General features: G+C 39.1%; 3 protein-coding genes and 1 long non-coding RNA gene across 17 annotated transcripts in view; 2 read left to right on the top strand and 2 right to left on the bottom strand.

Annotated features, from left to right (window-relative positions):
* ncam1a (neural cell adhesion molecule 1a) overlaps positions 1 to 6,689 on the top strand; it is a 258,543-nt gene extending 251,854 nt beyond the window's left edge. For 9 of the 12 annotated variants that reach the window (XM_046867287.1, XM_046867279.1, XM_046867282.1 and 6 more), the window contains 2 exons: positions 117 to 551; positions 5,497 to 6,689. In XM_046867287.1, coding sequence (XP_046723243.1) covers positions 117 to 551; positions 5,497 to 5,620 — 559 coding nt within the window. In that variant the 3' untranslated portion in view covers positions 5,621 to 6,689. The remainder of the gene's footprint in view (positions 1 to 116; positions 552 to 5,496) is intronic. The other 3 variants (XM_046867288.1, XM_046867289.1, XM_046867290.1) reach the window with 1 other exon arrangement.
* A 24,258-nt stretch (positions 6,690 to 30,947) lies between these two features.
* Positions 30,948 to 32,667, bottom strand: LOC124397652. Its single transcript, XR_006927944.1, has 3 exons — positions 32,558 to 32,667; positions 31,462 to 31,630; positions 30,948 to 31,008 (listed from the first exon to the last, which is right to left on the bottom strand). It is a non-coding gene; the product is annotated as an uncharacterized LOC124397652 (long non-coding RNA).
* A 1,738-nt stretch (positions 32,668 to 34,405) lies between these two features.
* zbtb16a (zinc finger and BTB domain containing 16a) lies at positions 34,406 to 136,028 on the top strand. The gene is made up of 7 exons (XM_046867795.1): positions 34,406 to 34,660; positions 37,033 to 38,387; positions 80,355 to 80,452; positions 98,434 to 98,520; positions 125,153 to 125,323; positions 129,107 to 129,274; positions 131,335 to 136,028. Exons 2-7 carry the CDS (start codon positions 37,126 to 37,128, stop codon positions 131,562 to 131,564), a joined length of 2,016 nt encoding a protein of 671 aa, XP_046723751.1. The 5' UTR covers positions 34,406 to 34,660; positions 37,033 to 37,125; the 3' UTR covers positions 131,565 to 136,028.
* Positions 136,029 to 140,849: 4,821 nt separating this feature from the next.
* htr3a (5-hydroxytryptamine (serotonin) receptor 3A) overlaps positions 140,850 to 144,179 on the bottom strand; it is an 11,234-nt gene continuing 7,904 nt past the window's right edge. For all 3 annotated transcript variants that reach the window (XM_046867626.1, XM_046867627.1, XM_046867625.1), the window contains exons 9-10: positions 143,257 to 143,487; positions 140,850 to 142,768 (exon numbers count right to left, since the gene is read on the bottom strand). In XM_046867626.1, the coding sequence (XP_046723582.1) occupies positions 142,488 to 142,768; positions 143,257 to 143,487 (512 nt within the window). In that variant the 3' untranslated portion in view covers positions 140,850 to 142,487. The remainder of the gene's footprint in view (positions 142,769 to 143,256; positions 143,488 to 144,179) is intronic.

Raw genomic sequence — 144,179 nt, 5'->3', positions numbered from 1 at the left:
GGACAATATGCCCGCCTGCCTCATTTTTTCTTTCTCTCTCTCTCTCTCTCTCTCTCTCTCTCTCTCTCTCTCTCGTTGTCTCTCACCGTTTCTTTCGTTTTCCCCTTTCCTCTCAGGCATGCCGCTGATTCCACTGCCACAGTAGTGGACTTGCTCCCCTCTTTAGCCACTAACTCAGAGCCAGTCACTGACAGTCCCGCTAGTGAGAGCACAACCATCAACTCCAGCACTGCCCCTGAACCCGACCCCAAAACAACACCCTCTTCTCAGTCTAATGCCCCCAAAGCCAACATAACCTCTCCTACCTACCCACCTGCTGACACCCCACTGGTTGACCTCAGCGATGGTCCCTCCCCCCAGGCTTCTCAGCCCTCAGTTGCCCCCAAATCCACTCCTTCTTCACCCCAGCCTAAAAATGCTACAGATGGCATCCAAAATACAGATTCAGCAACAGTTTCGCAGGTAGATGGAGGAATCCACCACGCATCAGATGCTGATCTGGCCAATGACTCCAACTCCACCAGTGCACCAGCTGTTCCCAGCCAGGACGAGTATGGCTCTAGTTGTGTTTGTGTGTTTTTGTTTGTGTCCTCACCACTTTCACCTTCTTTGTTAATCTTAGTCTTTCTCTCCCTCAATAATCCACACACCCAAATTCATTCCACTCACTCATTCACCTTGCCGTTCTTCATTTTCAGAGCTGTTAGTGAGTTTCAAAAGAAAACTAGACACTTAGGGCCTGAAACATTTACTGCTTATGAGAGTATCTTGGATCTATGTCCAGATTTTGCCAAGTGATGTGTACCTATACTATAGAAATATCAAAAAATCTAACACAAATCTTGTCTTAAGGCATATCGCAATCTCTATATCTAGCAAAATATATCTGATAAATAGCTTTCGATTGGCCATATAGTGAGCTACTGTATATAGTGTCTAGATCTTTTATGCATATTGCAGAAATTACACCACATTTTAAAGCAAATCTGGTTATCTTTCCAAAGAAAAAAAAACTATTTGTGTTCAAGTTTGTTTTAGACAATTTTACTTCCTTGTAGACCCAGGGACATCTGTCACTCGGCAAAATTAGAGCAAACATCTTGGATCCTCATATAGCCACCATTATTGTCTGTTCTTACTTATGCACTGTCTTCCTTAATAGAGCTGCCTGCATCAATTATTGGTGCCACTGGTAAAATTGGGATCATTTGTGGCAGGCATTCAACGCAAACACCATTATGAAAGTGTGAAATTGGTTGCCTTTTTGGTGGTGGGTTTAAATTCAGCGACAAACTAATTGATTCCTCTGTTATCTCTGAGGGAGAGGTGACTGCAAACAGTAAGCTCCTGCCATAAATAACTTGGAGCATTTTTCCCCGGTTATCCTCCCTGATGCCCACGGCACTCACAAGCGGACGGGCACAGTAAAAAGTCAATATGTGGCCTTAATGCGCCCCGAGTGGAAGTGTGATTGAGGTGATGCTAAAGCTAGATGAAGAAAGAAATTTGTCTTAATGAGCGTGACAGGGAGGTGGGGTGCTATCTCTGCTCCCTCAGGTGATTCGTTGTCAGTGTGCTCACTATTGCTACTGTCAGGAGGTGCCTTTTGTGTCGCCTTACATAAACCTAGGGTTTTGGGATTTTTGCCTGTATTTGTTTGTTTTGTATGCTGCTTTTTTTTTATTAATGAACGATCCATATCTGGTTGTATCATTAAAACAATCAGTTTGCTATATTCTAAAAATGAAGTTTGCTCCCAGAAAGCTGAGAACCGTATATTGAAATGGACGTACATATGTTAAGTGTGTTCATGTTAACAAAAGAAACACAAGAAATATTAATGACACACGCACAGAACTAGAGTACTGTTTTAGTACCCAAATTATACTTTTGATGGAGCAGGGGAAGCAGGCAGCTAACTATTGAGTAGTTTTTAAATATTTAACACAGACTTGCAGAAAACTCTCTCATCCTCTTTATATGGAGCAATTTGCTTTTTCTGACACTCAAAGTGTGTCCCCAGACAGTGTACATCACAAGTCTGTTTCCCCACTCTCTTAGCCCAGCTCAGCCATCTGATCCTAGAAGGGATACTGTAGAAAATTACCCTGTAGTACAGCTTCACCACCTGCCTCTTATGATTTGAGCCTGGAGTCAGGAATTGAGCCTGCCTCAGCTTTGGGCTTTAGTAAAATCACGGGTGGCAAAACCTGGAGAGACTTAATAGAACAAATGAATCCCTGACTAGATTTCAACTGTATTTTTAAAGTCTTTTTGATCCTGCCTTATTGAGGAGGTTAACTTAAATATGGAGTCTAACTGTGAATGCATGAAGAAGGATTTTATGCAATTTGGCTATAATGCGACTGTCTCATTCTTGTCAATTTAATTCAATGGACATTCCATCTCTGGATTGTGTCCAGATTTTGCAGCATACGGGTCACCTCCCAGTTCCCAGTTTCCAGAGTCCCAGGTTCAATCCTATGTTTGGGTTACTGTCTAAGCATATTCTTTACATGTTCGAGTAGATTTCCGCTGGGTTCCTCCTATTAACAGACAATTGGCTACTTGAAATTGCCCCTGGCATATGTGGATGGACTGGTATTCCATCAACAGTGTATCCCTACTACTTTCCAAGAGGATTTACCATTTTGTATCTTTGTTGTGTATTGTAGTGTATTGTGGATTTGCAGTGAAATGCAACAATATTGTGTTAATGTGCAAATCAGGTCATTACATGCAAATACCAACTTGTTGTTTTTCTCAGTTAATGACAAAAATCATAATCTTGCTAGATATTTTAAAACAAGAAGCAACCTTTGGATTTACCAAACACGTGGACCAACTACTTGGAGAGGTTGTTGTCTAATAACAGATGCATTTATTAACATATGGTTAACTGCATCTTAGACCTAAAATGTTTTGAGCAATGGGGTTTAGATCTTTCGCAGATGGATGAATTTGCACATGTAGTTTTATGCAATGATCTCCATATGGATTATTCTAACTAATGAAGTTGTAAATAATGACTCCGATTAAACCATTTGTTTAAAAAATGTTATTTAAATTATTATGTCATATATCAGCATCTGTAATAAATTTTTTACTTACAAACCTCTTACCCAAAAATAATTTCAACTAGTATGTATAAAATGACATGTAAATGATCATGTGTTTGTTCAAAATTGATAACTACAACATTTAATTTTTAAGTGTACAAATGTTAATTAAAACCTTAACATTTCAGCTTCAGGCATTATAATGTGGGGTTGATTATAATTAGGAGACATTAATATATATGTAAATGTATTTTAATGAAAATGAATATTCTATTTGGGCTCCAAAAATATAATTTATAACACTATAATTTATTTATTGATCACCTTTAGGGCTTGTTTAATCAATACAGGAATACACCTTGGATGGAAGTTCAGTCTATTGGATTATACATGCACTCACACATTCGCACTCTCATTGACAGCTAGTGGGCAATATAGACTCATCTTTTTACTTGCTAGCATGCATTGAAAAGATTGGAAAGTAAGTAAAAAACCCAGAAGGAAAACCCATGAGATCATGGGGAAATGATGCAATACACAGTATGGACAGTAAGCTGAGCTTAGGATCAAGCTGGGACCCTGGAGCTGTGGGGATACCGCTAGCTAACTCTTAGCAAACATCATGTGCCAAGCCAGTTACCAGATACTTTTCCTAAATGTATTTATTCAGAAGGTTTGAATACTAAATCTTACAATGTCACAGTTTGAATCCAGTCACATTTGTCCACTTATTTCCACAGAAAATGTATTTAGGTCATGTTTTTACAGAATATATTTAGCATTTTCATTATAATATGACCATCAGATGCTAAACATATCTTGGCTAACTGATGCCACAATTAGCAGTTTAACCATAGCATGTATACATTTTGATCCATTTCTACAGCAATATTATTTTCTTTTTTTCAACAACAGTCAAAACAAAACTAGAAAAAGAACAAATGTCAATGAAGGCCAAAATACACTGGTGGGAAAGAATATTGATTTGCCATTGAGCAAACTTTATTTAGATGAACCTTGACCTGTATGTTTCATAGGCTTCTGTTAAAAGGTAAAATGTGCCGTTTATCATTCATGCTATTAGCATGGATATGTTAGGGGCATTTTGTTCTGCCACCCCAATGGGATTTTATACTTAGCAATGTTACCATCTTTGCTTAAGCTAAAAAGGTAGATGTGTTACTCTTTCATCACCTAATTGATGCCGTTCCTGCTTTAAAGTCTTTTAAAAAAAAGTGTATTTTTGTGTTACTGCCACCTAGTACTGGTAACCCCAACTCTTCTCTCTTGCTAGTTGCTAGCAGACTCATTCTTCATTGTAATGGAGGTCACAATACTCAATTGCCGATTATGGTGAAGTCTGTGATACTCAGCCTCTGTCCCAAGCCCTGCAGATCACTTTCAGACAGGAAACAAAAGTTCAGGCTTTTGAACCTGACAAAGCCCCTGACTGAGATTGTGTTGTACCACTGATATAGTGTAGATGGAAACAGGAGACAGCTTCACTAAACCAATCACATTCTCTTCACCACAATAGCTCTCTGTTGCTAAAACAGGTGGTGTGGAAGTGCATAGATTCTACATCAGACCTCGCAGAGATACTAGGTAATGGTTTGCAGGAGGCTGAAGTTGAACAGTCACCTTTCTCGCACATTTTTTTTTCGTTATGTGTGTAGTAAGCGCTCATGCATAACTGACTAATAGCTGCGGGTCAGATGGCCTAAAAATAGATTGGCATGTGTGATGGGGGGGAAACATGTCAGACATGCAATTAGTGGCGTCTCCCCAATTTTCTTCTCGCAAGGCTCATCATTCATTTTCATGATTCATTATCCATTTATGAATGATTTGGCACACTGGTACAAGGCTAGTCAATTCCATTACTGCCAATTTAGCCTGGCAATGAATTGGTCCATTGAGAAATCATGGTGGGGAAAAAACTTCTCTTAGCAGGCACAGAGGGAAAAAACCCTCTTTAATGTCTTATATTCATACAGATTTTATACGTAGTGTTTCTGTATGCCGTTTCAATCATCCCTCCCAGAGAAAAACCATTTCACGTGTCAGTGAATTATCACACACTGAACAAACAGCAAAGGAAAGGTTAACGTTTGTGTAGATGCTTCTAGGCTTCTGTGGGAGAGCCACCATTATCATCTGCCTATTGTTCACTCACAGTTAATAGTCTCTGTCATCCACATCAATATCACATCACTCTGTCTGAGTCCGTCCTCTCATAAAACGACCTATAATGGTCTCGTCTCTGACGTTAGGATAAATGTGAGAAATATGTTTGTTTCTCTTGGGATGCATTTCCCAAAACACTAAAGTGTACTCACAAGAATGATTGCTAGAGCTCACAAAGTGCCTCTCTCTCTCTCTCTCTCTCTCTCTCTCTCTCTCTCTCTCCTCCCTCCTCCCTCCCTCCCTCCCTCAGCGGGAAGATTGTCGAAGACATGAAGAGCAAAGCACCCGAGACGGAGGTGAAGAAGCCCTCAGCTGAGGTGAAGACGATCCCTAACGAAGCCCCGCAGACAAACGGCAACGAGAGCAAAGCGTGATCCAGCGATCCAAGGGCCTCCATGTGTCACCACTACATCGAAACAAATGGTTTAATTAAAAAAAAAGGGTTCCTTTCTTCAGTCAGTGTCTTCTATAAGTTTGCAGAACAAGAGTTTGTAGATGTATTGAGAGCCTAAAGAACTTGTGCACATGCCTTTAATTTTTTTTTCCCCTGAATGTTATTTCTCATTCTATTTTATTTTTTTTTTCGTCTTCAGATACAGCAGGAAGGGTTGTATTTTTTTTCCTTTCGCACACTCTACTTCACTGCCTCGGCACAATCTCAGCTCTCATTTACTTGGAAGAGAAGTGTAATATCAGTGTGAATAGTTAATAACGGGGAACATTAGCTTTACTCCTGAATAACGGCTTTTATTTTGTGCACACACATGTAGTCGATCTTTTTACCGTCTTTGAGTTATGTACTGTTTTATTACATGCAGTATTGCCCTATTTTATTATTTTACACATGGATTTTAGGGTAATTTTTTGTTACCATTTTATTGTGTTTAAATAATGTATAAATTTTTTTTCACAGTTTATTTTTGAAAATTAGAATTAGATTGTTCGCATACTTGCTTTGCAGATTTGTCCCATAACTCCCCTCGGTTGTTTGTTTTCATTACGACCCCCTGCGTTTATATTTTTTTATGTTGATAAAACACGAAGTAAAATGCTTTCCCATTAAAACACAATGAAACAAGTGAAGGCACAGTTAAAGACTAAAAGGAGTAGGGTCAGATTCAGATAGTGTGATCGTTTTATAGCAGCACCAATAATCATGTTTTATTTCTTTTTTTTAAGTGTTTTGTTGTGTACATCAACAGAAAGGGAGCAGCTTGCTGATATTCTCCAAATTTCCGTCTTTGATAGCAGTTATCTCGAGCTTTCGAACATGAATCTTCTAAAAGGGTACAAGGTCACTGCTGCAATGATCACAGCTTGGAGAATTGATAAACAGTACTTCCAAAGCTTACGTTCCATTTAAACACTTGCAAAGCAAAACATTTATACAAAATGTTCTTTTTTTGGATGCATAATAAACAAATGGCCATATTGTTTTCTTTATTTAAGCCATAGTTCTTCGGTTAAAATATTAAACAGTCAAAAATGTACAAAAAAAAACATTTTAGATTCCTTTAATCTGCAAGTATGTGCACTGTGAATGCGTGATATATTCTAGTGTGAATACAGTGTGTTCTTTGTCATAGACTTGAAATATCCATAGGTTGTGAAAGGTGTAGCTATTAGTACAGATACCATCTCCGTAAAATTACATTAGAAAAAAAAAAAAAAAACACAAACCAATATACGTGGTCAAGATTCAAAGGAGAAGGTGCCTTCAATGTAAAAAGGTGTGTAGTCTGAGAAATCCGGTCAGTTCATACCATGGGGTGTGGAGTAGCCAAGGTAGTTTTCTGCCAGAGTAACATTCTTGTCTTGGGAAACAGTTTTTGCTCTGTAAACTGTGAATGTAGTCGTTTCTTTTTTTCCTCAGCGTATTTGTGTTGCGTCTTTTACGGCGGTCTGAGAGCATACACGGGTGCGATGGGTTAGTAGCAAGCTCGAGACCTTCACGCTCAAGACTTTGCCTCTCTTTCAACTGATGCAAAACTAGATCATATGTTTTACAAAACGAAATGTTTTAACACCTAGTCATCTCATGCCCCAGGAACAGAAAAGCTTGCCACTAATACAGTCATCGTCGCGTCAGTTAACTGAGCTGCCCGAATCTGTTTTCCATGGTCCGGTTAAAAAAGATGTAACCATGTAACCATAACAACTAGTTTTTAAAAGTTGAACCGAGCATGCAGTGTATTTTAAACTAGATGTCATTGATGTCAGGGTTTGCTAGTAAATTGGTAAAATGAACATTGACAAAAGAGTTTCATTGTGGTTTGAGTCTATTTGAAAGCACTGTCGAAATATGATCTGTTAGCATCATCAATTTTTTTTGTTGCTTTTTTACATTACATTAATAAGTGCAAAAACACATTGACAAACCGAAAACAAGACCAAAAACGTGAGCAAATTCTAAAACACAGCAATTTTTATTTCAAATGGAAATGGTCCTGATTAAAATTAGCCATGCTGGTAACAATTACAACTTATGACAGTCATTTTTAATTCTGAATGTCTTTTGGTGGGTTTTCAAAATGATTATTATGTCTAAGCATGATGTAAATGATTTTATTGTATATATTTTTTAATGAGCATGGCTCATTTTATTATTATTATTATTATTATTATTATTATAAAACCAATCAGCATACAATGATTAATAAGGACCTCCCCTTTCCACTGTTGAGTTCTCTGAAGTTGCTGCTGCATTTATTTAATGTGTTTTTGCACAGGCCAAAGTAGGATTTTGGCTAAATATCCTTTTTTTCCCCCACACATAAAGCCACTTCAAGCCAAGAATTTGTCTGAAATAAAAGGATGTTAAAAAGCTGAAAAGTCATAGCAGCCACCTTGAAGAATCGCTCTCTCAGGACATAAAGCTGCAGCTTTATGTGGAATTGTGCATTCAAAGTGATTCAAATGCTAATATTGATCCATTATAAAACTTTTAATGTGTTTTTTTTTAAGCAGTTGCATTCTTTTTTGTTTTACTACAAATTGTTATACTGATCCAACTTGCCTGTATTTCTTTTTGAGGTAAAAGCCTGCTACATTAGGTCCGAATACTAAAGAATCATCTTCAGAAACCAGACATGTCTGGGATTATTTGAGCAAGTGAAAAATTGTGTTGTTTTTTTGTTGTTGTTTGTTTAAACTATTCCTTTACATTTTTTATAGCAAAGTTCTGGTACTTGATAAACCAGAAACTTTAACTCATGAAGTCACCATGTGTTTCTTTGATTGAAGAGATTGAAATGGCTTTTTGACACCATTCAATGTGGGACCAATTTCCATGTGAGTTTGCATGCTGGCATTCTAACATTGTGTCATTCCAGCAATGTCCAAAAAAAAGTCTGAAAAGTTTGTTTCGAGCAGCTCGCACCGAGCAAACAAGTCCATAAATGAAGTTGTCTTTTGGCTGAGAGCTGTCTTACATGCTCTGTTGCTTCATCAGTCACAGCTCTCCTCCCAAAACCCTCTTCACACACTCATCTACCCATCTATTCTCAGCTGCAGGGGCCTTCTCACTCTTGTATACAGATTTTTACCACATCATGCACCGGTGTCACCTTCTTTCTTCACTCTTTCTCTCACTGGTGTAAATACTGAGTACTAACTCAAACCATTTTGACTTTTCATTCCATCTGAAATTCTTGTGTTCAATAAAATGGGAAACAATAATCTTGTCTTTCTGCCTTTTCTTTTTTAAACCATAAAATACATTTGCCTGATGAAATATAAAATGTTCTAATGAAATTAGGTTCCTACAGGCTAATATTTAGCCAATGAGCAGTTACCAGAACCTAATGAAGCCCAGCTAAGTAATTAAATGATACACTTCATTTAGTTTTCACTTCGCCTGGTGGCATCTGATAACTCATAAAAATGCCCCGAAAATGCAGTTCACCTCATTAGGAATGGATGTTTTGTTGCGGAAAGAACTCGGTGTGAGAGCAGATATTAATAGCAGTCACTTCTGAAAGTGCATTAGTAGAGCAGACCACAAATATACTGCAGATTCTTTATGCAATACAAAGACCACAGACTCTCTTGACTGTGAAAGACAGGCACAAAGGCCACACTCCCTTGGCAGTGACAAACTGGCATCAAGGACACACAGCTACTTGGTGTTGACAGGCAGACATAAAGACCACACCTTTTTTGCTGCGACAGTCACATACCCTTCACACTTTTTTCACTGTCACAAACACAAAGACCACACCTCCATGTTGGTGACAAGAAAGCACAAAGCCCATGCCTTCTTCACTGAGAGCTGGATAGGTACAAATGTAGTCAATTTTCAACAGGAACAAAGGCGACACCTCCTCCTTGCGACAGACATGCTTGAAAGCCAGACCACAAAGGCCACACTTGCTTAAACTCTAGCCCACCTGACACACATCAATCTATGACCTTTCAACCTCTTTTAATTAATCAGCCATGTTACTGCTAAAAATGCTAAGGTACACATTATACAGAAATAATTTATTAACCCCCAAAAGTTATCCATGCCTCCAGAACTCTTTATTGTCTATTTCCAGAAAAAGATTTCCAGGTTCATTTCTGTCCACCATAATCGGGCTGGAAACCACATGTTCTACATTAAATCTTACAAACGTCTTCTACAACATGACCACCAGGTGGCAGCAAAGCTTTAGCTAGATAGATAGATAGATAGATAGATAGATAGATAGATAGATAGATAGATAGATAGATAGATAGATAGATAGATAGATAGATAGATAGATAGATAGATAGATGTGTGTGTGTACAGTAAGGATGTACAGTAAGCTATATATAGATACACATAAATAAAATAGTAGTGCAGATGTATGTAAGGCACAATATGTGTAGAAAATGAGCGGTATAAAAATATGTACTTTGTATGTACAGTTGTACAGAATCACATATAGTGATAATCACTGTATTAATCACTGTATAAACACTGTATATAACATACAGTGTATATACAGTGATCTAATAGTGTATCGTAGAGTTCATGGGAAAAAGCTGTCCCTGAACCTGCCGGATTTGTTCCTGTATCTCCTTCTTGATGGAAGGAGGTTATTAAACAGTTTGTGACTGAGATGTGAAGAGTCCTTGATGATGTTGTGAGCTCTGCACAGACATCTGCTGTGGTGAAGGTGCTCAATGGCAGGTTTTAGCGATGTTTCAGCGATGCATTGGGCGATTTTGACCACCCATTGCAGGGCTTTGCGTTTACACACAGTGGAGCCTCTGTACCGTACAGTGATGAAGTTGGTCAGGATGCTCTCGATGATGCAGCGGAAGAAACTCTTTAGAATCCCTCGGAATAGATAAGACTACTTTCTTAAGACAGGCGTTGTTGTGCCTTCCTAACCAGAGCTGAAGTGTTCTGTTGCAATGACAGATCCTCAGAGATGTAAACTCTCAAAAACTTGAAGCTGGAGAACCTTTTTACCTCAGTTCCATTGATGTAGACTGGAAAGTATCTCCTGCTGTTAAACTACCAAAAGTCCACGATGAGCTCTTTAGTCTTCATGGCGTTGAGGGTCAGGCTTCATATCTCTTCCTGTAGGCCGATTCATCGTTGTTGCTGATCTGGCTGACCACGGTGGTGTCATCTGCATACTTGATGAAGATGTTGGAGTTATGAAAAGGAGCACAATCGTGGGTGAACAGGGAGTAGAGTAGTGGGTTTAGAACACAGCCCTGTGGCATGCCGGTGTTCAGAATGAGGGTTGAGTCTTCTGAATGAAGAGCCGTAGAAACATCCTTTGTCTACCTTTTTGGGTGATAGGCAAACTGGTGTGCATTAAATGTGGCGCTAGCAATAATCATTTGGAAATAAAAATGCAATAATGTTAGGTTTCAATTTAATTACATTATTTACAGCACTAATACATCTTAACAAGCAGTAAACTTTTGAATTAAACATCTGAACCACATGTGCATTGATTCGTTTATTGAATACATGACTACGGCATATGTGTAAATAATTGAACTTATATGGTTTGATATAGAAAAGGTACAGATCAGCTCTTATTTTATTTATTTGTCTTAAGTAAGGGCTTTATTCTGTATGAAGTCTAGAGATAAGCAATCCCCAAAATTCCAGGAGATCAGCAGTTTCTGAGATATTCAAACCCAGCCCGTGTGCGACCAACAGCCTTTCCACAGTTAATGTCACAGATATCACACTCATTGTGCTGATGTTTGATGTGAGCATTAACTGACGCTCTTGTCTTGCATCTGCATGATTTTATGAATTGTGTCACTGACACCTGATTGGCTGATAGGAAAACTGCACGAATGAGCAAGTTTACTGGCATTGTCCATCACTAAATGGTGTTTCTTCACAACAATGGTGCATAGTGAGACAAAAATAGCACAGAGCAAAATGTTCCTAACAAGAAATACACAAAACAGTGAACTCACAGCCCAATAGATACACAGTACAGTAACAACAGAACAGCATTGTGTAGGAAACCTATTGCATCAATGGGCAGTAAACTCTTGCGTTGTGTAGTAGAAGTACATGTAGAAGCATTTCAAAATAGGAAGTGTCTAATGTAGGAATGTAAATTGTTGTGTAAATTGGTGTTATCTGACTACTTGAGGGAAGAAAAGTCTGGTGGATACTCCACTACATACTGTGAGATGGCAGAGTCTACTGGATGTGAGACGTGGGCAGGATAATCTGGTAGTGGTTATGGTAGGCATGGTATGATCAGGTTTATGAGTTCAAATCCCAGTACCACCAAGCTGCCATTCCTGGAACTTAAGCAAGGCATTTATCCTTCAATTGCTGAGTTGTATAAAACGAGCTAAATGTAAATTGCTGGCAAATGCCGTAAAACGTAAACGTAATCCACAATGCTGGTGGATTTGCAGATTCAGCAGTTATTGTATAAGGTGTTAGTGGTGGATAGAGACTACTATAATCTTTTCAGCTGTTCTTACAATCTACTGTAAAGGCATGCAGTCTGTGCAGTTCCTGTATCAAACAAACATTTGCACCTAGGGGTAATTTAAAGTATCTAATCCACTAGAGAACACAGTGGAAACCCAAAAAGAGAACATGAAGATGAATTGCAAAAGTTATCAAAGTGCAGGATTGAACCAGGGGGCATTAGCAATGATATTTACTGCACCACAACCCCCACTCCTGCCACCCTATTTTGCTAATGTTTACAAATTTGACAATGCATTAATGCTGTTAATGGTTTATAAACTGTTGTGTTAAATAATGTCAAAAGAACTTAACATAATATGGGTTGAAAGTGGTATGGTATAATTTGGGAGGGGAAAACAATGCAAAAAACAGACCTGCAGTTGACCGCAACACAAAAATAACAACTGCAGTTCATAAATATTTCCACTAGGTGGCAGAAAAGCGCCTTCTTTAAACAGTTTCTCGTGGCTTCAATCTCGAATTTATCATTTTGGCCCACCAAATCAGTGGGCAACTTTTTATTTCGAAATAACTTTACATCTGATATCAAGAAATAATTAAGGTTATAGACGTTTTCTACAGAATATATCCCTGCTAGTTTTGAGGAGCTTTGGGAAGCATTGACTTGCTCCTACACTCGCTCACACGCTGGCTGAGCCTCTAGATGACTGTATGGTGACAGGAATATGATAGGAACTGGCAGTGATCGTGCTGCTTTCTTTTGCCTGCAGTTAGGCCACATCTGGCTGTCTTTTTGCGGCTGTGGTTTGTTGCTTGGTTATGAAATACACAAGAAGGACAGGCAGAGACAAGTGCTGTCCCAAAATGACCTCAAATGCCACAAATTTGTCTCTCAAGTCCTCTGGGTTCTCGTCGAGGAGCTGTGGTGTCTGGTTAGATTATGCAGCATTGGGCCACAGTGTAAGGCTGTCCTCTTTGGCTCTAAGTAGATTATGTAATGTTGGCCGTGCAAATTATGTACGTGACTCACTCCCTCGTCCAAACATTGGGCATGTGTTCACTCGTTGAGCTGCTTTCGATATTTCCTGTTTAGATGCTCCGTCCTTAAACTTTGCAAGATGTTGATTTTAAGGAAATTACAGAGGAGGGAATTATATTGAGATGGAAACGCCATCTGGTTAAAGTCGTGAGCAAGTGCTATGCATGTAGGAGGGTAAGTCTGTGATAGAGGTGCCTATTGAGTCGCACTGACATTGCATTTACAAGTATGTAAAGTGCCGTTCATAACAATCTTGTATAATCAAACCTGAAACTTTCATTTTATTCACATAACTATTTGAATCCATTTAACATCTCATCCTAGGTTAAGAAAAAAATGTATATTTAGCTTCCCTCAACAACAACCCTCTTACATGGTAACATTGTTACCTGAAAGCTTCAACTGATGCACCTATATAAAATATTTAAAATATTCCATGTCACATGTTCAGCAGGAAAATGTATAATCCAATTTCTTGTACATAATGGAAATGTATATTTTCTTTTTTCTAAAGTCAACTGTCACTATCACTTTGAACACATTACCCTGTTACACCAAATTATATTTTAAAAAGTAAATTATTAAGTAGAATATACACTAAGTCAATTATTAGAATGTCCAGGGTCCTCATGCCATTAGCATGGGTGCATATTAACCAGAATTTGTTCGTTTGTTAAATATATGCTAAAAATGTCAACTCTGTTACTTTTAAACATATTATTTAGAAAAGCACAATTCATTTATCATTGCCTGATGGCTTAACACAGCTTTTAATGTTTAATAAACATTCTTAACATTTCAAATGAATGTTACTTTCAAGCACTAGATGACGTCACCATCATGAAATTGCATTCATGAACACAATTTCTTTACCAGAACTGATAATCATGCTATCTCTCTTGCTGTAACAAACAACACATACCAGCAGAACCCCTGAAGCCAGTTGTCCCAACCCCCAACAAATAACAATGGCCTGACCTGTGACCACATGATGAAGTTGCAGCCTTGTTTGGATCTTTCACTCCCAGGAGACAGTGCTCATAACCCAACCCAACTGTCTTCCCAACTTACACTTTAAAACTCATTAAAGTCCAACAGACAACATGGTTGCATTTTTAATTTTGATTGCTCAGTGTTGATTGTCTTTAACAGCAGCTCAGTACAGTCATTCAGCTGCAAGGCAAATGACACTTTTAAACAAATAATTTCATTTCTATATTAATGACTTGCACAGGGACATATATGACGGATGTATGGATAGATATAACAGGATTTTTTAAAACATTGTACATTTCTTGATGTGATTAATTTTGTGGTACCTATTTATCATTAATAAACAGAGTCTATAATGTCAGTGCTTTATGAGAGTCAAAGGTAAAGCTGTTCGTTTATTTAATTTTTTTCTGTAATGGGAAAGTCTTTCAGGCAGAGGACAAGCTGTCTTTTTGAAACTTTAAGAGAGAAAGATAAGGGAAAAGGCTAGTGAGGGGAACGTTGTTTCTTATGGACAGTCCACAACATTCAGTCTAACTATAAACAAATGTTAAAAAATATATATTAATTACATGGTATTTAATTAGCATAAATTGCAATTTTTCGGTTGGGTCACATCATACTGCCCACAATGTTAATGTTAATATGACACAACTCCCACTTGTTTTTCATTCCTTACTTCGTCATAAATAGAGATAGGAATTGTGAGCTTTAACCTCCTGGCTTCTTATATAGAAGTAATTCCAATGGCTTCTGAGTTTCTGGTCCTGAAACACCATAGTTGTAGCCAGCTAGCATTCCATCCAAGAACACTGTGCTTCATATCCCCATCCCAACCCTAAATCATGCTGCTGTTACATCACGCACTGTGTTATTTGGAATCTAGTTTTGGTTCCAGTGTGCCTAAAGTCTCCTTAGCAAACTGTCCTGGTCTCAGAAAGAGCTCATATTCCCTATTCATTCTGTTAGCAAAAGAATATGAATTAGCAAAATAAAAAAAAAAAAGATGAATGAAAAGCCTTTAAAAAATCAGTATAAAACATTTGAGAAATTAAATGTAATGGAAAAAATATTATTAAGTGTCCACTTTATCCCAAATGTATTTGTACAGCCAAGCCTGGCTAATGTTTGCAACAAGTAATTGAAGATTATCTCATTCTGAATCTTATTCTGTAAGCTAAGTAGTTAGTTCGGGTGGAGGGGTTAAATCCTATCTCTCTGCCTTGTGTATGCAAAGTTTGCATGTTCTCTTTGTGCTTTGGGATTTTCCTCAGGGTACTCTGGTTTCCTCCCCCGGTCTGTTTAACCCTATTTAGTTTGTGACTAACTGTTTGTGCCCTGTGATTAATTGGCACAATATCCATGGTGTTCCCTGCCTTGTGCCCTGAGTTCCTCTCCAGGCACTCCCATAACCCTGTGTGGGATAAGCATTATAGAAAATGAATGGATGATGATGAACCTGCTTTAAAACCCATTTAGCTTCTCGCTATAGTGTCACAAACCTGCTGATGTGGTTCGGGATCCAGTGTAACTCTATACACTACATTCTATAAACATAACCTATAACTTTATTGAGAAAACACCTTGTACAAAATTTCTAAATTATCCCATGTAGATAGGTGAATGATAACACTGTTAAAATTTGAACTTGTAAGTGCAGACTTTCACAGATCTGTATCTTTACAAATGCAAAGACACAAGTAGCTAAGTTATGGCTACCAGTGCCATGAAAACAATAAGTATATAAAGATTTTAGGAAAGACAGACTTTCGTTATTTGCTATTTTCAGTGCTCCATTGCAAAGTTTCAGACATCAATCATGACTCATCCTGTCAACTTAGAGGAAGTGGAAAATGGTATAAACTTGATTTTTCTTTTTGCGAAATCCTTTCTTTTCTTTTTTTTAAAACTATTTTGTAAGCTCAAAGACAGATTGTACAAACGAAGCCAGTAGTTGTGCAATGTTATTGTGCATCTGCCTACTTGCATGTAAACTATCATAGATTATGCTCTTAGTTTCTAGCCTACAGTATTTTTTTTTCAAAAGCCTATTATTTATCTTGTGCTTAAGTAAGGAATAAAACACGTCAGTACTGCAAGAGTTACAGTTACCACCCAAGAGTTGAGGATTTCCGAAAACAACACATTCAGAAATGACCCAATTTTCAAAAGCTACCATTTTTATTTATATAATATAAATTATATATATCGTAATTTTTTTTATCCACTTATACTGTAGTTGCATTTAATGTTGAAAATGTTGTAGAAAATCCATCACTAGCCCCATTAGTTCTTTTGCCTGACGATCATTAGATTTTTTTTAATTAAGCTTTTTTGTCAGTGAATAAGCATAATACCTCTAGCGCAAAAATAGCTTTACTTCTAACTTTTGCAATGAGCTGACTCTGGAGACTCCAGCAAAATGACTGAATAAACAGCTCCTTTCAAAACCTTCATTGGGTAAATAGTTATATATCAATGTATTTTTTATGTGTGCATTATTAATGTAAAGTCTTATATCTAAATGGCCTTCACTATACAAGTCCCTTTGAATTAGACAATATATTAGAACATGGCCATTAACAAAAAAAACTTGTGATTTGCTTTGCAATTAGAATTGCACCAGAGCAGCTATTACAGCAAGTGAATTAACTGCTTCTGGCCAATCGGTTTCAGAATTCAGCAGTACAGTGTCTTTAAATTACTCTCAACAATATTAACTTCATTATGTCAATGTTTGAGATTCACACAGATGTTTGTAGGCCCATAAGTGAAACCTAATTTCTCTCCTTAGATCTACACTATAGGGACAAATGTTTGCGAGCACCTAATGCTTTTTGTACTTCCCATTCTACAAGTATTCCTGATTTGCTGTTAAGTTCCTATCTTCTGGGAAGATGTTCAAGAATTTGGTGTGTGGTTGTGAGTTTTTCTGCTCATTCAGCCACAAGGGTGATAATAAAGTCAGGTACTGATGCAAGGTGAGGAGATCTTGGGTGAAGTCCATTTTAGCGGTCTGCTTTGTGCTATTGGCATAAACAGGTTTGGGGCTTTTAGTTCATGTATAGGGAAAATGTAATGCTACTCTTATGATGTTTTTTAAATCTGTATACTCACTGTTCACTAATGATTCAATTGATAGTTTCTAGAATCAGTCTATTTAAGACATAAATGATGATTCCAAAGTTATTTGACTGTAATGCACACACTAGATATATGCACACACTAGATATATGCACACACACACACACACACACACACACACACACACACACACACACAGTGAGCACAGTATGATGCTCAATGTGTATATATACAAGACACACACATTGAGAAAACTGCCAAGTGAGAAGGTCAGAGAGATACTGTAAGGAAGTAAACAAGGCCATGGCTGTCTACCAAGTGAAGCTAGATAACATTTTGGATCATTCTCAATAAGACAGTGTGCCAAATGCATACAAAAAAAAATTATGCCTGGATGCTTTCTGCCACCATTCTATTGTTAAACGTAGCATCAGGGTTTGAACATTATTGTTTAATGGAGCACCAGGGTTCTGCAGGAACATCGTCTCATTTCACTGTGTACTGCATCAGCTATATATGGTAGAAATGACATTAAAAGCTTCTTGACTTGACTTGTTTGCAGAGGTAAAAGGACAGAACTTTTAAAAATAATGGTGGCAGACAAAAAAAATGTGTTAAGAAATTAAAAGTGGGTGTTACATAGTTCAAAGAGAGTTTATAATGATCATGCACATAATGTGTTTTTTGCAGTATGTAACAACCTGGCTTTAATTGCTGACTAAAGTCTTATTTTTGGAATCACAAGCAATGATTCGGAATTTTGTCGTTTTCTGTTTCCTGACATTTGAACTTTTTTTTCTTTTGGTGGTAATTCGACAGAACACTGAATCTTAAGGTATTATATACAATTGTTTGTCTCCAATTTTGTGGTATCCAACAGTTTGGAGAAAAACCACATATGACTGGAAAATTCAGGCGTCCTAGTGCTTTTGCCTATGTAGTATATCTGTTGTTTTATCTGTATTTATAGAAAGACCCTGCAGAGTTACATATCATAAGCTTGGCTTTGATAGCATTCTTCACATATGCATTTAAACTGTGCTTGAACTGTAAGAAAAAATACAACACATTTAAAATTTCCCTTTTTTAAATCTGCCCTTGCTGTTGACACATCAGGCCAGCTGCTGGTTATATTAGCCGCTTTCATCTGTAGCTCTGCAGGTGCAACTCTTAAACGAGAGCGCCTTGACCTTTCTGTACTTTACCCCACCGTCTTGTTTTAATTATTCCCATTGCAGAAAAGAAACTGTTTGTAATATTACTATACTGTGTTTGTTCATTTTTATAGTCAATTAATGAATTAGTCAGTGAGCAACAGGATGTCAGTTTAAATCCAAACAGGGACTAAAGATAACCTGTATCACTAATCAGCTGAGGTCTGTGCATAGATTGAATTCTGTGTCAATTGTGTTTTGTTGTAAGTTACTATGTAAGGATAAAAAAGTTTTCCAAATCTCTGAATACTGCCAGTCATATACAATAAAAAATATTATACCTTAGATATCAAAATAGCTTTAATATGGGTGAATATATAAAATATTTCTTATTATATTATGAAATTATTTTTAATTCCGATAATTTTGCTTATTTTTGGAATGAATGCTTGAAATGTATAAATGAAATAGTTTACAATTTTTCATTTGGTTGATTGTAGCCAGAAATAGGAAATCCAAATTAAATGTGAATGCATTCAAAATACTTTCACCCTCTAAGATTCTTTAAATGACCTGGGTTGAAATACTTAAGAAACAAAAAAATAAGTGAATAGAAAAATGTTTATTGCCAAATGTTTAGAGATTCTAATTAGAAAAGGCCAAAAAATGTTAATTAATTCTAGCATGGCTGATTTTATCTATCAGCTTAATTGCTTTACCCTCCAAGTGCACCTGCCTTTAGTAGAACACTCATTTGGAGACTATTTTTAGGGTCTGAAAACGAATACGTATTTTTATTTTTTATTATTTTTTTACACAAAAATTGTAAAAAAAAAAATTGATCTTTGGAGGTGCCAAAACTTTTGACTTTTGTTCAGCCCCTACGCTGTTTTGTGCTTTTCCAAGAATTATTGTAAATGGATTGAAAAATTTGCCATGTCAATCATTCACCTCTTCTACCAGAGAGAGTAGTGAAAAAGAAGTGTAAGGCTTGTGAGATTAAACAAACCGAGCTGGACAGAGCCTCCAAAATGAAAGCCAGAGAGAGCTTTTAATTGAGGTTTACTATGCTGCACTTTAAAAATACTGGGAATATTCATAAGGGTGTAAATGTACATAGGCATTACCGTGATTATTTACACTCAAACATACTACCGAGTGATTCATTCTCTAGAGAGACCCCGCTGCTGCATTGACTCGATTGAGACTTGTGTTTATAGTGCATCATTCATGTGCACCAGGCTGCTATTAATGTGGCTGGATGAGGATCCGGGGTGGTAAATCTACACACCCGGCCGGCGAACGTGTTTAATTAGAGGTGATTTATCGTGCCGTATTAATAATTGATAAAAAGCTGCAATCGTATCTGCGGTCATAAGAAGTAAAGGGGAAAAAAATGAGGTACGGTGGAATAGGGAATGAAGGTGAGGTAATGAAAGGACTGAAATAAAACAGAACAAATGAGAAAAGCAGAGGCAGACGATGCACACTGTGTGTGTGTGTATGTGACTTCTAAATACATTGCCAATATAATGTTAGCCCCCTCACTGTCCCCAGTCGGTGGCATTTACAGGGGGCTGCAGGAGTATAGCTGCAGAGTCGATATCCAAGAGCGGTTAAAGAACTGTGCCTCCGGAGCTGCTGTGAAAAGGTGGGCTTGGCCCTGGAGAAGAAAAGCTGCGGTCTTGCAGGGATTAAGCCGCAGGAGATTCCCTGCAGATAGCTGTCCCTTTTTCCCCAGGGACACTGTAATATGATTACTTTGTTGTTTGCGCCCGGTCCAGTGGTTAAGCACTATGCTCCCGGATGGACAATGGGGGCAGGGACAGAGAGAGAGCGTAAGAGAGAGAGAGTGTGTTTTTGGAGGGAAGGTTGGAATTCTGCTCCATTGGGGACAGCTGGGGTCTTACACTCAGACACAAGAAGACAGAGAGAGAGAGAGAAGGGAGAAAAAAACAGTTCTTTTCTTCTGCTGAATGGAAGGCAGCTGTGTAGTGCTCTGTAATGCGCTGGTCAGCAGAGGTGCACCAGTGTGGGTCAGCGGGATGCTTTGGATCTCCACAGAAACCCAGAACCCCTCCTACACACCTACTGTTTCGCAGGGAAACACACTCTGGGACATTTCATTAGTCCATATGGAGGACAAGTTCCCAACTAATTCCCCCAACCAGAGCTGTAACCAAGATCAAACTTTAGTGAGGTCCACTTGCTGGAATGTTTTACAATATATCACAATACTGAACGTGTACAATATCAGTTGCTCATTTTTAATCTTCTTTATGGGTTTTTGTTGAAATAATAATAATAAAAGTTATTTTCTTTTAAGCTTTCTTTCATACAGTATATATATATATATATATATATATATATATATATATATATATATATATATATATATATATATATATATATATAAACACACACATATACACAGAGTATATAATTTATATAATGTATTAACTTTTTTTTGACAGTGAATTGACAATTATTTTGGAACACATTGTATTTATTTACCATTTATAACTGAACAACTAACAACTACCGTAGTTTAAATTTTCAAGCTGAAGGGTACCTTCCATTAAGGTTACCTTTAAACTTCATTAGCTTGGTAAACACATGGTTGGTAAACACCTAATAAAAACAAAATTTAAGATGTAAAATATTTTGTATATTGGGTAATGCACACAACCGTGTTTTCCTGTCTGCTTGTCTGCCTGTCTGCCTAAAAGCAATCGAGAATGTGAATCAGTTATTCTATGCCCTATAACTGATACGTCCCAAACAGGTTGTATAGTACTTGTGTAAATTTACTGAAATATAGGTAGTGATTGGGCCATGATGGTGCACTGATATTATTTGCACATAAGAAACCAATATATATCAATATACAGTATGTGCTGAAAAGATTTTTAAAATCAAATTTTTAGCTTAGACAAAATAAATGTTTGAGTTAAGTTTCCTGGCATTGTTAATTGTATAAGACGTTTAACTAAAAAAGCAGTTTTATATATTTTTGACCAAACTGTTTCATTCAAGTGAAAAAGCAGAGTGTGTCATTTTAAAAATCACATTTCTCACAAAACCACTACAAGCTTATTACTATGCATCAACCTTGGTTAAAAATCATTTAGCTTTTCTTATTGCAACCAAAACAGGCTTTCAAACAATCTCTTTGCTGTAAGAATGCAAACACTAAATGTCCTGTTTTTATAAAAATGAAACGAATGTTTACTCTGTTTGTAAACGTGTCTCGGGGTGGTCATGGCACCGATTCAGTAAATCCTCGTTTAGGATTTTTTTTTTTTTTTTTATTATTATTGCCTTAAGTGTATTTCACTGCTGCATTTAGCACATAAAACACATTCACAGCTGCCTGCTAAATATTTAAAGAGTGCTATCACCTCAGCTGTATTTCACCTGTCTGATTTGAAGCCAGAGTGTGTTGTTTTTTGGGTCCCAGGGTTTCTGTGAGTGAAAGCCTAACTCAGCACTGTTTGTTTGACAGCCCTGTCGTTAATCATCGTAGCCTTTGTTTAAACTGTATTGAGTGTCCGGGTGCCGTTCGACGGGGGAAGACAATAGTCTCTCCAAGCTGACTCAGGCTTAAAAGAAAGTTTATAAAAATTTCCACCCAATAGAAACTGCAGGGAAGTGCCTTTTAAAAGCACTAGTATTCATTAGGGCTGTTTGTAGTTTAGGGGCCTTTCCTGCATCTTTACAAAGCAGCACCTCCCAGCAGCTTGTTATCTGGAACTGCACCTATACAACACAGCCTGCTCAAAGTAACTATTTACTACTCATCCAGATGGGACAACATTTACATGGACATGTATAAAAAGAGGATATATTTTGTGCAATAGTGTCCTAAAAAGATGACTTTAATAATGTCTAATTTCTAAAAGTAAAACTAAAAGCAAAGATAAAGTATTATATTTAATTAGTAAAAATTTCTCTCCACTGTCACAAGACTCTTCAAGATCCTCTTTCTTTCAGTTAGCACAGCTTTTATTAGGTAGCTAATTGGTAATTTTAATAAGTACAAATAATTGAATTCAACTGAAAGAAAATGTAATTAAATGGATAAAATGAAATTTGAATAAAATTTGTATCAAATTTGATTAATTCATTGTATAAAATGGCAAGTAAATGTATTATTATAAATAATTGAAAAAAACCTTATGCACTCTGCTTTCACAACTGATGGAAAATTGTGTTTCACTGGTAAAATTGTTTATTATAAAGAGATGGTACCACTACCATTTTATTTAGTTATAAAGGCAGAGTCTTTTAGAAGGAGTAGAAAGCTGGGCAGAGGTTCACCAATCTGTATAAAAAATGTGTCTACAAATGTGTGAAACAATTCATGTTCCTCAACATAAAATTACAAAGACTTTAAATATCTCATAATATCAGAATGAGAAAGAAGATTCAAAATCATTAAAAGATTTAGAAAATCTGGAAAAATCTTTGTGCACAAGGGACAATTGCGAAAATCAATACTAGATGCTCATAATCCTTTGCCTGTCAGGCGACAGTGCATAAAAAGCAGGTATGATTCTGTAATGGAAATCACTGCATGGGTTCTGAACACCTTTAGAAATCACTGACTGTAAACACAGACCGCTACATTATCCATAAATGCAGGTCAAGTCATATGCGAACATGGTCTATAAATGCTATGTCTTTAATGGGCCAAGGTAATTTAAAATAGACTGAAGCAAAGTGGAAAACTGCTCTGTGGTCAGTCAAATCTGACCAATTTTAAAATTCTTTTTGGAAACCATCGATGCCTCCATTAGGGTCGCACAAGCCAGTACACTCTTAGTGCAGGTCCCAATCCCGGATAAATGCGGAGGGTTGCGTTAGGAAGGGCATTCAGCATAAAACATCATCATCAAATACGCGGATCACGAATAAGACTTTCATACTAGATCGGTCGAGGCCCGGGTTACCAACGACCACCACAGGTATCGTTAGCCAACAGGGTACCGGTGGAAATTGAGCTACTTTTGGGCGAAGGAGGAGAAGGAGAGGAGGAAGATGTCTACAGAGACAGCATTCAAAGGAGAAGTGTAGGAGAGTGGAGGTTAGGGTGGGCACTTTAAATGCTGGTACTATGACTGGTAAAGAGAGAGGTAGCTGATCTGATGGTACAGAGAAATGTATACATTTGTGTGTTCAGGAGAACAAGTATAAGGGGAGTAAGGCCATGAAGATTGCAGATGGGTTTAAACTGTTCTATCATGGTGTAGGGGTGATTCTGAAAGAAGAGTACAATAAGAGTGTGGTGGAGGTGAAGAGGGTTTCTGATAGAATGATAAACATGAAGCTGGAAGTTGAAGGTAATAAATATCATCAGTCCTTATGCTCCACAAGTGGGTTGTGAGATGGAGGAGTAGGAAAAATTCTGGAGTGAGTTAGATGAAGTGGTAGAAGGTGTATCTAGGAATGAATGATTGGTGATTGGAGCAGACTTCAATGACTATGTTGGTAAAGGGAAAAGAGGTGATGAGGAGGTGATGGGTAGGTATGGTCTTAGGGAGAGGAATGTGGAAGGGCAGGTGGTGGTAGATTTTGCTAAAAGGATGGAAATTGCAGTGTGAAAACATATTTCAAGAAGAATGAGGAGCATAGGGTGACGTATAAGAGTGGAGGAAGGTGCACACAGGTGGACTATATTCTATGTAGGAAATGAAACCTGAAGGAGATTGGAGACTGTAATATGTTGGCAGGGGACAGTGTAACTAGACAGCATCAGATGATGGTCTGTAGGATGGCTGAAAAAGAAGGTGAAAAAGAAGAGGAGGAGAGTGAGGACTGAATAATGAATAAGATGGTAGAAACTGAAGGAGGAAGACTGTAGTGTGAGGTTCAGGAATAAGGTTATACAGGGGCTCGGTGGTGAAGAGGTGCTGGATGATTGGGCAACTACTGCAGAAGTGATAAGGGAGACAACTCGGAAGGTACTTGGTGTGACTTCTGGGAATAAAAAGGAAGACAAAGAGGCGTAGTTGTGGAATGAGGAAGGGCAGGAAAGCATAAGGAGAAAGAGTTTGGCAAAACAGAATTGGGATCAGCAGAGAGATGAGAGGGCAGGAATACAAGGTGATGCAGCAGCAGGTAAAGAGGGATGTGGTAAAGCAAAGGAAAAGGCATATAAAGAGCTGTATGAGAAGTTAGATACTAAGGACAGAGAAAAGGATTTGTACCGATTGGCCAGGCCTGGGAAGGATGTGCTGCAAGTTAGAGCAATAAAAGTTGGAGATGGAAATGTGTTGAGAGGGAGGGAGTATTCTGAGCAGCTGATGAATGAGGAAAATGAAAGAGAGAGAGAAGGTTGGATAATGTGGAGATGGTGATGCAGGAATTGCATGGGATTAGTAAGGAGAAAGTGAGAGCAGCAATTAAGAGGATGAAGAGTGGAAAGTTGGTTGGACCAGATTACATACCAGTAGAAGCATGGATATGTTTAGGAGAGAGAGCAGTGCAGTTTTTAACAGGATTGTTCAACAAAATGTTGGAAGGTGAGAGGATGCCTGATGAATTAAGGAGTTTTTTAGGAATAAGGGAGATGTGCAGACCTGCAGTAACTACAGGGAATAAAGTTGATCAGTCACACCATGAAGTTATAGGGAAAGAGTAGAGGAAACAAGGCTGAGGGAAGAGGTGACCAGGAAGAGCACTACATAAGCATTATTTGCTTTGAGAATATTGATGGAGAAGAATAGAGACGGTCAGAAGGAGTTGCATTGTGTGTTTGTGGCACAGGGTGCGGGGAGAGGAGTTGTGGTATTAAATGAGGAAGTCAGGTGTGTCAGAGAAGTATGTGAGGGTGGTGCAGGACATGTATGAGGACCGTGTAACAGCACTGAAGTGTGCAGTAGAAACGACAGACTGGTTTAAGGTAAAGGTTGGACAGCATCAATAATCAGCTCTGAGCCCTTTCTTGTTTGCAGTGGTTTGTAGATGGACAGGTTGACGGACAAGGTCAGACAGAGGTTTTCGTTGACTATGATGTTTGCGGATGATATTGTGATTTGTGGTGAGAGTAGGGAGCAGGTTGAGAAGAGCCTGGAGAGGAAGAGGTACATGCTGGAGAGAAGGGGAATGAAAGTCAGTAGGAGTAAAACAGAGTAAATGTGTGTGAATAAGAGGGAGGGCAGTGGTGTGGTGCGGTTGCAGGGAGAAGAGGTGGAGAATGTGGAGGAGTTTAGGTACCTGGGATCAATAGTGTAATGTAATGGGGAGTGTGTTAGAGAAGTGAAAAGAGTGCAGGCAGGGTGGAGTTAGTGCAGAAGAGTGGCAGGAGTGATTTGTGATAGAAGGGTATCTGCAAGAGTGAAAGGTAAAGTTTATAGGACTGTGGTGAGACCTGCTATGTTGTATGGTTTAGAGACAGTGGGGCTGAGTAAAAGACAGGAGGTGGAGGTGGAGGCAGCAGAGCTGACGATGTTGAGCTTTCATTGGGAGCAATGAGGTTGGAAAGGATTAGAAATACGTTTATTAGAAGGACAGCGCATGTAGGACGTTTTTGGGACAAAGTAAGAGAGGCCTGATTGAGATGGTTTGGATATGCCTTCCTCCCAGATGCGCTGAACTACTTCTATGCCCGGTTTAAGGTACAGAATGACAGGGAGGCGATAAAGACTACCCCCCTCCTACCAAACAACATTCCTGTCGGAGTGCTTAGGAAATGTGCAGAACAGCTAGCGGATGTCTTTACTAACATCTTCAACATCTCCCTAAGCAGCAACGTTGTTCCTACGTGCCTCAAGGCAACGACCATCGTCCCTGTTCTGAAGTCTTTGGTCTCCTGCCTCAATGCCTATCGTCCCCTCATACTCACACCATTGTGATGAAGTTCTTTCATGAGGCACATCAAGACCCAGCTTCCACCCTCACTGGACCCCATGCAGTTTGCATATCATCCAAACCGTTCCACAGACGATGCCGTCCCCACAACCCTCCATCTGGCCCTCACCCATCAAGACAACAAGGACACGTACGTACGAATGCTGTTCATGGACTTACGCTCAGCATTCAACACAATCATCCCTCAGCATCTGATCGATAAGCTGAGCCTACTGGGCCTGAACACCTCTGCAATCTCAGTCAGTCCGGATCAAAAACAGCATCTTCAGCACCACCACACTGAGCACTGGGGCCCTTTAGGGCTGTGTGCTCAGCCCACTGCTGTTCACTCTGCTGACTCACATCTGTGTAACAATGCACCGCTCAAACAACATCGTCAAGTTCGCCGATGACATGACCATGGTGGGTCTCACCAGCAAGAATGATGAGTCAGCATACAAAGAGGAGGTGGAACACTTAACAGCCTGGTGTAGAGCCAACAACCTGTCTCTGAACATTGACAAAACCAAAGAGATAATTGTGGATTTCAGAAGAGCACAGAGCGGCCATTCACCACTTATCATCAATGGATCCTCAGTGGAGATCGTCAAGAGCACCAAGTTCCTTGTTGTTCATTTGGCGATAACCTCACTTGGTCACTCAACACCAGCTCCATAGAAGCTCCATCACCAAGAAAGCCCAGCAGCATCTCTACTTCCAGAGAAGGCTGAGGAAAGCTCATCTTCCTCCCCTAATCCAGACCATGTTCTACCGAGAGACCATCGAAGAGGATCTTGAGCAGCTCCATCACTGCCTGGTTTAGGAACTGCACCGTTTCTGATCGCAAGACACTAAAGAGGATCTTGAGGACAGCTGAGAAGATCATTAGAGTTTCTCTCCCCTTCATCATAGACATTTCCACCACACACACTGCATCTGCAAAGCCAACAGCATTGTGGACGACCCCACACACACACACTCTTCACCCTCCTGCCATCAGAAAAGCGGTTCCGAAGCATTTGGGCCATCACATCCAGACTGTGCAACAGCTTTCCCTCGCGAACCATCAGGCTTTTCAATACACAGAACTAAACTGAAACTCAAACACAACTGTGTGTTACTGAACTGTACAACCTGAACTGAACACACACTCATTACTCATCTCAATTCATTCCACCACTATTTATTTATTATTTATACTTAACCATATTATACTGTTTGCATGCTGTTTTTGCACCTCTCAACTGCTGTGTTTGTTTACATATACTCTAATTCATAGTCTTGTCCTCTTTGCACAGTACTCTATATTCAAAGTATATAGTAGGTTTACTGGTTGGCGCTATTTTGTGTTATGTATATATGTCCCACACTGTCTTGTGTTGTCTGTTTGCTCCCAGTTGCACTCGATGCACTTTATGTAGCTCTATGTTGTGTGATGTAGCTCAATCTTGCTTAGTGTAGCACCAGGGTTCTGGAGGAACATTTTCACTGTGTACTGTGTACCATTGTGAATGTTAGAAATGAAAATAAAAGCCTCTTGACTTGACTTTTAATACCTGTGCCCTCTTGAAGATCAGATCAGTCTGCCACCAAAGGTATGATGTTCTATAGTTTTTACCTATTTAGATGTAAATTTTACGAACAGAAATTCTGATATATTGTCACATATACATGTTTAATCTCAAACCCCAAATGTCTTTAGTGTATAGCACAAAGAATGGTTTGACTATTCGGATACTAGTATGGTATATACTCACAAGCTACTTTATTTAAATAATAAATTCAGTCATCTAATTAGCCTATCATGTGGTCGTAAAATTATGTGAATTCAGATCTGGATCTGGAGATCAAATAAATATATATTTACTTAATTAGCTAGTTAATCTGATCTAATGAGTAAATACACACTACAAGGCCAGCACAAGCAGTACAAAAAACTTTTTATAAAGTCTGCTTTGGCCACATAAGGTGACAATTCAGCAAAAATTACTTCCTCCTCATCATGAGTCTATCATCGAAAAAAAAAAAATTGTAGGATTTATATTGAGCTATGAAGTTAAAAAATGAGGAAGCTTAGCTGCTAGTTGAGCACTGTAAAATCTGCATGTCTGAATCTTCACAGCAATGCAAAATATGAATTCATGTCAAGAGCTTTAGTTTACATCAAACATCTGAATAAGGTAAATGTGATCTTTGGAAATTTGACTGTGGCAGGTTGTTAGTCCCAGAGAAAGTGGTTTGATCTGTAACTTTCCTGCAGGACTGCATCTTGTGTTTGCACCAATCGGTGTAAAAATAAAAACCTGCCAACATGCTTCAGATCTATAGGTACAAATGCCCTGATGAGAGAGAAGAGTGGGAAAACTGTTTTAAGCTGACAAGAAGTTTACATTACCTCAGAACCATGCTTTGCAATAAGAGCAGAAGATCATACCAGGTTCCACTTCTGTCAACCAAGACCAGAAATCTAAGCTCACCATGGACACAGACAATACAACTAGACCAAAAGTCCCTAAACCTTTTCCTATGAAAGGCCAAAAATCTATTTTACTGAGGGTTGTAGGCCAAAAGTAAATGTTGCATTAGACCAAACTGTATTATATTAAAATTTGGCATGGTTTCCCTTATTTATGATTTCATAATATTTAGAAAAAAATTACTAAAAACATTAGTCTGTAATCTATTTAAACAATCCAGTTTTATAGATCGGTAAAACTTATAATACAATGAAAACATAGAAACAAGTCATTTTAATTACATTAGAGCTCACTGCTACATACAGTTAAACAATCTAAAACAATACAGCCATATGTTTGCATTATCAGTGATCTAAAATGAGACAAAGATGGTCACTATTTTTTTATTTATTGTTCAATTCAAATGTACTTACATATTTTGCAGCTTAAAAATAAAACTAAATAATTATGGTATATGGTCTATGGTATCTTTTCTCATTTGACATGGTGCACTGAACTAGGCAGCTGGAATAACTGCAATAATACGTGCAAAAACCTACATAACATTAAGGTATGTATTCTATGTCTATGTTACATTAATTTTTCACTTTATTTGCTTTATTTTTATGATTTACATAAAGCTTGACATACTTTAAATAAAAAAATTTTTGGGCATGTGAAGTGAAACCTTTGCTAAATTATTTGAGACAACATTCTCTTAATTTGAATTAAGTAAATGTAATTAGCCAATAAAATGTATGATTTTCAATTATAGATTTGATTTATGGGAAAACATTAAGGAGCTGCTAGTTTAGCATCTAGCATAGCATGCCTAATTATAAAATTTTTATTTGAGTGTTATTTTAAGTTTAATTGATTATATTTAATACAGACTACTATAGTATACAATTCTTATGTAGAAATGGTATAAATGTGTAAGTCTCTTTAACACCTGTAGCTCCACTACAAAACTGATAAAGGAATGTACAAACGCTCAAGGTAACATATTTGATATTTTATATTACATTGAAAAATTTCTGGTTTACTTTTTTGTAAGAAAAATATAGGGAAAGAATGTATTTGCATGCACTATTTTTTTTATTTTTATTATGATTATGACAAATGCAATGTTTATGCAATTTTATTCAATTTATTTTCTATTTATTTAATGCACCAAATACAGCATATCTATACCTCTAAATCACATGTAAACTGTATTATATTATTTATAAAAATGTGCATTGTCTGACAATTTAAAATGCAAATTACTAGGTTTAGTCTGAGCATTAGTATAAAAGAAAGGTAGCGTAAGAAAATGGGGAAAAAAAAAAACCTTGCCATGAATTTTCTTTTCATACTTTACATATTTTACACTTCTTTTATATTTTGTTATGCATGAAATTATAAACATGCTGTGGCTATGATGTCAACCCTGTTTTTTTTTTTTTTTTTTAGTTACATCTTTCTTTTAATTATTATTGTATAACGAAAGATGAACATTTTACATCTATATATAAAATATAGGTGAAATTCTCATTTTAATTACAGAAAGTTTGTGTAGCATTACACACTGAATTCATGAAATAATCCAGTATTGTTTTAGGTATGTTGTTAATTAATATAGGTTCTTTGATAATCTTTAACAAACTTTAGTTGAATGCTAAATGATCTGTTCAAATGCAAATATTTCAGGCAATACATCAAGTATTTCGAAAGGCCTTTATCTGAATGATTAATGAGCAAATAATGAGAAAAAACACTGAGGTGATCTCTCCAGTAAACTCTGCATTGTGATCCTAAGAGCTATAAGGATCAGATGAAGAAGGATGCAAGATTAAAGATTAGATAATAACATTTAGTAATGGAATGGACTCTTTTTCTCTCACACTTTCTGGAAATCTTTTGGGATTCATAAAGTGAGATGGAAAAAAAAAAAGTGAGAGAGCCCTGTAAACAAAAACCACTTGTTCGCTTTCTTTACATGGTTTAAATAACTTTGTCTGTTCAACATCACTGTGTCTTTCCAGTTTATTTTCCAGTTCTAAACATGGGCAATTAGCTGTTGCACCAAGACCATTCGCATCTGCAGTCCATTAGAAGGACACAAATAACAAAGCACAAATACAGACACATCAATCACCGAAGTGGCCCTGCCCCTCCACCACCACCACCACCTTTACCACCTCCTCCTTCTGCAGAGGATTTGGAATTCCTCCGAGCGTTCCCTGACTGGAGCGCATTGATTCAGATTTACAGAGAACTTAGCAACCTTTCCTCTCATCAAGCGGCTCTGAAACACATTATGACACATTAAATCTAATAGCAGGTTGTATATTCACAAGGTGAGCTAAGAGGTGTAATTAGACCTACTGGATAATTACATCCTTCTTTTTTTTTTCTCTTACAGATTAATAAGAGACTTAATTGGTAACTGGTATTTGCGGCTCATAATGTCCAAGGTGTTGCTCCATTGTAGGGTCAGCTACCTCTGATTAGGAGACTTTTGTTACCTGGAAGCGGCAGGGTTAATGAGGCAGCTCCTCTCCCCCCTGCTTGCTGATACCAGATCTGTATTGATCAGGAGATCACCTTGGCATCTGACCAAACAGGCATAGGCAAAGTGTGTGTGTGTGTGTGTGTGTGTGTGTGTGTGTGTGTGTGTAAAGAGAGAGAAATGGGGGGAAGGGGGGTGCAGTTGGAGGTAATACACACTCAGTAAATAAAACTGCTCAGTCAACATTACCATTTCAACCCATTAACAATAAGAACTGTGGCCATTCTTCTCTTCCAGTGCTGGAGTAGAGAACGTCTGGTTTCATTCAGATGTCACATGTTGGGTGGGCCAATCTGAGCTTGATTTAAAGTTCCAAAGGGTATTGTAATTTCATTAAAAATCACCCTTTCCTGAGATTCTAAACATAAACATAAAAAAGGCAGGGTGAAGTAATTATGTGAGGAATAAAACACATTGGGGTGTGCTGCTATAAGAAAACTATCAACTAGTGGCTGGTGTGATGAAACTCAAGCATATCGGGGGGAAAAAGTGCTTTATTCCTGTAATACCTCCCAATTTGACTAACAATTTATTTTTCATATTGTATTTTTACCAATTTTAAGTTGAATGTATTGCTATTGCAGTGGAATGTCCGTAAAACAAGTTAATCATCCTGTTTGGCTGCTATAAAGAGTCATTCTGTTACTAGACATTCCTTTTTATCTCTCTTAAAGTTATTGAGATGCAGTCATGCTCCTGGAAAAAAAAGCCCTATTTCCTGAAGATTTTCTTGTGTTTGAAAGCATAAAGAAACAGCTTCACCTCTGACTGCCTAGCTTCCAAAAAATGCTAAGCATAAGATTCTTTACAGAAAACCATCTATTTATGTGAAGTGTCCATTATACAATTCCCTGAGTAAAATAAAACATAAATGCTAATATAGTAGAACAAGCACACACACATATTAACCTGTGATTTGAATCACAGTCAGCACTACTGTTAGAGTTTCTGTATATAGTAAATGATACACTGGCAACACCATCCACCACCACCAATCACACCGGAGAATTCACAAACATTGTGGTAAAAACACAATTAACAGTTGCCTTGATGGAAGGAAATATTTCTGTTTAGTAATGAAAGCATTTTTCCTTTAAACACTGTGTAACTTGTTCAATGCTGAAAGAACTGGAAGCAATGTCATGGTAAGGTTTACATTTCCATCAGATTATGGGACAGTAGCTCTCTGCTTATTATTAACGTAACAAGAAGCAAAAGCAGCAATCAATTGGAATACAAGAATAGTTTTTCAGTGGACTATGAGTATATATGTTAAAAAAAATACCTCATATGTATCCTGAAGGCTATGTCAAGGTTCTTAGGATTTGCATATTGAGTTCAACTTTCTTTATAATATATGATTTCATTTTCTAAATGCTTTCTCTCCTCTCATTTTTTTTCATCTAATATTTCAGGAACCACTGTGTGTCCACCATTAATCCTGACAACCTCTAAAGGTTCCTAATGTAATAACATTAAAGGTAGCCTTTACGTGTATGTGTTTACCGGCTTGCAAATGGCATCCTTTCTGGTTACAAAGAAGGGGGTTTTGTACAGGAGGAAATCCAGCCAAGGTCAGAGGTAGAGGTCAGAGGTCGTGGAGGCAGAACCTGAGTCTCAGGGCACCAGTGGGATTATATGAGTGTCAAAAAAAGAGTCTTTTCAGAGTAGGAGCTCAAAAGTAAACGGTTAGGCTCACATCTCACAACTTTTCTGCCTATTGTGCAAAAAAAAAGAAGCAAAAAAGTGAGGGACAGTGAAAGCAAAATGTATTCTCATCTGGACAGTATCAGTCACTGGTGGATTAAAAACAAGGACAGCAAACAGATATGCCATTTATGGGCCAAGAGCCTTCTTTTAATAATCCATATTGCTCCTAAATATGAATCAGCATCATGTCTACTTGTACAGTTAAAATACACTTTGTACTGAAATTGGCAATAAATTGAATATTCCATCTCTTAGTTAGCTCATTACATTGGTGTGGCTAAACACTAACAAAGACATGACTGTGAGCATCTGTCAGTGCCTCGATGTGCCTGAAACATAAAGAAGTGCTAAAAACCATGACTGCACTGACATCCAGTCACGTACAGTCACTTACAGTATAGAATAATCATACTGCCTATGGCATCTTGTTCATCCATGCTAAAGATATACCTTTATTCGTCCCACAGTGGGGAAATTTCTTGGGATTATGTGCAGATTATAGTCATGATTTTTTTTCTTTATCCCTGAATAAGACAGATGGACAGGAAGCTGGGTAAAACTTTTCCCAGGCCTGCTAAACAGAAAAACAACACTAGAGACTTTTCATTCCAGTTCTGTCGGAGGGCCACTGCGTACAGGTGGGTGAGGAGAAGAGAAATGTAACAGGTGTGAAAGGATTTTACAGCACACGTACTATATCTGGAAAATAATTTAAACAACTAAAGTTAGAAACTTAAATGGTTTGAAAAAAGAAGAAACGTCCTAAACTTAATTTCTACTCAGCACATATTTTATGCATGTGGCACATTTTTAAACACATTTATTTAATCAATTATTTTAGTCTACAGCACATTACAATAATTTACATGCCATTTAGGGAGTTACTTAACAATTTTACTTTGTATATTCAACCACAAGGACTAGTGCAAGAAGAAAATAAAAATATTATATACATACTGCACCCTTCAAATGTCCCAGATGATCAGAAAACTGGGATTAGAGCACATGATACAGCACCCTTGGAGTAGATAGGGTTCAGGGCCTTGCTCAAGGGCCCGACAGTGGCAGCTTGACGATGCCAGGGCTTGAACTCTGACCTTCTGAGTAGCAACCCAGAGCCTTAACCACTGAGCTGCCACCTCCACAAAAATCCAAACAAGATAGATAGATAAAGAGATAGATTGATTAATTGATTTTTGTATTTATTATAAATCCTGCATCATTCCAATGATGATGATGATGATAAGGATGATGATATATGAATGATATACATTTTGGTGTAAATTTATAAAATGTGTTATAAACCAAATACACAATGGGTGAATAAAAAAAATGCAATAATAATAATTCAATTATTAATAATAATAATATTAATAATAATAATAAATTATTATTCATAATAATTCGTGTAATAGCTGGATGTGTGACCCCAGGTCTCTGGGCCTGATTTCTGCAGCCCCCCTGCAGCCCCCCTAGGTGTCTCGCTTTCGCAGCGCTCGTGCGCGAGGCGCTTAATGAAGGCGCGCGGCCGCTGACGTCACCGCGCCGTTGATTTGCTGAGGCGCGCGCGGAGGGGAGTCAGTGCGCGCGAGAGCGGGTACTGTGAACTGCGCTCTGTACGCACGAGTCTCCTCCATAAGAGCCGTGTTCGGAAGCGGCGCGTGCAAACGACCTGCAGGTGAGTACGCGGAGGGCGGGAGGGGACAGGCACCGCGCCTCGGCATGGTCCCGGCTTACCGGAACACTGGAGTAAATATTGTGTGTGTTTTTGGGAGAGGGCAGGGGGGTTAATGTAGGTCGGAGTGTCGTTGGCGTCAGTGATTGACGAAACGTATCGTGTTTGCTTACAAAACACGCTTTCGAGCTCAACTTCCTCGCTCGCGCGGTTTAAAGCGCCAGTGTGTTGCAACGGAGAGCAAAGAAGAGAAGCGAAGCACGCGCGAGGAAGTTGAGCTTTTGGAGTCGAAGTGGCAGCGCGTGTCAGTGAAGCACCTGATGCATATCACGCACGTTACAGTCGGTGCTCATCTCCGGCGTTTCCTCCCCGAGCACAGATTGCAATAATGTTCACACTGTTAGGAAGATCTCCCTGCTCACTCCATCTTCATCTTTGCACGCGCACATCCTAATAACTAACACCTTGCACGAGTCATTTTTGTTTGTTCGCACATAATTCATTATTTATTCCCCACTTCGTGTCAACAAAAAAATAAATAAATAATAATAATAATTCGGCACGAGAGCGCGTCCGGACACCCCGGGCAGACCTTCCTGCATGGTGGATGCTTACGATGCGTGCTCGGCAACTGGCTCTGCTTAATTGAACGCGTTTCCTACTGATTGATTACACGTTTCATAATGTGCGCTCACTCGTGTAACAGTCACGAGCTGCCATTTCGCTTCAAACCCGAATCACCTGCGAGCGTCTATAAAACAAAAAACAAACTCCACAGTCGATCTGCTGCATGGGTGCTTTTAATTCGCCTTGCACACTCGGTGGTATCACAATTGCTCCGATATAAGACTCACGTGTTTCCTAGGACTCCAAAGGTTATCATCTGATTATTTCGCCGCTTGTTTTATGCGCGTGCATGTTAAGGGTTCTTTTTTGTATTATTATTTCTTTCTTGCGCGCGCGCTGGATCCGTTTTGCGCTCCTGCTCGATCGCACTGACTGTTATTTCACCCCCATTGCTGATTTGATGGTGTGCAGTTTGTGATGTTCACTCCAGACCATGCACGATATGATGTGTTATTGTTATTTCATTTAGTGTTTATTTGCTTTTGCAAATTGGGCAAAAAAAACAAAAAAACGTTTTGTGCTTTTGCAGATTTCCGCACGGGCGCACGCGACACTCACTCCTGCTTAAATGACACTAATTTATAAGTTGATGAAGGAAATTTTGTACATCAGACTGGTGAAATAATGAAATAAAAATAATTATTTTTGCAAGATTTTTTGGGGGCAATTGTTGAATCTTGTTTCTGATTGGATGCGGCTTAACGAGCCCAACATTAACAGTGATTTCACTTGGACTTTAAGTGAAGGTTTCCACACATTATATAAAAAGTTAATATATTTATTTTTGAAAACAGCAATATTTACATGCAATATGTGGAAATATTTGGTGTGACTAATTCTGTAGTCATTATATCTGGTTGAAAATGATTTATTATTGACATGTGGGGACACCTGATGTTAAATTTATCACAAACATAAAGAAACAAAATGTATTTCTTAATTCGTAATTCACTCCCTCAAAATAAAAACAAACACCTAAACCACCTCTTTTTGTTTAGAAACCTTGTCCCCTATTGCCTATATGTGGATTCATTCTGCGTTATCTTTTAAAGCCATCCTTAATTCACCCGGTGCTTTGTGCTCTTTGCACCGCGCTCGCTAATGCTTTAACGTTTTAAAAAGCAGCTTTAGGTGGGCACGTTGTTGCCACTCAGTCTCAGAGCTTTTGTGACATCCTCTGTTCCAACTGTTCCTGGCAACAGCTTGCCTCACCCTCCATGCTCCGCTCCTTGTCCCACTCTGTGATGCGAATACTGAATAAGATGGCATTTCATTTCAGGCGGCTGTTGATGGGCTTTGTGAGACAAGCTTCGAACACCAAAACAAAAGCGTGATCACAGGCAGGGTTTTCCTATCGCTAATGCAACATTTTCAGGCTTCGCTTTGGGGCTGACTATCTCTTTTCTCTGTATAGGTGGTGATTTGCACGCTGGAACACAAAGGTTGTGTTGTCTTGGTAGTAATTTACAGTAGTTTGGTTTGATGTGATGCTGTGAGATTTAGATCTGGTGAGAGTGGGCATTTACTGAACCCGGGTACTGGAGTTTGTGTGTATCTTACAGGTTTGGTCAATCGGAATCTGAATTTTAAATTACAAAACAACAGCCGGGGTAATTTGTTACTCTGAACAATGAAGGGCATGTAATACACATTCCTGATTATATTTAACAAAGGCTTCTCTTTTTTTTCTTTCTCTCTCTCTCTCTCTCTCTCTCTCTCTCTCTCTCTCTCTCTCTCTCTCTTTCTAGATTCACCTTATCTTGTTTACAAAGATAACTGAACAGATTGCTGAGTGGAAAGAGAGAGACTCATGAATTGGCCTGGTGGGTTACGACGGCGTTATGGATCTGACTAAAATGGGTATGATACAGCTCCAGAACCCCAACCACCCCTCTGCACTGCTGCACAAGGCCAATCAGATGCGCCTGGCCGGCACGCTGTGTGATGTGGTCATCATGGTGGACAGTCAGGAGTTCCACGCTCACCGGACTGTGCTGGCATGCACCAGCAAGATGTTCGAGATCCTTTTCCACCGCAACAGCCAGCATTATACCCTTGACTTTCTCTCGCCAAAGACCTTTCAACAAATTCTTGAGTATGCTTACACTGCCACACTCCAAGCAAAAGTGGAAGACTTGGATGACCTGCTGTACGCAGCAGAGATACTTGAGATAGAGTATCTTGAGGAGCAATGCCTGAAGATCTTGGAGACCATCCAGTCTTCGGACGAGAACGATGCGGAGGTCAACATGAACGATGGCGGTACCGAGGAGGATGACGAGCACAAAGGGAGGCATGGCAGGAGCACTGCCGGCTCCAAGAAGCATTCCATGGAGGACAGTGACTACGTAACTGCTGCCCAGCAATCATTGGCACTGTCTAGCGTTGTGGATCAGAGCCCATCTGTCTCCACTTCCTTCGGTCTCTCCACAATGAGCCCAACTAAAGCTGCAGTGGACAGCCTGATGAGCATTGGCCAGTCACTGTTGCAGAGTAGCATGCAGCACGGTCTAGGCATTGAGCAGGGCCTCCAGGGAAACCCTCACTCTATAATGCCAGAGATCAAAACCGAGATGATGCAGGTGGATGACTCTAATGGTCGTGAGAGTCCCAGACCCATGGAGTCAAGCACCTCTAGCAATGGAGACCGCAATAGCGATGGCGACAAGAGCCGTGATGGGCCCGGTACCCCCACTAGAAGCAGCGTAATCACCAGCGCCCGTGGGCTACAGTATGTCCGTGAAGATGGGGGAGGAGAACACCCATCTGAAGCTGGCCACATGATCCTGGAAGGTATGCCTGGTATGACTGAGAAACACCTGGCCTCTCTCTATGGCCTGCCACCCAACCATAAGAGTGAAGCCTTGCTCTCCATGCCTGCCTCCATGGCCTCGACCCTGCACATGTCTCCAGCTCTGGCAATGTCCATGGACTTTAGCGCCTACAGCAGCCTCCTGCCACAGAGCTTCATCCAGAGGGAGTTCTTTAGCAAGTTGGGTGAGCTAGCAGCTGGCATGAAACCTGAAGGGCGTGGCGGGCAAAATGAGCGCTGCAATGTGTGTGGTGCTGAACTGCCTGACAACGAAGCTGTGGAGCAACACAGGTGAGTGTTTATTATTTATCGTCTGCTATCATGTTTCAGAGTATTGTTGAGGTGACAGAGATTGCTTGCTCAGTACCTCATCTTGACTGGTGCAAGGGTGTTGTGCCAGTCTATAATTGGCATCATTGCACCGTTCCCTGAATAAAAGCATAACTACCGCCATACGATTTTTATTGCTGGTCAGTGAAGTGAATAAATGGTAGATATGCTTGTGTAAGTTCCTCTTAAAGAGCTCAGGTTAAGGAAGCTGCCAGTTGAAGATCATTTACAAAGGTGCCTGCTGATTGCTTATCTTTGTTAGTGGTCAGTTTCCATTACTCCATGCTGTGAAGGTAATGCATTAATACATTACCAATTTGTATTGGTATGTATCCTTGTATGTGTGTGTGTGTGTGTGTGTGTGTGTGTGTGTGTGTGTGTGTGTGTGTGTGTGTGTGTAATTAATAAATATATATATATATATATATATATATATATATATAAAATAAATGGTGGAAAAAGTTAATCAACACAGGAACAGGATGTTCTGCAAACATGAATATATTAAGCATTTAGCAAAGGAGTGAAAAAATAAGGAGTCAATGTTGACATTCTTCAGAATGAAATTTAGACACCATAATGCTGTTCTTTTATAATTGGAGGGTTAATGATTTGAATAGCAATTGGGCATGATTACATTTGGGTTCTCTGTGCGCATAACATTTTAAATAGAAAAGCTAAAAAAAAAAGGAGGAAAACATAAGGATTTAAGTTGGACTTGTAAAATTTTTAATGTTTTATATTATCTCTTAATATGTTGAAGGTAAAGATAACATTAAATATAAAACAATTTCAGTAAATATTTATTTCATGAATATCATGCAATGCAACAATATTTTTGTCCATACAATTAAAAGTATTGAGTGTTTTTATTTTTGTGTGTGTGTGTGTGTGTGTGTGTGTGTGTGTGTGTGTGTGTGTGTGTGTGTGTGTGTGTGTGTGTATATATTATATAATAAAAATAATATTGTTGTGTGTTATGTGTTTTTAGGCTTCTTGTTTTTAAGTCATTTAGGTTTTAAATTAGAAATTAAATTAGAGGGATTTCTACGGCTGTACATAAAAAAAAAAAAAAAAAAAATTTGCAGACCTCGTAGGCTTTGCTTCACGGACCGGACTTTGTCATCACATGCTTCACAAACAAGATTATCAAAAATACTTCCTGTGCTTCATTTTGGTCCCATTAGCATTGTGTGTGCCGCTTGGGCTTTGGGTGCTGATCATTTCCAGGCATTCCATAGTGGTTGTGAGAGCTCCCGGAGAGGCACTGCTCAGGTCCATTAGCAACACCTGGGGAGAAACCTGGCTAATGGGAAGCAGCCACCAGTCCAGCCTCTGACCCCCACCGTGTGGCCAGTGAGTAGCCTCCCACCACAACCACGGGCTTTATTAGCTTTATGAGAGGGGCAGAGTGTCCAGGACAGGAAATGAGGGCTGTGTGCAGGGGCTTGGGCCAGCCTAAATGCGGTAACCTTTTGGCCACTGGGCTGGCCTCTGCTTTTTGTCAGCATAGCTAGAGGGGGTGCCGCTGTCGAGGTACGGAAATCTCAATGCCGTGGTTTACACCCCATTTATGTTTCATAAGGGTACACAAGCAGAATTACTTTTTATCAACTAGCAGATCACAAATGCGATACAAAAGATAACTTAGAGGTGTTTATCTTTTCCTTTGAGAATTCTTTCACATGGATTCTTCTCATGATTTGCTTACATAAGCACTTGTCTGGCTGCCACTTGCTGACTGAATGGCATATTTTTCAACGCACTTGGTTTCAGTGGTTTTCTTTACTGACTCAGTTGAGATTTTACGTAATCTGCTGGAATGTACGATGGTTAAAGTTCAAGTAACTTCAGTTTCAGACCTCTTCCAAAGTATGCCCAGGAACAGGGAAGTGGATGAGCTGACTTTAAGCAATAAAGCAGTATTTATTAGATAAGGACCAGCTTGAGGTTTTGTCATGCTCTATGACATTTAAACTTGTATTTAGTGGGGGGAGGGAAACAAAACAAAGAAAAAAAACAGTTGACAGGCTTGTGTGATGTAAAAATCGTTAGTGCACGGGTGAATCACGAGGAGCTGACTCATTGAGCTTGAGTGTTTAAGGTGTCATGATGTGTCTTTCAGAAAAATAAAATAAAACTGGTTTGAATTCTTGTAAGCGGTAATGAATTAACCTGTGATGAAATACATGTAATGTGGTGTTTATGGCGCTCAGTAAATACCAGTGTATAAATAGCCCATTTTCATTTAGTCATTTCTCGTGTTAATATTTACTCTGCCGTTATTCATGAAACTCAAATCATTTCCTATAGAAGAGAATTCATTACAGCAGCTGTGGTGCTTAAAAGGCTCCTTTTAATTGCCGTTTCTCTCCTTCCCTTATTGCCGGTAATATCAAGTGAAGGCACGCATCCTAATTCGATTCCATTTTGAATGCAAGTGCTGATTTTGTCGTGTGACAGAGACGGCCGTGTTTGTTTTCTAAGGCTATTTACAGGCTTGTACTCCTGACAGCTTGCGGCACACAGGGAGACGGGTCTTGTGAGTAATTACACATTATTTCCCAGCATCTTGTGCCAGGGACCCTGCCATCACCAGTTCCAAATGTGAAAAATCTTTCTGTTTGAAAGCTCATTTCGCACAAACAGGTCAACATAATTAGCTATAATTGTTTCCAGACATGGCACGGGACCATATACGCATATGTGTGTATAAATAAGTGCTCACTTACTGCATGGATTTAGTGTGGTCCGTTTATTTTGCCATGCCCTGGGTTATGTCATGGCGCTCAGGGCAAAATCGGTGAGATGTGGATCTGGTCCAAGATGAAGAGAGAGCAGAGGAGAAGGCCTGCTGAAATGGACCTTGCAAGTTATGTGATGGAATCAGGGAGAGATATACGACTCTGGATTACCTAAAATGAAAGGGTTTGTTTGTTTTGCAGTCACCCGCGGTTTCCCGCCGGGGCTAAATCGCAGCTCTCTTTCAGCAGTATCGCACATTTGTTTGGTGACACATTTGCCTCTCTGCTCTTGGTTCTTGATTTATTTTGCTAGGTAAAACAGAGATTGTGCTGCCATGACATCACAGAGACGGGATTAGTGAAATATTTCAGTAAACCCTCCTGATAAGGAAATAATCAGCTTGCAGAGAATAGCAATAATTCAGGTTAAAGCTCATGCACCAAAAGTGCTATTCTTGGGATTTTATATGTGGCCTAACCAAGAGGTCATCTTAGGGCAATCCTTGAGTTTAAGATCTTATGTCTGGGTGTAAAGTGTGTCTGAAAACATTATATAGTATTTAACCAGCAAGTGAGTGTGTAAGGGTTTTTTTATTTTATTTTTTTAATTAAATAAAATATATATACTTAAATAAATTCTGTTCCTCCATTCTGCTGCATCGTCTTTGTTTACCTGTCCAGAGCGCGCTAGAGTTTAGCGTGTGGTGCATCAGTAATAATGTTCCTGTTTAGTTAAATGGATTAATTATACAGTATCTCACAAAGGGTTAATACTTTAGAATTGAAACTTTGATATATTTGAGTAGTCAGTGTGCAGCTTGTATAGCAGTACAGATTTACTGTCCTCTAAAGGTAACTCCACATACTGCCGTTATTGCCGAAATAGCTGGCAACAAATGTGAGTACACCCTAATTGATAACAGCTGTATGTCATGTAACCGTGCAAAGCCACATGTACTATTCATCATGTTCATGTTTTTGTCTGCTTGGCAGGGCTATAATAATTTGTGTATCTTATATTAAAGCAGTTACAATTTTAGATTTCAGTGCAATTTTCTCATATAGATTACTGGATGTTTAACATGGCACCTAATGGCAAATAATTCTGACGATGAATTGAGAATTAGAATTGTTACTCTTCACTAAGATGGCCTAGACTGAAAGATCAGTAACGTTTTAAAACTGAGTTCCAGTACAGTGGCCAGGGTCATACAGAGGTTTCCAGGAACGTTTCACTCTAGAAGAGGCCTCAAAAGGGTCGATCAAAGAAGTGCATCAGGTGCAAAAGCTGCCTTTGAAAAACAGATGTATGACGTCCCAGAAGGAAGCCAGTTCTTAAGCTGGCTCAGAAGAAAGCCTGCAAACAGTTTGCTGAAGACCTGTCAAAAGAGCATGGATTACTTCAACCATATCCTGTGGTCTAAAAAGATTAAGGTAAACTTGGCTCAGATTGTGTCAAGCAGGTGTGGTGACACCCTGGTGAGGAGTACCAAGAAAATTTTTCCTACAGTCGAGCATGGTGGTGGTAGCATCATGGTCTCGGGCTGTGGTACTGAGGGGCTGCGGTTCATAGAGGGAAACAGATTCCAACATGTACTGTAACATTCTGAAGCAGAACATGATGCCCTCCCTTCAGGAATAGCTGAATGGCAGTTTTCCAACAAACTTCCAAACACAGTCAAGACGACTACCGCCTTGCTGAGGAAGGTGAAGATGATTGAGTGGCCAAGTATGTCTCCAGAACTGAACCCTATTGAGCACCTGTGAGGCATCCTCAAGTGGAAGGTGAAGAAGCGCCATGTGTAACATCCAGCAGCGCAATGATGTCATTATGGAGGAGTGGAAGAAGATCCCAGCAACTGCCTGTGCAGCTCTGGTGAATTCCATGCCCAGGAGGATTCAGGCAGTGACACTTTGGGCACAGTTCTGGCATGTTCACTTCAGGTGTACTCACTTTTGTTGCCAGCTATTTAGACAATAATGACTTATTTTAGAGGAGACTTTTAAATTATATCCAAGTTTCATTTCTGTAGTATTGTCTATTGAGAACATATAATAAAATGTTTGCTGAAATGTGAGGGGTTTACTTAAATTATTGATAAAGCATATATATATATATATATATATATATATATATATATATATATATATATATATATATATATATATATATATATATATATATATATATATATATAAATAATATATAAAGTTTGTATATTGTATAACATATTACATATAACATGGTTATGGTAGGAAAATATAATAGGTTGGTATTTCAAGTTTAAATGACTGGTGGTTTCACAGTCATTTTATATATATATATATATATATATATATATATATATATATATATATATATATATATATATATATAAATATAAAACGTCCTTCACTGTTACAGTTTGATTCTGCAGATTAAAAAGGGCCGACCCAGGCTTCCTGGATGCTGCTAGCACCTCAGTTAGCCTCAGTGTTTAAACGGGAGCCTGGTCTTATCTTTCAATATCGGAGGCACTGATAATCCTGCACTCTCCTCTCCAGTACACCAAGAGCAGATTGGCCCGATAAGCTTCATGGAGCTTGCGAGGTGAGATAACACCAGCGTCAGGCTGCAACGATGTGAGAGAGGCAATGAGTGCAGCTGAGCTTCACCACAAAACCACCAACGCTCACGCAACAGCCGTAACAACTGTGACTCCGAGCAGCTCTCGAAGCCAGACCATGTGGCTTGTAACGAGCACTCGCTGCTGTCCAACACTTTGGCTGTAAAAGTTATAGTCACCATTGGCACAAAAAGAGATTTAGTGCATTTAGTTCACTGTGTTCTTTCAGATACCACAATACTTTTCATGTCCGGGACATCATGCACCTTCTCTATAAACATGGTCAGCACGTTTTTCTTCCAGTCTCCCACAGGGATATCAGCTTTTACTAGTTGATTTCTATAATCAGTTGGGGAAAACACAGCCAAATGGGTCACCCAGCCAACAACTTAAAGAGCCCTTGAAATTCCCAGTGCCCATAAAGGCGTTCATTAAAACTTTGCCTATTTATCTTAACCATTTTGTGTAAAATTGTAAAAAAAAAAAAAAAAGTGCTTTTCACCAGCTGATTGGCTTCAGTTAAAATGGTCCCCAACTCTAACAATTTACTAATTGAGTATGATAGTAATTACACAGCGTTTCATGTCCGCCAATTAAAATATCTTCCTGCAGACTTTTTTTTCTATTATCAGAAAGGTTGCCTTGGAAAGAAGAAAAGAGGTTATAAAATTAATCTTTTATATACATTTATTAGGTAAGTCATGCTTTCATGATGTTAATTCTAGCTTTTTTTATTACCCGTTAATTGCAGGTAATGTTTCTAATCAGATCTTAATTGCTCATTAAATGAGTTTGTATTGTTTGGATAATAGAACATTTAAGAGCAGCTGTCTGTGTCTTAAGTTAGATGTCTTTCATTTTTCTCAAAATGACTTTCCACAGGAAATTAGATTAGATTTCATATATATAAATTTGTCAATGTATTGTGCACTTGCAGGCACTCGATTTGATAGCTGCAGGTGATTTATTTAATCCCTCACAGAGGATTTGATTCTTTCATTGCACATGATGAAACATTTGACACTTCTTATTGAATAGGAAGATTCTTCTATATTTCAGTACTAACTGGCAAGTGCTAGATATTTTTAAATGTGTAATAAAAATCTAACTGTCTTGCTGTGCTTTTTAGCAGCTATTGTTTGTTTATGCAACCCAAATACAGCATGTGTTGGCAGGCACCCAATTATGGACAGGCTTTAAAAGGCTCTGGTTGAACTGTAAAGATTTACACCGGCACCCCTCTGATCTGAGATCTGGCTTCTGTCTTCCCTGTCGAGAAGTGAGATGTATCGATTAAAGACTTAGCACAGGGTTACATCACATGGATTGGACTGCACGTCTTTACTAAAGCACAGGATGAGGGTTTTGGGGCATTTCTCTGACAATAAGTAGCATGTTGTTTTTTTATTTTTGCACTTTTTGTCACCGATAAATTTATATAAAAGTCCCAAGTTTAATTCACCGTAGGCTTTACAAAATGCGAGGCACTGTTGGTGAGTCCAGCATGAATACCAAGTAAAAGTAAACGCAGATAGGCAGACAAGGCAGCCTCGTCTTATTAAAGCGATAAGCATCGTGTGCCCTAGTGGAGAGACAGGCTGGTTGTGCACAGGGCTTTCTGACCGAGGTGCTTTTCACTAGCAGTCTCCTTATCTGCAGCCTGCAACTGGAGATGAAGGGATTACAGTCAGAGCAGAGTGCTGGAAGCCCAGTACGGTGCCAGGTGGCACACCAAGCCTTCTGTGAACATCTAAAGCCATTCTGCCTCACCACACACACATACTGAAATCAGGTTTAAGCAGTGGTCATAGCGATGGAGATGAAGCGAGCACAGGCTAGCTGAGATAACAGGGCGGTGCAAAAGAACGAAGGAGGCCCTGTCTTTTTTTTTTTTTTTTTTTTTTTTTTTTTTTTTTGGCTCGCTCCAAACCCTCCCTCACCTGGCCAAATGGTGCTGAATAGCCACTGGTTAACGGGCCTCTGACCCTCTACCCATCAGGCAAGCTCGGCTTAAGGAGGCTTTAGTCGCACTCTCTTTTGTCACCATGGGGTTCTTAGATAGGCTACTGTTCTGCTATGCAACTCGTTAAGAAAAGGGAAAGAAAGCAAGAGCAAGTCAAAATCGTTCCTTCTTTCTCAAGCCTACACATACGTTCAATAGACACAAATGTTAGATTAACTGTAGCAGAATCCCTAGCATTTTTGCAGATTTTTATGAAAGATTGCTGCCCTGTTTCAGGGAGTTATACATATAGCTTTATATAAACTTTTAACAAGCTAGAGAACACACACATATATATAAACATAAAAAAAGTTTATTTTGTATGTGTGTGTATATGTGTGTGTGTATATATATATATATATATATATATATATATATATATATATATATATATATATATATATATATATATATATATATATATATATATATATATATATAAAATAAACTTTTTTATGTTTGGCATCTCAAGGAATGAAGCATTGAAAATCTACTAAATTTGATCCTGACATCCTAAATGAGAAAACGACATTTGCAGCCTTTACAAATTAGCAGTAAAAAACCCTAAGACAAATTTGGGAATTTCATGGTTGTGATAATTCGTATAAAAAAAGTTCCAGGTATTATTTAGGCAGTCTAAAAATATACCATGTAGTAATCTAAAATTAGGTAGTGTTTCAGAAAATGTCCTAGATGCGTGCCATTGTAACTGAGCTAATAATAAATGTAATCAGAAATACATGACACGCAATGTCTTGAGTGTATCATGTAAGTGTGGAAAAAAAAAAGCATCCCTGAGTTCTACTTTCTGAGAAGTTTTATGCTTTATAAAAGTGTTTTCATTCAAGTGGTCTTTATAAGCCAGCAGTTTCCTCTTTCTGCAAAGTACAGTGTTTTAATCCCATCAATTTCCCATTAGCATCTGGTTTCTGGCTCTTGCCACATGAAAGAAGACATGTCGGTTCCCCCTCGGTGATTCTAATGCGCTGCTGAGCTCCGTGCACAATGAAGGGCCAAAGCAAAGAGCCAAGCCAAGCGTGCATTGGGGCTGTGTGAATGCACTGCTGGGGCTCCGGAATCCCCTGGAAGTATCAAATCAGAGCCTTCCACGGGCTTCCACCGAGAGGGGCTCTAATTAGCTGCTTTGTTGCCTGTTGAATAGGGTGCCAGACACTGGCAAGGGGCCCCCAATAGAGCGATACAAGTGTGCTAAGAAGGGGGTCATAAAATACTCATCACAATAGATCTGTGTGCAACCGGGACAGGTAGGAGCATTAGAACTCTATGCGTTTGTGTGTCTGTTAAACCTGGCCTAGTGTTTCTTCAGTTGAAAGCATTACTGGTATTGCTTCATATTTGGTATCCCATTGACTGGACATTTTTTTCACGCAAAGAAGCCTCACTAAGTCTCAAGGCATCATCTTGAGCAGGCGGCATTCGAGATATTGAATGGACACAGTAAGGAAACTTAAATCCATGTGGTATGTTTTAAGCCACATTGTAATCCTTGGGGATCAGTTGGATAAAGTGTGGAATGAAGCTTAAAAGCATAATTAATGTATTTGCTGAGTCGAGGCACCCGTTGTGAGAGCCAGTAGGAATAGCTGGATGATAAATGGCATGCCCTTAGGAAACGGAGCACGGGAGAGGGACTGGGTTCGAGATCGAAACAGTTGTTATGGAATTTGTAATGCATCTAATTCGATAGAGGTGGGATGATTTCACCAAGCACACTGGTCTCTTTTATTGCAGAAACAAGCTTTTCTTTCCCTCTCTAGAAACGGTCATTGCGTGGTCAACAATACGACTGTTAAGCCTCGCTTTATCATCCATAAGAGTAACACTATCGTGTAAAATGAAATATTCGAGAAATCTGTAAATCGTGCTGCCGGGGTTTTCTGATACTCCTGAACAGCCATATTGTTTGTGGTCTGCACTTTATCATTCTTATGACCTGTTTAAATCCAAAGTGAGTCTACACGAGTCGAAATGTGTTTTTGTGGATAAATGAATATTGCTTCCCCCCCTCCCCCCATTTATTTTTTTATTTTTTTTATTGCTCGTCCATTTTGACTTGCCACTGAAAATGGGGGTTGGATTTTTATCGACACGTTACAGCGACTTGAGCTCTCGCCTTTCAGTTCAGGCTGAAGTATTTTATGTTCGCTCGCTGTCTGGAGTCCAAAAGCCATTCCGTTTACTGGACTGATCACCAGTGGAGCCCACTGTGACATGTCATGACTCAAATCGCATCATTTCTGCTGTTTGTGTCCATGGCAGGGCGATACAGATGATGCTGTCAGGAGGCGCCGTACACCATTAGGCATAGTGTGATGCAGTCTCCATGTTATCTTCCCTTAGCTAGCCATCCTCTGCAGCCCTGCCCTGCAATTTTCTGTCCCATGTTTCCTGTTTGACCTTCGCCGGCAAAGGAAAGTCACATTGATTCTGGTCCTTTCATGCATTGACTGTATATAGAAGCTGGAGTTCCTAACAGGTGTTTCTGCCTTATCGCAACATCAGGTCTTATCTCTGGGGCTCAGCTTCCTGTACCCTAACACTTGTTTCAAACTGGGGAAGTATTTCACTTAGCCTCTGACTTTTTACACATGGAGAAACACAAGCACACACACAGTTCCTCAGCAAGCTCAGGCTGTGAAAGAGTCTTGCCATCAACAGTTGCATTTGCCGCAGATGGCCTCTGATGCACACATTCACACACTGTTTAGAATTTTGGCCTTCATATTATATATCCTCAAACAGCAGATGTAGAAAAATTAGGATGAAAAGTTTTGTCAAAGAATGAACTTTCAGTTCTTCTCTGAGTTCTTCCCATTTTAGCACTGATTCTATACCTTCTATAGAGCTGGCAATTTAAGCGTAAACTCAGTGTTTGAGTTGGAACTCAGGTGAATTTTAGCTCATTGATTTGAGTTTATAGAAAAGCACAGAAGCTTTGGTGATTATGGTCTGGGTCTGCATAGATTTCAAATCCCACCTCTGCTGATGTAGTGCTGGGAGCCCGGGGGTCTCTGAGCCATGAGAGCCTCCATTGTGAGAGGTCGGCTCTGTTACAGTAGAGTGGATGCAGGGGTCTCATCAGAGACAAAGGTGGGGTCAGACAGGCCCCCATTTATTTACAGTAGTCCCTTTCATTGCCCCTAGTGAAACAGGAGCCTCCAGGGGCCTCATGGGAAGAGCAGTGTTTTTGCTCAGTCAGGCCTTCAGTAAGGTCAAAGAGCAATGTGGGTGGGGGCAGCTGACTTCCAGGGGTTTAATAGTACAGGTTTTTTTTTTTTATTGATCGGAAAAGAATTCTGTCACACGGGCAAAGTTTAGGAACGCAAAGTGGGGGGTGACTTCGAGTGGTCAGGACCAGAGCTGTTCAGATTGTTAGATGGGACAGAACAGGCCACTGTCATTCCTGTCACATGCACAAAGAACTTAGCAGACAATGTAAAAGCTTTCTTTTGTCTGCATTGTTTGGTCAGATTGGATGCAATGCTCTACATAATTTTGTTCTACCGCAAGAAACTTTCTGCCACTTTCTCCATTTTGGTAATAACACTGGCCATGTGGTTCGACGTGTTATTGATTAACACTTAGATGAAAGTCGACACATTTAAGCTCGTCATATGCCTTCTCGTTGGATCCAATCCCCCAAAGCCGCTTGAAAGCAGTAATATTTGTTTTCTTTCATTAAGAAAGGGAAAGCGGTGCAGCCAACTCTTGGCTCTTCTAAGCACGGTGCAAAAGCACCATCTGCCAGCAGAATCCCACGTAATCTTGGCATAATCTTGATTTAAATGTTAGAGAAAGAGCGCGCAGGCAAAGAAAATGAAGCTTACATCTAAGACGCAGAGCCGAACAGTCTGCTGGAACAGATTTTATTATTTTTAGTTACACAATGCAAGCAGGGTCAAAGTTCAGGGGGCAAAGGTCTGTATTCCGAGTGGGGTGGTGGGGTCCAGCATGACCCCAACCTTTAAGCCCTTTGTCCTGCCTCTAACTCAAGCTCAGTTTCGACAGGGGCTTTGAATTTGGTTGCTGAAAATGCAGAACAATCAATAAGAGGAAGTAACATTTTTGTTTATAAGCACCAAATAAAAAAATTAAAAAAATCTAATCAAATAAAAGTGAAATTCATCAGGTCACTATTTGCTTTTCAAAGGTACCAAACTCTGGTACTGTTTTGATATATTTTTTTATTTTTAATAATGAGTTGGGTTACCGCCCAAAAGCAAAATATCTTTCTCTTTAAATTTATCAGCCTTTGTTCATTTTCAACATCCTTCCACTCCTCTGGCTTAAGTTATTTCCATACTATAATTGAAGCCCAGTCGGCATAAGTGCTACATCTCTGTCGGTCTCTCTGGCCTTCCAGGGCCAAATAGAGTTGTGCAAGTCCTGTGTCAGCTTCAGTGGCCTCGACTCCTCTCCCCCTCGCCCCATTGTCTCTGCGTCCACTCTTCCCTGCTATTGTGATGAGGTAATGGCTCCTTCATTCTGGGCCTGTCAGCTGCGCTCTGTTGTCTAATGTGTGGAATGGTTAAAAATAAACCTTTTGTGTACACTAGCTGGAGAAAATATCCGAGTGCGAGAGTGAGGCCTGAAGTATAGTGTGGGAAGGGGAAGTTGTTAGCACCAGAATGCAAGCGATAGGGCAGTGCATATGTTTCCTGCTAAATTAAGGTGGAGAATATTGAGCTATTGATAGATTACATTATTGGTCATGAGGCAAGCCTGGCCAGGAGGTGTTGGATCAGTACGGGCATGATTTAGGTTTCTTTGGCCTGTAATGTGTTCATGGTGTGAAAGGATTAAGGGGTTTTGATGAAATAAAAATAAACTCCCTTTAAATAGAGAAGTCAAATGTGATCATAATGCTTTTTATCTTCTGTGCCATGTAAACACTCGAAGGTCAAATAGCTTACCTGTAACCTACAAACAGGAATATTGCCACAGCCTGACTTCATTTGCTTGGCTTTCAATCCAGAGATTTTTTTTTTTTTATAACCTGCATTAATATTTTGCTCATAATTCTTTAAAATCAATGTTGGATTAGGAAAGCCCAGGAGAAGAGCCAAGAGTTTAAACCAACTTCAAACCAGTAAAAGAAATGAAAAATAAAACGGGAGCAATGATCTCTTAAGCCTTGGATACTACAAAGACTTAGAATTCTTCGAGATTATGATGTGGCATCTAGTGTTTTTCTCTACATTTTTTCTAGCAAAAATCTTTCGAAATGCACCCTGGCAGCCAATTCCTGTAAAACCAAAAAAAAAATAATAATATTAAAAGGCTTTTCTCTTTACTACAAAAAGATTGAGGTGATTTTTAACAAGATTTTCATTTAGGATTGATTTTTTTTCTACTAATCACTTTGGTTGTGATGGTTCTTTAAATGTGCATTGTAAGAGCAATCTTTCTCTTTCTACAGCTCAATTAGTTTGTTCCCCATTGAGGAGCTTTACTGTAGCCATGAGCTTGTGTGCTGCTTCTTCAGCTAATTTTCTTATTAAATGTTTTCACTGGGGTTTGGGAAACACAACTGCGGAAAACCATATGTATATAATAACATTTACTCGAATGAACACAGAATTTAGTTGTTTGATATATTGGTTAATATGCATACTAAGGACAATATGTTTTAGACTGTGTCACAGCCTGCAGAGATTAGGTTTTATTGCTTTGTCATTGGAATTAACAAAATCCCAAGAATGAAAGCCCTAACCCTGTCTGTGCTCTGTATGTTTTCAATTGAATTGTCCTGAGCTGTTGATGTCCTTCACTATTGTTTTACATTTTGGTATGAAAGGGAAAACATTAAAATATTAGTTGAACCACTTTTTTGAGCGCTAGATTTTAAATCTATTGCGTTGCAGAGCTCCTGCCTTGCATTGTTGTTCATTCTCTTCTATCTCCTTGACACAGCCTGGCAAAGGTGAGTGCTTGAAATACAAATGGTCAGAATTGGTTCTCTCAATTCTATTGTATTGTCTGGTTGGGTGGGTGACATCATCTTGCTTATGATGTGTAATAAACCCTAAAAGAGGCCTGAATCCAAGGCTGAAGGCCACAAGCTTCAGCACTGCAGCCATAGTGCGAGATGCTCCGGCTTTTGATTGGCCTCAAGGTCTTGACCCGCGCCTTTGTTCCATGAGTCCGATTTTCTTCAGCAAGAAGTGGGCTCTTACAGCGCCCTCGACCCCCGCTGAGTCTTCTACTTCAGCACCTTAATAGTGGCACTGGAACTAATTTTCAAACCTCACAAGCCTTGAGACCCTGTATTGTCCTCCCAATTCAAAGAATCTGATATTGTTTGCATTGTGAGCAATTTGCCCTTTTTAGGCCGTTTATTCATATTTTGTTTCGTGAGGAAACATAGGGGTTTTTTTTGTTTACAAATTTAGCACACTTTTCCCCACTGTAGGTATGTATTTTGCAAGAAATTGGAATGCTGCTTTGTCTGTTTCACTTACAGTTGTGTCTTCAGTTATGCCCGGCTTATATTAACCTTGACTTTTATTAGCCTACACACACATGCACACACATTATACAAAGGAAACGTACAGGACTAGACAATTGTTGATCTCTTGTCTTTTCTCAGCCCTTTGATTTCCTCTTTGGCTCCATTCAGGGTGACTGAAAAAGCACTTTTATTATTTTATTGGAGCAATGCGAATTCTTCAAAGGTGCTGGATCTCGTCTCCCAGTCCTACTTTCTCACACCTGGTATGAGACTTTCACTAGGTGTGGGTGGGTGTGGGTGTCTGTCTACCTTTGTGTCAGTGTGTGTTCTGATGACGAACAAAATGCTTTCATCAATATGTTTTTGGATCAGCAAAATAATTTTTTGGTTTCTCTTCAAGAGAAGTATTAGAAATTACACAGTGAGTTGCATGTATAATCGCCAACTCTTCAATTGAAATGTTGAATTGTTTGTCAGACTTGACGTGTGATTTGTGTGTGTGTATGTGAAAGTGAAGTTCACATAGCTGAAAACATTGAAAACAAATCTCGTTGTGTTGCTTCTTACCAATACCGAACTCGATCAAAGCCAAACTTTAATGAACATTGATGATTAAGGCCTGCAGTTTGCACAGTTTTCGTGGTTGCGTTTAAAATAAAGTGGAAAACTGACCAAACTGTTTCTCATAAACCTTGAATTTACACATGCATATTATTTTCATGTATAATAATTCTTTAAGGCCTTGTCTAAATGTGCACCTGTGATAGCACTGTCACATCGTCAGCAATGAGAAACCTGATGTAAAGACACCGGTCTTTGTTCCACATGCCCACAGGGCCAAATTATAAAATGTGCAGCATTGTAGACAGTGCAGAGGCAGGGTAGAGGTCAATGATAGATTTAGCACTTCTTGAAACATTTGTAGAAACTAACCAGAGGGATCTCTCGTCTCGGGATGCACTAAAAATATACGGCTCATGTGGAGCACCCGCTGTCCCTGAAGATCCACTGGGAACTGTGTGTGCCTGTCTGTGGCACTCAGCAGTGCACACGATAAAGCAAAGTGAGCGAGAGGGAAGCTAGTGAAGCTGGAGACGGCTGGGGGTATTAGACATCGTCGAGACAGCCTTTCTGGTATGTCTCACTTAAGGGCGCGTGTGCGTGTGTGTGCGTGCATATGCGATATATTATATGAATGACTGTCTATACGTATGTGTATATACACGTACCACGATAAAACTGCTCATTACATTCCAAAACAATCTGCAATAAGCGAAAAACTGCAATAAACAGAGGCCACCCAAAAATGGTTTTATTTATTTATATATATATATATATATATATATATATATATATATATATATATATATATATATATATATATATATATATATATACAGTACTGTACTGTTAACATTTTATGTAATTTTATAATAAATTTTTATTAATAAATCTAAAAACATAAATCTCTTGTTTTTTTTATATATATATATATATATATATATATATATATATATATATATATATATATATATATATATATATATATATATATATAAAAATATTTGATATAGAATTAGTCTCCATTAGTAGTCATATATTATTGCCATACAATATGCATTTGTACCCTGATTGATCAGAGAATACTTTTCTCATACCAATATCTGCAAAACAGGTTTACATTAATGAACTTGTTTTAATAGGTTATTGTTTCTATAGTAACAGGGGGCTTTTTAGTGAACACTTTACATAATCTTGCTCTAATAATGGATAGGTTTTAAAAATGTGCTATTATTTAAACAAATGGAACTTGAAATAATAATTAAAATGAAGAGATGATGATTTCAGATTTATGGAAGGAGTTTTCGTATTTTTGCCACAAAAAATTCAGAAATTGATAAGTATGTTCGTAATGTAACATTATTTATATTTGAGCTTTGCAGGGGGGAATTGAAGCTGGTAACTGTTTTGACTGTTATAATGTAAGTGCCAAAAAAAAAAACTATTTATAAATATTAATGTTGCGATCAATGTTCGCAAATACATATGGTATAAAAGGAATAATTCACTTTGGGATGTGTTCTTATGGGTAAATTATCAACAGGATGTCATCACAATGTTCTTTTGATTATTTTCCTAGAAGACCGTATTCTGTTTTGTTTTATTCCTAATATAGTGTTGTAACAGTGACGTTCTGCTGTATATAAACAAAAAACGGGCAAAACACAATTATTTTCTTTCTTCGGCTCTTTAGAAGGAAATGTGTTTTGTTATTACTTTGCATATTACAGGTGATGTCAGTATTGTAAAATCTAATACTGCAATAAGGAATAACAAAAAACATGTTGTTCAGTCCATATCACATCAGTTTAAACATGAGTCATACCCTCTAGAAGAGCATGTGTATATTTTTCTATAATTGGCCATACAGTTGTATAGCTGCAGCCTGGTTGTAACTGTGCTCTGTATGCTATCCTATTATTTGTAAATGATTGATTGAATTCAAATGACACGGGTGCAAATTTCCTGTAGCAGCCAGGGATACATACCAGAGCGATTATATCAGTCGCATTTATGATGTTTTGGTGGTTCGAGTGATCCGGTGCAAGCAGCAGTACTTGAAATATACACCCATCCTTCATTAAGCTAAATAACAGCGATGGAAAGGCCAATAAGATTTTTTATGACATTTGTTATCCAAAAATACTTATTTAACAGGCTTGTAATTAATTCTGAAGGCTATTTACAATTCCAATTAGGCACGCAGGGAAAAACAGCCATTTACTTTCTCCAATGATGGATTTCAGGCTGTGCGAGTGGGTTTTGTGCGGTTTAGATGCGGCAGTATTGTGTTTAGTATAACCGTATGGTTCCTGTGGATTGAGTCTGTGCCAGTTTGGATCTGGCACACGCTGGAGGAAATTGATAGCACCTGGGCATGAATGCCACGTTTCTTTCCAGATGAGAGAGGCTGCGCTTTTCTAGGTCAGTCTCTCCGTGCCCAGAGAATAGGCTGTGTTTTACACATTACTTCAATATGATCACTAATATTTTTACTCACTGCCCAGCCCTGGGGCAATGGTGGGCCCAGGATAGCGAGAGAAACTAGATCAGTCACATACGCCGTCGTACTGGGAACATTTTATCTTTTTTTTTTTTCTTTTTTCTTTTTATTCCTCCATCAGGCATGCTACCAGCACTTTAGTCATAAGTTAATCTGACAAATGATGAAATCAGGATAAACTATTGCCTTCCACTCTTGCTTAGTTTAAACCGTAATAAGGTATGACTTAAGTAGAAGCCGTCGGTCAGGTGTGACTTATTTCTACACTGTTGAACATGTGTAAAGTCTACAAATGGCATCTTGCTGGATCAAGATCAGTTGCCTGCAATTTTTTTCCTTAAATGGCTTTCATATGTAAATCTGCGTACAATTTATTCCATCACCTTTTCACACAGACTAGAGATAAGTCAGAATCCATTCTTATTTTAGCATGTAGATGAGGTTATAAGGCATCTGTTGTAAATATTTTTTTTTAAAGCAAATAATCATTTTTGTGGGGTACAATACCTTAAACCCCTAACCCTCCAGAATACTAGAGGATCGGGAATGTGTTTATTATTTTATAATAAATATGCAACTGATGGCTATCTGGCTAATATTAGCTAACCTGACAGAATCCTTAATGGATTTTCGTTGTGTCTTTGCATGTTTAAATTTCCACTTTAAATGCTATCAAACTGGTTAAAATTAAACCTAACAGTCGAACTAACCTGACAGAATTTCTGAGAGGATTTTTGTTATATGTGTTATAGTTGACTTTGATCCAGGCACACTGTTATTCTAGCTAGCTGGCTAACATTCATAACCTGACAGGATTTCTGAAAGATTCTAAGCCACATTTCTATATGTTTATAAACTTCCCTGTTGATAGAATTTCTAAGCTGACAGGATTTCTGGAAAACTGTTAATTCTTGTTAAACTGTTAATTCTTTTCAAATCTACCTTGGCATGATTTTTTAAATAAAATCCTACCTTCTGTTCTTAAAACTGATTAAGCTCGTCTTTCAGTTCTTACATGGACTTTATATGCGCCTTTATAATAAAAAAAACGAAAAAATAAAATAAAATGAAAAAATCCATCTAAAATCAAGCTCAAAATGCTACATAAGAAATGTCTACTAACCTATGGCCCTCTGTTAGGATGATGTATGAATATTTGTTGCTTTATAGGGTTTGTGTTAACATGACAGTAAGGTTGTGCATGTGTGTACGCTAAGGTAAACCCCCTACCATGTACTGCTGTGTTTCTCTGATTCCTGCACACGTTCTCACTGAGCACGGGCGCATTTTAATTAAGGTGACATTTTGCTCGGCTGCGGGGATCAATGCAGGCAGATCGCTTCTAATGAGCGACGACCCTGCCTTTCATTCCCTGCTAATAGTGCCGCTGCCTTGCAAAGAAATATTATGGCTTTGCTTGATGTCTGTAGACAAAGTCAAAAATAACTTGTATGTAGGCGCCACTGATGTGTCTAGGAAAATGTTATTTCATCAATTAGTACGTGCGTGTGGTCTTTTTTGTAGTCCTGGAAACGACTCCATTGCCAAACAGCACTGAGCTTTCTTTTCGGAATGAGGCTAATTAAATTTGGCCATTGTTTCAATGCTAAAGCACCAGCTACAATTTTGCCCGTGGATGCTTTTGTTTGGTGTCTGACCCCGTTGCCATCCGGAGCCACGCCAACAGCCATGAAAGAATCCTAATTTCATATACATGTCTGTATAGTTGTGCTCATTTCGTTTATGAAGCAAAGCCTAACTTATGCAACCCAGAATGTTCCTGTCCCTTTTTTTTCTTTTCTCATTTCAAAAGTGAAGTTCATGAATGGCAAATGCAGCATTTTAAATTGCTGTATGGTCATTCTGGGCAAAAGCATTGATATTAACAGCTGTTTTATTGCTTACATCGGTTTTTGTGGTGAAATGTTTCGTAAGAACGCTTGGACAATAAGAACTGACTTGTGTGCATGTGTTCATCATGTGCATACATTTCTGGAAAGACCAGCCATTTCCTCTGGCAATGTGGCAGGACGATGACTGCTGACAAGCTTGTGACACCACACAAAGGAGGAAAGGATACTTGAAAGAAAGGAAGACCTCTGACAACTTTGATTGTTTTAGTTTTAGTGCTTCCTCAAAAATAGCACTTACTTGAGAAGATGGCATGACAAACGTGTCTATTCTTACCCCCTTGAGATCCATTGCATCCTTTTTTTTTTTTAAAAGGGTACCTTCCATCTTGTAGTAAATGTTGGTATATTCCCCAGGATTCCATTAAAGCAGTTGCTTGATTTTCCAGTCAGGTTTCCCACTCTGTCTCATACTACTGCGTCTGATCCTGGTCTAGATAAAGGCAACACAGTCTTTCCTTAGAATACAAATGTCCTCTATTTGCTTGACGTAATTCTTCAGTAAGACCTGCAATACCTAATAGAATAAAGATTATTTTAATATGAAGCGCCAAAGAGGACATACCGACCACGTTAAAAAGCACAGACGAGGATAAGCAGTCGCAGAGACATTAATGCACGAGTATTCACCTTTAGACGCCTTGTCAAGAGTGCTGAGTGGCAAGATGACCCCCACTGACCCCCGAGATCCAATTGACATTTCTGGAATTGATGTTTGTTACATTGTTCAGGTGCTGTTTCACGGCAAAGGTCATTTATACTGACGGAAGAAAAGCTTTCCTACATGAAGGCTGATGAATGAGCACTCACTGTCTAAGCAATGACCCTTGGAGTCCAACTCGACTTGTGCACTGTTTAAATTGTTGCGCTTTAAAGTGCCGGATTCCAGTTGGTCAAGCTTTACTGTATCTGTTTGGCCAGAGGCTGGTATCAGCCACACACAGGATGCTTTCAGGCCTTATCTGGGCTTTTAGGCTGACTGTTGAGTGCTAGGGTTGACCTTTAACCTCCCCCACCCCAAACCAGACCTTTCTTCCCCTCTGTAAATTCCTTCTCCTTAACTCAAGGACTGGAAACTTTTTTTTTGGCGAGTTGGGTGAAAAGGTGATGCTTATTTATTTTTGAACAATAGGTTTTGTATGTACGCTCTGCTCATTAGAAAGCAGGTAATCATTCTCAAGGCTTTCCTGATCTTTGCTTGTATGGTACAGAGAAATGTCAACGTGTTATTTCTCTAAGGATGTTCTTCACTGAGTATGTAGAAATGTCTGTTCCATTCTGTGTATAAATTTGAACGCTAGGTACTATGTAAAGAATATTACACTGTGCTATTAAAGGTAAAATCATCAATAATTAAGTGGAGTGATGTGGCCCAAGTGTTCTACATTTACTGTTACTTGCTGAAAGTAGTTTTTTTTTTATTTTTCTCTATACCAACACAATCTTTTGCATTTATTGTATTCGTCTTATACTAGATACGTTTCTGGCTATTAAAGAGCAGCAACTCAAACTAAGATATCAGTGACATGATCACTTTGATTAGAGAAGCTATGGTCAGTCATTTAACCAACCCGCATAACCCACCCGCTTACTAGTAATTCTATTGTAGAAATCAAGCATATAATTCAGTTAACCACTTAGAATTATTTAGTACTGTACAGTGAAAATAATTGGTTAAGCAAATCATAATTAGATTGAGGAATGTACGTCTGGGAGTATAAAGTGGTTTAATAATACACTAGTACTACATTTCCAAGTGTAAAAGGTCCGTCGTAATCGCCCGGCTTCCGCTAAAAGCAACTAGGACACAATGAAAGTGTTTTACATGTGAATGTTTTTTAACAGATGATTGTACACTCATAAAATTCACTATAGTTTTAAGTTTTTGACAGGGGTTTTAGAGTAAAGATAGACATCGGACTATAAATCTTTCAATTTTGATTTGTTGTGATGTCACAGTACCTATAAATACATAAATAAATATATGATATGGGGAAAAAAAAAACCAATCATGACCTTTTCGGATTTTATTGTAAATGTCAGTTGCTTATATTTCATTTTGGAACTACTTTGTCTGCTTTATGCGTGTGGTTTTATTTATAATTATATATATAAATTATATATATAATTTATTTATAGTTTGTTTCCTTAAGAATACATTAACATAATTATACAACCCTTTATTTATTCCTTTGCTTAAATGCATATGATCCAGTTTATACTCTAGCAGCTCTGAATAGGGTGGATTTATGAATATCTGAAGCTTTACAAGTTGATGTCTGTTTTTGTTTAGCTCCCTCTGTAGGTGAGCCTAGAGCATCTCTCTCTCTTCCTCTTGCTTCCTTTCTACCTATCCTGCTTTCTCTTAAACTGCTTGGCTTCCTGTGGGACTAAGAACAGCTTTGCTTTAGCCTAGAGAGCACCGCCTTCTTCAGCACGTCCTCCAACTTTAGCTCCCAAAATCCCTTTTTCCGTTTGTTTGGTTGCTGGACGTTTCCTACATTTCTGAAAAGGCCAAGATGGCAGAAATAGGTAATGCAATGCAGCGTCACTCCTGAAAGCCTGAATACCACTATACCTTTTTTAGTAACTCAAGCCCAGCATGTGAGAATCATCACTGAATGAATAGAGTGTCTCGTTTAGATTAGATAGTCTATTCTTCACAATCCACTGTTGCGTTAAAAGTGCCTGAGGCACCGTCTCTTCTGTTTGGATTATTTGCATTCTCCCACATCTTTCAGCAAGAAAAAAAAAAAAGCTTCTCTGGTTTTTCTCACTCTAATAACTTGATTGCAGATAATGTACTTTGGACGACGAGCCAGTGCAGTTGCTCAAAGCCCTTAACGTCAGCAAGTATTTTGGACCTGGGCAGCTTTACAGTCTTTCGTATTCACATGCAAGCGACAGAGCTGAAGCTTTTAATACCCCACTCACACCAAACAGCGCAGAGAATGGAGGCAGTTTGTCTGAGGTTAACCTTTAATCTCCCAAATTAACAAGAAACCTCCCCTGCTGCTTCATTGAGATGTGGGCTTTTTGTAGGGCAAACAATGCACATTTTTCCTAAAATAAATTCCAAATGTACATCTATTTCAGTTCACACTAAATTATTAATGTAGCGCTTACAGGCAATTATAGATTTAAGGCAATAATTGTGGAAATGTTCCTGTATGTAGGGGTAATTTTGTCGCCTTAAGGTCGAGTTATAGAAGACAGTTTTGTGAAAATAGAGAGCTGGCGTATGAGTAAACCACACTTGACTGCTCTTGACAATACAGTCGTTGAAATGCACATTGATTAATTAATTAGAGGCTCTTATTTGCAAATGGACTGTCTGAACTGATTATCAAATCCGGCTATTTTATTAGCTGCAGCACTTTTAAACCCCCTGTGACTGTGTGAGGTTGTGTGCGTGCTTGCGTGCATGTTCGTGTGTGAATGCATGTGTGCGGGGCATGCCTTCCTTACACTCCATAAGTAGAAAGCTTCTAAAAGTAGAGGGAAAACAACGGTGCAGGTGGAGGAATGATCCCTCAGTTTCATTATACATTGTAATTCTGATTTTTCACCATCGACAACAGCACAGTTAATAATTGTTTACATGGAGAAAATGTTTGTCAAGCCAAAAAAACAACGGTGTGTCTAAAAATGGGAGAGAAAAAAAATGAAATTCTAGGCCAATTTCAGTTGAATTACCCTTTTTTTTGGGTGTCTGTTATCCAGCCAGTCTTTCATGACCAGAATCTGTCATTATAGACTATTATATATGGCATAAAATAGCCAAAGTGACAAGCTCTAGGAAAATATATATATAATATACAAAGCTCTATAGGGAAAATATGGTGACCGTGTTGGTGTGGTAGTATTTATTTTGACATGCTGAAGTATTTTATTCCTATTGCACCACATCAATTTGGCAGTTATAAAAATTTGTGTTGCAGAACTGTCATCGAACACTAATTACTTTTGAGATTGAACAGTGCCATGGTATACAGTGTTGTGAAAGTGATTTCAAATTTTTTTGCATGTTTGTCACACTAATGTTTCAGATCATCAAACTAATTTAAATATTAGTAAAAGATAACAAGTGAACACAACATGCAGTTTTTAAATGAAGGTTTTTATTATTGAGGGAAAACAAAATCCAAAACTACATGGCCCTGTGTAAAAGTGTTTGCCCCCTAAACCTAATAACTAGTTGGGCCACCCTTAGCAGCAACTTCAATCAAAGGTTAGCGATAACTTGCAATGAGTCTGTTACAGCGCTGTGGAAGAATTTTGGTCACTCATCTATGCAGAATTGTTGTACTTCAGCCACATTGGCAGGTTTTCGAGCAAGTCATGCCACCGCATCTCAATAGGATTCAGGTCAGGACTTCATTTTGTTTCTCTTCTGCCATTCAGAGGTGGACTTGCTGGTGTGTTTTGGATCATTGTCCCGCTGCAGAACCCGAGTTCCCTGTAGCTTAAGGTCACAAACAGATGGCCAGACACTTTTCTTCAGGATTTTTTGGTAAACAGCAGAATTCATGGTTCCATTTATTACAGCAAGTCTTCCAGGTCCTGAAGCAGCAAAACAGCCCCAGACCATCATACTACCACCACCACCATATTTTACTGTTGGTATGATGTTCCTTTTCTGATATGTGGTGTTAATTTTACGCCAGACGTAACGGGACACACGCTTTCCAAAAAAGGTAAACTTTTGTCTCGTCAGTCCACAGAGTATTTTCCCAAAAGTCTTGGATTATCAAGATGTTTTCTGGCAAAACTGAGACAAGCCTTTATGTTCTTTTTGCTCAGCAGCGGTTTTCTTTGAACTCTGCCATGCAGACCATTGTTGCTCGGTCTATTTCTTATGGTGGAGTCATGAACACTGACCGTAACTGAGGCAAGTAAGGCCTGCAATTCTTTGGATGATGATGTGGAGTCTTTTGTGACCTCTTGGATGAGTCGTCGCTGTGCTTTTGGGGTTATTTTGTTCGGCCAGCCACTCTTGGGAAGGTTCTTCACTGTTCCATGTTTTTGCCATTTGTGAATAATGGTTTTTTAACCTTTTCCAGATTGATAGATCTTCAATACTTTCTTTCTCATTTGTTTCAGAATTTCTTCGGATCTCGGCATGATGTCTAGATTTTGAGGCTTTTTGGTCCACTTTACTTTGTCAGGCAGGTCCTATTTAAGAGATTTCTTGATTGTGAACAGGTGTGACAGTAATCGGGCCTGGGTGTGGCTAGAGAAATTGAACTCGGGTGTAATAAACCACAGTTTTAACAGTTTTTCACACAGGGCCATATAGTGTTGGATTTTGTTTTTCCTCAATAATAAAAACCTTTATTTAAAAACTGCATGTTGTGTTCACTTATCTTTTTACTAAGATTTAAATTAGTTTGATGATCTGAAACATTAAAGAAGGGGGCAAACACTTTCACACCACTGTATTTAGAATGCAAATGTAGTCATATTTGATTACATCAACTGAAGTACCGACTAAAACGTCAAAACTAAGCATTCTGTACACTCTGAGCCGTTTTTGTTGGGGAAAGGAACAACACCCGGACACATTTGATAACGTTGGAAATGATGGTTGACCTCTCCAGAGCAGATGGATATCAAGGTCCTGGCCAGAGAATGAAAGGCCTCTTTGCGTTCAGTGTGTAGGGGCATTGTGACCCAGTGTCTTTGTCCAGATGGTTCACATACCTTTAGTCATGGTTTGAGAGAGGAATGCGCTCCCTCGGGATCACAGCCTGGAAACAACACGAACATAAACATCCTTTCTTCCGCGCATCCTGAAATGATCCAATCCACGGCTCAGCCACCATAGGAGGCGGGGCATCAGCGCTTCTACAAAGGATTTGAATTGTTTTAAAAGACCTGCCGTATTGGCATGTGCGTGTTTTTTTTTTTTTTTTTTTTTTTATAAATCGCTTTGTTCTTTTACCCGTCTTGAATTATTTAGTGTTTAAAATGTCTTATAAGGAAAGCATGGGGGAAGAGAGAGCTTTAATCATAAAGCGGTCTCTCAAAAAGTCATCTCAGGATAGCTAATCAGCTCTTTAAAGCGAGTTATTACTGTTCCCCCAATAAATGCACGAACAGCAAACAACCCGCTGATGTCATTCTGTTATAGTATTTTATTTTTCTGTTAAAAGATAATCAATTTACACATGCATATTAGGCTGAACGGTTTGAAGATGGAAAAAGTTACTTGACTAAATTGTTCCTCTTTCGCAGGCAGTTTCTCTTAGGCACTGGAACACAACTTGGCATTGTGACAGCACCACAAGTGTGTTCTTGTATCTGAAACTTCACATTGTTGGGCATTTTCTTTTAACCGTATAAACAAAAAGCTTTCCAATATGCTTTGAATGAGGCATGTTTGGATGAGTGCAATGAATTTTTATTTATTTATTTAGGGTTTTTTTGAGGTTTAAGATTTAAGCCAGTAGGGGGAAAAGATTTTAAATGAAAGACAGAACAAATGTATTTACAAAAACAAAAATAAAACAACAGGCATTGTAGAAAAAAGGGTTTAACTCCGTGGTACTGAAAGAGAGAACACAAACAGCATTTCTTTGTTTCTGCTTTTTTAGATAAATATGATCGTTATGCTGCTCTTAACGATCGGGTGGTTAGTGTGCAGCATCTCCCAGCGCGTGTGTCATTAGTAAAAAAGTCTTGCTCGTTAATGACTCTTTTGGGTGCCGGGACGTGTCTAAGGCCCGATTTCCAGCTTCGGCTTTTAAGCTAAAGCATCCTTGTGCGCGCTCTTTCCTCTGAGTCCAGCCGTGCTCCTACATCTGTCGGCACGTATCCGCGTCTCAATCGTTCTTTCAGCAGAAAGGCTCCCTAACAGCTCAGTATCGCTGTTTCATTAATCAAAGACACTTCCAGTGTCCCATTACAAAAACACAAGCACTCGGCCTGTCTCCAGCCGACAGCTCACCAATTCATCTTGTGGGGGTAAAAGCTGCCCGGTGCTTACCTGCACAGCCGAGCTGTTAAGTCCACAAAAAGACCCTTTGAAATTGTTTTCTCTAGGTCAAGCAAACAACAGAAACGGCAAATTGCTTGTCTCGAGGAGGTGTGCCGAGGGGCTCTTTCAACGAGGATCTCTGGGACGTTTGTTAAAATGCTGATTTAAATGCAGCAGGCAGGAGACTTTACAGCAAGCGGCTCATGAAAAGCATCGTTTGACCCTCGTCTCTCCAGAGATTGCAGAGAGCTCTAAATACCATCAGTGCTAAGTTGTAATCCCACTGGAAAGAGCTGTGTGCCGGATAGCCATTCTATGCCAGTCGACAGTGAAAATGGTTAAGTAAGAAATTCATTTATTGCAATAGGAGCAAGCAAATATGCCATGTCCACACGTCACCATATGAACAACAACAACGTTAACAAGTGCCGTTTTCTTATACAAATCCCAAAAACAACTACGGTTTAATTTGGTATGTTAATTTGATATAACATGATAGAAATGAATTATATAGAACACGACATAAGGAGAAATCTGTGTAGAAGTAGGTTCCCATCAGCTACTGATTCATGAGTAACATAACCAAGGTACATAATTTATCATATCATATATCGCCCAGCTCTGTCGTGTAGTACGTTTAGCTTAAAGCCCTGTATCCATCTATTTTTTTGTTTTTTATTGTTAGAGGTATAATTTCATCCCAGTAGGAGTAAGTCTCTCTATCTTGCATTTATACAAAAGATTATTTCACGAATAATAAAAGAGCATTGACACTGTTAAAGATGAACAGTACATTGCAGTCACATTTAGTCGCAATAAATGTGTTTCATTTCCACTCTTGGGAAGCGCGGCTCGGAGGTGCGAATTCGGAATCCGGCAACCTTCGGATGAAGGCATTTATCCGAGAACCTGATAATACATGGTTGTGATGTATTCCATGCGAACACAATGATACATGAAGCAATATATTTAGGAATGCTGTCAGACCAAACTCATGACACATTCATTGTGGCTGTCAATTGGGAGATTTGTCTTACTGTTTTTACTTAAGGCATATATTTAAAGAAACTCTGCTTTATGTATTTTGCTTGAGGGATTTTCTTTAAGGTTTTGTAATATTGGTTTATAAATTTGTCATGCTATGGAATGAGATTTTGAATAGGGATTGGAAAAAATGTGGTCTTTTTGTTTTTTAATGCATTTAATTTGTTTTTGTAAATCTGCTTTTGATTCTGTTTAGTTCCACAAGTTTTTGAGGGCACGATGGAGAGATATATATATATATACTGCGCAGATTAGCAACGAATAAAACACAACTCGACGTATGTTTATAGGAATATAATCAACACGTGGGTGTTGGGCTGCAAGTTGGGACAAGTAACAAAATGTGTACCAAAGTGTGTGATTTCATTTATACCACAGCTATTGATTGCATTGTTATTAAATGAAATTACATTTGTTACATTTGATAATGTGAAACGTCCACGAAGCAACATGGTGTCAGTTATTGCTTACATTAACAGCTATAAACAGTCATTTGCTGACCTGCCTTTCTTGATTTTCCTCTCAAAGTAACAACTCAGTGAAGGAAATCTAGAAAGCAAATAAAAGTTTGCACAGCAAAGAGAGAGAACTCTTGTATGCAATAGTGACAGCGTGTGCGAGAACATCTTGAATCCAAATCAGCTGCATCTCCACCCTGACTGTAGTTGATGGGCACATTGAGGAGAAATATGGCCCACAGAAAGCTCCATCCTGCTGCACAGCAAATGAAGACATATTGAGGCATGGGGATTCTTGAGTTTGCCGCTGGGCTATTAATTACTCTTTTGTCGCGTGCATCTGCTGAAAGACTTGACACCTATTGGGACAGAGTGCAGCGTGATGCTGGGCAGCCAGTGCTGCTCTCTGTCTCTCTCCCTCACCTCCATGTTTTATTCATATCCCTATGATGCATGGAGCAAATGATTGACTTTAAATGTTCTCCCCAAGTTTGTACAGCCAGTGAAAAAGAAGCGCTCTGGTGTTGGCCGCCAGCAGCGTTTTGTCATCTCTGGATGTCGCCTGTTCCCAGATTTGCGGCAACATGTTTAGCTGGGTGAGGAGTCATGTAGGATTATATGTATTTGTGGAGCAGCCTGTTGTACATGCCCTGCCAGTGCTCTTACGTGCGTAATATATTATGACAGGAGGAGTTTGAAAGGCTTCATGAAGGCCTCCCAGGTTCTGCTTGTTTTTTTTCTGTGTACCTGCACCCAACGAATCCAGTCGTGCTCTTAACCTGGTCCCGCTGAGATGGGTGTGTTATCAAGAAGCTCTCTCGCTTTTTTTCCTGCCTCCTCCTTGCTCTCCCAGTGAGCCAGCCATTGCCGGAGTGACAAGTCTTCCCAGGCTGCCATGCCTCTGATAGTTATTAGTTTTGTACAGAAGTCTGTTTTGATTTCCGCCCGCGAAGAGAGATTGAGTGTGGCTGAGTCAGAACCCATATTGATTTCTCTTTAGGTGCTCATTCTGGAGGCACAGAGACCCAGTCTGGACCTGACTCACCTCCGATTACTGCTCTCCAGCTGCTAGCTTTTTCTACAGTGATCAGAGAGCACTTTTAAGGTTTAACCTGAAGTTGATGAGGTCTGAGCATGTGCCGTGGAAGGTGGTCCATGTTTTGTATTTATAAAGAAAAAAAAAAAAAGGCAAACAAACTGAAAATGGATAGAGACATGAAATTAAGCTAACTGTACGGTACACAACTTTGTAAAATGAAGAGCCATTGTTCATGGTATATGGTTTTTACTGAATCTTTTATTTTGTCTAAAAGACATGCTTATTATAGGGTTTTGCTTATTGCCTACTGGAACTTGATTTTTCTAAAAAAATAATATAAAATCGTTCAGCATATTTAATATTACCGGTACACAGTTTTTGCCCTTGTGTATCTATTGGCACTAAATATAATTTTGTTTGTCAGTATGTTTTGATGTTTTACTTAATGCATTAAACACATCCTTCACCTTTACAGTCAACTGCATACCCACAAAATTATCTATGTACATTTAGTATTTTTTTTTTTTTTTTAATTATGTTTAAAAAATATTAAAATTAATTATCCCAAGGCCAACAAACCATCTGCAGGATAACCTTTCTCCCCACATACTAAAAAATTGTAGCAAAAGGGCCATCATGGAGAGAGAACTCATTTAAATCTTGATGCCACAGGCATCGAAGTCTAAAAAAGCAAAATTAGCCATGCTTTCTGGGTGGGAAGGATGGCGTTACTCTCTTCCTAGGACAACTAGCCAGTCATGGGTTTCTATAAGTGCAGAAAAGGGCAGTTCAGCTACCATGTGATGTGGCATGAGCAGCATTACAGAAGTACATAGTAAATGACATTGTTTTTTTGGGAGCTAGCTAGCAAGTAAGAAATGGTAATGACTGAAATCATAGAAATTGCTCTGGTTTACACTTGACAATGCACATAGGTGTTGTCTGAGAGTCTATAGTTCTCCTGTATTCACTCGCTTGTTCATGTAATGCTGACTTGAATAACTGAAAATTTGCCTCAAATTGTTCTAATGCAGTTTACCAACTGAACACTGGACCTGTTCTACAAAACATTGCATGCAGGCGACACAAACCACCAGACTGGGTGACATTAAATGTTTATGAAAGCCAATAAGATTATGTACAGGAGAAATTTAATCCAGCACACACATTCCTGGTTGAACTAAGACTCTGTATGCTTTTGTCTTCCCTTTCTCTATTGCTTTATTGTCCCTCTGTGTTTATCATGGCCTGATTTGCCATACTGGTTACACATCTCTGGTTATGTCTCTGTCCTTCTTGTTGTTCATGTAGTGTTATGATCGAGAGAGACCGGGCAGTTATGAGCGAGTTGCAATGTTGACTTGGATTTGTAACTTTGTTTACTGCAGTCTTAGGTTTCATTTCTGACCTGAAGGACACAAGATGCCATGACTAGGCGGATAGCTCACCATAGGTAGTTCAGCATGGCAAAAAGCAAATCTGACTTTTATTTATCAAATGTGACATTTGAGGCTTCTGAGGCAACATGTGATTTTACAACTTTCACATCTTTACTCACAGACATCTTATTTCTCTCAATATTTTTAATTAGAAAATGGGAAACTTGTATTGTAAAGCTAACTAACTGTTTGGCTGTCTGTATCCCAAAAAGGGGTTGCCATTGGCATATGCTAGCTAAAGGTGTTATAAATGGGCACTAAGTATAACTAGCTTACCTGAGGGGGTTTCTTTGTGCTAGTTAAACATAGCTAGCTAAAAATGTTAGCTTGCTTTCTTAATTTAATTAATAAAATATAGCATTAAATAAAGTTCAGTTAATTTATTGTGAGGAAGACTGCACATCAGCATCAAGAACAAAAATAGGTTTTGATTAGAGAGGGAAGTGTTTATCGTTTAAATATTTCACAAAGATGGAAAGTTTTAAACTTAATTTTTAAATAAAGGTTTCTTTCTTTTTTTTCTTTATTTACCAAGGTGAAAAAAATCCAAGGGTTAGTATGGGTATAGGCACAGAATTATTTGCAGCATAAAAAATGACTGGAATAAGACAGTGTCTCTGTGTGATGCCTTGTATCTGTCTCTCTCTCTCTCTCTCCGAGTGTGTGTGTAAGTGTGCGAGTTTGTTATTAGGAGGAGTGTGAGCTGTTCAAATTACTATTACTAGGCCGCAAAAAAAACAGACTTAAGCAGTAAATCAAAACTGAACACTTGTAGCTTGTGGCTTGAACGTAACCATGGAGTCGAACCAGCATGTGAACGTGTGTGGGGTTTTATTGCTACAGGAATAAAGCTCCAAAACGAAAAAAACACCATGAAAGATGGAATCAACCCAGACCTGTTATTTCCCCCCATCTCAACAACCAGCATGACAGAATTCCACTGATCAGCTCCCGTCTGTCTTTGCCACTCAGAGTAATTGAGCCGTGTTCCTTTCAGGCTAAATCAATCTCGAGTCGTTGCATAATATTTTGAGAGCCTCAGCCAAAGCTCAAATAATCACCTCCTTGTCGACTGGTCTGTGCAAGCCTCAGTCTCTCTTGTACTGCTGCCCAGAGAACCGAGCCGCGGCTGTTTACAGTGAACGTCGTACCAGGTGGTGATACTGATGACACAAAGTGATATGATGGTGCAATGTTTTTTCCCATGATAAACAACATCTGCGCCATGATGCCCGCTTTCTCATTCTGTAGCGTTTTTCTGCTTAACTTTTTTCAAACAATTTATTTATTTATTTTGCATATTCCATCATGTACATTGCTGTTATTGGGTTTCATCTTTATTAATGTAACAGGTGCTCGCTTGTTAGAACAGGAAGAAACCCGCCTTGGCAGATATAAACTACAACACCAAGAGGGCCCAAAATATTTCAAGTCGTCTGAGGCAAGAATAAATTATACAGGACATGGAGTGTGTCGCCTTTTTACAAAAAAAGGACCTAAAGTTAGGCATCCTTGAGGTTTCTGCCACCCGAATGAAGGTGATGCTCATGAATAATGCATGACAGAGAGGGAACTCTTGTCTGGAGCTTTTTTGTAGAGCAGCGGAGTGCTCGCGCATGCTTAACCTCGTTGATCTGACGACTAGCAAATGGGAGCAGAAGAAAACAAGAACGTAAGAAACTGTGAAAAGGAAAAAAAAGAAGAAAAGACAAAATAAAAGCAGTGCTATATTCGGATATGGAAAGTGCCTCTGTTATTAGGTGTAAAGCAGAAGGAAAATAAGTTTGCAAGCTTACACCTGACAATTAAAGGAATAATTTGTCCAAAATTTTATTTAACTGATTTAACTATGTTTGGGATTAGAAGTTACATTTTTTTTTTTTTTATGCATGTTTTTTTCCTTATGCTAACAAATAATGTGTGCTTATAGTTAGTAGTTTAGCATCTAAACTGCACACTCTTGTCTTAGTTACTCTTTTGTATATGTTTGTTTTTTAAAACCTGTAGTTTTTTTTTGTTTTTTTTTTACACTTTCTTCAGAAAACTGTCTTTCTCAGTGTGGAGTCACTGTGGATTTGTAAAAGGGTGGCCTAAATTATTGAAAACATTTTTATTTGTACACTCTCTAGCCACTCACAGGAACACCAGTCATGTGTCAGCAGTGCAATGTATAAAATCATTTTCCCAATATTCAACGGTCCAGTTTTAGGGCTATACCGAAGCCTCAGATTCCGGTTTTCTGGTGTCATCCGATATGTTTTTCATTTTGAGATGATTTTCTGTCAGCACAATCCAGGCTGGCCATTTTGCTCTGACCTCTCTCATTAGCAAGGCATTGCTGCACACAGAAATGGCACTTATTGGTTGTTTTTTTGTTTTTAATGCCATTCTGTATGAACTCTGGGGACTAAAGATGAGCATTTTTTTCAAAATACTAAAACTAGCTTGTTTGGCACGAAAAACTTTGCCAAGGTCACTAAGAGCAGAGTTTTCTCCAGTTCGAGGAATGTTTGGTGTAAATTTTTGTATTCAATGTTAAACTTCTAGCTATATGCTATCTATCTGTTAATGCATGATCAGACTACTCCTTTTAATCCTCTCTATTTTTTTTACTGTCCATATGATGAGCTTCAACAGCTGTTGCTAAGGCATCCCAAATTCCAAATCAACAGGCTATTCGCTAAGCACAGGCTTGGAATATATGCAAACAAGTGACCTGGAAATTAGATCTGGCAAGCGAGATCTCCATTAATTACCTTAAATGCTATAATATTGGAAACTGTACCGATCATAGCGAGTGCCCGCTAGTCCGAAGGTTAATGGCAGAAGCTGCCTCATAATGGCTGTAGGTGAAAGCGGCATTAGCAGAGAATCCTACCCTTCAAGCTGATGCAACTCTAGGTATAAATTGTGGGTTAGAAGGGGAAACACATTCTCTCTGTATTTTTTTCCAGGTAGCGCAATTAGGAGAGCCACGTTAAGACCAGGTTCTGACAGAGCTCTTGTGTTTTCTGCCTGTTGACTCCACTGAAAAGAGGCTTCGTAGACATAATGAAAGGAGTTTCGTGTCACACCCTTGGACAACATAGCTAAGCTTTGTACAATACCACAGTTTCCCCACTACACCTTCACTGTCCTGTATTGAAGAGGCCCCTTTCTTGTAGGCGACGCACATGGAAGCCTGGAGGGCAGCATGCCGCCTTATTTAAACTCTCAGCAAATGACATGGCACGAGAGCGAGCAAGATTGATCTGGAAAACGGGCCATGTCTTATTGATAACCTTCTCCATGCACTGTAAAACCTTCTCCTTATTCACCACCCATTGATAATTGGATGTGTCTTCAACCCTGTTTCTCAGCCTGGTGCCTTGAATAACATCCCCTTCAAGGCTTTGATATCGTGCCATTTCTTCTTTTACTCGCACAATGTAATGTGCAGCCTATAAAAACGTTGTCTATCCTTATCTGTCAAGCAGTGTATGAGCGAGACGTGAGTATATTAATGTGTGTGTGTTCTGAATAAGAGCTCTGGCTGTGTCATAACAAAGACAGCGTCTCTCTTTTTTTCTTTCTTCTCCCCCCTGCTTCCGTTCTCGCTGCTACTCAGTTATGCTCAGCACGTGTCTGCAGCCTCTGCGAGTGTGGCTGGAATTCATATGAACGTCGCGCCGCGGGGACAGCGGCCCGAGTCATTGATATGTGCGAGGCGACACACTAATAAACATCCAGCACCGCCGAGCCTTGCCGTGCCGTTTGATACGATTTTATTGGGGGAGGGCAAAGAAAAGGGGGAAAGGAGAAGGATCTTGAGACAAAGGCAGGGATGGTAGACACTGAAAGGCATCAGTCAGAATATTTCATTTGTGTCAGTCAAAAGCCTTTTATGTCTGGTGTGGTTTTATCATCATGATCTTAAAAGCAGGAATAATTATGATCAATGTGTTGCATCAAAGGTTTAGCATTGTTTTAATGTATGCAGATTGTAATCGCAGTATGCGGCTGTATGTAGCCCTGTGGAAAGTTATCCACTGACGCACAATCATTTTTAACATTTGTGTATCAGATGAAAGATACATATTCCCATTAATGGAATCAGTTGTGCAACAAATGGGCAGTAAAGTGAGCCTAGTCTTATCTACATATATATTACCTGCTATAAAACAATGTTCAACTACTACAAAATATATCAAATTTTTGCCATATCTTAAAATACAATTCACTTTAAATTCAAATGTATATAATTTAAGTTTTAAAGTTTAGTTTAGTTTTACTGTCTTACTGCCCTGATAACTGAATCAATATTTCCGATTATACCCAATATTTCCAATTATTGTGTGTGTGTGTGTGTGTGTGTGTGTGTGTGTGTGTGTGTGTGTGTGTGTGTGTGTGTGTGTGTATAAAGTATAACAAATCTAAGAATCATTAAATTTTATTACGTGTTTTGGTTATCGTGACCTCTCTCTGATTCTTCAGATAAGCTTTTCTGTTTAGATAAATCAACTCCACATGATTCAAACCCGATCGTAAAGCAATAAACTATATTATGAATGGCTTGTATCATGTGCTCTGATTGAGTGCTAGGCACATCATAACCGCAATATGATGCTGTATAATCCAGAATGATATTTTATCTATGTCGTGCTTCCGCAATCCTGTTGTAAATGTGTTGATGGCAGGGTACATAAACATTGTAATTGCACGGTCTTAGTCGGTCTTAGTACTGCTTCTGGTGCTGTTTCTTTTTTTTTTTTTTCCTCCACCATCTGATTCACTATTGCCTGCCTCATTCACTCCTAATGTGGTGGAAAGGACTGGGGACTCACTGGTCCTGTCTAGCACAACTGTGGAAAATAAAACCAAGCTGCCGCAGAAAGTTAGTGTAGCTATCTGATGGTGTGAGACGTAAACACTGCGATCAAAGTTTATTGTGTTTATTTCAAACATTATTGCCATTAAACTGGGGAAGTAAAAACTACCTATTGTGCAGCTGACCTTTTATAATGTACTTTTGCACGTTGTAATTTGGGTATGGTTTGGATTGTTCCACAGTTTTGGTTAAAGCTCAGGAGTGACTGTGACTTTGTCCTTAGATGCTCTGCAACCAGGGACAAGCTTTAGCATTACATTAAAATGCTTCTCATCTGTATCTGGTTTTATATTTCTGCAAAAAAAAAATTCTCAATAATATGCACACAGTATTTAGGTCTACTAATAGATTGCAAGCAAAAGAGAATGGTTGCTTTATTAAAGATATACAAAAGTTTCATTATACTTCAATGTGGACAACAATTTACTTGGTTTCTGTATTTATCTTTAATAGTTTAAGATGATAAAAGTTTTAAGTTTAAGTTTTTATCTTTGAATCAGTTTTCTAATGTTTTTTTAAGGAACAATAATGAGTGACTATACTGCTTACAAAAAAAAAAAGAAAAAAAAAAAAAAGGATATGGTATGATTCCAGTAATAAAAATGAGTCATTAGACTGGTCATATTTTTATCTATTAATCAAAATATTAATTATATATATAGATATAGATAGATAGATATATATATATATAATGTATATGTGTATATATATATATATATGTGTATATACATATATATATATATATATATATATATATATATATATATATATATATATATATATATATATATATATATATATATATATATATATATATATATATATATATATATATATATATATATATATATATATATATATATATAATATATATAATATATATATGGGCTGTCAAAATTAACCAATTCATTTTAACAGCACTAATTTTATTAATGCATTTCTGTGACCATTGTTTTTATATAAATTTATAATTAAATAAATATGTGGCGAAATGAAAACCTTTAATGCAACACATTTATTCACAACGTCCTTTCTTTTCTCAGATATAAAAATAAAAAATAAACTCCACCAAAAAATAATTTTTAATCCCTAAACATTGTTTTACTAATGTGCCAAGGCTTAAATAAAGCACCAAAATCCGCTAGTAGTGTACACATGCGGCAATTAAAACTGTCTGTGTGGAAACGTAGCAAAAGTTTCGTTTGGTGTCCTGATGTTTTATGTAATTAAAAACACCATAATAGCTTTAAAACATTTACAAAATGTATTTTGTCTTCATGCTTTATGTTGAGTATGGTTTTAGTAATAATAAACATACTTTATGCATATGTGTGTGTGTGTGTGTGTGTGTGTGTGTGATTTCTCAGTATTCACAAAATTTGGTTTTAGTATGGTTTTAGTAATAATAAACATACATATGCATAAAGTGTGTGTGTGTGTGTGTGATTTCTCAGTAATCACAAAATTTGTGCCCCTGTCTTAAACCATTTATCTCTGACTGTTACAAAACACTGACACTGGAGACTCCTTCTATGGTCTCCTTACAGAATGTCACCATATTAACATTTACATCATTTTTTAATCTATTTACATAGTGTCCAAAATAAGCAGTTCCATATAAGAACAAGCACATTAATATACACTTCACTCTGAACTGCTATTGTAGAAAATTACACCTTTTAATAAAAAAGGATCGAGAATTTAACAGCAGAAAAACGTTATTGCTATGTCTCAGAAAAGTGTACTGTGCCATCAAGGCATCATGATGTGAATATTATATGGTCACATTTCTGAGATTTGCTCTGCATTTACTGCTATTAAATTGGTGCATATGTTTTGAATGCAGTATGTTTTTGTTATTATTATTATTATTGAGAGACTTTTTTTTTTTCTATCGAGTATAAATTTTCTCTAGAAATAGATTTCTGTGCATGCTTTGTTTATTGGGGAGGTCAGTGGAGCGGTCATCTTCAAGAGGGCGTCCATAGAAAAGTCAATTAGCATTAATCATCATTATGGTAATGTTTTGGCAGCGTGGTGTCAACACCTGACTGAGATCTCTATTAAGAGCCAGCAACACGATGAACTGACAGATTGCTCGCTCTCTCACCCCCTCCTGCTTTCTCTCTCCCTCTCTGGCGCTCTCTGCATTGTTGGACCTCTTTTAACAAATACCATAATCCGACTGCGCACATGGAGCGGCATGGTTTTTTTTTTTTTCTCCTTAAAAAAAAAGCTCTGAGTGGGACTTTGCAAAAGGCTGTTGAATAGGAGATCTGGCAGCCTGTACGTCGTAAATGTTGCTGTTCTCAGGCACCGTCTTTTTATACCACCCCTTTCCTCCACCTTTTATTGATTCTGTAGTTGGTTGTTTGCTGCTCATCCACTTATATGCTGAACTTATATAACTGAACTTGTTTAAAATCCGGTTAAAATCAGCCCACATGCAAATTGCCTGGTAAAAAATTTTATAATTCTTATACATTTTATTAGAAACAACAAATTTGTTGTATTTTTTTTTCTTACTTTGTTGCTATGCTTAGAACTGCAGTGGAAAACAGGAAAGAAACATACTTTCAGTAGGCTTTTTATTACATATCGGTTTGATTGTGATGAGTGTTGAAAGTATAGTGTAGTATGGACACAGGATATGTTTTGAAAGATATTGAGGCAACTTTGTTTTATCTTACTGTAACACAATCACAGTTACAAACTGTTTATAGACTCCACAAAAATTCACTTTCATTTTTTTTTTTATTTAATTTGATCAATTTTGCATTAAATTATATATATATATATTTTTTAAACTCTATCGTCATACTATGAACAAAGCTAGAATTTTTGGTGTCTGGATTAGTTAGGGACAAAGGACACAGCAGAGCATGATAGTAGATGGACAATGAAGCATGGTTTATAGTTGCTTCGAGATACAGCTTTGTCTCCCTCAATTAATTTTTGCTGGGGTGTTTTGGTCCTTTTTCAAGGGGCGATTTTATCGAGGAGATCTAAAGTCATTCAGTTCCATCTGATGCTACTTAATGGTGTGTTTCTGGCCAGTTGGTGTTTGTTCGTGGCTGCAGGAGCAGCAGAAGTCGCGGAGAAGTTTCAACAGCGCCATCTTGCCAGGAGGCAGCGAGCAGGCCGGCGTGACAGGGGAGCTCCCGGGTATGATGGACGGCTCAGGGGCCTACTCCAGAGCGAGAAAGTTCAGATTTATATAGGCCGAGCCGCAACAACTCAATAACACAGCCCCCGTAATCTACTCGGGTTTCAAACACGGCCCTGATTTACGAGCCAGCACGCCACGCCGCCTCTGAAATGAGGTGTTCAGCATATGTTTTGTTGACATAAATTTGAAATTTATTGCCGTTGTCAAAACTCGCTGTAGGACAAAGTCGCTTATTAACTGAGTAAATGGCTTGAGAGAGTTTTACGTCTGCTTCCTTAATGACTACAGTCGGTCTGTTTTCAGGCAATCGTCGTTCTGCTCGCCATCTCTTTATCTAGCAAGAACACACACACACACACACAAGCTATATACAGTTTCTGTAGCAAATTAAAAGCACAGCTGGTTTGAGAGACCTAAGGGGAAATGGAGCTGCTACAGTTCACACTTACGAAAGAGTGTGTGTGTGTGTGTCATAAACAGAGGTCACTTCTGGTTGTCTGGGAAATACAACCTAGTAATAATGGGTAGAGTTCACAGGCACTAGCTGTATCCTTTTTTTATTCCACTTACCGCCCCCAGGGTCTACAGGGTCATCCCAACTTAAGGTTAAAGCACCCATGATAAATCTCATTAACCAGGCATACCATTTCAACCTGATCTCAATAAAGATCTGCCCAATCTCTCCACAAGTTTCTAGTGCATTTCTAGTTTGAGTCAGCTACTCCTTTGGTTGATCTGGTCTTCTTCAATTTCTCAGATAAACCTGGACACTGTAACAAACACTTTCTGGACTAAAGGCCCGATTGAGGTCAAATTGAGGTATTTGTGGACTGTAAAGTACAGTATGCCCAGGTTGCACAGCTGTGCCACCCAAAGGTGTTTAGACCCATGGGTTTTCAGAGCGCCACCTCGAACCCCCCGGCATTCTTTTTTTTTTGTGTGTGTGTGTGCAGCACTCGTTCACTCGCCCGCCTGCCTTTTGAAGTGCCCTTTATCCTGGGAGGCGTTTACAGGCCTTTTTAATTACTTACAGCTTGCCAAAGGGCTCTGCTGCTTCATTCTTTCCTTTGTTCGTCAGGTCTCCACAATCCCCATCCAGAAGACAGCCATCAGGATTTTTGGACGTGTTACAGATTTTTTCCCTTCGTTCTTTTGTTTATTTTCCGCATTTTTCCCTTTCTCTACTTGGTGCCCAAAACGGTTTTCCATTCATTTTTTTTTTCGCCACATCCTTTAGAAATTTAGGAGCTAAGCTCATAATGCCAACACACAAGCATTACAAAAAATAATTGCAGCCCCTTTTTGTTAATCGCTCTTCTTTCCACGAATGACCAACCCGAACAATCAGCTTTCTGCAAATATGTTTGAGTCTAGGATTCTTACTGCTCATCTTATACCTTTTATACTCTTTAATATTAAATAGATTTCCTCGTATAGCGCATCTTTTATCATTAAGATATGCAAAAAATATATTAACAATTATAATAATAATACTCTAGTATTACCCCAATACTTAATGTAATTACAATAATCCATGTTGTAGCTTTGCTTTTCAAAAAAGCTAAGGCATAAATTGAAATAGAAGATGCCTGTCCTTTGGTTCTTGTTAAACACATATACTTTTGGCAGCGAGGTGCAAACAATGAGCTAATTACTACTCTGGAAACAATTACCACGTGCTGTAAGTATGCTAATAAAAACTAATTCGGCTCACCACTTGTAACGCATCGCCAGCGTTCTTACTTTGTGCAGCCTGTTGCTCCACTGCAGCCCACTTAAGCAAGGGCATCCATAAAACAATAAACCCAATAAACCAGTTTAACCTGCCAAAGCCCAATATCATATCTTTTATGGGTAGTCACTTGGCTTTTAACCAACCTGAGTTGGGTAATCCTTCGTTGTTGACTCTTGCTTTGGCTTATCTTTGTGAGGATGCAATGTGTCTGATGATTAGCTTGGGTAAAGATTCACATACGCCCGTTCTTTTTGTTGTCTTCGCTGAGAAAGTCACACACGGACGTTCACTGGTTCAGTCTAATCCTCACGCGGGTCACAGGGTCAATCCGGCATGCTAATTGCCGCAATCGTAATTACCTTTAAACACTTAGATATATCGGCAGGTGTCTGGTGTTGGATCTGCTCTTTCCCTGGATTAACTCTGCAACATAGTGCTGAGAAAACAAGAATGAAATCGTTTTATCACCCGGCTGTGGCGATCGATCAGTCAATTCTGAAAGTGCAGGGATATTAAATACAACATGGCATTTTTTGTTAGACGGTGTCAGATTGGTACATCTATCTGTTACGGACTTGATACAGGCATGAATGACTAGATTGTTTGCTGCTTTTACTTTTCTATTTACAGTATTTGGTACTCAGAAGTGTGCCATGAAAAACATATCCTCATGCTAGCTCAATAGGTCAGGAAGCTTAAACCGTGTTAGAAGTGAGTTAGTCGGCAAAAACAGCTGTATTGGATCAGATTTGACATTTCTGACATTTTCTACTGGCATCCTTTATGTTGTGAACAGAGTTAGCATTGACTGACCCAACACGCATTATGAACGTTGGATGTCATTCGTATTAATATATGTTAGGCTAATATTTTTCGTGATTTGCTTGCTATCAAATTGCTAGATTGATTTGGACAGTTGATTGAACTCACTTTTTAATGGTATATTTTATGGATTATTCAGTGGGTAGGAAATATTTGCCAAGTGTTGAGTATAAGGCAGGACTTAATAAATGAGAAATGGAAACCCTAAACCAATCATAGATCTTGGATGGGTTTTTGTCAGTATTAGTTTCATATCATGGTTTAATCAGGTTTGTACCATTTACTAAATTATAGTATTTTCAGGAAAAATAAGCCAACTTTTAGTTCTTTAATTTTTTCATTCGTTATCTTTGAAATCTTGCCCAAAATGATCACGGTTGCAGTATTATCATGAGCACCATAGTCCTAGTCCTAATGCTCTGATTTATGTATGCGAATGTACAGTTTTTTTGCAAACACCATCCTACCCTAACATATCAGCTTTACAGAACATTTCTGTTCTCCACTACATCCCTGTGTATAAGTATCCCTATGTATGTTTCACCTTACGTCTTAAGAGGATGGTGCTTTGTTAGCAGCGCTGCCTGGAGGGATGAAAATCAGCCGGCCCTGCAGTTAAGTAAATCCACCATCTTTGGGCTTAAAGGCCATCTATATGTTTCTGTACAAACAAAGAGCTCCTTCATTCCTGCTGACAGTCTGCATAAATGAACAATGGCACTCAAGCCTTATGTGCCATAAGTTGAGGAAATTACTTCCTACATTTTTTGCTTTGGGAAAATTGTCTCAAAGGGAATTTGTTGTAAAAAAGCATTCTGTGTTATTTGACTTGTGGTGCAGCATTTTAGTTTTTCTCTGTTTTCTATTATGGCAAGATCTTGCTTGATTTACACATATTCATTGTAGCAGTGTAGATTGTAAAACTCCGTGGCAGGATATTTGGATCGATTCATAGAGATAGAATTAAAGCAACTGTAGTAAAAAATTGTTTAAATTTCAAGATTTGTGGTGATGGAACAGATTTTGTCAGTATCCAAGCCAACTAAATTCTTCTGTACACATCTGCCACCTGTTAAGGATGACTAGTTAGTTGTCTCTCTGTTCTTTTTTTTTTATACGTATATACTGATGTGCTTTAGTTTCATTTCCTATAGTTACAAATAAACTAATAACAGGCACCTTATAGGTTCTTTGAATGGTTAACAAATTACTTCAGCTTTATAAGGTAATTCCCTTAACCTTTTGTCTTAGTTCTTTTGACTTGGTTTGTCATTTTTTTGAAATACAAACCAAAGGTTTAAAGTAGATGGATTTTTTTTTGTTGTTTTTCTGTCTAATGATTGCTAATAATATACTGCAACCATTATGGCACAATTTTGTCCCTGACTTGTCGGGGCTCCTCTAGTCTTATTTCCACAGCAAAATTGCACTGTTCCGTCTTTACCGCATCACGTCCTAATCAAATCATGTACATTGTGTACTTGAGGGTGTTGCACGTCGTGTCTTTATGCGAGTTAAATAAACGGAGCTGGCAGCGAAGCCGTCACTGATGTTGTTTTGCCTTGCCTCTCTCCGCAGGAAGCTGCACAGCGGAATGAAGACCTACGGCTGTGAGCTGTGCGGCAAGCGCTTCCTAGACAGCCTACGCCTGAGGATGCACTTGCTGTCTCACTCAGGTAACACTCACCCGCTTGCGTCTGTAGGGGCCTGCTTCCCCGTCTGTACATCCACAGCCAAATATAGCTCAGCAAACAGTGCTGGAAATAGCATATTTCCACAAGAGGCTTGTTTTTTGCATAGATGCCACAAAAACAGGATTGCACATAAATAGTGGAGATAGTTAGACGAGACTAGATCTGAGCTCATTTGCATCGCTGGTATGTGTGTGGGTTTCATTCATGCGTCATGCATTCACGCAGTATAGGATGCTGGGAATGGCTACCATGGAGTGTGCCAGCAACAGTAAGATAGCAGCTAGCCTAACAGTCATGTAATTCAATGCACACACAGGCTATTGATTGTGCTAACCTGCCTAAATCATGGGGGACTTATTTGCACTGCTGTTTTTTTTTTTTTTTTTTTTTTTACTGGGAGTTAGGGTTTTTTATAGGAGAGTAAAGTCCTCTCCTGCAGTCCGAAAGGAATCTGGTTTATATAGTGTCTGTAAACACTGAGACTTTTCTCCACTATGGGATCTTCTCTCACTGCACCCAAATCCCCAAGCCACTGAGGAACAGATTAAACGTTCTCAAATATGAGATAATAAGTACCACATTAATCATGAGTGATTTTGGAATTGTAATTAGGAATGTAAATGAGTTTAGACTTGTTATTGAAACTACATAGGCCCACATTTTCCACATTTAAACAAGTGCTAATGTCACATCGCCGCATAAAAATCCGATATTTCTGAAGTCAATATCTCAATATAGAGAGATAGAATTGACTTTTTGCATGAATGTTTGAAAACCACACTGAATAGGGAGATGAATGACCTTTCATGCTGGGCCGCCCAATTCAATTCACACACAACTCAGCACGAGGAATGCTGCTGTAAGGAAATAGCTAATGTTTATTTTAGAGGCTGCTCAAGTCCCAAGATACATGTTCAATACCCGACTCTGTGGCGATATTGTACAACTATTGCCCTCATGATGGCTACCCATCGTGCCTGTGCCTCGTGCTGACATTTATGAGCGACAACTCTAATAAAGACAAGGAAGCAGTGTTTCGAATCTCATCCACTGTTCCAAGCAGGCCCACAGTCAGTGTGCTCAACACACAAAAGTATATTCGGTCATTACGCTGAGAGTTTTTAAAGCTGAATGGGAGGCAGGATTACACAGTTTGGTTATGAGAATAATACAGTTCTATTCTACCAATAACATGGTGGTTATTTTTTCTTTACAATATTTGACTATTAATTATAAAAATATATATTGAATAGACTTAATGCATCATGTATGACATTTTCACAACTGATAAATCTTGGGCTCAGCTCATACAATTTATGGCCAAGACCTCAGCTTGTAGCCATAACAAAATAATTTGAAACCTTGAGAAGTATAATCTTTTGTCATATTTTCTTATGGCCATGAGATGGTCTTTGGTCCCGAAATATTATCTTGTCCGCTTTATATTTTCTTTTTACCACTAAATATTATTCTGTGTTCTCTACATATTTTCTGATGTCCTTAAAATATCTTGTTGCAATTATATGCTTTTTGACTGTCTCTAAAAATGACCAAGTTTTTATTATATTATCTCATGGCCTTAATATGTAACCTATTGACAATGAGATTGGTCTTTGGTTGCAAGTATCTTGTGACAAAGAAATTTCGGTATGGTTGGGGGGAAGAAATGAAAGACATAAAATTGCTTGTCGTTTTTTATCAGTTTATTATTAACATCCGTTATCAACATTTTGAACAGTTTGCGTATTAAAAACAATTTAAAATAAAATGCATGCTTGTTTGAATAATATATAAAATATTTTATAAAAAATAAAATAGAATAAAGTCTAATCAATGCAATACACATTTTAATTATTTTGATGAATTTGAGCAAACAATTCAATTAATTAAATAAAAATATATAAATGGAACATTTTAATTAAATAGTTTAGATTTGTTGGAGCCCATTTGTTTAGTACAGGTGTTTGTGTGTTTTTGATTTTAATTTTCTGCTTAACTGTTCAACTTATTTCAGAATACTTTAACAAATGTCTTCATTCCTTCCATCGTTCATACTTTTACTCCCTCAATATGTGGAATTGTCAGGATTTTGCCCTTTAAAGAGTAATTCTTGATGCTTGACACAAATCGCAAGAGTCCATATCGATACTAACACTAGCGATATGGATTATTTAGCGTTTTCATGCATGCGCAAAACAAATCTTATTTCCATTACGGAGTGAGCAGCCAATGCTTAAGGCGGAGGCTAATCAAACGTGCGAGCCATCATTTAATAATTTCCTGGGGAACTAAGATGTTAACTATGTTCCGCATGTAAAATGGATTACATTCAGTACATGTGTACCGAACCTTAAAGCCCTGTACTGAAAAATTTCGGCACGAATACCCGTACAGTTAAACCCATAATTAATAAATATTTTAATAAGTCAACATGCCGCTTTGTCACCTCAGCAGCTCCACCTGATCAGCCTATTTTTTATGTACAGGCAGTCTGAAAGCCTGTTTTTCAGCCTAGCTAAAAAAAAACCATGTACTTAGTTTAGGTGCAGACAGAATCTAAACGGCCACATTAGCACCCAAGGCAGGTCCTGTGTCTGTCTGTCTGTCTGTCAGTCACCAGGTTGTTATCCATGCTCCTCACACTCTGTTCTCTTAGTAAGACAGGTGTGAGGAGGCTCCAGATGCTGCCCAAGCAAAGTATTTTATCTGGTTGATCCAAGCACACAGAGAAAAAAAACTGTAGCAGTTTGTAGCGATACATGTATGAATATTGTTTAACTGTAGTGGTATTTAGGTACAATTTGTGAAGTTCTAGTTTTGTCAATTAATTTGGCAGGTCACCTTTGACAATCGTTTTCAAGAGTGACATTTCCAAACTGAAGATACAGTACAGACCAAAAGTTTGGACACACCTTCTCATTCAAAGAGTTTTCTTTATTTTCATGACTATGAAAATTGTAGATTCACACTGAAAGCATCAAAACTGTGAATTAACACATGTGGAATTATATATGGAATTATATACATAACAAAATAGTGTGAAACAACTGAAAATGTCATATTCTAGGTTCTTCAAAGTAGCCACCTTTTGCTTTGATTACTGCTTTGCACACTCTTGGCATTCTCTTGATGAGCTTCAAGAGGTAGTCACCTGAAATGGTCTTCCAACAGTCTTGAAGGAGTTCCCCGAGAGATGCTTGGCACTTATTGGCCCTTTTGCCTTCACTCTGCGGTCCAGCTCCCCCCCTAAACCATCTCGATTGGGTTCAGGTCCGGTGACTGTGGAGGCCAGGTCATCTGGCGCAGCTCCCCATCACTCTCCTTCTTGGTCAAATAGCCCTTGATGCCTTCAGTGTGACTCTACAATTTTCATAGTCATGAAAATAAAGAAAACTCTTTGAGAAGGTGTGTCCAAACTTTTGGTCTGTACTGTATTAGGGATGATGTACAAATGTTTGTAAGTGAATGAAACATATACTATATAGATAACAGATTCCATTCCACATTTTGTCCCTATTTGCTATTTCACAAGATTTTGGAGTGTGGTTGTGGAGATTTGTGGTCATTTAGCCATAGCCAAATTCAGATTCTGATGGTAGGGTAAGGAGGTCCGGGGTGCAGTCTTCATTCACATTCATCCCAAAGGTGATTAATAGGGCTGAGGTCAAAGCTCTAATGCAGACCACTCAAGGTCTTCCCCAAACCATATCATCATGGGGCTTTATGCACAAGAACATTGTCGTTCTGAGACATGTTTAGGTATCCTGGTCAATTGAAGGGGAAAATGCCATGCTATTGCATCAAGAGACATCCAATACATCTGCATACCTCCAACCTTATGGTAACAGTGTGGGGAAGAGCCACATATGGCACGTCAGTTGTTCCAGTACTTTTGTCTTTACACTGTAATTGTTCTGGAACATCATTAAAGTATATCAAGATGCAATGCTTTACCTTAGTATTTTGATCTTGACTGTATGTAGTACAAAAATATACCTCTACACTACCTTCTTTGCTGTACACAGCATGCCACAAAATTGGCACTTCGGGGGAGGTTAGAAATCTAATGGCGTGCCAAGAATTCTGATCATAATGATAACGGCACCTTCGTTTGGAAAACTAATTCTGCAAGATGTTCACCAAGGGAGCAGAAACAACCAGCCTTTCCCACTACAGTTGTAATAACTGAGCATTCCAGACAGCGTATTTTTAGTGCATCAATAAGAAGAAGGAAAAAAAAAACAGGTCTTGACAATCGCCTGCTAGTTGACGTGCAACACTAGCCTGATTTCTTTGTTTATGTTTTTGGTTTTTTATACATTTTATTTTGTTGTCTGCCACAGCGATGCTCTTGAGAGCTTTGCTCTTGTGTAAAGCTCAAGCTTTTTAGTTGAAGCACTTTTATAGACACAGAGGTGGCAGAGAAGCAGAGATGGAGCAAAGCTCTTTTGATATTTTTTTTTTTCTCTACAGCAAACTTTCTGTTTTTATCCTTTTGAGCGGTTTGATTTTTATCAGTGACAACAGGCAAGTGGCTTAGCCTCCCTCGTTTTTGCATCAGAAACCTTGTGAAAGTAAAGCGGTATGATATTAGCCATGCAGCATCTATTGTGGTGTACCGTTTCAGTCATCCCTGATCACCCGCCTCCCTCCTCCTCCTTCTCCAACTCTCAGCTCAGCTGGGGCTTGCTGTCTCTGTGTTTGTTTTATTGTAGACTTGGCAGGGCGCCAGTGTGGGCCGTCTGCCACTGCCGAGGGTACAGTATGTACAGTGAACCCTGTGCCAGTTTTTTTTTCCCTGGCAGTGTTTTGCCTTTTTTTCCTTAATCGTTGTCCAACAGCAATGGCTGTGGTGTTAAGTCAGAGAAATGCATGTGCATAAAGGGAGGACTATGGTGGGTGATGTTTCCCACAGCAGGCAGGAAGTCTTGGGAGGGGAGCAAGTCACTCTGAGGGTTTAATAATGGAATGGCATGTGCTAATGTTTTCTCCTGAGTTTAAGGTCAACATGGTCCAGGAGCTTCAGAGTTGGTGCTGAGAGCATGCAGCAACGAAAAAAAATAGTGACTCAGCCATTTGGAGTGTTGCTGGGCTATTAGTGTTATATGAGCTCCCCTTGTGACTTCAAAGAGCTCAGTGGAAGACTTGGGTCACATCAGCCTGGCCAAAAGATATATTTAGGATCCCACCTCTTTTTTCTTTTCTTTTCTTTTCTTTCCTGGAGACAAGAGGCAAGACTTGACGGAAGGATTACAGCCATGGAACTCATTTGGTATCCGAGGTATTTAGTTTTTCCCTTCTTAAACTTAAAAGCCTTTATTCTGACCTGTTCATTGCCACAGTCTTCCTTCTGCCCTTCCTAAACAACCCTCCAGACAAACAACCCGAGGGACGCAACAAGCGCCTGACACCAACAAAAAAGCAAAATTGTCCTGTTGCCTCATCACACAGGATGGGATAGATTGAACCGTCTGGACCCAGTTGTAGACACACGTGCAGACACCCTCTCGTGGGGCCGTGTGAACTTTTTCATTAGCAGGCCAGAGTGTCTGGCCCAACCTGATTAAATCTGTGTGCGATTCTCTTGAGGGGCCCAGCTGGTGGACATCACTTGACTTCATTAGCTCGGAAGGCTGATTTTGAGCCTTAGACAGCAGGGCCCATTCACACCATCATCCACCTTACCTAGTTTAGACATGCAGCAGCAGTACCCTTGGGGGGGGGTTGGGGCGTGCTGCAGTGAATTCACCTTTACTTTTTCAATTTTTGCCAAGTTTTTTTCCAAGATTGAATGATTAAACTACATCTGTCATGGCTATAGACTGCTGGCTAGGCATTATCGATCACATGATTGTCCCTGGCCTAAAGTGGGTAAGGCCAACATCAAAGGTATTTCGTTTCAGCCTTCAGTTGATAAACCCTATTATCCAGAGTCTGGGATTCAGTAAGAGTTAGAGAGCTATAGCCAGAGCTGACATTGGGAGTTCCAGGGAACCAATCATTAGTTTAGAACCTACCAGAAAGTAATAGCTTGGTGGTTAATATGTTGGAAGGATGTGATTTTAAATCCCAGCATCACCAATTTCTCAGTGCTGGGCCCCTGAGCAAGGCCCTTAAACCTCTTGTTTAAATGAAATAATTGTAAGTTAAAGTCCCTAAATGTAATTGTAACCTTAACTAGTTCAACTATTTCCCAGGAACTGCCCGAGATTGACTTGATCACAACTGTTTAGTAGGATATTGAGAGAGACCATCTTCCCAACCCCATTTCATTCTGGCATGTTGTCTTAAACTATAGAACAATTAATTGCTTGTGGTTCTACTGAGATTCAAATTCACAATCTCCTGATAAAAACCTTTAAGAAGTAGTTTTGCACTAGATCTCTCTGTTGTTGTAAAGAAGGTTGGGGTTCAAATCTCTTGATTGCCATAGAGCCCTTGTGGAACTTTAGTGCCATTATCAGTGTCATGCAAAACATTTGGCACTCCTTGTTTCATCTTATATGCTTCATGCTAGCAGAGCAGTATTATGCCCCTGAAATAATATTAGCTCACTATGCACCTGACTGACACCTGCTGCTCGGGTTAGAAAAAGGAAGGCAGGGGAAGTTATACATGCCAAGAGCTTGAGGACTTTAAAAAATGTGTGGCATGTGTGGAGTGCCGAGAACAAGCGAAACAGAGAAAAGAGAATTTTCCTCAGTTTCCATGTCCCTGCCTCGCTATTCTTCCTGTCTTCTTGCACACACTCTTTTTCTCTCTTTCTCTCTCGCTGTCAGATCCAGTGAGCGCCGTGCTCCCACAGTCTGGCCGCTTGCCAGATCTTCCCTCAGCGTGATGACATCATCGACTGCCGGCAGGTCTGGATGTTCTGCCAGCATTCCAGAGCGTTTATGATCGCTCGCAGATGTGTGGCCAGGAACATACTGTACCCAAACCAGAAATTAATGAAACTTGACTGCTTTCCAAACCACATATTCCAAAATAGAGAGCTGCGCAAGTGGGGTGGGGCGAAAGGACTGGAAGAAAGGCCTCTAAATAAAGCTGGGTTTAAAAAAAAAAAAAAAAAAGGAAAATGCCCCAGCACTCTGTGCTCTCATGTAAATTCTTTAGAGCAGCTGATAAAGCCCCCACTCGCGCTTGCTCTTTCTCTCTTTCACTCTCTCTTTCACTCTTGCTCACCTCCCTTCCCTTACTGTTTTTTTTTTCCAAGCATTAGTGGGGGATGACGGGCAGCATGGATAAATGGCCTGAGCTTCTGTTTGGCCGCATGCCCTAGCTTCTCTCTGGTGGTTTAAACCCATAATACTTTCCCCTGACCTGTTGATGTACATTAAACCCCCATTTACAACAACGCCTGAATTATCCGTGGCATAAATCTCCTCCGTTATTAGGTCCAGGAGAGGAGAGATGATTAGGTGTCCGAGTAATGGTGCTGTAATTGGGCAGCGAATTTGGCCCTCATCGGAAAGCTTAAAAGAATGTATTCCCATGGACGCAGAATCACGTAGCCGGGTTCCCTGTTCCAACGCCGGGCTCTAACCCGTTGTACACTAGCTGTCTATTGCCAGTGATGCCTTTGATGTTTGCCATCATTGAGCACATCACTCACGCTGTCTACCGTGTATTGCTCGATGCTCTTATCTGCCTTTAATGAACCCTCCAGACTATCCTCCCTGAGCAGAATCTAAAGCAAGCCCTTTTCTAACCCTTCAACACTCTTCTACAAACATCTGTTTCTGTTTTTTTTATTATTATTAAAGAAATAAATAAATCTCATAATGCCTTTCAGAACCTAATAACAGCCTTCAATAGCTCTTCATTAATCAAACACCTTCTCCGGCGTGTCATTTTGCAAGCACGTTTTATTCTTAACACTTTTTCTCAGCATGATAGAACAGATTTCTGCGAAAAATGCAAGGCTATCAGATTGGATCTTTTCACTTTGGCCTAAATTCCTGAACCGAACTGCCATTTGAGCCAAGGATGACACACCAGTAACGTGTCTAAGCACAGATCTGATTCCTTGTGATTCGGTGAAGTAGAACCGTGAATATAATCCAGCCTACATTTTAAAATTTAGAGTGTGCTTTAAATGTTATACATTTCATTTGGAATCATTATTTGAAATCATTCATTTGTTTCCAAAGATTTTCACAAAATAACAAAAATGTTGGGGTTTTTTTTGTTTGTTTTTGTTTTTATAGCTCTACAGATCTTCACATTTCCATCATTGTATTGTTATCCTATCTGATCAAAACCATGGCATATACTGTAGGACCAGCCGTAATACCCTGTAAAAGATCCCGATCTTATTCCTTTGTTGTCGGGTATTGCAGCTTTAAATCCCTTTTGGTTGCTAAGTAGCAAGTGCCCCGGTGGGCTGATTTGGTATTCAGCTCAATGCCGGGTCTTATTTTTGTATGCGAGACAAAGTGTTTTGATGGAGGGTGATTGCAGCAGCGTCTGGAGGCTGTTTGGGAGTTTTATGGTCTGTACAGTACACCGTGTGCCTTCTAAAACAGAACACAGGCAATTGAATTTTGAATTTGCTTCATCATTTTTCTCCTCTGAGCAGCCTCTGTCAAAAAAAAAAAAAAAAAAAAAAAGAGGGCTTGCTGGAAGGGCACGGATTAATTTGTTCTGCTGGAAAATGAGAGCGAGACAGCAGAACACACACACACACGTGCACTCGCCACTCGCAGGCTGAGAAATAAAGCAAAAGGCACACAGACGCGACTTGAAGGGAGATGGCATTTGTTCCGTCTGTGGCACTCCTTGCTGAAGGATCGAAACAATGCCCTTGTTCTCTGAATGGTTATATAATGAAAGGTTCAAATTAAGTTGGATGTACAAAAGGTGTTCAACCATTTTTTTTTTTTGTTTTTTTTTTATATATTATAAAAAGGTCCTTGACATCAGGGCACTAGCAGAGGGGCTTAAGTCTATCCAGTGTCTGACCTTTTTTCTTTTATGAGGGTGACAAACAGTGGAAACGACCATGAAAGTGACTTCAAACCATATCTTGGTTTAGCCTTTACTGCACAAGAACATGTTCGATAGCTTTGACTGACCAGATAGGAGCAAAACCAAGATTCTGTAACTGATTCACAGAGACTGTTGGTGATTAATCCAAGTGTCCAGAGAGGGAAGCTCAGTGTGGTTTTTTTTTTTTCTTCTTTTTTTTTTTAAACAGTTTTGTGAGGCTTTAAGCAACATTAATTAACACAATGTGGTGCAGATTCATGGTGTTCCTTCCTTTGGCTGGCTCTCTGGAAAAAATGATGATTTGTTTGTTTATTGGGCTGCACTTGTATCCAAAGATCGAGGCTTTGATGGCAGCTGTAAGCCAGTGGTTGAGCTGTACTCGTATGGTGTGTTGATGCAGGCATGAGAGGGGGATTTGGAGAGGATGGGGTGGTGTGAGAGGAGGCTAAATTTAAATTGTAATTGGCCGACTTCCACAAGCTTGCGGGCATTTTAATGAGTCATAATAACTTCATTTAAAACCAGCTGAGCAGAAAATAGATTGGAGAGGAGCTTGTGGCCAGTATGGATTTGTTTTTTTTTTTTTGGTTTTGTTTTTCTTTATTTTTTTTATTTTTTCAAGGCCACACTTCTTTTATCCGCAAGGCCAGTCTTTTCTGGCAGGTGTGATGAGTCACTGAGTCGGCAGCCACAATGAATGGATTTATCATATGGCGTGTCCATGTACAGTAAATGCTTCTGCTTTTTTTATTTATTTATTATTTTTTTTTTCCCTTCATTTGACATACTTATAAAACAAAAATTTTATGTATAAATGTGTTGATTTTTAGGAAATTAGATGACACATGACTATTTTCAGGCTGTCCACCAAACAGGAAGTGGTAATAACTAAATGAATCCTTATTAATACAAATAATGCAGGTCATTTGGCCATTTCTGTTTAGGACAGTCCTTTTTTTCAAACATTCTAACTTTCATCCACCCAAAAAGCCCTTCTAACTATGTATAAAGTGTCTTTGGAAGAAGTGTAAAACAAGCCTAGGTCGAATCAAACTGGAAAGGTAATGTTTTTTTTTATTGTTATTGTTAATAAAACACCTGCTCTGGCAAGAGTAATCTATTAGATAATTTTTTCTGCATGTATGCCATTATAAATAATAAGATCCTTCAAACTTTAAAGCAAAAATGGCCATTTCATCCATTGTTCACAAGCCAAAAGCATGTCGAAGCACAAATCTGATCAGCTCAAAATATTACATTAATTTTTAATGAGTGCATTAATATAAACCTGCAATTTGATGCACAGCCAGAATTTCTCTGAGCTGATGTTATAGAAAAATCTCAAAAGAATTAACACCTTTTGACCAGAGATAAGCGCTTCTAAATACAGATGTGCAGAAGGACAAGCATTGGGGAAAAAAGCACTTAAAGAGAGCCTGATTTTATTGATTTATTTTTTTCTAAATGTCTCTTTTGCTTTCAGAAACATTAATTTACCAGTCAACTTTGCCATCCAAATCTTTTGTCTTAAAAAGATGGCATTTTAATGTAATGGACCATGTCTGGTCCTGGTTTTGACACTGGCGACAAAGGCACTATAACAGAAATTGTAGTCTGGGGTTTAATATCTTGGGTGAATTTTCTTGGCTCGTCAGTGGAAAAATAGCTAATGGTGTGCATGTAATGGCATAACTGCATCTCCAACATTACTTAGATTATTAGATTACGATTAACAGGGTCATCCATCGCTGACACTTAAATAAGTAGAGGAATGCGCTGGCAGCTTCTGCTCCTGTCCAATTCCCACACAGCGCACACACACACACACACGCACACACACACACTACTGCTGAAGTCCTTCAGCGCCTCCATCTACCACAGCCTTACCTGCCCTTTATCTGGGAGGAGACTCTGAAGACGGAGTGTGTGCTGTAGCTTGATAAATGCCTCCATCCTGCTTATCCCATTTAACCCCATCTGTTTCTGTCTGCCTCTGCCTCCACAGGGGCTACCTTATTTCAGAGCTGGATTTACACATGTACGGCATGCTCCCAGGTTCACTTCCTCGTCCTCAGCGCCGGCGTTAGAGTGGCACTGGTTTTAATTAAGGATTTCATGACTAATGGCATTCTCCCTTCTTTCCCACTCCGCATGCATTTGACTTGATAAGCGGAACTCTTAGACACCCAGGAAATCTGTGTGCTCCGCATGTTGGTAAATTTTTCCTGGTTCGCACAGCCACGTGTGTATGCACGGTGGGCAAAATTGGAGGAAACATGATTTACTTCCCATGAAATGGCAATAAAAGTAAATACTCTCCGAGGCACACTTTTATTGCGTTATGTAAGTTGGGACGATGGCTTTGGGAAACTTTTAGATCAATTTCTTAGCGCAGATTAAAAAGCTATGAATCCCATTTATGGCAGAGCTCCCTCGTGAAATGCTCTTTGAAACTTTTATATTTCGAATGAGGAGAGAACGAAGCGCGGAGCAAATATCTGCCGACAGCGCTTTCATGTGGCAAAAAAAAGCAGGAGTATAGAGAGAAAAAAAAAAGATAAAAGCAGTCCCAAAGCCATCTGGAAGTAGCCAGGACACACAAGGGTTGCTTTTATGCTTCCCATTCCACTGGGAAGTGCAGCATGAATAGCAGCCGTGCATATTGTGTTATTACTGTTGCAAACACATACATGGACCTGAATACCAATTTGGGGTTCTCGGTTTTATTCCCTCCGAAAATACCTTGGATTGGACTTTAAAGCACACTGATGTGGGTAATTAATGTTTAATAGACAGCAACTGAGCAAGCAATGCTTTTCTGTACACTCATTACAGGTCCAGGTAAACAAAAGAATCCACCATATTGCATAAACACAATGTAGACTGCATGACTGAATAATCAGGAGATATTGATTAGTGTTGTATTAACAGCATGGCTCGGACAGTGTTTTTTTGGCTGACGGTAAATCACAGGTTTCTGTTCATTCCTTGGTTCTGATTTCTGGAATTCTCTGTAATTTAATCATGAGCAAATTCCACCCACCAGGCAGAACATGGCATGGCCCATTTTGCCAATTTGTTTACCAGGGGCTTTTTGGAGTTTATTAACACTTATGTAAGGAGTCTTCAGTGTCAATGCTTTGTAACAGTCAGTGCTTTCTTCTGCATATAATTTATGCTTATGTGACTTGATAGCAAGCAGAGTTTCTTTGTTTCTTTCGAAAAATAAAAATGATATTGGTAAGGGAGATGGTGTTTATAGCTGATATTTGCAAATGAAAGGAACTAACATTCCAGACTATTACATATAATCATAATAAGCTGATTAAGATGTGCTATTTATACAATTTTATTTATCATTGGCAAGTTTCTGTGGTTTCATTTAAATACATTTTTTTTCTGGAGGAATGTTTTGCAGAAATAATCAACTTCGGGGTGGCATTAACTCATCCTGAGCTTGTTTTCCTATAACAGCACATCGTCAAAGGGTAATTTGTTAAAGCAGAGCATATTCAGACAAATAGTATAGCATGGAATTTGAAAGCTGGCCCGGGACCATCCAGGTGTATGGGACACTTGTTTACCTTTTGGAGCATAACATTATGGCTGGTTGTCTCCGAAGATTCTGAAGGACAGCTCTGGGAGGAAGCACTGGAATGTGTGTCAGGACATTGTAAAAACAGTTTAGTGAGAAAGTCGAAGTGGTGGGGGGACGTGAAATCATACTGTCCACATTTGGGATGGAAGGATTTTTTTCTTTTTCTTTTTCCGCTTGCTTAAGACACTCTTCTCTTTCTATTTACTAGAAAGGGATGTATTTTCCATTTTAACCTGCAGGTGATTAAGGTTTTTTGGACATACCTAATGGAGACATGATGAAAAAAAAAACCTGGAATCAAACGATAAACAACTATGTAAATCACTGCACCTGAGAGCAGTTAAACAGCTCTGCATGTTTTCGACAGTTCCTGTTGTTTCCACTTTTTTGAATTTCCCATTAACCAAGTTCTGTTATTCGCTGTGGTTGTTGAGTTGGCTCATTAGTTTGGCTTGGATACATGCAGATTTTTCAGCATTATATCGGAGGTTTTTCGTTGGAGGATTGCTTTTTGTAGTTTAGGGAACTGTTTGTGTCAAATGTGGAAGCCAGAAACTGTTATAATAATGGTTTCCATTGTGTTTCCTATGTCCTAGTTACTATCCCATAGGGTATTGTATTGTCCAATGACTCCACCCCCCCAAGCTTCTGACCTGGTCTTTAATAAAACTAAAGACTGTCTTTGACAATGTGTGAGTTGAAAGCAGGAAATAATGGGCCCTAAACACTAAATCTTTACAGGTTATTGACCTGTGGAGAAAGCACATGTACAGCAGGCTCTGCTGCCTGACTCCCTGATCGTCTGGATCATGTGCTGCTCACTTAGTGGCTTGTGCACAGTACTCGCTAGGTATTTCTTACAACAATCTCAGGCCTACTACATCCATTTTATAATTGCAGGAGCATATATTTGCTGTAATCTCATAGACACTGTTGCTTCCTGGTCTATGTCCATTACTGGTTGGTATGGTCCCATTCAGTCATATTTAGTCATGCTACTGAGAGGCGACAAACGAGTAAAGAGCTTGACCAGGCCTCCTGCTGCTCTGTCTTTAGCCATAAAGGCATTTACTGCACTGTAAAGGCACCTCAATTGCTGTATCCAGTGGGTTGCTGAAGTTTCAGTGGTCGTTTGGAGAAGGGTTCACCGTGTGGTCATCCTCTCAGGTTCTGCCGGGATAAATAAAAGAGAGCTTGTGGGAAGGACTCTACTTACAGCCAACCTCACGGCTATCGATCAGGCACCAGAGCCCAATTCTTGCTCCATTTTTGCCATGAAGGTATCAATTACCGAGACCTAAGGCAGCTTCATAGCATGTCCTGATGTAACTGATTGCCTAGGAATTGTTTGCAAAAGAAATGTGGCCAAATTAATACTTTCAAAAGGGCTAGTTGAAGGCCTGATTTGAAGCCTATACAATCTACTACTTTTTGCTTCAATAACTATTCTTCATATAACTAGCTATAGTACCATTAGGATTGATCATGATTGTTGAGATAAAATGGAGTTCAACCATGCCGAGTTGTTGGTAGAGAGGTCCAGAAGTCTGTCCGCTATATGCAGCCACTTTACAACAGTCTGGTCCTACTGAAAGGTCCTTGTCTTTGCAAGCACAGTGTATAGTATGCAAGTATAGTCCTCTGTCATAATTTAAAGAACTAGTGACCGATGTTCGAGGGGGTTGAAAAGGAAGCAGAAAGCACATGGGCTCTTTGACCTTTTGTAGCTCGAGGGCACACAGTGCAGGCAGGCACACTAGCAGGATTGTTCTTACACTGTTTACTTTGTCCCCACATATAGAGATCAGACTATGAGACATCAGAAGGGCCTGACAGCACAGAAATTCAGAGGTCTGCCTTGCCTTGTCTCAGCCTGTGCCTGAACTGAAATACCCTCCATACCTCAGGACCCAAGAGCTAAAACAACTGTCTTGTACAGAGAAAAGCTTTTAGAGCCTGCCCCAACCTTACATCCTTTCTGTCTTTATTTGTCTCTGTCTTTAATCTGAGCAGGCAAAATGGATTGAGATTTAGCATCCCATATAACACGAGCGAACCGGTGTGCCAATACTCATTTTAAGAATGTAAACTCTAAACTCATTTTGGATGTGTAAGTGTATTTGCTCTGTCAATATTTGTCTGCTTTTGGTTTGCGCCTAAACATTTGCTTTTTGGACGGTTGTTGACAGTAGCTCAAATATTTTCAATGGTTTAATGTCTTCAAATATTTTGTTTTTATGTGAATGGGTCTTTTGCCATTATTATTTGTTACTGTCACAGTTGTGTTAGTCATTTCTAGCAATTATAGTTGTGTGCATGTATTTGGTATATTTGCACATGTTTGTTTATAAGGTAAATCTGGCAGCCTCCCAGCATTTTCGTTTTGGTTAATATAAAAAAAAAAAAAAAGGGGGTCTGTCTGCAGTACACATCTACTTGAGCAAGGGAACATGCAGTTCCTGGCTGTCCTTTCCAATTGGCAGCCTCCGTACTGCTGTGTGACTGATAAGAGGGTAGTGTAAATAAAACTGTACAGCACAGAGCGTTACAGCTGAAGGAAAGAGTCAGAGCATGCCGTCTGCACGCATTGTTCTGACGGAGATCCTTTTTTTTTTTTTTTATGGATCTTTTTTGCTACCAAGAGTACTGTCTTATATAACCTATTTGTGTAGGCTCACCGAGCAGCAAGGGTGTGTTTTTGTTTGTGCCGTTGTTTGGTCTTGTTCTCATCTGAAACACACAGAGCAAGCCGATTAGGGTGCCTGATGAGGATTGCTTGATGGTCTGTTCATTATAGCCTGTTTTTTTTTTTTTTTTTTTTTTGGTGACAGGATTCGGCTTATTTTGCTCAGCACAGAGTGATCTGACTCTAGATGTGTTTAATATTTCTGTCCTCACCACTGAATGCTTTCTGCATGTTACACACTCGTACACTCACTCACGAGGCCTCTCTTCGGCAGCATGGGCAATCGGCACGAGTGTCCTCTTTAGAGGCAGTAAATCCCTCTTCTTCCAGTTGTGCAATATTTCAGAGGGGAAGTGAAAAGGGAACAGGCTAGTGTGGCACGTGGCACCTCTCCTTTGCTTCTTGGGAACCTCGGTTGTGTAAGGGCCCATTATGTCAGGTTCGGCCCTGCTGTGGCAACTCCAAGGAGGTGCGGAGGAGGAAGTGGAAGTTGTTAGAAAACAGCTCTTTTATAGCCATGGCTTTTTCTGTGCTAGAGAGCCAGTTATTTCTAGCCTTGGCCCTCTGCTCGCTTTCTGCACCACAGCCCTGAAAAAGCAGCGAGGGTGGGGTGATAAAGGGGTTTAGGAGCTAGAAGATACTGTGCCAAACCTAAGTGAGGTGTTTTTCTTACACTTTCCCCCCCTCCACCACTAGTTAAGAGGAAAGCACTTATTGATCAAAGGGAAAGAGTAGAATTTATCACTTTAATTTTGTCCCTTTTTTTTCTGCAGCAAAATAGCATACTCCTGCTGGGTTGTTGCATGGTGTATGAACCTGTTCCAGATAATGATCCACCGTTGCTTCCGTCACTGGTGGGATTTAAAGGTTGTAACTCTTGTCGTTACTTAGTTTGATTTAACGTGTACACTAAGTTGCCATTGTACCTGACCTATCCAGATGTGGGGTTGCTCTGCCCTTAATGGTGATCCCTTGCCTCAACTTATGGCTTGTATGTATTTTCTTCCAAGCTTCCAAGTGTTTAGATGGTCAGAAAAGCATTTTCCAGCTGGCTTTGTTCAGGAAAAGTCAATCTCTAAAACAGTTATGCATATTCTGCCCATCTCTGCAGCATTTGGGCTTTAAGAGGGCTGAAGAGGTTTTCCTAGCAAATCTAATAAAAAGTAAAGTTGTTGTTACCACCAAAAAGTGTATTATTTTGCTAGTGTTTTATTCCTCTTGTATTATAGCAATTTGCCAACTGCTGCCAATTGTATGGGCTTTATTTATTTATTTTTTATAATTATCATTTCATCTGTGTAGTTGCATGTTGTCAATCTTGCCTTTTTGTTATAGAATAACATACGTAATAGATGTCATTCCCAACGGTCAATAAAAATGCAGTCAAAATACACACACTGTCCACATTGTCACCCATGTCAGAAAATGTTAAGTTAAATCAGTCGTCCTCTGATTACACAATGATCGTACTGGAGACTCACGCCTAAAAGACACTTCACCATATCAAAAATTTCACATTTTTCAATTCATATATGTATATTGCCATTTATGTTTCTGCGCAGTGCTATAAAGCAACAAGTAGAAATAAAACGTTAAAAAATTGCATCTGTTCGCTAATGGAAGCCTATAAATTTCTAAAGCTTCAGAATCCATCAAGTGGGAATATGTATTTTTGTGTGTATGGTTTGGGTTCAGCTGCTGTTCTCAACCCAGAATTTTTTTTACTTGTAGTTTTAATGGACTGTTTTTGTAGCTTTTCTGTGTTTGTAAAATGATTCTTTCCACAAAAACTACATCTTCCTTGATGCTACTTTATTATTAGACATACAGCAAAGGCTTTTACCTATTACTGCATGTTGTTTGCTGCATTTGCCCCTGCCCCTTTTGTATGATAGACAACCTGAAAAAGCCAGGAAACTCCCACAGAAAAATTCCAGGCTTTCAGAATTTAATTTTGATCTTTCTTTTTTGTTGTTGTTAGTTTTTTTTCTTCCAAAGCCTAGAATAAACTAGGCTCTGGCTGAGCACTTCTTACTTTACCCTCCCAGTTGATTTAAGCATTTGTTTTCTTATGAATTGCAAATGTAATAACATGCCGGTTGCAAGTTTTTTACATGCCGTTGAATGTGTTATTGCACTATTTATTCGCTTAATAAAAACTGAAAGGTGTTTCTTCCTGTCTCACGCGAGGGTACAGTATGTTTTGTAACTTCATAATGGTTGTGAAACAGCTTTTGGCTTCATCTCACTTCCACTGTGTTATATTGACTACAGCTTCCTGTTTTGGTTGCTGTGGTAATGTAATCATCAGATAGGGTACTGGAAAAGTAGCAGGCCGTATTAATAATATTAATATTGCTAATAATAATCATTATCAAGTTTCTCACTTTGTTACACCTGAAATAGAGAGCAAATGAAAGAATGTAGCAAATAGGAGAGCTCTGACCCCTAATAACCCCCACTGATCAAACACACAAGAGCCAGCAGCCTGACGGAGTTCCTGTGTTGGATCCCGATTGCGACACTTTTGCACGTCCACATTTTATGACCATGACTAATAGAGAGAACTTGTGTCAAGGGTTGCCATGTTATGCATTATTGCACCATGCCTAAAATACTAATGATTTTTAAATACTGTCAACTTTGCTTTTTTTTGTGTGTGTGTGTGTGTGTGTGTGTGTGTGTGTGTAGCTGGAGAGAAGGCCATCGTGTGTGACCAGTGTGGAGCTCAGTTCCAGAAAGAAGAAGATCTGGAAGCACACAGACAGATTCATACAGGTCAGAAATTGTCCCCTACACCGTTTCACAAGCATTTATCTATGTTTGAAGTGCCACCACACCAGTGCTTATAGATATGGGTGTTTCCCTCTTCAGCCTTGTACTGGACACTGAACACTAACAGAAACCAAGTAATAATATTTGGTCTGAATTTAGTTATTTGGCAGTTTTTATAATCATTATCATGATTAACACATTACATTATAATTACATTTTTTGGGGTTCAGGTAACCAAGCTAGTTTGGGTTAGAACGATACTAGCTAACTCTGTGTGTTTATTAGGGTAGTATCTTGTTATCTAGGTTTTACCAATGCCAGGATATTTAGCTCTGTTTATTTTATCCATTATTCACTCTTGAAACAGGTTAAGTCTTACTTACATTCTCAATGCTACATTGTAGTGTAGTGTTAGTTTTAGGTTAATGGGCTTTCTAGTAGTTCCTAACCATTGTAAGCGTGTTTACATGAGAAAGCATTGAGCAATGTAATACAGGCAGAAAAGAGTATTTATAAACAGATACAATTCTCAAGTCATGGTCATCTGTGTAAGTGAGATGAGCCTGGACTCTTCTCTGGCATGCCAGTTGTTAGACAAGCACGTCCTGAAAAAAAAAAAAGGTTGGGGTGTTTATCATTTGTTTGCTGGCTCCCCCTTGTTGTTTATTGGTTTGAAGAGGAGAGTTATAGGGGACAAGAACAGAATAGCCTTAAACGAGTTTAGCTGGGCTGGGCTTCTTTATTAGACTTCCCACAATAACATTGTTATATGAAGGAAACCTCCCGGAAGATGCCAGTATGCGGTGTGTCACTAACCTCTCGCTACCCCCACCGCCCCAGTCTGCTTGGACGGCTTGGCATCAGTACAGAATATCTGCTGACGTGATGCCATCTCAGGAATGATGACCTCCGCTAGGCCACTGGGTGAGGGTAGAGTGAGTCAGAGGGTAGAAGGTGGAGGGATTTATTGATGTGTTGATGCATGTGCTTCTAGTATATTGGGATCCTGCCATGGGCCGACCCTTTACCCTACCAACAGACTCTGCTATCTGCCCGTTGGAGAACATTCCAGCACCCAGACGTGCATACATACACGTACATAGTCTAACACACCAAAGTAATTATAGATAGCCTAATAACCCAACAATAATAGGAATGATAGTGTAATCAGAATAAAAAAGTGCTTGTATAAACCCCAAGTCAAAATAGATTAATATAAATGAAATGTATGCCTGATTGAAAAATTAATGACAGCATTATTTAAACAGCATTATAATTTTGTCACTAATTTGTTTTCGTGTCAGAATCTGCATGTGTTTTACTGCATATATTTGCATGATTTATGGTGCTCTGCTTGTGCAACACAATGATCGCGTAAGAATGTGTATGGGCAATAGAATGAGCATCAAAATAATGTGACCTCAATGTATACTATATGATCCAAAATTTATCTTGTGACTCCTGACTCCCCCCATATGTGGTTTTTCCACTAATACCAAATAATACTATAATGCTATAGGCACGCAATATTTTGTAGGATGTCTTTGGATATGATAGCATTCAGTTTTCCTAAGAGAACCAAACCTGTTCCAGCATGACAATACCCCTTTGCACAAAGCAAGCTCCTTCCAGATATGGTTTACATGGGCTGGAGTGGCCTACTATAGATCCTTAACCTCAGCCCTATTGAACACTTTTGGGAGGAATTGAAGCGATGACGGCACCCCAGGCTTCCTCAATGTCTATCAGTGCCTGACTTTACTAACACCCTTGTGTCTGAGTGAGCATAAATCTCTACAACTGCACTCCACTATCTAGTAGAACATCTTTCTAGAGGAAAGGAGGTTATTATATCAAAAGGGGACTAAATGTGGAGCGGACGGTTAAGAAAACATCAATCTTATGGTCAGCTGTCCATTGTGTATACTTAAATCAGCATTTAGAATTCATTGTTACAAATAATGTGTCCATTCTATGTTATTTTGAACCTTGCTCCTGAATATCAAGCAACTTTGAAATGCTGTGCAACTCTATTAAATGGAAAATGACGAGAAGTTTGTGACCACAACAATCGCACTAGGATGAGATTTTGCTTAAATGGAAAAAAAAAAAACCACAAGCAGCACTATTAAAAACCTGAATATGTGGACACATGCTCCACACATGCACGAAAATCTGTATTGGATTCCAAATAATATAAAACTCTGTTCTGTTTAGTATACAAATAAGCAGTTCATTCCGAATCTGCAGGCAGAATTGGCAAAACTTGTTGCATGTAAAAAATATAAATGTGTTAATGTTGATATAAAATTCCTATGGAATCTTAATCTATAATTATTTTCAGTTTTGTGGGGCCACAAACTGCAGCAATGATTCAGTTGTTGTTTGTATTGTACACTACGATATCTATAGATATATCGTTCCTTTAGTGGGAAGTGGAAAAGGCTAATCATAGGTAAAACTCATGGCAAGTCATTCGAAATGATCATCTCGTGTGCCTCCATTACATTTATTATAGAAATTATGAATTTAAGCTTTAACTTTGCATGGGAACTCTATGCAAATTCAGCAGGTCTGTGCATGTACTGTAACTTCATTTTATTTAAATGGTTTCAAATTTTAACATCTTTCTTCAAGCTTCTTTTATTGCCTTACCAGATCCCAGGAAGGGCCCGGCTTGTCTTTACATACCGAGCCTCCAGAGGGCTTTGACTAGTATGGCCGTTGTACAGAGGGGTTAAACAGGGCTAACGATTAGAGAGGCATAACAGCGGAAAGCCTGGCTAAATTTAGAACTGGAGTCTGGAGCAAAAAGAAAAAAAGAAAAAATTACGAGTGGTGAGTTTTGTCCTTCTGCCAGATAGCTGAGCAGCAGTGAGGCACTCTTCTGTGGCTACCAGGCTTATATTTTGAATGTGCTATAACGCATGGCAAGTTTGATACAACCGCTCCCCCCCACACACACACGCCCCCAGTCTCTCAAGATGTTTCCCCATATGTTTGTGCACCCTTGAAGTGTGTTATTAGTTTAGTGATGGTGTAAATCCTATGACACGAAGAGCAATTTTTTGTTCTCTTTGCCAATACCTTCCTTTCTCTGCCATGCATAATTGTGCATGTAAACAGGGGATTGGTGTGATTGTGACACACACACACCCCACCCCTGTAGACACAAACACACACATGCACACACATGCTCACTAGTGGATATGTAACCCGCTGTTGCGCTCACTTTATAAATAGTTAATGACTGCCAGCTTAGAGGTACTGTTTATGAGGGCAAAAGTTTTCATACCGTTGTAAACATACAGGGTTCAGTTTTCAACTTGGCAGCTATTCTAGCTAAAGGCCATAGATGTGAAGAGAGCAACGGTCATTTCCTGTAATGTTATCAGAGCCACTGCTGCTGAAAGGGATTGGCTCCTATGACTGGTTTATTGGAAAAGCCTTCATGATCCTTCAAGTCGTTCATGGAAAAGTTGACATGTTTGGCACTAGTTTAATGGCTGCCCAACAAAGTCAATAGCTAATAGCTTATTTTCAGAAATAATTACTTTCCCACTGACTTTGAAATCAGCACCATCTGCTCTCGGATCATGCTCTGTGAATATTCTATTACATCGCCAACGTGTTAAGTAAGAAAACGCTGAACGAAAGCCGTACTTTGATGGTTAGCATGTTAGAACAAACACCTCGCAGCAGTGTATTTTGCCAGCTTTCTGATGCCATGGGCATCACCAGATGTTGAATGGACACCATTGTAGTTCTCAGCATGTGGTGTTGACATCAGAGAATTCAGCTGTTGTCATACTACAGAGTAAAAGAAAGGAGCCGACCTTCATAGGGCAGTCCTGATGATGTGATTTAATTCTTTAAATCTTTATTGGATTTTAAATTGTTCATCACAAATGTGGTCAATGAGCCAACACATTTTGCTGCTTTGGTTTTCACCTTTAGCTGGTCAAAGAAAGAAAAAGTTATCCAACTGTAACCTCACAAGGAGTTATATTTTGTAAAATTAACCTACTTCAATAAATTGAATCATAGTATGGCTGTTGTGCCTTTTATTAAAGATTTATGGCCTTACATGTTTTTAAGTTATTGAGGTTTGGATTGAAGCCATTTAATTGAAGTGGGCAGTTATATAATCTAATAACATTAAAAAAAACCTAAAAAAAATTTTTAAGAGCTTTTGGGATGATCTTTGTGTTGATTTTCACTCAATTTGTGAGAGAAAATGGTTATGCATAGATCAGTTGCTTTTTTTGTTTTGTTTTGTTTTTTCATGAAGAGCAAGAACTCTGCAATGTTGCTAACAAACAATGGAAGTCTCACTTTATCTTGGCACACTTATTTGGGGTAAAGTGAGGCTTGTTCAAATTAGGTTTTGCTGTGAACTACACCTTTAACTTACAATTTCTGTTCAATCCTATTCCAGTAACCAGTGCAAAAGGTGCCTATGCAAGAATCTAATCTCATTTCAGAAACCAAATACCATTAAAAATGGCACAACTGATCAAACTAAACATAATCTGGCCAGCAACTGCACCGGTTGTTTGCGGCTACCGTTCTTTGGCTAGGTGTCGCTTGCTCTGACGTCTGTGTACTCTGGGCCTTTAAGACAGTGCCTAGTTAAGGCACCAAAATAGTTAGTAGTGTTTGGTGCCAGGACTTTGAGAGAAAAACATCATGTGCTGTTGTTGATGCACAGCTCCAGCGCTGCTTCGAAGTTGACCTACTTTGAAGGGCAGAGCTCAATATGAAGTTACTTCTCTTATCTCTTGGGTTCAGAATACAAAAAAATTATTTGTTTTGTGACTGTTGATAAAGGCTTTATTGTTGTACAGCTATGCACTTTCAGTTAGTTGTATTGATCTAATTTTTAGTTGGGTCGAAACTGTTCTAACTGTTTTAGCATTGAGATATGATATGTAGCAGAGAGCTCAGTTTAGCACACTCAAGTGTTGAGAGGTTCATATGATATGGGAGGAAAGTTCTAGGCTTCCTGTGGCAGGCGAACAGCGTGGGTGGCTATGAATAGTTTTTGGAACCTCTGTGAACAATGCTGGTGTGACCCTGAGCAGGTGGAACAGACCAGGAAACCCCTCGGTGTTTGCTAACTGGGGCCTTTTTGGTGAATCTGTGCTCCTTCAGAACCTCGATTAATCAGTTAGGTTTTTAGCTCCCTGTTTAAACTTGGGCTACAAGAACTGTTTGCTGGGCCTCTTGAACAGCGACAGTTTCAAGAGAGAATCCTCTGTGTTGTTTCCAGAAAAGCTGCGTAAACGGGGAGAGCAGCTGACTGCATGTAAATCCAGTAATAATAGCAGCGTCCCCTCCCCCTCTCGATTTCTCCCTCATCCTTTTTAAGCCTTGTGTTACAGGGAAAATATGCAAACCATTTTGGATAGGGAACAGTGGATTTGCTCGGTGGGAACACGGCGTGACTCCAACGAACCGGGCCACAGAGTAAACACTTTCTTTCTCAAGCCAGAAATAGTTTTGACAGAGCGAGAGAAAAGCAAGAGGACAACACGCCTGTGTTGTGGTGAAAAGAGAAAAAGCAGTGCCTCCTCCCCCTTTTTTTGTTTTTTTTGTTTCTTTCACACCCACTACCTCACCCCCCTCCACCCTGTCTGAAAATATTCTCTAATCATGTCCCCAGCACCCCAAATGACCCCCATCCTCTCAGTCTCCCTGAGGCTGTCACTCATAAATAAAGTCTGTGCCACTGGTAAACAGAGGTCATGTCATACATGTCCATTATCTCAATCACACCAGAGCAAACAGGGCGTCTGTTAAGCATTTAGTTAATTGTGACGTTATTAACTTGTCAGAGCATTAAAGTTGCACAACACAATGTGGGTGCTTGTGCAAGAGTTGATCTTTGCAAGTTGGTACGAAGACAAACCTGGGCATTGAAGAGCACATGGGGAAAAAATAAATCTTTGTTTGGAAAGCATTTATAAGCTGCATTCCAATCTTGATGCAACTGCCTTAATGTCCGCATCTACAGAAGGCACCTGCTTACTGGGGAAAGAAAATTTGACCAAAAAATAAACCGCGGCAAGAATTGCATTCTGGATGCGCTTCACGGTCATCGTGGTCTTCCCTGAATTTCAGAACCAACAATGGAAAACGTTTTTTAAAGCAACTTGGTCTGGCAGGTTTATCGAAACCTCTGTAGTACTATGGTTTAGCGAACAGAATTATGTATTTTACATACAACAGTAAGGATATCTGAAATGCTACATTCTAAGTAAGTTTGGCGTCAGCCTTTATATGAGTGGGACACAATGCTGCTTAACTGGTATATTTTGTATAGGAATAACTCGTCGCTGATCAAGATCCCAGAGCAAAAGCAGCGCCAAAACTAGTGTCCATGTGCTGGTCAGCTGCCGATGATTAAATGACTTATTAGCCATGCCAGACTCTATCCCCATATCTCATTTTACATTCATTACCGTGCAAGCTGTCCCCCCACTCCAGCGGAGGGCCCATCTGTCTGAGTCCGTCGCACTCTTCACATATGGCTGTATGCTTACAGTCAGAATCCACTCTTCTCGTTGCTCTCTGAAGTGGAGTTGTAATTATGCCACTCGGTGTCATCCTTTATGGGAGTCAGTAAGCTAAATGTCTTCAGCAAATGCTTTACATGAGTCGGACTATTTCATTTCAAGTGTTCAAGTGGATAACAGGTGGCACAGTCCAGGCTTTCAGACCCAAATTCCTCGCCTCTGCATTAGTTTTTTGACCCAGTGCTCTTGAGAGCTTTATAAGCATCAATATTCACAAATATTTTGAGATGAAATGATGAGATGTGAAAGGTCTGTTTGAATGGTGCAACTTCAATTTGAGTAGCTTGAATAATACGTAAGTGCTTTGAAGTGGTGAGTGTCTGCTTCCTTACGTCCATGAAGGCTTTCTTTTTTGTATTTCTACGTCCCAAAAAATAAGGAGCAGCACAAGTGCTTGGCTGCTGTATCAGTGACCAAATTAAATCAAGTGCAGACCAGACTTGCCTCTCTCTCTCTCGCTCTCTCTCTCTTTTTTTTTTTTTCTCCGAACTAATTTTTTCCCCAGATAGGATCTAAATGAGTTTTCCAGTGGCTTAGATGCTCAGCTGGCTGATAGATACCATGTGCAGACGTGCAGCCAACACCCAGAAGTAATCATCTGCTGGCAAGAATGTTTAGCCATTAGGCAACGTATAAATTCCCACAATGAGTCTCTCCTTTATTGACTGACTCTTGCATTCTGGATGCAGCCTGGGTGTGTGTTCAGCTTGGGAATGTGAAAAGAAGCCTCCCCAGACCCACCACCGACATGCTGCTTGTGATTTCTCTGGCCCCGCTTAGCGAGCACCATAGTGGCATCAAATCTTTTGTAGCATCTCTGCATGATGGCCAATATTGTCTCTGGGCAATGATTTGACAGCAAACAGTGATCTCTAAATCCAAGGGTTAGAAGAGAATCCTTATATGAGAGGTCTTTTGAGGAGCAGTGCGAGGGACAGCAGCACATGTCCAAGGGAGAAGGAAAGTTTTGTGCAGAGATTATGGACTCCTGTCGGTCCACCGATTCACATGGCGCAAAATAGAAGCCAGCAGGAATCTCCCGATCTGCTCAGCATCTTAGCCAGACAAGTGTCACATTGCCCTGCTGCAATCAGCCTCAATCCCATGTAGAACAAGCATTAACACCCCTCAACACCTCAACATGTTGCAACAGAAATCTTAGTAGCCATATTTAATTGGTTAGCATGCCAAAGGTAAGATATAGAGGCACTGAAAATTATTACAGGAAATGCTTAAAAAAAAAAAAAAGAATAAAAAAAGCATGCACACACCGAGGTGCTTTTGTGATAGTTTCCCACCTTGAAGTATCTCTGTAATGGATTAACCCCCGTGCCATGAGTGCCTGAATAGAAAAGGATTCACTGGAGGCACAACAGCGAAGCTCCACAATGGACCCAGCTCCTTTTGTTCCCAGGCATTTCAAGTAAATCTCCCCCTGTAATTAGATTTGAGCTGTTTGCAGACATCTCAGAAGTGATCGGTATAATACATCGAAAAACGCAGACCCCTTTAATTTACAGTGCAAATACCTTTCCATTAGCGATGGGGATTTTCGCTTTGTTCGTTTCTCAAAAGTAGAGTGTTAAAAAGGGGGGGGGGGGGTGTTTGTAGGGGAAACCATACTCTTATGTTACTTAATTGTGAACGGCAAGATTAGTGTGAACACTTCCAACCTTTCACCTCAAACAAAGAAACGATCAGGTCCGGTTGCTTAGTGACATGGTTTTCATGTTGGCCAATTTGGGCAAGGAGGTGGCGCTCGTTACCTGAGGGTGGAAGGCTTCATAATCATGCCATTGGTGTTAATTAGTACGATGCCAGGTCAAAAGAAAGGAAAAGAAATTAGGAGCAAACTTTCTTCATCAATTCAGCTTTCTCTGTATGTCTCTCTGATGGCTTCAGTTAAGTTTTGAACTCAGGATTGAACCATTGCACCATGCAGGCTTGCTCTTATCAGTTAATAGCAGGTTTCTTAAGACTGGGATTGTTTTGTTAGATGGCACCTGGTCACTCACAAGTCACACAAAGCTGAAGAAATGAAAAGTTAGATAAGTTATCACTTAAATTGTCCATCTATTGATTGCTGAGCCGTCATAAACGTGGAGCATTGGGGTGGCTGATTGCTTTCTACATGATTAGCATGAATATATAGTTTTAATTGGTAACTATTTACTGAATATTAAAGTTTTTCTATATATATATATCTTAACTACTAGTTCTTCTATATTGCAGCATTGTAACCACCTATGTTTTAATAAATACTTTATGTAACATTTGGTAAATTTCTTTCATGTTAGAGCCTAAACTGTTTTGAAAGTTATGGTTGCAAAAGCTAAATTGTTTATGTAGGAATATGCTATATGCAACTAACATTTGAGAATAATACCCTATTAATTAATCATCAATAAATAAATAACTAATACTTATTAATCATTAATTTAGATATTTTAATTTCAGCTAAATATTGTATATAACTTTTACTACCATTTCTAACAATATGTGTATGTATTTGCTAGTGCACCTTTTTCAACATTATTTACTTAAATATTCAATAGGCAGAAGTACTTAATTCCCACATAAATAATTATTACTAGCAACTTAAGAAAATAAATTGCCACCCCCCCCCTTTAAAAACCATATGGTTGTTCCTATGACTTTAGTGAATGACATCCAAAATGAAAATGTTTTTAAGTCTCTTTGCTCCTGAAGACAGGGAGGAATGCTGGATTGAAAGGAGAGTTTAAAGGTGTCTGTTTACAGTCCAGCTTTGGGGGCAAGCCGTGCGGCCCACCGCTGACCGCCAACTCTGGAATGTGATTGATTATGTGGGATTTGTGCCATTGAGAACCTTTCAGCGGCTCCAGGGGTCATAGGGTCATCTCATCCTCGAATCGGCTTCCTTTTGTACAGTGAGCGCCAGGAGAAGAACTGCACAAACCCTCTTCCCCCTCCCACCTCTTCTTCTTCTTCTTCTTCTTCTTCTTCACCATGGGAAAATGGGGGAAGGGAATGTCAATTAAACAACTTTTCTCCCTTTCTCTCTCTCTCTCTCTTTCTCTCTCCCCTTTAAAGAGCATGTGGGTCTTAAATTTACAGAGTTTCCCTTTTAAAGTGGATTGACATAAAATGTATTGAACGAAGCGGGCAAGTGAAGCGAAAGTTATAAGGCTGTAAATTCTTAACTGTTTTGCTTCATAAAGTGCACAATGATGCTATTGCATATTAGCATGTGTTTGCTTTATTTCGTAGTTATTAAGAAAATGTTAAACGGATATTAGTTTAGTTCTGCTATACATCAAGGGTTTTCATGCTTTTTACAGTCAGTTTTACAGTTACAGTTTTAAACCCTTAATAAAAAGCAGACTCCCCTCGGCACGAACTTATTTTGCAAACTCTTTTAGCAGGTATATTGATATTCTGGCTATATATTGATTCATGGTGGGTTGGATAATGGAATTCATGCATAACGTTGCATAATAATTTTATAAAAGAAAAATTTTGTTTGTCCGTGGGTGTCCCCGGATTCCACTTAAAGACGCTTACTGTGCATGTGGAAATGGAAATAAGCGACGTGACATAATTCAGTGTTTATATCTGGAACTGTGTAGTTACCTCATTTATTCGCTGTGGTGTATACTGTTAAAGCGTTCAGCTTTGGCCAAAATCTAGGACACAATGTCTACTACCCCCACCCTGTCTCTGAAAGAGAAAAGATGGAATAGGTTTGGCAATTTGCTGAACTTTGACAAGTGGGGCAAAGCTACCATTAGCCTGCACTGGAAGCCCTTTGATGTGTGGTCAGTCAGGCTTCTGGATGACGCTGTAATTCAGAAAATGTGCAAGTCCTTGGCCCTCAGGGTCCTGTCTTTGTGGTCATCGGACCTGGATTATCCTTTAACCTTTAAGAGAGTTTCTGGGCAGGGGTGAAAGGCCAGTGGTCTTTAAAAAAAAAAAAAAAAAAAAAAAAAACACCAAGAAAGCCCTTTCTCTCTTCCCAGGAATGCAGTATCTACTTACTCAGCAACCTCAGTGCTTTAATCCAATTCAGTCCAAGTATCCATCTGAAGCCAGTTAAGACACACTGGCGCGAAGCCGGCCTGAATTTTGCCACCCATCTTGCTCTGACGATGTGTTGTCTGCTGCACATTCCTCAAGTGAGTGAGAAACATGGAGCTCATCAGTTCCTTCCAGAGGAATGAGCTCCAAAATGATGGTTGACTTGCTAGCATGCGTCTTAACTGCCTCCATTTACTGTGTGTACTGTGTACTGTTTGTACTGCGTGTGTGAAATCAGTGGATGCGTGTTTTTTTTTTTTTTTTTACAGCCCTCTCCGCTTTAGTTATTGCACGCTGCATCCTGAATGTGCCTGCTGTTCATAATTTATGATGTACATTAGTGAGAGAGCGGATTCTCAGAGCTTTGCCCCGTCTTAGTAAGTCAAGCGCCAGGAAAGATATTGAGTCTTTTGATTTCCTGCTGCAAATAAAAAAGCGTGAATATTTCTCCTTGGATATCTCGGTTCACATTTTCTCCCCCATGTTAAAATCTGTTTGGATTTGAATTCCAAATGTCTAAATGTTAAATCTGACTCTAATAGATGTCTAAATGGCTTTAACTAATTTAGTTTCCTGCCACATTTGTATTTAGTGTCCATGCAGTAAGAGGTCATTTGAGGTCTTTCTTGCTCTCTTCTAACTTCTAACTGATGCGGTCAAAGCTGTTGAGGTCAGACAAGCTTATGTAGCTCCCCCTGCTGGTAGACAACGGCAGTGCAATTGTCCTTTCTTTCAGTGTCCTCTTTTTTTTTTTTTTTTTTAGATTTTCCTTAAAGCTACATGCTTGATGTGTTAAAAGTATATTTCATGTAATGACAGCGATGATGAAATTCTGCTCAGTTTCTAGCAAGAGCTAGTGGAATGGTTAAACAAGTTCCAAGCACAGAATACTTTTAAGCTTTAGGATGAAATTGAATGAAATCTTTTCCTGTGATGTGAATTCAGTGGCATTGTGACGCATACACAGACAATATGTACAAATATGAACATAGATGAATATGAATCAGTGTTTTAATAATGTTCTGTAGTCTGTGCGGCTAACAGAGCAAATGTAATTAAACATGATGACAGAAGCCTTGACATATATTGACAAAGAGTGTGAGTTGAATGTGTTGCGAGGTCCCATTGATTCAATTCGTCTGCAGCTTCTAATGCACATCGGTGTTTATCTGATTCCTACACGATGCCACATCAAGAACTTTGATCTTCCTTGAAAATTTGAAATACATTTAGCAGTAATTTGTAAAGCCAGGAAGGCCAAGGAGGAGAATTAAGGAATGTAACAGTAGGGATAATTAAAAAATAAATCATGTGTATCCTGAGTGCGGAGTGGAAATGAGTGAAACCAGAACATCTTTTCTAAAAGAATGAAGAGTAAAAACAGTCATATCTACTCAAATAACTTTTTACCATTTCCGACCAACAATCCGTTAATAATGAGGGCAATGTAAAATCTTTTTTAATTTTTTTTATTTATATCTCAAACAACAAATATTACACAATCTTTTTAATTCTTTGCTGCTATACACCAGAAAAGGAGGGGAATAGAAAGGGGGAAAAAATGTACATTTCAAGTAGGGGTGATTGATGAATGAAAGAAAAAAAAAAGTTTGTAATTTTTTGTATTAATTAATTAAATGATATGTATCTGTTTAAAAATATCTTAGGTTTAAGGTATATTTCTCAGTAAAAAAAAAAAAAATATCATTTTGAAATCACACTTGAAATGAGATCAAAATGGGACATTGTTTGCTTTTGTGATTGTATTGAGTATATTTATATTTTAGTCATTTAGACGTCTGTAAAAAACGGATTTCAAATAAAAAATAAAAAAGTGATTGTTTGTAAAACATTTGGTCAGACTAATGGATTTGGTTTGGCCTAAAGTGGAAGATTGGCTGTTCAGTGAGTTAAAACCTGTGCGTGTGTGAGGTGTGGTTAAAAAAAAAAAAAAAGTGTACAGTCATTTGGAAATGTGTTTGAGCTCCTGGGACCCTTTGCCCTTTTAAAAGCTCATTACCATTGAGACAGTAAATTACCAGGTGTTATCACACAGGAGAAATGACAAACCAATGGGCGAATCTCCTCCACTATCAAACAGAAATTAATTAGATTCCAACTCAATGAAAGCACTAGCCATCACAACACATTTGCAGTTTTCAGACTAAATGCTTTCCCTATGTTTGGAAACTGATAGTTTTGTCTTCTTTTTTTTCCTATTCTTTTTCAAGTGGTACGCTCTTGAATCCTCATCTTGTCGTATCTTTAAGTGTCTCTACTCGAATGCCTTTTCCTGGCAAATACAGGCTTTTTCTTCATGTTTTTATTGTTTGATTCCACCAAGGATTTTCTTTGCGTTGTTTTTATTTTTTTTTTTCTTCTTTTCTTTTTTTTTTCTTCTTTTTTCCCCGCCGGTAAGAACGTCTGTCGTGCCGTGTGCCCGCAAAGCTAAATCAATTGGCTTTCTAATGGGATTAAAAAGGGTTGAAGTGATGGAGGCAGACCGCTATATTAGTTGCTTCAAAAGCATTCTCCCTAGGCCCCTCTTCCCAGAGCTCTGATGCAGCTTGATCGACACTCAGCTGATCTATAAATAAAGTCTTTTTCTTTCCTCACAAAGGCTTTGCGGTTGACGGTTTGTCTTCAAGGTCAGTGGCAGGCCGCCCTGAATAAACACATTTCGGAGATCATGTGGAAAATGACCCGAGCCTAATTGAGATGGTCGCTCACCGTCAACTATTTGGGGGAAAAATATGGGGCTCCCGCTCCGATTCCTTGTTTTTCTTTTTTTTTTTTCTTTTGCCCTGGCTTGCTTGAAGCTACTAGATAAACTAATATTTAGGATATGTTTGGTTTGGCGTTACAGTGGACAGTGTGGTTAATCTGCTTAGATGTATTTGTGTACAGTAAATGCTAAAATGATTGATGGTACAGTAGCCACTGTGAACACACAAGGAATATTTATAAAGTGTTTGTACTACAAATGCTTAAATGCTGATACCCAGTGTGCTACATATGACCCTGTTTTGCACAAGAAATGTCCTTGTTTATAACAGCGAGTTGTTTAGACAAACTGCGTCTGTCATTTGCCATTTTATTCCTGTTATTTTGTTTACGGTGCCCTAGAGTTATGCTGCAGAGAAGACACTGCTGCTCTGTAATGCCACCAGCTTCCAATTTATGGAGCATGTTGATTAGCATCCATTTTTCTATTTAAGCCTCTCCAGTTACAGAGAGTGCCTTCACTCATGCTCATGGCTCTTGGTAGCTTTGCCGAGCACTCATTTTAAAATGCACCACTCCTTGGCCTGGCCAAATAAACCAAACTTGTTGCAGCCATCAGGACGGCGATTGTGCCTTGTTCCTCGGCCCCATTTTCTCTAATAGGCACCACAAAAGCCTACATTAAGCTGGGGAGAAGCATGCCATTCCTGTTATACCTAATAGCTTTATCTTTATAAGTCATTTGGCCATGGTGCACTTAATGTATTTGAATATGATTAGCTCTACTCCCTTCTTTTTGTGTTTTGTTTTGTATTCAGTACAGGATCATGCCTTGCATTTTTCCACTGCCAAATCTTTTTTTTTTTTTTATCCAGGGTTTTATTGTAGCAGCTCGGCATCACAGTCCCATTCTCATCATTGCTATTTCAAAAACAAGTGCCGCCCTCCGTCAGTCGGAAGAAATATCAGTGTAATGGTGGGAAGTGGTTGAATGACAGCGAAGGGGGTGTAAGCCAAAATGGGGGCTGCCTAAAGCCTTTTGTCCAGTGGGAAAGACCATGTCAGTGGCCAGTGAGAAAAGGTGCTCAGGTCATTTGGCCCCTGCGAAAGTAAAAAGATTAAGGATGCATAAGGTCGGCTAAGAGCCTATGACTAACACGGACAGTTATTCACAGCCCATGCCACATTGTTTGCCCGCTGTCCAGATGGCCAGTGCGAATAAAGCATGGGAAGGAAGGGGAGGAATAACTTCCAACACCAGGCTTCTAGTCAGATTATTATCTAGGGAAGAAAGTCTCCTTTTATAGCTATATGTACCAAAACTGTTCAGATCTTTCCCCTGAACCAAGGGTTATTCAAACATTTTTTGCATTGACCCATTAAACTGTAATACAAATTCCACAGATTGACTCAACACAGATCCTTAGCTTAATTTCAACCATTAGATACATTTTTTTATATGTTTAATATTCTGGCAATTTCTTAGAGCCATAAAGCATTATATTTCTGATGTTTACATGGACAGAACACAAACTGACTTTACTTATAGACCAACTTGTATCTGATTTTAGATGTTTGGAGTTAAAGCCATCTAATTCAGCGGACCAGTCACATCAGAACTATAAGAACTTAATCATAAATATAATAGCTATTATAATAATGACTTGTGTACCTTGGCTGCATTTAGATAAAAAAGAAATTCCCAGACCCCTTGGCTACATTTCACCCATTTGGTGTCTCTGGTTCCCACTTTATGAACATTTACACAAGTTTATGAACGTTTATGAGCCTCGGGCAAAGGTTCTTAAACATAGTAAGAGTACAGCCAAAAATGAACACACTGAAATGAGCAAGTTATAAGAATGAGATTGGGTTGCTTTTCAAGAACCTACTGTTTTTATCCGGACTCCCTCTCCTTCCTCCATCCGTGTAAATTTATCACCTGCAGCTTATTGTGGTTCGTCCACACACACCAGCCGGGCACCGGATTCTGTTATCACTCACAACACACCAATCAGTACAAGGGGAGGAAAAAAAGACCAGTGATCTCTTGGCATTGATTTTCGTGCTTTGGACCCTAATGTCGATCCATTATAAATGTATAAAAGTGTAATTACCAAAGACAAGTTTAATGTATTGAAAGAAAAGCTTTGAAAACCTGTTCACTTGGAAATACACAAAGGGACTAGAAGCTAAGGGACTAAGAGTAGTAATGACTATTAAGTGCATGGTGACATAAATTCTTAAATATACACTTTACATGCCAACAGCAAGGTTTGTAGGGCACAACTTGCATGAAGAACTTTCTTACCAAAGATTTTTTTAGTCTAATATTATTTACACAACAAAAAATAATCTCTGAAAGAATAAAATTTTCAAGCATGTTTCAGTAAAGAATTAATGAACAAAAAACAAAAATGGGTTGCATCAACATTTATTAATCCCCCAACAACCGCCAACTGAGTTTCTTATAAGCCTGTTTTGAATTTTGTTGTTTTCCCAGTAGAAATTCTTGTCCATGGTAATCATACGCACCTTACAGAGGTGTTCGAGCAAGATTATGTAGCGAGACGCAGGCGCTTTCCTTTAATACCGTTATACGGTATACACACGCAGGTTTGCCATTTTTAACTTTTCACCTCTTTGAACCAAAAAAGGTTTTTCAGTGTTTGAGTAAATTCAGTATTCCTTTCCACAGGAGCTCGTGTATCAGATATGTCAAACGGATTAGAAATAGGTCTTATCCGTTTGCATTGATTTAGGAAGATCATGTTAAACCGTTTTAAAGATTAGCCTGCCGCATTATAAACGTCAGAGCAAACCGGCAATAGTAAATAATCAGTTTATAGTGTGGGGAGAAAACAGAACTTTGGCATAATTTTCTTCTCTGCCGATCTTTTTCACGGTGGCAGTTTGTCATTTGATGGAACAGTGTAATTTATTTCCATCCTCCTGATGTGTTTCCCAGTAATGGGCTTGCATAGAGAGCATTTCTGCACACACCCTGAGGGAGCACACACACACACAGCCTCACTCACAGCAAACAAGAGCACATAGAGTGATGGTAGATTAACTGCATGCAAAAAGAGAGTTAAGTCAGTAATTTAAATGGTTTGTTTCTGTTTTGATTAAGCCTCATTTTAGATATTGTATTGGAAAGTCACTGAAGTTTGGAATGTTGAAATTGTGTTTCAGGTGTTAGCATAGTTTTTTGCTTAAGAATATTTCTACCTGTATAATCCATTGCTATTAAACTCTGTAGTTGTTTTGGTTCATTTTTCGCCCTCAGATTGTAGACGTTTTGTCATCCTTTGGGGGGAAGCAAAGCCATCACTGATTGATTGGCTAGTCAAAGCGGCCCCTGCTGGCTCTCGTTCCGCATTACAGCCCATGTAACTCTCACTTGTGGCCAATGAGGGACACTGAACGCTGACACCCTTGGCAACCGTCCGCGTGGTTGCCACAGCCAAGCAAGCAAGCAATTCGGAAGCCAGCTGTACTGCAGGAGCTGTTCCTTCTCATTTGCAGTTCATTTATCTCCCATCTCCGCGACGCTCGCCAACACACATGCACACCCGAGCACACACGTTCACACACAGGCTCCCACTGGTAACCCCATCTCCATTGTGCCCAATCAGCTGTGCAAAGTAAATGGGGCTCCCCCCCCCCTTTATTCATTTAAAATAGCTCGCACATGCACACCACAAGCTGCACTGTCCTCTCCACACAAAAAACAGGAGCAGGGGCATCAGTATGCAGACATCATCCTGTCATGCAGGCAGACGCGCCTGCACGCTTAAACACACACACACACACAAACACTGATGCACATAGATACACCCAGGGATTCAGCAGCTATTACTCCTAAACCACAGATCAATAACAATGTCAAATCCTGAAAGGCTGCTGGGTATCAGCCATGTATTACTGTCAGTGCAGCTGAGCAAAACATATTTCTGTTTCTATCCCTGATTGTTTAATAAGGGTTATCGTTGTGTGTTCACTGCTTGGTGGAACTAAAAGGGGGAAAAACATCAGATAAAGACTTCTAGATTCATACACATTGTATAAAAAAAAAAAAAAAGTTGTCTTCTACTTCTCCATGCAGCATCAGTTTTCAAGAGACATCCTCCAGACATGCTCACCTTCTTGGTATGAATCCACCGTATCTCATTCCCCGGCGCTAATTCCAATTTAATTGCCACTGGCCTGAAGCCTCCTCAATAGGAGTAACAAATGGTTTGATTTTGTAGACTTCATCAGGCTGCATTTTAAATGTGACACACTAACCCGGCTTGAATGCCAATGAAGCCAAGGAGAGGCTGCCTGTTTACTAATTATCCTTTTTCTTACCGGGAGCCACACCGCAAGTGTTGTCTGATTTAAATCGGATTTGCGATCTTTGGGGGTGCAATTGCGGTCTTCGCTTTGACACGATCCCTAGATGTGAACTAGCGGTGTACTGTAAATTTTCCTAAAGGCACATCACTGTGCTACAAAAGAGTGTGCTGCATGGAGTCATAAGTCAACCTTGATCATCTCTCAGATTAAAAGAACAGCTTGTAATGTTTGAAAGTTTTCCAAGACCTGTGATACTCATGGACTTTCAAAGATACCTAGGGAAATCTGTGATTCACAGGATTGCTATGCAATGAATGGGACACTTTTTTTGAGATTTTTCCAGACTGGAAATTAGCCATACTTTCACGGTTTGCCTTGAAAAGTCAGAGGTTTGATTGAAAATATTTTTTTACCAGTGTCGGTGGGTTCATTTAAGGAAAGGCTTGTCGGATTTCATATAATTTGCACTTCAGCTTGCAGGCATTAGAGGGTTCTAAAAATCACAAACTCTTTATTTAAATCAATGAACCACTCACTTAAATAAAGGCATGTGATGCAAACTGATCATGCAGCTGAATCTACTGCTAATAAACAATACCTAAAAGAAGAGCAAATAAAGCATTCAGAACAGGATGAAGGCTAATTTGGGCCAGTCATTATACAGTATTTATGAACTCACTTGTTTACAGTCTGTCCTTTCCAATCACATCAGCGATAGCTCAGTTAATTATGAAGAATCTGTTTCCAACACCTGTCAAACTTATTCGGGCCAATTTTTCTTTTCGTTCCAAGTGGGGTTTGTGAGTGATGAAGACATTTTCTCTGTCTAAATGGACACTAGATGAACCATATGGTTCCATGGCATTATCTTGAAGTAATTAATATGGCATCTACAATGACATCTGGTGACATTAATCTGTTCGTGAGCGGTGTATCTCACCATGCCCAGAGTACAGCGGACCAGCATGAGCATGAATTATCTGTAGCTATTATTGGTGCAAAAATCTGGATGCCCCTGAGTGAAGAAACGTAATTGTCTCAGTGTTAATGGAAGGTGGTATTGTCCTCCTTTTTTTTTTTTTGTTGAAAGCATTTGTTTTGTAAAGGAGCCCAGTATGAGATGAAGGGCTGCTTAACTCGAAAGCTGTATCAATTTCTATGCACTGCTGACATGTGAAAGAAACCTCCGAAGCCAGTGCAACAGCAACAAGGCAAAATGTTTTTATTTCTTATTGTCACACTCTCTCCCCCTCGCTCTCTTTCTGACACACAGACACATACACACACACACCATTACCCATCCCTCCTCCTGTTAGATCAATAAACAATTCATTCAGGCTCTTCTTTGTGCTTTTTTTCCTTGTCAGAGAAATGCATTTTGAATGCATTAAGGCTGCATTTGCTACTGTTGTGTGCTTTGTAATGTGGAGCGGAGCTGTCAGACCAGCTCTCTCCAGCCAGAGGCAACTCTAATACCACATTATATCCAGACACTTGGCAGGATTACGTAGACGTGTGGTTCTCCTGTAGTCTAGCTTCATTAGGTGTTAGCCTCGGTGAGCAGGCGAATAAGCCGGTCACTGTGAGCCGGTAGCACATCACATTAACACAAGCACGCACACACTCACAAACGCCGCTGGAACAGTTTGTACCTGTTGACTCCTCAGCTGCCTCTAGTGTCCTGTCATAGAGATTCATGAAACGTCTCTTCATCCTTCCTTCTGCCTGCGTTGACTCTTTTTATTGCTGTGTGCCTTTCTGACTTCTCTCTTTCACTGTCAGAATCAGACACCAGCAGTATTCAGAATGACATACCTATATAGCAGTGAATATACAGTGTACATTATGTAAAGAATAAAACATTTGGGGGTGTGCTGTTATGGGAAACAATCAATGATGTGGAAGTATTAAGCATTAAACATTTATTACTTCTATACCACAGCAGTTTGCCAATGACTGCAATTAATTATTCATTGAAAAATCATACACAGCTCATTCATATAAACCTAATCAACCCATTCTGCCCAATCAGAATTGAGAATCCAACAGCTTTTTGGTATGTAATTTATATACAGTATACTATTACTGCTCATTAGTATGTTTAAATTATCACTTGTGATTCTAAATCCTGCTAAGGTCATGTGACATTCAGTTGAATTTACTTGTGAAGGAAGTTAGAATACCTCAGAATAACCCCAGACTGCTTCATCTTTGCTAAAATTTGGCATCAAAGCTTCTAATGAATTGTCATGAGCCCAAAACCTTCTCACGCAAATAGGGCCACGGGTGTTGTGGCAACTTAGAGTCTGTGTTTCTCCCATTATTTATTCCTCCTAAAATGTTCTGCTTGCTGTTAAACTGACGCTGAACTGTACGTTCGTGTTAAGTGGATACCACGGAGCGCCAACGGAGGTTCTAGCTTGAATGAGGCCCTGGGTGAACCGCGCCATGACCCAGCAAGTAAGACATATTCTCAGAGCAGTACAAATCTTTTTATTTATTTTTTTTTGGACGCCACGTGCCGCCCCCAGCAAGATGCTGTTTTGGTCAGCTGCCCATGTCACCTAAATCAATAACGACTGATTTTGCAAAATGTAGTTGAGAAAATGTACGATATTTGACTTACTGAAGTGAAAGTAAAAGTCTACCCAAACAGTAACAGAGTTTTGGAGCGGGGGAGCAACGTTAAATACAGTAATAGCAAAAATTGCATAATTAGCTACATTTCTCTTTTCTGAATCTGTATGAAGTCATATTTTTCAGACTAAAGTTATTCAGAAAGTTATGGATATAAGATATTTTCATTTAAAATTTAGTTTAAAAAACTAGTTTATTATATACAGTTAAATTATAGTCGTGTTGAAATTTTTTTATTGTTGTTTTTTATAACTGTCCAGCCATTTGCTTTAATGCCACCCTTTTGTTCCCTATTCCACAAGCTTGCTTTTTTATTTCTACCTGGCGATGCATATCTTAGTATTCATGTATATCTTAATATTCATGTCAATCATAAGCATGTATTACATCTTCCTTTTGGGAGGGTTTAGTATAAGTACCATGTTTAGTGTGTCATTTTAAACACATTCTTTGGTGCCAGGTTACAGGTAGAAAACGATAGGAAGTGGACGAGGAAAAGGCGAAAAGCTGTATATGTTTGTATGTGTGTGCTTCATCTCTCTTTGATTGGTCAGGCTGGTCAATTTGTGGCAATGGCACAAGAACCCCAAGGTGTTAGGTTTTATTGAGTATCGAGTTACTGAATGAATCGAGTTACTGCATGAATGAATGCTTCAGGAAATGCATAGGATGTGCCCTCTCTCCTGAAAAAAACCTAAGCATAGTATCAGGCAGCTTTAAACAAGTGAATCCCTGAGTGATATGCTCATGTCCGCTTTTAACTTATAATATGAATATCTTAAAATTGTGGCTCTTATAGCACTTACAATGCACCTGCTTTAATGAGCTTCTCAGTCACAAATGGGGAATTGATGGTTGCGGTGTAAATTTGTGAGTTTTATTCCTCTACCACATGCTCGTGTGTATCCATTGAGGTGGCATTTTGGCAGCAGGTCAGCCATATTGTTTATCCTCCTGCGCTCCCATTGTTCTCAAAGCTCAGCGAGGCTGCCAAAACCCTCTGTGCCCCCAATCATCCAAGTCCTCCACCCCACATTTGGACCTTGCAGCTGCCCCATGACCCCTCACCCCTCCTGCTGTTCAGGCTGGCCACTCCCACAATTGCATGCATACCACACTGCCAAAGTGTACGTGAGCCTGAAGCATTCAGCCTGACAGCCTTGCCCCCTACCACACTCCTACTAACATGCTTGGTATCAAACATGATGTCAACATACGTGTCATAGACTGGTATTACACCGATTAGGCATAACAATATGACCACCTGCATAATATTGTGTTGGTCCCCCTTTTGCTGCATTAACTTCTTCAGCAATTTAAGCTACAGTTGCTCGTTAAATCAGACCACACGGGCCAGCCTTCGGTCTACCACTGTTTCTTCCCTGGTCCACTTTTGATAGATACTGAACACTGCAGACCGCAAAAAGCCTACAAGAGCTGCAGTTTTGGAGATGCTTTAAACCAGTCGTCTAGCCATCACACAATCAGAATGGTGTCTGTGTGTTGTCCTTTTAATAAAAATATATATATTAGAAAGAAAATAATAAAGTTTTTGTGTGGATAGGTACTGTTATAATGAAGTCTGTCAGACACATTATTCTTAATTTACCTCTTGTAGAATTCATGCAAATCTGTGTATTATAATGTAGTCTCCATTTTTTGTGTGTGTTCATTTTTGTTTAAAGAACAAAGCTCCAGAGCTCCCACTTAAAATTGATGTGGCTTATTTGTAAACATGAACTAATTCCTAGTGGTTAAGCATTTACAGGTAGCATTATTTTAAAATGTGGATTGTTTGTCTGGAACCTCTTTAAACAATTGTGTTTCTGTTTTAAAAATGTATTAGAATATACTAATCGCCTTGTACAGTGGGTATATATAGGAAATACTTTACTAATATTCATTTTTGTATTCTCATTATATGCCAGCTCCATCACAGATAAAGTAAACTGCAGCAAGCAGTATGTATTTCAGCCATGTGTTCTGGTATACCACGATTTTGCTATGGAATAGATCCGAGCAGCAGCGTGCCTCTCCGCCAGTGCCATCATGGGGAGATCTTCATTGAGCAACAGGTGACATCGCACCCCACTGCTGGGGTGACAGACAGAGCAGCAGGAGTTTGTTTTCCATCAACACCGCCGAAATGAAAAACAAGCTAATTGACTACAGTCTCGCTGGCTTTCCAATGACACACGCGGCCTCATGGCGCCTCTTCCCCCCATCGCGTTGACAGACGGAGCGCCTCCATCTCTCGTCCCCACTTCGCATGTTTCAATTTAATCAGTGCATTGTTTTTGTTTTTTTTTTCTTCCCCTGGCTGTTTAATTTTCGCCATAGCCTTTGACTGCATACTATAGATCACGCAAACAAAGCAGGCATATTCCATTTATTCGCTGTGTGTGTGTGTGTGTGTGTGTGTGTGTGTGCACGCATGTAATGTCTCCTCTGCGGTGCCTGAACGGCACGGTGCAGCCATCGTTAAGTAACAGCCAGTGGCTCTTCAGGCCCATTAACTTAACAGTGAAAGTAGAGCTAAGAGACCCTTACAAATAGACACACGAGTGGAGGTAAATTATGCCAAAACTCTAGCAGGAGCAGGCAGCAGCAGGCAAAGCACTCCTCCGTCCAGGTGCCACTTTGTCCGACTCAATTTTACACTGTAATAGAGGTGGCTGGCTCTCTCTCTCTCTATCTCTATCTCCTCTCTCGCTCTTTCTCCTCTCTCTCTCTCTCTCTTTCTCACTCACTTTTTGTCTCCGTACCTTGGATTCACAGAGCCAGTCCATTTTCTCCTGTCTCTCCTAACTTCTCACAGTGGAACACTTAATTCCAGCTAACACCAAGCAGATGGACATCACACTTCCTTTTCATGGGTGCTTTATCAGCTACCTTTTGCTCTGTCCCAATTTTTTTTCTTCTCGCCTTCACTAAAAGTATTTTAGCTGTTAAAAGCACTCCTATTATCTATCGCAGATTGATTAAATAACAAGAAAAAATATTAAGCGGCGGTGGAAGAGTGTAATTTGGAAGCATTACTGCTGAGTAATTGACTTCTTGCTGGCTTGGTTGCTCGCCTCTGTTCTGTGACTTCTGGAAAGACAAAGGACGAGTGGTAGTTATTTGTTATTGAGATGCTGTCTTTTCTGAAAGGATTTTTTTAAATAGGGGGCCACTATGTAAGCACACTATTACTGACTGTTGCCCATCTGTTGCTGTGCAGATTTGGCAGCCACCCTCTGCCTTGTACAATGTGGAACAGGGCCACCGCTGGTGCACCTGACACCCACTACTGTGGCATCATGTCATAGCTAGAGCTTCACTGAAAATGGGCCAACAAAATAATAGGGATTTTAAGCATCAACAGCTGTATAAATAATTACAGTACACAGAAAATGCTATTTTACATGTGAAAGCCTTTTGGTTGAATACAGCAAAAGCCCCATTTTGACATAGTTGGTACAACATGAAGTGTAAGTGAGTAATACATTCATTTTCAGTTGTATGCTTGTCAATGTCATGCTGAATTCAGAGCGTATAAGAAGTGCTAAAACTAAGAACAAGTCATTTTAATGAATTCAGAAGTTTTTAAATTATTACATTTTATTTATTTATTTAATTTGTTTGATTGGTAACTTGAAAATGACAAATGCTCATTTGCATAGTTTTCAAACATGGAATTAAAAGTAGACCTTCATGTACAGTTCTACATCATGGCAAATCACATTAATATTTAAAGGACTACATTCCACATTTTCCCACCCGCAGAATGTATGGTTACAAGACTAAGCCCTGTGTATCTCTTTTTATCATGCTTGTTTGAAATTTTGGATTTGATTGATTCCATGTCATTAATGCATATTTCCAGTCACGTTCACTAGCATGCAAATGTCAGAATGTCCCCAGCCCCCAACCACACACACACACACACACACACACACACACACACACACACACACACACTTTGTTTTCCATTAAAATGGCAAATCAGTAATTAGCGTTAATTATTTGGTGACAAACACTAATGATGGGAAAATGTACAGTACATTAATTCCATTTGCAGTCAAACAGCCATGTAAGTCGTATTCATGCAGGTCAATATTAAAGTTCAATAATACTAATAAAAATACATTTGTGTGTTAAATACAGTTTCCCCATAATTTGGTATTGTTCATAAATCACAATAAGAACTTCTATAAAAAAGCAGTATTGAACTCTATAAATACTTACTGGTAATATTAAACGTTCATATTGACGAGCATTAATATTTAATGGTTGTTTGGCTGAAAACTGAATTTATATACTGTACATGTTTCCATTGTTTGTCTTTGCTGTTGCTCTAACTATGAATCAGTCACTGATTGAAAATTGGTAGCCCTGGTCCATTGATGAACAGTCGTGATAAAATAGCCAATGATGGAGCTACATTGTACATCTACATAAGACCTGATGACATCATGTATTTTCCTCTATTTGTTAAGGTAGATTTCCACTTCAAATGAATGAATGTAGATTATTGTGTCACTGCTTAATTACATGCGGTACATGCTTAGGCACTGGGGTGAAAGGGCAGTCTGTCTGCACAAACACACACATACACATATTTGGTTATGAATGCAAAAGCGCTACCTATTCATTACCAGCCGTTGCTTTCTACCTTACTTCAAATTGCAGAATTGTCTTTGAGCTATAATTTCAGCTATGAAAGCTCGATAGTCTGATAATAGAAAGGATCTGAAATAGAAAAGTATAATTATCCTAATCAGCCCTCACGTATGTATGGTTCAAGATGGATGGGAATTTGAAAAGCAAACATGTCCCCCCCCCGACCTGTTCAGACCTTTAGGACAAAGACCAGAATCCAGATCTAACCTCTTGCATTCTTGCCACCCCCACCCTCCCTCTCCTCAGTAAACCATCACTTCCTCTGTCTCTCTATCTTTCATCTTTTTCCTCCTAAATCTTACGCCAGTGTTGGCATTTTTTTTTTTAGACTTTCAGAATGTGCTCAGAGTCTTGAAGCAGCCCCGGATGACATTAGAGAGCCCGGTCTGTCCTTCAGCTCCTCTTCCAAACCTCCCGATGCCGCTGGGGCTCCCGCCACAATCATCTGTAGTCAATGGCCCCCTTTTTTCATTGATACATAAAGAGCAGGAAGCGGCAAAGTAGGGGAGAGAGAGACAGCAGAGAGCGACTTGGACAGCCAGAGAGCCAGCAGGAAGCCTTGTCAGTATTTATTTGCAGAGAAGCAGCAATTCAGCCGCACAGTCTGAGGTTTAAGAACATGGCTCACTCTCTTCTTGTTTTTTCTCTCTCTCTCTCTATCTGTCTATGTCTGTCTGTTGCTCCATCATTTTCTGTCTCTTTCTTACTGATTGATCCACGTTTATGAACACGATGCCGAGGCTCCTCATAGATTTTTAAATTAGTGGCAGCTTTGCCCCAAAGATGCATTATTGACTGATGAAATAGAAGCCGAGCGCAAAACACTCCCTCTTTCCCCAGAGTTTTCTAGAGACTGGTAATTGAAAAAGTCTGTGGTGTGTGTGTTTGTGTCAGAGAGTGTGAGAGGCAAGAGAGCTTGCCTATTTGTGTCTTTATAGACTGAGGCAAACAGCTGGGTCTACTTTTTGGATGTGTACATTTGATTTTTATTCTGATTACTTGAAGCTTGTTAACAAAGAGCATTTTCTTTATACTGATGGTGACAAAAATAAAATGGGGGGAAAAAATACTTAGTGCCTTACGCATGTCTTAATTAAGGTGTTGGGCCATCGGTATTGATTTTATAAGTCTCTGAAAGTACTGGAAAGATGAAACCATTCTTCGAAAAAAATAATTCCTTTAGTAGGTGTTTTGATGATGATAGTATAGATGGCTGTTTAGTATTTCTCTCTAAACAGCTAAACAGGTGTTGGGTTCAAATCTGGTGAGACTGAGGGCCATAGAGTATTCTCTATGTGCACTGATACTTTGATATTTTATAAAAGAAATAAGTGAAAACCTGTGGAATATCAACAGATGTGTTGGTAAGTTGTTGAATGAAAAGGAAAAAAAGACATTTGTGAGTTCCCCATATTAAGAAAGTTAATGCACTGCAAAAATAAAAGGTTTACACTTTAGGAATCAAAGTTTTTGTATGCTTATTTCACAAGTTATATTTATATTTGTATCTGTTTCCTGACTTAAACTATGATGTGGTTGCACTCGTTTAAAAACACACCAAAGGAATAATGCATTAATAATTTTTTTATGCTAGTTTTATAACTCTCCCCTTTTCTTTCCCTTTTACTTTATAGGATCAGACATGGCCATCTTCTGTCTGCTTTGTGGGAAGCGCTTCCAGACTCAGACGGCCCTGCAGCAGCACATGGAGGTCCACGCCGGGGTCCGCAGCTACATCTGCAGCGAGTGCAATCGCACCTTCCCGAGCCACACGGCACTCAAACGCCACCTTCGCTCCCACACAGGTAAATCCAGTATTGGACTGTTAAATGAGATGCTGCTTTACAGTCCAGATGTTCCCTGAGCTATGCCAAAATCAAATAAATAAAAAATGCACATGCACCCTAGTTTATAAAATGGCCCAAATAGTCAAGCTGCTTTGATGGGTTGACTTGTAAACATACTGAATTTGTAATCCCTCCACTTCTTTCCATGTTGGAACTCTTGAGGCTGATGCTTTCAAGATATTTTCCATCACGTAATGGTACCTTGTGTATTTCTCCAAGTGTAGCCAGGATCCACACTGTAGTTTTGGTATTTGATCGCTCGTGCCGTTCAGCCGCTACGCCACCGTCGGTGAATAGCAGGCCGAATTGACAGATCATTTAGTGAAGGGCCCTGCACTGTGATGGCTTGTGACAGCGCTGTTATTCGCGTGTGTGCGGTCCACCGCGGCCCATCCCACTCTCATGCAGCCTGACGTGCAAACGAGCAGATGAGGTGACTCAGGGAACAGCCTCCATTATGTGAATCCCATTTTCCCTTGAAACACCCCCCCAACACACACACACACACACACACACACACACACACACACACACCCCTTCCCCTTCCCCAACCTTTCAGTCTCTGACCTTAAATAACAGGCTGGTGTGTCAGAGCTCCTCCAGGCTACCGCGCCTGGGATAAATATTTGAAGCGAAGGTGGCGAGATGAGCTGAGCCGGGATGGTTACGCCGACCCGGTCCTTATTTCGGGTGCGGTACTGTAGCTCGCTCATCTGCGGAGGACGCTGCATCGGACACGACACACCGACGCTCCCTCCAGTCTGCATAAATGTCAGTGGCCGTCCTTAGCTACCGAGACGAGAGACACAGGGAAGAGAAGATGCAGCGTCTCGTCGCGCTTCTTTGAACCCAATTCTCTGTAGGCGTGTATTAAATTACAATGAGCCGTCACAAGCGCCGCTTAATGTGATGTGGGTGCTTTTGTCAAGGGATTTGAAAAGGAAAAAAATGCAATTGGCTCAGGCAAAAAGCGCCAAAAATAAGTCTCATTTTATTTTTTCTTCTTTTCTTTTTTTTTTAAACAGAGAAAACAAGCCAGTGCTCTCATTTAGTCTTCCTTTGATCATCTTAATCTCATTCATATTTTCCTCATGCTACAGAAAGGATCACTGGTATAAAAACACACTGATATTTAGCTTTAGGAGCAGAAATGCATCCTGCTTCACCAATAATTTAGTCCCTGCTCAGAAATACCTTAATGTCCTGTGTGGTGGTGGCGGTGGTCATAACGTTCTTTCAGAGTCAAATTGTTCCTCAAATGGAAGGCTGATCGAAATTTAGTATCAGATATGTCCTTATAGCTGTCCTCAAATGTAGGTTTGAAGATCAGTATATATCTGCTATGTGAGTGACTTTGCGAGTGCCTATGATTATCTTATATATTGGCACAAAATACCTTTAGGATTACTGCTGAATACACTCACATACAGTGTGAGCAACTGCTGGCATACATTATGGGTTAATCATCATGGCTGCTCCCTCAGTCCCTCCCCACGCAGGCTCCCGCTGCCGGCTGGGCCTCGTTAATATTCCGTTGTTGTTGCCACGCCTGTGTTTTATTCGGCGCCCATTTTCCATCTGCGGTGGGTGTTTTGTGTTCGCAGCTGTGTTTGATGGCGCGGCCCAGCCGAGGCACTGGCAGTGATGGATCCCTGATTTACGCCGCTTAGTGCATAATGAACTGGGCCGCGAGCCTCGGTCGCGCCAGGCTGCAGGCATCACCCACGTGTCCCTGCCAGGTACAGCAGCATGCCACATAACCCCCCTGTAGGCACAGGGATGCAGGTGGCAGCCCCCAAGCTTTCCCGGATGCCCCCTCCACCCAGACTCTTCCACTGTCTGCGCCTGATGGCTTTCCGTGTCTCACAAACACAGCAACAGACGCTGATGGCAGCATCTTGATCTATCGCCTCGTATCTTTACTGCCTCCGAGCTTAATGTATTCCTAACAAAGCTAAGCCGTGCCAAGCCCCCGAATCGCTGCGAAATTTGATAAGCAGTTCGACTCGTGTGTACGGCAGCGCCGTGCCGAATTTACACAACGCCGGCAGCCCAAAATAATGCTTTGTGTTGGATATATGAATTTGTGCCCTGTAGTGTCAAGTGCGAGCTGTCACCAATTATTCTGTCAAATAAAGATTAAAGATGATTGTACTGATCGTAGGAGTGAGCCACCGAATTTAACTCTGTGGTGCCGAGAGTGAGGAGCTTTTCTCTCGGCTCGGCACAGATGTCTTTGACTGAGGCGTGGGCTTAGTCACAATTAAAGGCAGGTGAATTTGGCGGGATTACTATTCCTGTCGCGTGCTCGAGCTTCAGCGCAGACCGTGATGGATTGCACCCTGTGCTGCAGTAGAGACACTAGAAAGAGCAGAATGTCTTACAGCATGAGGCACAGATAACTTCATGCAGACAAATAAAGACTGTCACTTTTATTGATTTTGTTCCCTACCACCATTCTTTGTTTTTTCCTTATGCCTGATTCCCTTTCCTGGTATTCTTTCTGTTACTATTAGACTAGCAAACTCGACAGAACGAAGAAGCAGTGACATTTCAGCCCAAATAGCCAAGTGAATGTACAATGTGCCGAGCATTTAGGTGCGTCACTCTCCTAACCTGTCTGAGGAAATTGACATTGTCTCGTAACAGGAGCGGCGAGAGGCCGAGCATGACAGTACATAACGAGAAATGCAATTTATTCCTCGGCACGGTGGCACTCGGACAGCCAGATAATGAAACACGTAGGTCATTCGCGAGGACTTAAACCTTCGGCGCCGTAGCGAAATGCATTAATCGAGAACATTACACGCCTGGCAGCGTCGCGCATCTGTACAGACCCAGAATGATATATGAGCGGCTGGCAGTCAGGCACAGGAAAGCAATTAGCAAAGGGCAAGACGGTGCGCCCTCGCATATCGTAATATCCCAGATTATTGACATGTGAATATCCATTACATGCACGCCTAGGCGCTGAGAATGTTGTGATGAAACTTGGCCTGTAAGAAGAGAGTGATGAATTGTAAATGAGATGTTGTTTTGTCACACTTGGTGCCATCTCCATGTAGGTGATGATGGTTGACAATTCGGTATTAGTGATCCTCAGCCACATCCAGTGACAATTATGATATTTTGCTCACTGATACTTTTATAGACAAAAATAAATAAAATAGGGATTACAGTTAGAAACAAGGTTTGCTCAGTAGCACCTGAAAATGTGACCACACAAGACAATACAACTACATGCTAGTGTAGAAATAGAACAGAATTGAATCAAATAAAATAGAATTAGAAGGAAATAGGTTAAAATTAATTTAATCAGATTAAAACATAACTGCAGGGATTTAATTAACACAGAAGAGAATGAAGTTTAACAAAATTGAATGTCATATGGTCAAAAGGATGGAAATAGAATATAAGAAAATGGAATGGGTTTTAGTAGCACATTCACAATAAAGACTTTCTCAAAGCAGCTTTATAGGCATCAGATTCGGAACCCCTAGTGAGCAAACCAAGGGCAATACTGGCAAGAAAAATCTTTTTAATATGGTGCTCAGGAGTCAAAAAAAAATCTTGAAAGGAGTCAGGAGTCAGCAGGGGAGTCTCTCCTCCTCTGGCCAGCACTGTAGTTTATGAATTATTTTATGAGAAATGGTTTGCTTTATATTGAATATAAGTTAACGGTTTACTTTTTAGTGATTTCTCTCAAATCCTTAAACTTTCTGTACCATGTCTGTGTGGCAGGTGACCACCCGTATGAGTGCGAGTTCTGCGGGAGTTGCTTCCGTGACGAGAGCACACTGAAGGGCCACAAGCGCATCCACACCGGAGAGAAGCCCTATGAATGTAATGGCTGTGGCAAAAAGTTCAGCCTCAAACACCAGCTGGAGACCCATTACCGTGTGCATACAGGTATGTCTCAACACATTTAGTTGCACTTTACCCCCTTATTGGAATTTACAAAAGGGAAATCGCTACATTTTTTTTTCACTTACTCTATCATCCAAGACATGTCTAATATCTGATGTTTGCTCTTTTGAGCTACAAGGATAAGGTAGCAAAGAAGAAATGGATTATAGGATTGTAGCTCAAGCGCAAACCTAAAGGAGTAAATTTTGTCTTGGGAAATTATGTGCATTTGTTTTAGGTATAAAGACACCTTTACACTATTCTGGATCAGGTCCTGAGGTGGAAATGTGAGCGAGTCATGATTCTTATGTGCCAAGCGTACGTTTGCGATTTCCTTCCACTTCAGGATTTCAGTGCTTTTGCATCAGCTCTACTTAAAGAAACCTGCCGTCTTAAAGGGGATGCTTGATTGATTCCATGGTCTTAGTGTTCTATACAGCCATCACCAAAGGGCAGAGCATTTCCCTTGCTGTCAGCTCGCTCACCTCATGACGAGGGGATTAGGGCAGTAGTGGAGCGACCAGGTCTCCCTGCTCCATCCAGGCCTTCTCCTTCCCTTTACCGCTCAGTAAGACTCCCGTTAAGCCACACTATCAAGGCAGCCTGTCAAATAATTGGCTTTTTTTTTTTTTGTCAGACTAGGGCCTTGGCAGCGCACGGGGTGCGTCTGAGATAACAAGAGCAGTGACAAGCTCACAGTCAAAGGCTGGCGTGCACAAAAGCGAGCCGCTTGATGAAGCATCGACATCGGCAACCCCCGTGCTGTCAATGACCGATCAATAGCTGAGCTCCATTTGCAATTCATTATTGCCTGGTTATCTGAGGCCGCCCTGTTTACAGTGTGGTTAAAGTACACTGACCACACGCACACGCCTGCCTACAGCTTTAATGACTGTCTCATTAGGGCTGTAGCATAGATGGATGTGACACTGTGCCACCATCTGGGTCAGGGTTAGTGTAGTCTTCTGTCAGCATGGAAAAAGACACAAGCAAACAACTACGTGATTAGAGTTCCACCTAGGTGACCTAACACAGGTGCTGGGTTTGCCCTTTACCTCGTCGCTGTGCTCTCCTGCAGCATTGTCTAAAGTTCAACATTAAGTGATTTATTTATTTCAGGGAGACTAAACAAAGTAAAGTTTCCATTTCTGTTGTTGATTGCGCATTCTTTAAATTCTCCAGTTGAAAAGAAATGGCAAGCAGTTCAAAGTTCAACACTGTTATGATCTGTTAACTTGTTTGTAAATAAAATTCTGCACATGATGCAGATGTTGTGTCTATTGCTATTTGTTTTCTTAAACACTATCTAAAGCTGTGGTAACATGCATGATGTTTATTTGCACCTTGAATCAAAGTTATTGCATCAGTACTAAGATTCGGTCGGACCCAAGAAAAAAGCAGCAGGTGTGAGGCATTTTTCCCCCGTGATGGCAAAAGAGGGAACAAAAAGAGAATAAACGTCTCCAATAATGTGCAGTAAATTACATTTAAAATTCGAAGCAGTACCAAGTAAAAATACCACATTCCAGAGTATAAATGAAATGAATGAAATCATTGTACGTACATTAAATGAATCTTTATATACCCATGTTAAATGATTTATGTAGCTTTTAACTACACAGTGTACAACATAATGCCAACTAATTTATTTTATTAATAATCCCTGTTCTGGTTTTCTGTATTTGGTATTGAATCTGCTTAAACCTCCATAGCACAGTCTATGTAATGTCCTATATTGGGCCGTATTTATCTTCCCATAGGATTCAAGCAAACCTCTGTTTAAGGAATTAAAATTGACTCCACTATTCAGTGCTCAGTTGTCTAATGAAGTGTCTTCAGATTCTGATTCATTTGGCCTACCAGGCTAGATGTAATACCATTATTCCACTTCTAATGCTCTGACCGCCAACACCCTCACACTGTCTCATTTTCATCCTTTTACAATTGCTATGGAGGTAATGTCCGAGTCTAGGTTTCAGTTCTTAGCCAAACCTTTTTGTAACTTTGAGAGCGTTATGTCCTTGGGCACTATGACCACATCTCACGTATTTTCCGCTTCGCAGGTGAGAAGCCTTTCGAGTGCAAGCTGTGTCACCAGCGCTCGAGGGACTACTCAGCCATGATCAAACATCTGCGCACCCACAACGGCGCCTCACCCTACCAGTGCACCATCTGCCTGGAGTACTGCCCCAGCCTGTCCACCATGCAGAAGCACATGAAGGGCCACAAGCCAGAGGACATCCCGCCAGACTGGAGGATCGAGAAAACCTATCTGTACCTGTGCTACGTCTGATTGAGGCAGAGCCCTGCACAGGGTTGGGTCGGGATCGGGGGGTGGGGGGAGCGTAAGGATGGAATGCACAGAGGAAGCAAAAAGGGGGGAATGTTTACATTTTCGGCAGCAGGGCTGGGCGAGGCAAAGTCGAAGGGGACGAGGACAAAAATGTACTTAATATGGTGGCGTTGTCATGTTGTAGTATTGCGTTCTATTGTGTTGTGATGGTGTCGTGACTCAAACAGGAAGTCTGCTCTACTCACTAAGGATTCTCCCACCGTGTCAGGCGGGGATCTTCGACATCACGCCTTCTTATAATTAGAATGATTTGAATCATTATTTCTGGTTATCCCCTGGTTAATAGCTAAGATCTGACCCCATTAACTTCACAGACCTACCAGGAGGTGTCACAAGCACTTAGATCTGCTAGGAAGATATCTTTACATCTGAAGTGCAGTGGAGCAGCTGTTACAGCTGTGAACTGTATGGATTTGTAAAGAGTTTTTACTGATATACTACAGATCCTTGGTGGGAAGAGCCTTCTTGCTTGATTGACATTCATTGAGGGTCTATCGGCTTAACCAGCATACAAACCAGCTATACATAAATGCCATTTCAGTTTTCTCAACATAAACTCTTTCTCTGCATCATAGCCTTTCACAGCTTCATTGCACATATTACGATGACAATTTCTGTTTGATTTTTTTTTCTGCTCATACAACATAATCAAGTGCCACATTACACCATTCTTCTGCTGTATGTTTTCATTCACTACTAACTGGACTTTTTTTTGCTTCATTTATTACCCATTTATTTCCTTAACATGACAGGAAATCAGTTGAACACAAAATATTCAGCTTCGAAGCCGGATTCAGCAGTCCATTACATTAGGGAGCGCACTAGAAATCTAATTAACTGTGTATATTCTGATATAGAGACCAAAATAATGACTAAAGCTGCTTTTGCCAGTGGCTTGGACACTAAAGGGCACTGTGATGTACAGGACTGGTCTCCACATATCTAAGAGATGCGTGAAAGCAAATTTCACCCTTGGGAGTTATGAGGCCTGCCTGGTCTGTCCAGCCCAGAGGGCTACAATGAAAGAATAGATCAACTCTTTGTATTGTTTTGTTCCTTTGCTGTGTCTGTATTTCCTATTTTATCTTGATTTGTTAGCACATTGTGCTTGAATTACCTCGTATTTTTTTGTGACCTCATGTGCTTGTGTTTTAAATTTTTTTCCTTTGTTTCTTCTTTTTGTGTGTGTATGTATATATGATTACATGCACATGTTATGTCTGTCTGCTATGTTTTGCAGAGGAGATGTGAAAAACCATGTGCCACAGTGATGAGAGATTACTATTGTGTTATTGTTACCAAACTTGGTATTTTTTATTAACCCTGCTTGTTTAAGAGCTTGTGGGTTTGGTCATTTTTTTTTTTTTTTTTTTTTTTGTAAGCTACCTCTAAGTTTTGTTTTGTCTCTTTTGTTTATTTTTGTTGTGGCAGAAGCACATATTTTTTGTTCGAAGTTTTGAATTGCATCTTTTCATCTCATGCTTTCTGTCTGTTGAGATTTGGAAATATGTAAATGGCAAAATTTATTAATTGATGGGTAAAGTGTGGGTTGTGGGGGTTGACATGCTCTGACCACCCACCTGCCCTGCCTCCACACCAAACCTTTTCTTTAAGAGCAAAGAAGAGATTTTGCAGCCTTAAGCTTGGGTTAAGAGTTGATCTATGAGGTAAGTATGGAATCGAATCTATGGAGTGTAGTACTTTAAAGTAAAAAGAAAAAAAAAGCATTAAACTTGAAAATATGTGAATAGAATTGTAGTTTTGTAATGTGAAAAAAAAGGAAAAAAAAAAGATGGTTCATAAAGCCTGAACCGCTAAGAACAGGTCATATGCAGCTGTGCATTGTGCGTTGGACAATTGGGACGGCAAGTGGTAATGGGGGATGAAAGGAAGGGAAAAAAAAATTGATATCCTGTCGATCAACGTTTCTTTATGAGTGTAGTCCTGAGCAAGAGCCAACAAAGGCCATTTGATATATAAAATCGTGATATTTTTGTATCGAGTGTTGGTCCCCTTTCCATTTGTTGAGGTTTCAGCAGGGCAAATATTTGTAGTTTGTTCTATTTTTTTTTTTTTTTTTTTTACATTGTTCTTCTCTGGTTGGACTTTTTTGCCTTGCTCCTCTTTGGTAATGTTGGACATAAGTGTGTGAACGTTGTTGTGGTTCAGTGTTGCTTTTCTGGATGTTGATACATTGTAGGTGAAGGACTAAATCAGCCACAAATGTCTGCTTTGTAAGTATAACAAAAAAAAGAGAGAGAGAAAGAAATGTATTGTGATGCCAATGATCAATTGTACACAAATCGTTCTCACGATTTCAAACAATCAATGTTGCCAATATCTTGTTTTTGTGTTACTTGAAGTGACTGAAAAGAGGGGTGGGGCAGATTTGGGGGGGGGAAGAGGGTGGTATAAGTAATGTACCTGTCTTGTGTCTTGTAGTATTCTGGAAATCACTGTGAGTTTTGGGGAATTTTTTTGCCCCCCTGTGGGATTTAAAGCAAGCCTAAGTAGCTCAATGTAAGAGGCATATAACAATGTGATGGAAATATAAGTTTCATATTGGGCAACAATAACAGTTATTAAGCCACACACTAGTGTCACTGTCCTCTATACCTTCTTTTATTTACTTCCCATGGAGTATGAGTGTCAAAAGTGTATGAGAATCTGTGTGTAAGAGAGAGAGCCTATTAGTGTGGGATGCACTAATCAAATCTTTAATGTTCTATGCCACTTTTCTCTCGATAAGATTAAAAGATATTGGCATTGATATAGTTCTTCCCTCGATGTTACTCTGATGTTTCTGTAATATTTGTGCCTAAATGAAATTGTTCAAATTGTCCATCGATATCTGCTTTGTTTCTGTATTTTTCAAGACTTAATCGGTGTCTCTAGAGCTCCAGGGATGCCTTTGTGATCACATTGTGGTTGTTTGATGGTTAAAAAAAATTTACCCTGTCCATGCGGGAAAAGCTATTGGATCATTATTGATCTATATTTTTTATTAGTGACTAAACATCCAATTTTTTCATAGCTATTGTATTTTGTAGACAAAAATAAACAAGTTAAACATTCTTCGGAATGAAATGTGCATTTATCTCAAGAGATTTTTTTAAGTAAAAAAATTCAGGCACCGTTACGTCATATTAATATCAGCAAACAGGTTTTGCTGACTAAAGCTGAAAATGGTGTCCTTTTTTCTTTTTCTTCTTCTTTTTTCTTTTTTTGTTTTAAACTGATATTAGTATACTGATATTACTGCCCCAGCTTGACATCACTGTTCTTTTTGGTTAGAGTACTTATGTTATTAGCGTGTATAAAGAGACAGTGTCATCCTGGCATCCCTGGAGTTTGGCTCACTGTGTTCGCGTGTGGTGTTTTAGCAAGAGTAGACATTTCATGCCGTGTTGCCATGCATGTGCCATTGAGGTCTAGAGAAAATTGTTTGAAGCACCAAGACCTTTTTTCTTTTTTTTTTTTTTGGTGGTTGTTTTTTTTTTTTCTTTTTTTAATTAGCACTGAGGACCAATCGCCCTGTCGGACCAAGCGCAACAGAGCTTTTCTATGTAACAAAGTGTCTCTCTTATTCAATCTGTACTCCTGTCTGTGTATCTCTGCCTCTCTCTTTCTGTTTGTGTGTGTCTCTCTCTCTCTCGCTCTCTTTCTCTTTCTCTCTAACCCCCCATCGTTCACCTTTACCGCATCCCATTTTCGGCTTATCTGTTGTTTTCTTTTCTTTATTGTGACAGCACAAGTGCCAGTCCAGTTGCTTTGTACTAAAAAAAACAAAAAAAAAAGAAAAATAGTGTTTTTATAATTATTTTGAATTGTTCTAGTTACGTCTACCTCAGCACCTAATCTTAGCCTAATCTTAGAAGGTGCCCAATTATTTTTTTTTTTTTCCTGTTTGTTGTCAAATGTAAAAAAAAAAATAATAATTAATTTGCATTCAGCTTTTGCAAAAGGTCCTTTTTGTCTTTTTTTTTTTTTTTTTTCCGGCCACATGCTATTTTTGTAGCACCACTTTCTGGCAATTGTGCTACAAATATCGGCGTCTGTTTCCGATGTAGATTTTCTTTTTGTGTAGGTTCAGACACATCTCTTTGTAACATTTCAGTGTTCTCTGATGGAGTGTGGAAAAATAATAAAAAAAATTAAAGAGATTTAATGCTGCAGGTTTTCTTCTCAATGTTGTTACTAAGTAAATCGTGTGCCTTTAATAGTGAGAGTTATTTTTTTTTTTTTTACATAATACTAACAGTAGATGGTTTTGTAGTGATTTTATTTTTGTTTTGTTTGTTTGATTTTTTGTATTTTTATTTATGAGTCTCATCCAATAACAATGTTCAGTTGTATTCCTTAAATCTGCAGTTAGAAAAAAAATAAAAAGTGGACTTAATTCTGGCTGGCTGGTTTGTCTGTTCCTGCTTATAACGTGTTTAATAGGCTAAATATCAGCTAACATGGAGTGCCATGATGAAGCTGAGGAGTTTGTGACTTTAATTCCAGATAAAGTGCAAGAAAGCATTTTCATTACAATTTCAATCTTTGATATTAATACTATATGATACATTTGCATTATAGATATTGATTTTGCTTTTAAACTTAATCCATTTAGACACAATATACAGACTTGTTAAAAATTTCTAAAGTAAACTACAATATAATATACAAATTTAACAGCTCTACAACATGTATAAAAATGTGAAAGTAAAATTTTCTATTTACTTTCCCAGTGTCAATTTCTGATCACTTTAAGTGAATAAACAATGGAAAAAGAACACCTATTTCATCGTTGATCTACGGCACTTTTTCTTTTTGTATGTTGTGCCTTTTTAAATAAATAATTGCCAAATTACAATAGTGTAGGGTGAATAAAGAAGCTGGATTCTGCTGGATTTTGTTTCAAACGGTAATATCAGTAATTATATTCATAAAACATCATGTATATATTTTTTTATCTTACATAGTACATAGCTACATTCTACACACATTATTTTCCAATAATCATACACAGGAGTGTTTATTTATTTCAGAATGAATGGAAAATGGTTTGGGGGGGGGGGTTTACAAGTAAATTGGTCTTCTTAAACCCTTTATATGCTGTTTGAGTTACCATTTAGAGAAAATGAGTGGTGCTAATTTCAGGACCAGAAAAATGTAAAAAGAGGCTTTAAATAAGAAACGAGTTTAATGTAGTTGCAAAAACAATATTGAAAATCAGTTTTTTTTCTTAATTTTCTTTTAGCATTCAATTACGAACTACATCATGACATGTTGAGGTATAACATACTGCACCTTTAATCTCATATAATTGGAAAATAGCAATCAGGTTAAAGATTTATTCTGAGATTGCAAATTGTATGTACAATTATGATTTCATATATTTTGAATTCAATCTGAAAGGACTCGTTTTAGAACAACCTGCAGTTGTGCATTCCAAAGAAAATAAATTAAAAAAAAGCGAATAAAAACCTTGAGCCATGAGAATGTGTGTCTTTTCCTGCAGTGGAAAAATACAGGATACCCTGGATAAGTGCTTTGCTTACTGAAGGGGAGTTGCACATGTACTGTAGCATTAGCTGTGCAGGACTTGCCATTACAGCCTGCTCTGATTACCATTTGGAGAGAAATAGCCTCAAACAAAAGAGCTCTCGTTCTCTCCAGAAGGCAGACGAGTGGAGCATACAAACCTAAGTTGCACATAGCCAGAGAGCTTTCTGTGCTCTTTACTTAGACAACTCAGAGGAATCGTATGAACAAACAACTACAATCCAGTAAAATAATACAATTGTCAGTGGGATTTTCTGTGTGTAACCTACTGTATGTAAGATTATGTACACAGCAGGGTAAATTTATTATCCAATTAAAGTGGAATAAGGACGTGTGGACAGTGTGAGTGTGTCATACAAGTGCAAGGCTCTGAAAAATGCAATTTACAGCATAAGTCAGACATGCGAAATGTAAATGTCAAAGTGAAATGAAACGGCAATGCCATTTCTGTATTGTGCTGTAGGTCCCTCGATTTTGTACTGAAAAACAAATAGATTGTTTGAAAGTGTAAAATGTCTCACTGAGCATGTCTGTGCGAGAGCCCTGGGCTAATTAAATCCATTCTTTCTTCACACACAAAGCTGATTATATTTTGGTGACAGATCAGTCTAATCACATTAAAAGTGCCTCCTTCTTTTAAATCATTAAAAAGCATCCTAGCTTGCACCCTGGGCCGTCATGCAGGTCATGTGACAGAGGTCTGAAGTGAATGTGAATCTGCCACTGAATAGCCTTTGTGTGCTGGCAAAGGGGGTCCCATCTTTTAGGTGCTCTCTGACCCACATATGATCTAATGGACAAGAGCGTGATGCGATGAATTGTGGACGTGGTCATGTCCAAATCCGTCTGATTGCGTTTGCAGCTAAGCCATGCCTGTAGGAGTGTGTGACTCAGCTGGCAGCCTGGGGACATCTACTGACAAGTAAATTTAGAAGACAAGTAATGTCCTGAAGAAACCAGCTGGTTATTAGTTCAGATGTTTGCTGTTTGTTTGTTTTTTTGTTGTTGTATTTTTCTTTGAGTGCTAATCGGTTGTTGAGTGCTACAGTATATGTTGTACCTGTTCTTTAGTGTTCAAAGCAAGACTGCTAATCAGTGTGTCCTGTTTCTTATTTCAACTCAGGAGATTTATTAATGGATGCTTTTTTTTATTGGCCTCAGACAAAGCAGGATATTTGGCTTTTATAGCCCTCTAGTGGTGGTGAATGAGTATGACGTGCACTCCCAACAGGTTTCAGCAGCATTTGCACAAAAAAGTTTCACAGGAATCTATACACCAATCAGCGAAAACGTTAAAACCACTTGCTTAATATTGTGTAGAAAGCTGCTGTGCCACCAAAACAGCTAAGAAGCATAAACTGCACAAGTACTCTGAAGGTGTATTGTTGTATCTGGCACCAAAACTTTAGCAGAAGATCCTTTCAGCACTTTAAGCTGCAAGATGTCTCCTAACATCCCACTGATGCTCAACCAGATTGAGACCTAGGGGAAGTTGGGGCAGAGTCAACACCTTAAACTCTTTGCAAGTTCTTCAAACTATTCCTGAACATTTACCTCCTAAAGAGTCCATGCCATTGGTGAATATAATTGTAATGAAGGGGTGTACTTGGTCTGCAGCAATGTTTAGGTAAGAGGTGTGTATCAAGTTAATATCCACATGAATGCCATATACATCTCGAATATAAGGAGACCAGTTGCTTGTGTCTTCTTTGTTGTATTTTTCATTTCATAATGTGCCAAATGTTTCCAAATTGGTATAAGATCTGCACTGGCCAGTTCATCACTCAGACTCGACTTCTAAGCTATGCTGTTGTAATAGATACAGTACGCGGTTTAGCATTGTCTTGTGTGTGTGTGTGTGTGTGTGTGTGTGTGTGTGTGTCTACACTATATACACACACTAAATGCACAAAAAGTATTGTCCATATAGCATATAAATGTATAGGATCTTTTTGGATGTGATAGTATTATATTTTTCTCTTCATTTGAACTAGGAGGCCCCATACCTGTTCCAACATAACAGTGCCCCTATGCACAAAAGGAAGCTTCATTAAGATATGATTTACATGGGTTGAAGTGAAAGATCTTGACTGTTCCACTGTAGAGCTCCGACCTCAACCCTACTGAACACCTTTAGTGGAATAAATTGGAACACTGACTGAACCCCTAGCTTATTATAACGAAAATCTTATAGTAAACTGTCCACAAACTTTTGTCTATATTGTATATGTGTAAATGAATAAACATATAACAGTTTGGGGAAGAACCACAAATGGAAAAGTCAAGTGTCCCAGTGCTTTTCTCTTCATTGTGCATATACATTATGTGTTACAGTATCTATATGTTACAGCAAGTAATTTGATTTACAATTAGTGTTTAAAGCGCATAAAATTTGTAAATGATTTTATGCGCTTTAAAGACTAACTGTAGCAATATAAATCAAATTACTAACTGGCTGATGGGATAATAGCTTGTGAATTGCAGAACGCTACTCTGACAGGCTGCCTAGATGATGCTGCATTGATTGTATTGTGATCAATGCTGCCATTGTCTGTCTAACTGATTTTTCCTTTAATTATCCAGGGTGTCAGGGCCATTTATCCAATCACAATAAGCCTTCTGGTGGGGTTACAAAAATCTTTACTATAAGTACATTTAGGGTTTGTCCTAAGGCAAGTAATAATACCTAACTTCCAAATAATTAAAGAGTGGGCCCAGTTGCAAAGCAATTTTTATCCTTTTTTTTAACCATAATGTAGTCAATCAGTCAAGTCATGATTGGTGTCTGAAGCCTGGTTCTTTAGTTGCACTGAAGCTATCAGGCTAAATCAGCCAACGGATAAGAGGAATCTTAAATTAAATGTCCACCCTAGTTCTTAGTGCTTCAGTGCTTGTGGTTTTGTGTGCTGTGCTGATGTCACATAGAGACACTGTATGTGCCACTGAAACAGAATTTTATTAAGAAAAGAGAAATAAAAATCAACACTCAAACAAACAGTCAGGTTTTGCTGTTATCTTGTAAAAGCAAAAGAGCAAGGATTTTCTTGCTCACCATTTTCCAAGCACATTTAACATCATATTTAGTTGAGAAGAAGCAAAGTCTGAAAACCATTAGAACATTATAGTGCAGCTATAGAGCTGCAACAGAGACTCAGCCTGGCTAGTTAGCGGTATATATGCGAGACGGCGAGTGTGATGGCACTGATAGCAGTAGTAGCAGATCTATTTGTGTACAGTATAGAGATAAGGAAATGAAATGGAAGGAATTTATAATTTTTGTCCTTAAAACAGAAAAAAAAATCCCCACAATTAAGTTTTACTATTCAAGCACATTTCAGCTCAAGTTCAGCAAGTGAAACTGTATAAAATCTGCATGGCCACACAACAGTAAGCAAAGTAGTTCTTCATTTTATATGGGGTATACTGTAAATACAATTATTTAGTTAAAATTAATCAATATACACTTAAACATGCCTGTTAAATCTATAACATTTTATATACAGATTGCAGTTTTTAGAAGAAGAAAATACACATCACAGGTGCTAATAGAGTTTTTTTCCCCACTCTATAGCTTAAATGTCCAGAGGTGAAATATGACCTGGTTCCGAACTTCGAAATCTCACACCTATAACACAAATGCAGCGTAAATCTCACTATTAAATCAAAATCAAATCAAATCAAATAAAATTTTATTTGTCACATACATATACATACAGGGTACGACATGCAGTGAAGTAGAAAATTAGTAGAAAAGCATTGTGAGGGAAAGAAAAGAAAAACTGTTAACCACAATGAAGCGTAATGATGAAAGAAATGTAAACTTAAAAAAAAAGTTGATTACCAAATTAATCTTGGACATTGAATATAATGTGTTAATTATAAAGATTAATATGCAAGTAATTCTAGAATATTCCTAAACCTAATGTTAAACCTAAATTCCACCTTCAAACACTATATAATACACATTTATTTATTTTTTTTTAAAGGTAAATATTCAGCTAAAAACATCTGTGGAAGCCATTTTAAAGCCAAATCACTTTCTTCCTCAGCTAGAATTGATTTGTAGGCTAGAAGTTATTCAGATTATAATATAGTATCAGTTTGTTTGCTATATTTTATCTTTTGAAAGCAGTTACTACTTTATGTAACCGTTTATGTACAAATGCTACTACAGAGCCAAACTATGTCTACTGAGGTGAGTGGATTGATTTAGACTATAAACTTTCCTTACAGGTTCGCTACAACAGCCAGAGTAAAAATAAACAACCAACTCAATACGTTAAACACATCTTGGCTGATCTGGAAGAAATAAGTATATGTGTATGATTACAGGTATGTACGACATTGAGATATTTTGCTTATTATCTGCCAGTAAAATACAACATTTGAACACTTTAGATACAATGCATTTCAGTACACACTTCAATTAAGAGACGGCAACAGTGACATTAAAATGATTAAGGCGTACACAGAGAATAGAAATAATTATAAAAATGGAATGCAACCGCAGGGAATGTTTAACAAAAATTATTCTGTTCGCAAATGTTTTTGATGATGAAAGCTCAAAATGTGGTCATTTTAACAGTCTTTATGTTATAACATTATATTCACATTGACAAGGCTCTTTATAGAAAAATCACCATTTACATGTGATCATCATTTTTATCTGTGTTATGAACATTTTTTAATTAAAGTGAATGAGAAAATTGAATTGTGTCAGAAATCATATGTGAAGGATTCTCTGTATAGAAAAAATGAACATAAAAAAATACAAGATTTACCACAAAATAAAGAAATTGTGTTTTTGAAAATAGAAATGTGGACACAAACTGTTGTAACTTAAAAATTAATATGTAAGGGGGAATAAAGTATGTGGAAAAAACAGAACTTTTCTGTAATGGAATTAACAAAATTTTTAAAAAGTCATTTCAGATTCAACTAAAGTAGCTACAGACTACATATGCTGGTTATTTGCTCTGGTTTAAGGTTCAGACTTTATTTTTAAAGTCTGTTTCTATAATGCTTATTCAGATCTTACACATACTTGTACACAACCAAACATTAAGTCCAACATTTAAAGTGACATCAGGGGTTACATATTGCAATGAAAGTTGAAATTGTTGACTGGCGTGGTGAGTGGCGCTAACACACCTACTGCAGTTTTAACACACTCCATGCTTCACCAACTAGCAATTCTGTTGTGGGACACCACTTGTGTCGAGTGTATGTCAATTTTACACAAATGTGCTAACTGCCAACATACAGCAACTGCTTTTAAGAAGACAGATAACGAAGCATTTTTTAAGTCTTTCAGGCATACTGCCAGACAGACCAGAGTGTGCCCAGGGTGATGCTGTAGGCAAGCATGGCCAGCAGGTAGACCCTGAAGAGTAGAACATCCAACACGTAGCCCACCTGCAGCCACTCCTTTGCGATGTCTCGACATGCCTGTCTCTTCTCCAGGTACTGCCGGATGGACGAGACTTCGTGCAGGATGTTGTCCATGACTGGAGGAGTGCTGTCTCGAATGGGAAGTCCCATTACAAGATTCCTGTCCATGTCGCTTTCACAGTGGTGGTGGTTACAGCGGACTGGCAACAGAAAAACAATAAAATTATTAACTCAAGGTTTGATTGAGTTAACATTATTAACACAAGGTTTGTGAACACTTAAACATAAACTTATACACTCTGTATGAGGATCTTCCCTTAAATTGCTGTTATGATACTGAAAGTAAACAATTGTCCAGGCAGTGTATTTAATGCAGTAGCATTCAAATTTCATTTGAATGGATTTTAAAAACCTAGACCAAACTTGTTCCAGTACAACAATGCCTTGGTATACAAACTAAACTTTATATACACATGGTTTGGAAAAACTTGAGTGGCCTGCACTGAACCTTACTCTTAACCCCATTGCACCTTTGGAATCAGTACAACAATTTTTTTATACAGAAATCATTGTCCATGTGTGTTCTTTTGTACTACTGTGCACAATTCCCTTTGGCCGTTACCCAAAAATCTAGTGGAAAGTCTTTTTAAGAATCTTTTTTCCCACATTACCTTTTCTGCCTGCCTACCTGTGTTCATGTTGTTCTCTGTGTAGCGTGGCAGGCCAGACTCATGCGACAGAAGAGAGCAGAACTTCTTGTTGCGGATGCAGAGGAGGACGGTAGCCTTCTCCAGCACTAAGTACTTGACCCACTGCGGCACATGTGTCTGCAGGTCCTGCTTATGCACCAGCCTCACGATTAGCACCGTTTCAGTGAGGCTGATTACCAGCAGGGCCATGCACACAATGAAGTAAACACCTACCCCAAACAAAACACACACACACACACACACACACACACACACACACACACACACACACACAAACACATATTACTTGCAACTGTTAAAATTATGTTCTGATAAATGTTTTGCACTAATTTAAGTTTGTTGAGGTTTTGCTGGTTTTAACCATAAATGACAAATTAATTTGGTTGGAAAATATGTAAATATACACTAATAGACACAAATTCATCTTTATTGGGTTTGTACCATCATATAAAGGGTTAATTTGTAAATAAAGTGTGGCTTCTGTGCCTGACAGTCTCAGTGGAGAAGGTGTGGCCTCTATACCTACCAGATGTAGAGTCTATATCTTTACATTTCAGTTAAAGCGGCATGAAATCTATACCTGTCATTCCCAGTAAAAAAGGTTTAGAGTCTATACCTGTCAGTCACAGTGAAAGACATATAGATTCTATACCCATCAGTCCCAGTGAAAGAGGTGTGGATTCTATACCTGTCAGTCCCAGTAAAGAAGGTTTAGAGTCTATACCCATCATCCTCAGCGAAGAAGGTGTGGAGTCTATACCTGTCAGTCCCAGTGTGCTTTTGCATCCCATTTTAATTCTTGTTGCCTCAAAAAAAAATGTTATCTTATTATACAGTATTATTATCACAATATTATGATATAGAACTGTTCGCTAATTGAAATGACTAGGTCCTATATCTC

This window comes from Silurus meridionalis, chromosome 15 (assembly GCF_014805685.1).
Source record: "Silurus meridionalis isolate SWU-2019-XX chromosome 15, ASM1480568v1, whole genome shotgun sequence".
Classification (NCBI taxonomy): domain Eukaryota; kingdom Metazoa; phylum Chordata; class Actinopteri; order Siluriformes; family Siluridae; genus Silurus; species Silurus meridionalis.
This window is presented reverse-complemented; position numbering and strand designations above follow the sequence as displayed.

Excerpts from the sequence above, each read along its gene's own strand:
- zbtb16a (XM_046867795.1), top strand. The coding sequence starts at position 37,126 with ATGGATCTGACTAAAATGGGTATGATACAGCTCCAGAACCCCAACCAC. Across the intron at positions 125,324-129,106 it reads CCACCTTCGCTCCCACACAG|GTGACCACCCGTATGAGTGC; the intron begins GTAAATCCAGTA and ends TCTGTGTGGCAG. Across the intron at positions 129,275-131,334 it reads CCATTACCGTGTGCATACAG|GTGAGAAGCCTTTCGAGTGC; the intron begins GTATGTCTCAAC and ends TCCGCTTCGCAG.